Below are 120,341 nucleotides of genomic sequence, written 5' to 3'. Positions count from 1 at the left end.
AATACAGTGGACACCTTTACAGTAGAAATTATTATAGAGTTGAAACCATTACAATGGAAACCATTACAGTGGACATTATTACAGTGGACACCATTACAATGGACACTTCAGTTGAAACCATTACAGTGGCCATTATTAAAGTGGACACCATTACAGCGGAAGCCATTACAGTGGACATTATTACAGTAGACACCATTACAGTGGACACTATTAAAGTGGACACCATTACAGTACCATTACAGTGGACATTGTTTACAGTGGACATTATTACAGTAGACACCATTACAGTGGAAACCATTACAGTGGACACTTTTACAGAGGACACCATTACAGTGGACATTATTACAGTGGACACTTTCACAGTGTGGACACTATCACAGTGTGGACACCATTACAGTTTGTGTTGCTCAGTCTTTTCTTCGTTTTTGTTTTTTGCCATGGCATTGTCAGATTGTTTTTCCACTTATAAGTTTGAACTTCCCTTTGGTTTCTTTTGCCTCTCTTAAGTATGTGATATTAAGGAATGACACAATAATTCAATCATTTTGAACCTTAGTGTGTCTGTCTTACAATTGCACATAATTTGCTATTCTTCTACAGGCAAGAATTTGCATATCGCATTTACAAAACTATTTAATTTCATAAAGGAAAACAAAAAGCCTTGTATCTTTTTTGATTGTTTTTTGTGCATGTAATTATATAAATGACAATATGAGCTTACGCTCAACATGTAAAATAAATCACAATTCATAGCTAAAAACAAAAATAAATAACAAGTTTTTCTGCTTGCAATAAACAATAACATAGAAACAAACAAACAAACTAATATATCAGATCATAAAATCCATTTGGTAATTTTGTTAAATTGTTCCAATATTTCAATGTTGCTTTGATCCTACAATCTCTTGTATATAATAATTTCACACCAGACATATAACTAGTATCTATGGAAATTGATAAATTTGTTATGAAATATTGAATAAGTGAATAATATGATGATTAAGGAATGCATGAAGTACATGTAGGATTGTTGTAGTTTTACTGTATTCAAATGTCCTGGCAAACATTATTTTTGACAAAATCAAATTTCTAAATCTTGTATCCTGATATCACAAGATTGAAAATTTGAATCTTGCAAGTATGGCAAGATATATTCAAAACTTTTTTATCCTCCAAAACTAATGAAATTCTTAAATAACTATGTGCTTTACCTTCAAGTATTAAGCTTGTCTAAGTAAGTTCTGTCATAATTTTATTTGAGGACTTTAGTTACTGATAGTCAATATAACATGTTCTAATGTTTTAATCTTTCTTTTTTTGAATTCTATTATTTTATTTCCTTTGCTGTACCCAATAAATGTAAGTTCATTTTTTGCTCAAAGAAATCTGCTAACTTAGCCAGGAAAGACAACTTTTGAACAAAAGCTTATCAGAAAATTAAACTGGATTTCACTGGGAATCAACCAGTTTGTTTCACTATCAAGAAAACAAAACAAATATCCCATTTCTTTTTCCTAAGGATATTTGACTTAAATAAGTATCTTGTCCAAAGCAATTTTCCGTTTCTTTCAACAAATCTAATTTTAATTTTTAACAAAGAAACAAATTACATATAAATAAAATATTACATCTATATCATGTGACTAGAAAACTACTACAGTGGCAAGCAATTAATCATAGTTTATTACACATATATTCCGACAGACCTCTATTGTAAATAGACCAAAAATGGCCACTAGACCCCATTATTTACTTTCAATTATTTGAAAACTGAGTAATGGGTAACTATTCTCACTTAAATCTAAATACATATGTTCAATAATTTTATTTCTTTCTGATTAGGCTCAGAAAATAAACCTTATTTTGAAACATAAGAATTAATATATCACACAAGAATGGCAATTTAAAATTCATATACTGTGTCAAAAATATTTAGGGGACTTATGAGAAATGAGGATCTCAATATTTCTACCTTTGGCCAATAAAAAGATTATGCCCTGGATACCCTGTTTCTTCACATACAGGGATTTAAAATTTATACACTTTGTCAAAAATAATTAACAGACTTTATGAAAAATTATCTCAATATTTCTACATTTGGTTCAAAAAAGAATGTATCTAGCCTTTCCTGGATACCATGTTTCTTTACAATTAAAACTGGGTTGATAATGTTTGACAGTGGACTTCACAAGCCTACCATCAGACACATGCTTTAGTAATGAAAATTTAGACCTCTCTATCAATCAGAGGATTTAAATGGAATTTCTTGTTACATGAAGGTTTTGATTTTCAAACTTAAATAAAATAAATACTAATAAAAATATCACAAAGGAACACAGGTTATAACACTGACAAAAATATAATCAAACTATATCAAACTCAGTAAATTATCAAAGGAAAAAAGAAAAAATTGTAAAATGTTAGTAAAAACCTATAAATAGTCAGCTATTCTGGGTTATAGGAATTCTCAAAACTACTGTGTATTCTTAGTAAGAAAATTTTGTTGTGACAAATAATAATAACAATAATACCTATCCATCTAGCAAGTGGGAAAACAAATAAAACCTTTCTAGTTAGCACTTTTTGAGAAGTTTATCTTACATTCAATGTCAGTGCCTTATGCAGGTACCAAAAAATGGGAACTAACAAAATAGCGTACTGAGATAATTGAAATCGTATTTCAAAGCTGGTACCAAAGACAGGTAACTTACAAAATGAGGAATTGAGATAAATGAAAACTTATTTCAAAGTGCGTTCCAACAAAAGATAGCTATCAAAATAGGGAATTGGTATAAATGAAATTGTCTTTGAAAGAAAAAAAATAAAGTATTAAATATAAACAAAATGGAGAAAAAAAATATTTAAATGAAATAATAATGTTCAAACTTAAGGTGGTACCAAACACCTCGACTAAAATTAATTTGGCTCTTTTAATTTTCATAAAATTTTGACAAAATATTAACTTTGACCCTTTGACAAAAATATAAAAATTTCAAAAAACTTGAACCACACACTTTATCTGAAAAATTTCATTGGATATACATTGTATAGCAGTTTGACAAACACTAATTTTGATCATTGAGAAGCTTAATATTTCCTTAACAATAGAACTTGATTAAAACGTTCAGCCGATTTTTACAGAGTTATCTCCCTGTAGTGTTATGTACCACCTTAAACCAATGACAGATAATTTTCTAGAAAAGGTAAAACATATACCTTTTGACATTTGCACACATAAAGCTAAAATATAAAAATAAAAAAAATAATGTAAAAACTAAAACAAAATATCACATAATAATAATAAAACTTCAATGGATTATTCTAAGTAGGTTTCATGAGGTCAAGAGGTTCTCTAAGAAATTCTTCAAACAAAAAAAAGTTAATCTTTACCAATTAACAACTAAGTATTGAATAAGAACTGTAAAATCAGAAATGTTTGCAATGTTTTTGTTTTTGAAAAAAATTGCAATTCAAGTTTTATTAGGCAGCAACAACATTTTTGTTACCTGTTGCAGTATTACCCGAAATCGCTATAATAAATCTCACATTTTTGTTCATTTTTCAATAATCGTAATAACAAATGCATGCAAAAATTTCTGAATTTACAGTATAACTGAAACAAGTGCTTATGTGTTACCATTCTGCACATATTTGAGAATTTATTTTAAGATTTTGTCTTTCTTATGTCCATCAACAATATTAAAAAGAGTGAACTTTTTAATGTCGATGTACAACTTTTTTGTTTACATTACAAAAACTCCCTGTCAGTATCAGTATTCATACTTTCTATCTTTACACTAGAATTTGATAATAATATATTCTGATAGTCAAGCATCATAAAATCTAATCTAAATATACAATTTAATAAAATGGTGGATTTCTTCAATTGTGAGTATTAAATCTGTTTTAAGAGGTAAACATTCCTCTAAAATTTAATTAAATCTAATGATAAAAAGTTATTGTACTTTTTTTTACTAATGTATTGTATTAAATAAACTTAGGCATGTTTAACCTACTTTACAGTCAAATTGAATTAAGAAATTTTGAGGACAGTGACATATGATCCAGCTAACTTTTACAGTTTTGGGAGTTGCAGTAAAAGAAAATGTAATGTAATATCCAACTTCATAACTCACTAAACAAAAAAACTATATGATTTGACAGTGTAATAAATTCAAAAGACATGGAATGATATTGGAAATGTTATTAAGGTCTACTAATTCTATTATATAAATTGAAAAAGAATATCAAATTTCTTTGACATAGCATTCAACAGTTCTTGATAAGTTGAACAAGTCATAAATCTAAAATTAATACATTGGTGCAATGAAAATAACGTGATTTTCCAGTAAAATAAAAATGTATATTTTCAATCATCTGAAGCCATGCAACAATGGGAGTTGACAAGACAATGACAATGACATTGCTTCAAAATAAATGGAAAATGTACAGAAAACGATAAACTTCCTTGTATTTTCTACTTTATTTCCATAAAAAAGTTCATGGTCAATTTAACAAAAAAGAATAACTAATCTACTTATGTAGAAAATAATTCAACTTGTGCCAGAACAACACTGATAATTAACTAATGCGCTACCGGGTATGCACATTTGTGAATTAATGTTTTATTGTCACTCATTGTATATTTTTCTACATTTGAATTCTTGGATTAGTTTTTTAAAATTCTTACAAAGCCAGAACATCAAAATCAAGGCCTCATCTTCTATTCCAATGTACTGCCTCTTTTAAATGGAAAAATTCTACATATGTCTATCTGAATTCAAAATTTTGTAATTTGCTTTATTCTGACGATTAAATAATATCATCCCAATATCGTTCATTATGTCTTATTGCATAATTCTAAGGTTAAAATCATTTGGTTTCTTTATATGGAATATCACTGGCCAAATAATATACCGTGGATTCATTATTATTCGTGGATTTCATGGGTAATTGTAAACCAAGAATTTAAATGTTCCACTACAAATTTTCAGTACGTTTTTATGCAGACTTTGGCAAAACCATGAATCAAATATACACAAAAATACATTTTTTTCTCAATCAGCAAAAATTGGTATCCAAGAAAAATAAATATATCTACAGAAATACAAAAAAAATCTTTGTTAAGAATTTTTTATTCTTCAGAAACTTAGAAAAAAAAACATGCAATAAAAAGCATTTATTACTTAATGCCCAATGATTCTGAACATTAAAATACATCCATTATCTATACTAAAATGTTACAGCATAACCATTTCATTTGAAAATTCTTGCATGATAATTTCAGAAACTTCCAATCTTTGGTCTAATGCAAAATAATAAAACAAATGCTTGTGAAGTATAAAAAAAATCTAAAAATGGCACAAAAATAATATCTATTACAACTCATCTACATTCATGCTTAAATCCTAAAAAATCTCATTTGAAAGCTTAATACATACTGCAAGCTAATTCATTTTCGTAAAAATGCTAACCATCATACAAACAAGCCTTGTCAACAAATTCAAAACTTTAGCTATACTTTGTCCTTTAAACTTTCTAAATTTGAAAGTACTCAAAACTTCAACCTAACTTTGACAATTATATTATGAATTTACAAAAAATCTTTTCTATAATTCTGTCTACAAAAATAAAGTAGCTTACAGTATAATTTGAGACAAAATGTTTAAAGAAGACATGGAATGTAACAAAACGTTGTGTAAAACATCAGATCATGGTTATGTTGTCGAGTGAATGTCAACTTCACCAGGCTCTGACATTACATGTCTACAGTCCAATAATGTAGAAAGTTCAAGCACAATCTTACATAACACAGGGTGTTCCAGTATCTCTTCTGTAGGCAATGGGGGATGAGACATTGGGTAGTAGCTGGGCCCCTGAAAAGTATTTATAACAATAAGAAGGATGATAAACTAGATTTTAAATTGAAATTATACCTCCTCAATTGTCTAGAAGTTCTATGACAAAAGCAATATGTCAAAGGTAAGTCACACAAGTATAGTTCAAGATCAGCAAGACATTTGTATAATGATTATAGTTAAAGGTTTTTTTATATCATTCTTTCAGTTCAAATATATTAGTTTTTCAGAATATAAATACCTGCTCATTTTTCATATCAACTGAATTTGAATGATTTAACAATAATTATCGCTTAAACATTTTACTTGCAAGTTTTCTGTTATGCAATTTAAGCAATTAAACTGTTCTGCTGTGGTCATCTATCATAAATAAAGTCACATATTAGATTCTTGTAAATAAAACAGACAATACTCTTTTTATACTTAATTTAACTCACTTTAAAGCCTCTGTGTAAGATGAGAACAATATAACAAAACACAAATCTCAACATGATGAGCCGTAAAAAGTCATCTCCAAGAAACTGTATGTAGGCATGATCTGAAATATTAAGATAAGTGTATATTGTATTTGAGATATCATACTTTGATAAGTCAGGAATACATTTGCAGTGGATATATGTTTTAGTATTGTTACTCTATATATATATATTTATGAAAATTCTTGGTTTTTTCACTGACAGTTGCAAACTTCAAGGCATGACTCATACTTGTTTAAAAGTAATTTTGGAGGAGAACATGCTTTTTATAGTTTCATAATGCTTTGAGTTTTGTTTTACTTAAGAATTATTAAGAATTGACTTCATATGTGGAATTCATGCATTTTTTTTTATATTCAATCAAATAAATACATTGTTGTAGTAGAATTGTACTTTTGCTTCAAACCAAAACAAAGAATCAATGGATGGGGGAAGTGTGTTTAATCAATCTCATTAATTTGTCACAGGAACTTTTGAGATAATTTTGTTAGTAAAATATAATTTGACAATATGATTGATTGACTAATTTTTGGTGCTTTCAAGCCACTTTCAGCACTATTGGCTATTTTGTGGCAGCTAGTTTTTGTTGATGGAGGAAGACAGAGTGACCAGAGAACAACGACCTTTCGGCAACAAGTAGAAGTACCCAGAGAGAACCATCCACCTTCGTGAGGAAAACTGGCAATCCTACTTAATTAAAATTGGAGTCAAAACAACTTCCTTGTGTAGGGCATGAACTCATAACCTCAATGCTGTTAGGCTAGTGCTACAGTAGTTGAACTACTTAGACCACTTGGCCAGTGAAGCCCCTTTGACAATATGTCATTCAGGTTTACAAAATATGAAAAAAATTATGATCAATGTTTATCACATGTTTTCTAAATGAAGCTAATCAGAAACCAGAACACATTGTGCTGACAACCAATGAACAACCATGTAACAAATGAACAACATAAGTTACTAACATACAAACCTATGCCACAAAGTAAACTCCATCCAGGTACTTACCTATTGACCTAGACTTAACAAATAGTTTTGAAGCTTCTGCCATAAACTTGTTGACTTGAGCCTGACATTTGTCCCATGTTGCTATCGATATTGACATATAGTTACATACTAGACAGAATGCCATCAATGGGGAATGTAAAAACAAGGTAAACAATTTTCCTTTCTGGTTTTGATCTGAAATAGAAAATGACCATTGTTAAAATTTCTGTACAGCTGTAAACAATGATTCTGAAACTACAAAACTAACAAGACTTAAAGAATATATATACTGTAGATTTATTATTATTTGTTGGATACCAAGTTTCATGGATTGTGGGTATCATGAATTTTGTGGGTACAGGTGAACCATAAATTTAAATGTTCAAAAAATTACAAATTTTCTGCAGATTTTGGCAAAACCATGAAATAAAATATCCAAAAAAATACTTTTTCTCAATCCAGGAATATTGATAGCTATGAAAACTAGAGGCTCTAAAGAGCCTGTGTCGCTCACCTTGGTCTATGTGAATATTAAACAAAGGACGCAGATGGATTCATGACAAAATTGTGTTTTGGTGATGGTGATGTGTTTGTACATCTTAATTTACTGAACATTTTTCCTGCTTACAATTATCTCTATCTATAATTAACTTGGCCCAGTAGTTTCAGAGGAGAAGATTTTTGTAAAAGATTACTAAGATTTACGAAAAAATGGTTAAAAATTGACTATAAAGGGCAATAACTCCTAAAGGGGTCAACTGACAATTTCGGTCATGTTGACTTATTTGTAGATCTTACTTTGCCGACATTTATTGTTTTTTACAGTTTATCTCTATCTATAATAATATTCAAGATAATAACCAAAAACAGCAAAATCACCTTAAAATTACCAATTCAGGGGCAGCAACCCAACAACGGGTTGTCCGATTCATCTGAAAATTTCAGGGCAGATAGATCTTGACCTGATAAACAATTTTACTTCATGTCAGATTTGCTTTAAATGCTTTGGTTTTTGAGTTAAAAGCCATAAACTGAATTTTACCCCTATGTTCTATTTTTAGCCGTGGCGGCCATCTTGGTTGGTTGACCAGGTCACGCCACACATTTTCAAAACTAGATAACCAAATGATGATTGTGGCCAAGTTTGGTTTAATTTGGCCACGGTGTTTCAGAGGAGAAGATTTTTGTAAAAGATTACTAAGATTTACGAAAAATGGTTAAAAATTGACTATAAAGGGCAATTACTCCTAAAGGGGTCAACTGACCATTTCGGTTATATTGACTTATTTGTAAATCTTACTTTGCTGAACATTATTGCTGTTTACAGTTTATCTCTATCTATAATAATATTCAAGATAATAACCAATAAAATGCTCCGCCGGGCGCAGCTTGATACGACCGCAGAGGTCGAACCCTGAACAGTTGGGGCAAGTATGGACACAACATTCAAGCTTGATACAGCTCTGAATTTGGATTGTGATTAAATATTTGACACAGGATAGGTTTCTGACACAGAATGAATGTGGTCTAAGAACTTAAAAATTTTAAATTGGACATTCACCTATTATGGTCCAATATCCAAAATCTAAATACATGGTTAGATTCAGCATATCAAAGAACCCCAAGAATTCAATTTTTGATGAAATCAAACAAAGTTTTATTTTAGACCCTTTTGACCTCAATGTGGACAAAGTTGATAACGGGGCCCAAAAATCAAAAATCTAAATACATAGTTAGATTCAGCATATCAAAGAACCCCATATATTCAATTTTTGTTGAAATCAAACAAAGTTTAATTTTGGACCCCGATTTGGACCAACTTGAAAACTGGGCCCATAATCAAAAATCTAAATACATGTTTAGATTCAGCATATCAAAGAACACTAAAAATTCAATTTTTGTTAAAATCAAACTAAGTTTAATTTTGGACCCTTTGGACCTTAATGTAGACCAATTTGAAAACAGAACCAAAAATTAAGAATCTAAATACACGATTAGATTCGGCATATCAAAGAACCCCAATAATTCAATTTTTGATGAAATCAAACAAAGTTAAATTTTGGACCCTTTGGACCTCAATGTGGACCAATTTAAAAACGGGGCCCAAAATCCAAAAACTTAATACACGGTAAGATTCAGCATATTAAAGAACCCCAAGAATTCAAGAATAAAACCCCATTGAAATTAATCAAGAAATAAGCAATTTATACGAAGTATCTTCTTTTGCACAATACTGTGCAATTGAATATTTCTTGCTATTGCGCAATACTGTACAATTGACAATTTCTTGCTATTGCGCAATATTGTGCTATTGGATATTTCTTGCTATTGCGCAATACTGTGCAATTGAAGATTTCTTGCTATTGCGCAATACTGTGCAATTGAAGATTTCTTGCTATTGTGCAATACTGTGCAATTGAAAATTTCTTGCTATTGCACAATACTTATTATATAATAATTTACACATCCTGTTTGGTGTGTATCTCCTACCATATCATTATTATTTGCTTTTAAATATAAATCAGAAATAACCAACTTAAAATGGAAAATTTTAAAAGAAAAAAAAGAAAAAAAAAATCCCCCCCCCCCCAAATTTTTTGAACCCCCTTATGATTCATCACCCCCAAACTCAATCCCAGCCTTCCCTTTGTGGTATGGTACCTTGCAGTACAATTTCAGAGAGATCCATACAATTGAACACAAGTTATTGTCTGGAAACTAGAAAAATGCTTATTTTTGGCCCCTTTTTGGCCCCCAATTCCTAAACGTTTAGGGCAATTACCCCCAAACTCAATTCCGGCTTTCCCTTTGTGATATGGAACCTTGTAGTACAATTTCAGAAATATCCAAACACTTACACACAAGTTATTGTCATGAAACTAGAAAAATGCTTGTTTTTTGCCCCTTTTTTTGGCCCCTAATTCCTAAAATTTTGAGGCAATTACCCCCATAATCAATTACAGCCTTCCCTTTGTGATATGGAACCTTGTGGTACAATGTCAGAGAGATCCATACACTTACACACAAGTTATTGTCTGGAAGTTACAAAAATGCTTATTTTTGGCCCCTTTTTGGCCCCTAATTCCTTAACTGTTGGTACCATAACCCCCAAAATCAATCCCAACCTTCCTTTCGTGGTATTGAACCTTATAATAAAATTTCATGGAGATCCATTCACTTAAACTAAAGTTAGAGTGCGAAAACCAATGTGTCTTCGGACGACGACGACGACGACGACGACGACGACGACGACGACGACGACGACGACGACGACGCCAACGTCATACCAATATACGACCAAAAAATTTTCAATTTTTGCGGTCGTATAAAAACAGCAAAATTTCCTTAAAATTACCAATTCAGGGGCAGCAACCCAATAACGGGTTGTCCGATTCATCTGAAAATTTCAGGGCAGATAGATCTTGACCTGATAAACAATTTTACTTCATGTCAGATTTGCTTTAAATGCTTTGGTTTTTGAGTTAAAAGCCATAAACTGAATTTTACCCCTATGTTCTATTTTTAGCCGTGGCGGCCATCTTGGTTGGTTGACCAGGTCACGCCACACATTTTTAAAACTAGATAACCAAATGATGATTGTGGCCAAGTTTGGTTTAATTTGGCCACGGTGTTTCAGAGGAGAAGATTTTTGTAAAAGATTACTAAGATTTACGAAAAATTGTTAAAAATTGACTATAAAGGGCAATAACTCCTAAAGGGGTCAACTGACCATTTCAGTCATGTTGACTTATTTGTTAATCTTACTTTGCTGAACATTATTGCTGTTTACAGTTTATCTCTATCTATAATAATATTCAAGATAATAACCAAAAACAGCAAAATTTCCTTAAAATTACCAATTCAGGGGCAGCAACCCAACAACAGGTTGTTCGATTCATCTGAAAATTTCAGGGCAGATAGATCTTGACCTGATAAACAATTTTACTTCATGTCAGATTTGCTCTAAATGCTTTGGTTTTTGAGTTATAAGCCAAAAACTGAATTTTACCCCTATGTTTTATTTTTAGCTGTGGCGGCCATCTTGGTTGGTTGGCCGGGTCACGCCACACATTTTTTAAACTAGATACCCCAATGATGATTGTGGCCAAGTTTGGTTAAATTTGGCCCAGTTGTTTCAGAGGAGAAGATTTTTGTAAAAGATTACTAAGATTTACGAAAAATGGTTAAAAATTGACTATAAAGGGCAATTACTCCTAAAGGGGTCAACTGACCATTTCGGTTATATTGACTTATTTGTAAATCTTACTTTGCTGAACATTATTGCTGTTTACAGTTTATCTCTATCTATAATAATATTCAAGATAATAACCAAAAACAGCAAAATTTCCAAGTAGTTTCAGAGGAGAAGATTTTTGTAAAAGTTTACGGACGACGGACGACGGACGCAGGACGACGGACGACGGACGCAAAGTGATGAGAAAAGCTCACTTGACCTTTCAGGTCAGGTGAGCTAATAATGAATCCAAAGATGGGATTGTCATCATATTCCCAACTTAGATACTGACATATGGTTTGAAGTTTTGAACACTTGTCCATTGTTAAGATGTGTATTGTGTTACTGGCTTATTGTCTGACATTTACTCCACTTTTTTTTTTCATTTACAATAAGTTAAATAGTTCAGAGCTCTAGGTGAGTTCCAATTAAATTGATTTGAAGTACGATTTTGAAATATTAAATGGAATTCTTGAGGATGTGAAATATTTAAGTTTAAGTCATACAAAAACCCTACAAACAAAGTTAATTTGTTCTGAAGTGGTAACTAGATATTGCTTTTGACAGAAACAAGTCATTTATTTACTGTACGTTTGATATACAAGGTAAAAAAGAAAGAAAGCTGGTCAATTTAAATTTACAACATGCAGAGATCGATTGGTTGATAGATTGTGGCAATTACTTCATGCATTTGCCTGACGATGCAGAGATTGGTGAAATACATGAGACTTTTAATTTAACTGACTACTTTTTTTTCCTACAAACTGTTGCCATCTGCTATAATACTGTAGATTCATTTATTTTCATTGATATCAATTTTTCGTGGATTGAAGAAAAAATGTTCTTTCCTAGATATTTGATTTTGTGGTTTTGCCAAAGTCTGCCATATAAACCCAAAGAACTTATACTTGACTAAACATATAAATTTATGGTTTACTTATATCCACAAAATCCACGAAAATTGGTATCCCACAAATAATAATGAATCCACAGTAGACCTTTGAATTGTAATTCTAACTGTTTCAAGTTTCTATATAATCTTATACATTCAAATATTATCTGAAAATAAGTCAAACAACACACCAATACCTAAACCACAGAACTTGATTGTAAACATCAAGAAACCTACATGCAAAAAAGCTACTTTTTTCATTTTAAGAAAACAAAATATACAAGCAAGAATCTATAAAGCCTTTCTACAAGCAAGCACCATTACCATTCAACAAAATTATTTACAATGCAAACAAATCATTCTAAACTGTATTTGAGATAACACATACACTAAACCAGCTTTCCATAGCTATAGAAGCATTATACCTACCAGTATACAGTGTGAAAGAGTTAGAGGATATGGGTAAAAAATGGTGACTTTTAAATGGGGAAAGGGAAGGGGTCTACAGGTAGTTATGACTACATTAGTAGTAGCAAGTTTTTTTTTCATTAAGGGGAAAACACTTAGAGCTTCTGTTAAAAAAAAGAAGCTAAAATAGACATTTTTCCACATTAAATCTAATTTCTTAAGAGTACAATCAGTGTTTTGAATCCTGTCTTAAAAACATATATAGATCTAAAATAAATGGATAAATTTTATGAAAAATATTTTCTTAGCCTTTTCTTGCTCTTATCAGTTTTATCGACAGCAAACTAAAATAAAATTACAGTACTGTGCTAGTTTACTAAATTTTCAATATCACAACAGTCATTTGTGAGAATCTCAATTTCTGTGGAACTATAAAATTAATTTCTTGTCTATAGCCACAATAAGACAACACCAAAACCAAAAATATGTATTTAGATTCTCTCTACTAATGTATAAAAGACATTGTTACAGTTATTCTTTCTGCAGGAAAAATACAAATAAAATTATCAAATTATAGAAAAATGTTCATATTTCTCTTAAATCTTAAATTCTTACAGTAGTTTTGGGTAATTCTAGAATAAGAAACAAAAAGAACTAAAATTCTATATCATTCTAACCTTTTCCAACAATATCAACATTGTTTTCAATTGGAAACTTTTGTATTTGTTCATAGATTTTTATTTAAATGTTTATTGTAAAAGTTGTGACAAATGAGAAGGTTTGATATGGCTGGGCTATGGCCCTTATTTCTAACTTGTATTTCAATTAAGGATTTCTTAGCCATTATCACAATGAATCAAAGCTTAAACAATGACTAGAAAGGAAATATGTCTTTTTTGTTGAAAATTTTCATATCAGACTTCTTTTCATGATGTCACAAATTTTCAAGAGAATCTAAATAACGCCAATCAAATACACGTGTTATCATACATCCATAAAAATCAACACATAATTTACATACTTCTTTCTGAAAATAAAAATAGCAGAATATATGTTATAAATATCTCAAAACCAGACAATAGTTTAATTACTTGAAATTACTTATTAAATAATATTTAATCAAACTGCATTTTAATATTTTTTATGTACAGAAACTATGACGGACTTTGTAATTTAAGACTTTTGGCAATTAAGTACTGTATATTCATCAATTTTTAAATGTGTTTTATTATTGTGAAAAAGTGTGACAGTATATGATTTCTAAAAATTAGATGTGTTTTATTATTGTGAAAAAGTGTGACAGTTTATGATTTCTAAAAAAAAAACCTCGCATTATTTTTATGTAGTATTTCCTGGAAATTGCAATAATCAATCTCACTTTTTTATCCTTTTTTCAACAATCATAAAAATAAATGCACACAATAATTTCTGAATTCACAGTCCTACCTAATTCATAATGTTTTATCATTATTGTAACTAAACAGTTCAAAAAACTCTTTCCCTGACATTATATCTTAAATTCATTCAAAATCTAAATTAAATTTAAAAATAAAAAAAATCTAATCCTACACAAGATAATAGCCTACATACAATTTATAGTATGCCAACTAAGAGCAAATAAGGTATTGAGAGAATCTACAGGCTCAAGAGAGGTGCAACAGTATCATACTACTAAGATATCACAGATAACCTCCCTTGTAAAAACTTATTGTTAGGTAATTCCAATAGAACATGGAAGTTGTTAGGTAATTCTAATAGAACATGGGTTGCATGTGAATTATGTCACAATTAAAATTGAAACTTCACTTGTATTTAGAACAACTCTGGAAATCAAAAGGACTTTTGTGCTGGTGTTCTGTGCTAGGAAGTTATTTAAAATCATTCTTAAAGTAAGTTTACATGTATCTGTTCAATTTTTTATTCCTTAAGGGTTGGTTTTCTATAACTTTTTGGCTTCCTCAAAACAAAATGGCTGCCTTTTAACCGTGTCTTATAGGTTTGCTTCGAGGTACAAAAGCTAAAATTTTTCCTATTAGAATCAAAATAATTCTATCATGCCATGCTCTATGCTCATTTAAATATTGGTAGGCATTATATTTGAATTTGACAGATATAGAAATGGAATCAATTCACAATGGAAAGAAATGCATTCTAAATTGTCTTTCTTGTTTGAAAATACAAATAATGCACCTTTCTTGAACCTATACTGGACAGAACCAAGAGAACCATAAGTAGGAAAAGGATTTCAGCAAACTAACAAACCTATAATAGGTTGATTAACAGCTAAAAAATAAAAACATGCATTATAAAGAAATGACTATACATATAACAAACCAAGTAAGCAGAGTTATATTCTACATAGTTTTGATAATTTCCATGTAATACAATGCATACTGAAGCAAAAGTTGAAACATATATCAATGTCAACTAACAAGCTTTCGCTAGGAGTTCCTTATTCATGCAATTCATTTCAGAGAAAAATTTATGTCTTAGTATACTTTTTATCTTTTAAGTAATCACAAAAAAGTACACAATAATTATTTTGGGGAAATAGAATGGAATTTTCATGCATTTTTTTTATATCTTCTAGCTGATTTCTGAAAAAAATCTAAATCCTAAGAGACATTATTGTGAAATATTAAAATATTCTATTAAATGTAGTCTTTTGTTATTAATGTATCTTAAAGATGTTTACCTTGCATGGCATGAGGGACCTGTTCTGGTGATAGAAAGCACACAACTGGCTGTCCGAACAAATTTGGAAAATTCTGAATGAGAACAAAATATTGCATCATCAACTTTCAAATATACAATTTGCACAATTAAAAAGCCACAAAAGATCAAAATAACCACTAAAAATTTTTGAATTAAAAACGGTCTACAGGTGTGTATAATATGCATCCCCTCTACCAACTATATGTCTTGAGTATTATTCACGACCAAATACAGTATATTATTACTTATGAAACATGATTGACTAGATTTGTCAATGGTATGTTCACAACCTAAATATTACACATCTTTCTTTAAACTATAATAAAATGCTCCGCTGGGCGCAGCTTGATTTGACCGCAGAGGTCGAACCCTGAACAGTTGGGGCAAGTATGGACACAACATTCAAGCTTGATACAGCTCTGAATTTGGATTGTGATTAAATATTTGACACAGCATAGGTTTCTGACACAGAATGAATGTGGTCTAAGAACTTGAAAATTTTAAATTGGACATTCACCTATTATGGTCCAATATCCAAAATCTAAATACATGGTTAGATTCAGCATATCAAAGAACCCCAAGAGTTCAATTTTTGATGAAATCAAAAAAAGTTTAATTTTGGACCCTTTTGACCTCAATGTGGACAAAGTTGATAACGGGGCCCAAAAATCAAAAATCTAAATACATGGTTAGATTCAGCATATCAAAGAACCCCATATATTCAATTTTTGTTGAAATCAAACGAAGTTTAATTTTGGACCAGATTTGGACCAACTTGAAAACTGGGCCCATAATCAAAAATCTAAATACATGTTTAGATTCAGCATATCAAAGAACCCTAAAAATTCAATTTTTGTTAAAATCAAACTAAGTTTAATTTTGGACCCTTTGGACCTTAATGTAGACCAATTTGAAAACGGAACCAAAAATTAAGAATCTAAATACACGGTTAGATTCGGCATATCAAGGAACCCCAATAATTCAATTTTTGATGAAATCAAACAAAGTTAAATTTTGGACCCTTTGGACCTCAATGTGGACCAATTTAAAAACGGGGCCCAAAATCCAAAAACTTAATACACGGTTAGATTCAGCATATTAAAGAACCTCAAGAATTCAAGAATAAAACCCATTGAAATTGATCAAGAAATAAGCAATTTATACGAAGTATCTTCTTTTGCACAATACTGTGCAATTGAATATTTCTTGCTATTGCGCAATACTGTACAATTGACAATTTCTTGCTATTGCGCAATATTGTGCTATTTGGATATTTCTTGCTATTGCGCAATACTGTGCAATTGAAGATTTCTTGCTATTGCGCAATACTGTGCAATTGAAGATTTCTTGCTATTGTGCAATACTGTGCAATTGAAAATTTCTTGCTATTGCACAATACTTATTATATAATAATTTACACATCCTGTTTGGTGTGTATCTCCTACCATATCATTATTATATGCTTTTAAATATAAATCAGAAATAACCAACTTAAAATGGAAAATTTTAAAAGAAAAAAAAAAAGGAAAAAAAGAAAAATCCCCCCCCCCCCCCAAAGTTTTTGAACCCCCTTATGATTCATCACCCCCAAACTCAATCCCAGCCTTCCCTTTGTGGTATGGTACCTTGCAGTACAATTTCAGAGAGATCCATACACTTGAACACAAGTTATTGTCTGGAAACTAGAAAAATGCTTATTTTTGGCCCCTTTTTGGCCCCCAATTCCTAAACGTTTCGGGCAATTACCCCCAAACTCAATTCCAGCTTTCCCTTTGTGATATGGAACCTTGTAGTACAATTTCAGAAATATCCAAACACTTACACACAAGTTATTGTCATGAAACTAGAAAAATGCTTGTTTTTTGCCCCTTTTTTGGCCCCTAATTCCTAAAATTTTGAGGCAATTACCCCCAAAATCAATTACAGCCTTCTCTTTGTGATATGGAACCTTGTGGTACAATGTCAGAGAGATCCATACACTTACACACAAGTTATTGTCTGGAAGTTACAAAAATGCTTATTTTTGGCCCCTTTTTGGCCCCTAATTCCTTAACTTTGGTACCATAACCCCCAAAAATCAATCCCAACCTTCCTTTCGTGGTATTGAACCTTATGGTAAAATTTCATGGAGATCCATTCACTTAAACTAAAGTTAGAGTGCGAAAACCAATGTGTCTTCGGACGACGCCGGACGACGACGCCAACGTCATACCAATATACGACCAAAAAATTTTTAATTTTTGCAGTCGTATAAAAAGGGACCTAAAATTCTTATAAAAAACATATATATCATGTAGATTATTAAATGAAATGATTTTTTGGACAAACGATTTATCAAAGCAGTTTTTGTATTGAAAGGGATACACATGGGACTTAAATAGTCAAATTTTGTTACTATTGTTAAAAGAATTATAATCAAGTTAGTAAACTTGTAAATTTCCACTTCATAAATTTGGAAATTGAAATTTAACTACATCCACGATACCATGGATACTGATAAAATTCAATCATAACTTTTTTCATTTGTTAAAAACTATATCTTATTTTTATTCTTGAAATCATAACAGGTAATGTTTTATATAATTTGATTACCTAGGAACTATCTTTAAGTGCATTTTTAATTAAATAAATTGACTTCACTTCAAAGATAATTTATGCTTCCAATTACGGGCAGATTTCATATAAAAAGTTGGCTAATATTGTGTTTCACACTTTCTGCAAGTCCTTTACATATCTTCTATGGTTTGAATAATTGTGTAAAGTCCAGAATTATGCCCATCTTAAAATGTCGAGTGGTGACATAAAGGCAGATTGGCTGGATAAAAACATGGGGATAGACAAGGGCAATTTAGTTTACCTACATATGCGTACTATACACAGCCGAATACGGTGAGTGGTAATCATAAGAACATCTATATAACAATACACATACCTGGAATGCAGAGCTGTTGTCACTATCAACAATTAGAAATAATGGTTTTCTTGTGTAAGGATATAGATCTCCTGGATGTAAACTGCAATAATAGAAAATTGTTATCCTCAGATCAAAATGAAATTGATTAATAACATTTATTCTTCTTCTGTTATCTAAATCAAATGTTTTATTAAATGTTTTGTTTGACAGCTTGTAATAAGAATTTACAAAGGTTTTTAATAACTCTGAATTACATCTTCAAATTCTATATAGGAGGATGTATTTGTGATGATTTTCCTTTATTTCAATTGACAATTTTACAAATAATATTAGAAAATGCATACTTTTGTTTTTTTTTGCATTGGTGACTTTTAAGGATAGCCAGTGTTACATTTTCTAATTTCATAATTTTGGAGCAAACCAAATTAATATCATATATAAATTTCAGGCAAATATTTTTACTTTTGGCAGTAGATAAACATTTGTTTGCAAGTTGACAGTAAGGAATAAATATTGTCTTTATATCAGATCATCTCAAAATTCACTCATATATTCATGTCTATTTTCCATCATTATTGAAATGTCATTTCAAAAAAAGTGCACATGCTCAAATGTCTTGCCTGCTTTACTGAACTTAATTGATTCTATGTTGAATGTCTTTAAGATAAAGGCTTTACTACAACCATAACATAAACTTAACATATCAAAGATCCATGTAAATGAATTCCAGGTCAGATTAACCACGCCGGATATGTACACCTAATCCAATCAATCCATACACCAAAAACAGTAGACCTATTGCTTAAAGGAACAGACCTAACCACAAAAACCTAACCTTGACCATTGAACCATGAAAATAAGGTCACGATCAGAGGAACACATACAATCATTCCATACATATAGTTGACCTACTGCTCATAGTGTCTGAAATACAAGATTCAGCTGAAATTAAAATTTAATATTGAGTAATAAACTGTGAAAATGTGGTCAAGGTCAAATTGAACCCAGCTAGATAGTTTTGTACACTATACAATTAATCTATACACTTAATATAGTTGATCTATTGATTATAGTATTGCTTATGGTATTACCAAACCACAAAAACCAAAATATTGACCAATGAACCATAAAGATGAGTTCAAGAACAGATGATACCTCAGACAGGCATCATACCACATCTTCTTTTTTATATGTACACCTTACAATCATTCCATACACCAAACATAGTTAACAAATACATTGACCAATGCACCACAGAAATTGGGTCAATGTCAGAGGACACCTGCCAGAGACATATACACCTTAGGCCAAAAAAAAATGCATGTCTGTTTAAGGTTACGTCATTAAAAAAAATATGGTAGGTAGGTCGGTATTTCCATTTTATTTTATTTTTTCATTTTATTTTTTGCGACATGATTTTGAGTCGTGCAGTCCATCTTGCCGTGGTCTGAGTTATCCATGGGCAGAGTTTACCTGTATTTTTAATGATTGGATTATTTCCCTTGGTTATTGATTGAAAAAAAAATGGCGGTAAAGTGTTTATTTCATCACATGAGCAGCGAGTTTCTTAAAACAGCTGTCATATTCACGATTGTGAACATTTAGATGTATCAGGCAATTGATTTATTTTATTGGCAACTCTAACTATGCTTTTGTCCAGAGTTCAGTTAATTTTTCACTTTACGACCGGAATAAAATGACTTGGGGTCGTTGCTCAAAAGTAGGGTCAGTCGGGTACCGTAAACAGACATATTTTTTTTTTGGTCTTACAATCCTTCCATGCATAAAATATGGTTGATCTATTGCTTTAATATAGTATATAACAAAACAGACCAAAACACAGAAACTTAACATTGACCAATGAACCATGAAAATTAGGTCAAACATGTACACCTTACAATCATTCCATACACCAACTATAGTTGACCTTTGAGAAACAGGCTTAACTTTAACCTTGATCACTAATGCAGGAAATAAGCAGCAGGTAAAGTGAACCCTGTCTAATGAACATGTTGACCTTGCAGGGATGCAATATACCAATTATAATTATCCTTATACAAGTACTCCTAATAAAAGAGGTATTTAAATGACAAAAACTATACTGTTTTTATGCTGAACCATGGAAATGAGGTAAAGGACACTGGACATAAAATAGACGGATACTTTGAAACATAAGATTTCTGTATACAAGGTATGAAGCATCCAGGTCTTCTACCTTTTGAAACATAAAAGTTTTATACAGAAAGTATACACCGCAACTGTTGCCACAGCTGGATTACTTTTTCCTATTCTCTCATTCTGCGATTTTCTTACAGGTGGGACAGAAACTTTGCATTATTTATTGTGATTATACCAATTTGATGATATTAAACATTTGAATTTACCAGTTGGATTCTTTCAACATTCCTGGTCTTCTGTTTTTATTGATAATATCAGCATCTTTTCTACTGTTACATATCACACCTCCTAAATCATAGGCAGCTGAAATGTAAAATGTACCATGTAATGTATACATATCACACCTCCTAAATCATAGGCAGCCGAAATGTAAAATTTATCATGTAATGTAAACATATAACACCTCCTAAATCATAGGCAGCCGAAATGGAAAATGTATCATGTAATGTAAACATATAACACCTCCTAAATCATAGGCAGCTGAAATGGAAAATGTATCATGTAATGTAAATATATAACACCTCCTAAATCATAGGCAGCCGAAATGGAAAATGTATCATGTAATATAAATATATAACACCTCCTAAATCATAGGCAGCCAAAATGGAAAATGTATCATGTAATGTAAACATATAACACCTCCTAAATCATAGGCAGCCGAAATGTAAAATGTATCATGTAATGTAAACATATAACACCTCCTAAATCATAGGCAGCCGAAATGTAAAATGTATCATGTAATGTAAACATATAACACCTCCTAAATCATAGGCAGCCGAAATGTAAAATGTATCATGTAATGTAAACATATAACACCTCCTAAATCATAGGCAGCCGAAATGTAAAATGTATCATGTAATGTAAACATATAACACCTCCTAAATCATAGGCAGCCAAAATGGAAAATGTATCATGTAATGTAAACATATCACACCTCCTAAACCATAGCATAGGCAGCAAAAATGGAAAATGTATCATGTAATGTAAATATATAACACCTCCTAAACCATAGGCAGCCGAAATGGAAAATTTATCATGTAATGTAAATATTTAACACCTCCTAAATCATAGGCAGCAGAAATGGAAAATGTATCATGTAATGTAAATATATAACACCTCCTAAATCATAGGCAGCTGAAATGGAAAATGTATCATGTAATGTAAACATATAACACCTCCTAAATCATAGGCAGCTGAAATGGAAAATGTATCATGTAATGTAAACATATAACACCTAAATAAATGGCAGCCGAAATGTAAAATGTTAAAAAAAATCATATGTACCTACCACCTATATCATAAGGTTATCTTGAATAAATTAACTACTTTGACATTGTTGCAAGAAAAAGACACATTCTAATTCTCCGTGAATCAGGTCAAACAATATACCTACAGAATTGAATTTGACTTTTTCTTTATAAGGGGAGCCAAGGAAGACATACTTCATAAATGTAAATCCAAAGTAAAACTTACCATCATCAGTGTGCTTGGCATTACCTAAACTACCATCTGCAGACAAATATAATAACATGGCACCATTTGGAGGGAGTTCTTTAAAACCAGAGGCTAGAAATGTATTCATTTGACTATATGTTGGTTTGTACAATAAATATTTGTGTGGGTTATCTCTCTTGGAATTTTTGTCACCATTTTCCTGAAATGAAATCACAAGAATTATGAACTACTGTAAATTCAGAAATTATTGTGAGGTTTTTATTAATGCGAATAATGCGATTGAGTGAGTATCGCAATAATAAGAACTCGCATTCTGATATCTGATATAAATAACTGTATGCAGATTGTCATGCAATCGCAATAATTAATCTCGCATTTTTGTCCTTTCCACAAAAATCGCAATAATAAATGCACGCAATAATTTCTGAATTTACAGTATTCGCATATGCAACTTCTGATTAAGTTAGTAGTCCTTTCATAAGGCTTTTGTCAACTTTCTTACAAAAACCAGCTCACATCAACTTACATTCATATACTTTTTCAGTGTCTGATCTTGAAAATAGTTCTCATTCAACAAGGAGTTTGGCAGAAAAATAATCCTTGTATTTAGATAATAACTGATATTTCATAATCAAATAAATGAAGTTAAGACTTACAAATGGTGGTCTACCAGGAGCAGGAGAAGCATCATATATCTGGGTTCCTGTAAAATCTTCTTGTGGTTCTCTTTCTAATGTCTGTAGCACCCTGAACATATCAAGTGTCAATTCACTAAACTTCACCTGAAACCAAAATCTTGCACATTAGTCAGAAGGAAATAAATATTTTACTGAATACATAAAACTCAATAATTCCCCCAAAAAATACCATGAAAGCCAAATCTTAAACATTTCCTATTTTTGTACAACTTGGGTACATGTCTACAACTCCTTCAAATAACAAACTGGTAATTTGACTTTCACTATTAGACCAAAATATAAGTATTTGTTTCTATCAATAGTGAAAATTTAAATACTTCAAAGCTTAAAGTTTTTCCTCTATCAATGTCTTTCATCTGATTCTATCTGATCAATGTTTTTTTTTCTACCAAGTGTCAGGGGAGGCAACCCCCATTTCTTGAAATATTCTTACCTGATCTGCTGTATTTCCCACGATGATAATTTCTTGTAATGCTAAATACACTGGTGTACTTTTGTCTAATGGGGGTGTGTTTAATGGTGTTAGTCTGTGTGACAACAAGAAATAGTTTGGGTCCACATCATGGATGTCTATTAAATTGTCCGACTGTAAAAAGAAAATGTATATTAACCAATTCAATATAAGACATACTAAATTTTTTCACATTGTTCTATTTTTTCATATTGGAAAAGAATCAATTAATTCAACACCATGTAACATGAAGATTTAGTTCACAACTTTACATGGCAAATTTGAAAATAAAGCCTACGTGAAGTAAAATCTCAATAAGATTATGAACGGCTTTAATCTAATATTTCATCAAGTTCCATAACAATCAATTTTTTTTCAACAACTATATTAACAAACAACAAATATAATTTATACTCCAATAACTGAACACAGTATCGCTAACAATAGTCAAAATGTATGCATGTAATGTTGGTATGGCATGTCAAGATTAGCAGAACATCAGACACAAAAAGATTTAGAAGTAGCACTTTTCTCACATAAATTAAATCAAAATTATTACATTTTATCAAAGACATAAATGTAAAGGAGCATGATATGATAGCAATGATTTCATTCTATTGGTTTTATAATATATGTTTGGTCAATTTCATAATATTTTTATATACATGTATCTGTTTTTGTTCTTTTTCATTACAAAGATACAGTAATGTCCTAGCAATTGGAATATGGGCCTCTTTTTACTTTAGGGGTCCCAACTCATATATAGTTGTGAAAAACTATTATTTACCCTTAACCTTGTCGTTTACCCGTATCTATCCCTAACACTAACCCTAATCCTAAAACTTAACCCTAACCTAGAACATCCCACACTTAACCATAGCCATAAATGAACCCTAACCCTACAATAAAAGAAGGCCGGAATGTGATCAATATTATTCTGATTCCAGTTAACAATACTATCAAAAGACAAATATAGTGATAAACAATTCAGTAATGTAAAAGATTTTACACATATAAAACTATGTATAAAACATCTAGTCATTTTATGCAATTAGTATTTGTAAAGTATATCAATCTAAATAATTACTTCTAAAAATGCATTGATTTCTCCCACTACTAAGGTCCATTCCATTTGATCTTCTGGTTCATATGTTAATGTGTAGTCTTCTATCTGTGCTTGTAATTCCTTCACAAAATATAACCAAACAGTAAATCTCTGTGTTTGTTTTTATATGCAATGAAGTATTGGACATAAATAATTGTTAGTTATAGTTGTGTTAAGATTGCCAATGAGACAACTATCCACCACTTCAATAAAGTAGATGTAAGCAATTATAGGCCGCCATATAGTCCATATTTGGGAAATAACAATGTTAACTTTTTTTAAATAATCAGCCATAGTGTTTGCTATTATTCTTCAAAGTAATACCTAAAATCTAGACAAATCTCAAATGGGAGAAAATTATTTCAACTTGAAAATATTTTCTTGCTTCTTTGCCCTATTGTACAATGGCTATTGACTGTTTGTTGGGGCATCAACAATTAACTCCCCTGAAATTGTATCATCTCCCTTTTACAGGTAGGTAAATTTTGTTTGGACCATTAGCCATAATATATATGTATTATTTAAATATAAAAATGATTGATAAAATGTTTTAAAGTCAACACATACCTTTACTAAATCTTTAACCAGTTTCATTCTTTTCAGCAACAAACATACAACTATAAATCTGGCATAAAATCTTAGTTTTTTCACCATCAAGTCAGATCTGTAAGAAACCATATAGAGCAGTTTAATAAATCATAATGCTTTTTAGATTACTTCAGTTTTAAGCAGTACTAGTTCTGAAAGCAATTTTATTTCATTTTTTTTAGAAATACTTTTCTAGATTAAAATGAAGAAGGTGTTATTGTTCTGTATGCAGGGATTCCATTACAAGGTTGCATCATGCTTAGTTGTTTCTTATTTCACCATCTGAACTGGTTACTTTGGGAACAGATTAATACATATACTTGGTGACAACTTAAAATCGACTTCATCTTTGTGGCTATAACTGTAAAGGAAAACACTATAAAATGGTTTACAAACAACCTGTCTGGATGTATGTCGTAAACTAAAAAAAATACTATTACATTTTTTCATAAAGTACCAATTTTCATAGATTTCATGACCACCTGAAAAAATGTCAGTGAAAAAGTACTAACAAAATATCAATTAACCTTGGCGTTCAAAGACTTCATAAACCATTCAATAACAAAGTTATGATTTTTTCAATTAATGCTTTCTTGATATGTGAATTATGAATATAATTTTTTTTTTACAGTTATCATTTATACCATGAAATTATCTTCATTTTGTTCATTTTCCTAAGTTAAATTAAAGACCCCCCCCCAACTCCAAAATCTGGTCACATACATGTATACTGACCAATATATTAAACAACTGGCATGAATCTATAAGTTGATTATAAACAACAATTTAATAATTTGATAGAAATTTAATCACTACACCTTTCTTTTATATATTGATTGATTGGTGTTTAACACCACTTTAAGCACTATTGGCTATTTCGAAGAGGTCAGTTTTTTAATGGTGGAGCAAGCTAGAGAGTCCAGAAAGAACTATGACCTTTTGGCAGAAAAATTGCGTTTCCATGTCAATTAAGTTGGAGTTGAGGTGCCATGTTCTTTCATATAAGTGTTAGGTATGTGTACATGTACATAGATTAGGCAGTTCATATACTGTCATTTAAACAAATTATGTAATTCTTTATTAAGGTGAAATATATGACAGTATAAACATCAAAATAACATAAGTTCAATTTTCATTAATGATATTCTACTGCAAAATGAACATGCTATAATTAATGGTGCATTATCAATACCTAATAAAGATTACCAATAATAAATACACATATTAAATTCTGAATTTGTGTATTTTACATTTCATTGAATTGGGAAAAAATAAATGAATTTATAAAATCAATGATTCAAAACAATTACTACTGCCAAAAGATGAAGTTTATACAGGGATGCTTACTAGGTGAAATAATGAAATTAGTCTGATGAACAGATATCCCATAGGAATACAGGAATTTGGAATATTACCCTAATCTCATTTATTTGAAAGCATTTCTTTATTTCTACAATTTTTGTTAAATTTCAATAATACCTGTTACAGTATCATGAGGTCAAGTGTCAATGTGACAAAAAAACTGGTAGTTGAATTTTAGATCATAACTGAAGGTTGTAAAATTCTTTCCGATTGATTCTACATATTTTGTATACAGTCAAATGAAATATAAAATATGTGGTTTTTTGAAAAAATAAAACACAGGTGAGTCAAGTTCATAAATGATCAATGGATAGTAACAAGAAAGGTTCATATGGTTTTTTGTCTCACTTGTGCTAAAAATAAACTACAAACCTCTCTTCTTTATTAGCTTTTGAATAATATCCTCTATTCCTAATGGCAGAGTAAAAACTAAAGGCCTCATTTAAATAGTTAGTTTCACTTGTTCTTAAACTGAAATAAATAAAAATAAAAATTTGCAAGGTTATAGAACAGTGAAGTAATACATGTATAGCAATTTGAATACCATTAATTCAAGAAAACATATTTTCTCTTTTTTCCTTGCTGGCCTGACATGAAGTCAGATAAGTCAACAGCTTTGAAATTGCTTTTTATCTTAAAATAAGTTTTATATAAAATAAAAATTCGTAAGGGTTCCGCGGAACCCAGTGTCTCGCCTACTTTTGCTGTTAATCGCAGGCTCAACAAAAATGAGGAAAAAAATTAATAGAAATATTCCTTTAGATACTTTCTTTTGATTGTAAGAAGCTTCTGTCAAAGTTTGGTATAAATCCAGGATAGTTTATGAATCTAATTAATGTTTTAAAAACTTTAACTGCAGACTGTATTTAATGTTAACTGGAAGAAAAACTAAGCCCATTTATAAGTAAAATACGGATAAACAGGTACAAAATTTTAACAAAATTTCCTTCTAGATACTAACTTTTGATCATAAACAAGCTTCTGTCCAAGTTTGGTACAAATCCAGGATAGTTTAAGAAAGTAATTAAAATTTTAAAAACTTTAACCACAGAGTGAATGTATTGTTTCCTGGCGGAAAAACTAAGTCCATTTATAAGTAAAATACGGAAAAAAATGAAAATTTTTTTTAACAAATTTACTTCTGGATACTATCTTATGATCATAAACAAGCTTCTGTCCAAGTTTGGTACAAATCCAGGATAATTTAAGAAAGTTATTAAGATTTTAAAAACTTTAACCACAGAGTGAATGTAATGTTTCCCAGCAGAAAAAACTAAATCCATTTAATTTTACAAGTAAAATACAGAAAACAGGAATTTTATTTTTGCAAAATTTACTTCTGGATACTATCTTATGATCATAAACAAGCTTCTGTCCAAGTTTGGTAGAAATCCAGGATAGTTTAAGAAAGTTATTAAAATTTCAAAAACTTTAACCACAGAGTGAATATTTGTGGACGCCGCCGCCGCCGACGGAATGTAGGATCGCTATGTCTCGCTTTTTCGACTAAAGTCGAAGGCTCGACAAAAACTGAGTCATATCTTTAACCTTCGAACAGGTTACTTTCTCTTAGGACAAGTAATAAACTAAATCTTTTTCTCCAAGCAAAAGGGATTTGCTAGATAACAGAATATGGAAACATTCATCTTCCTGTGTAATTAAGTTGGTTTAACTTCTGAAATACGAAGTTTAATACTAAAAGCTTTAGCCACCATTGGATTAGCATCCCTATGCATCATATTCTGCAACATTCCTAGGGATAAGCATCATTGCCTCGCTTCCAGAAACATTTGACAGAAACAAGAAAAGCCCAAAAGACATCTACAGGTCAACATAGTCTCCAACAGCAGACTTATGCATATATTGTATGTCATGCTCTATATTTACACATCAGCACTGATCATAATATTTTTTTTATTTTAAGGTGTCAAGAGAAACTTCCCTATCTATAATCATGTTTCTTAAGGATTATAATCTTTGTTCTGGAGGATGGCAGATATAAGATGAAAAGAGATTAATGATGCCCAATTGCAACACAAAAATAAATTTATGAGAAGATGTCCAAAATGAAACAAGAGTGCACACGCTGAAATGTCTCGCCTTCTTTACTGACCATTGATTTTATGTTGATAGTCCTAAATATAAAGCTTTACAAAAAGTATCACATAAACTTAACATGATCCAAGAAAATGAGGTCAAGGTCAGATAAACCAAACTGGAAATACATGTACACCTTACAATCATTCAATACACCAAATATAGTTGACCTATTGCTTATAGTTTCTCAGAAACAGACTTAAACAGGAAAACTAAACATTGACCAATGAACCATGAAAATTAGGTCAAGGTCAGATGAACCATGCCAGGCAGACATGTACACCTTACAATCAATCTATGCATTAAATATAGTTGACCTATTGCTTATAGTATCTAAGAAATAAACTTAACCATGAAAACTTAACATTGACCAATGAACCATGAAAATGAGGTCAAGGTCAGATGATATCTGCCAGACACACATATATATGCATATACACCTTACAATCATTCCATACAACAAATATAGTTGACCTATTGGTTTTAGTTTAAGAAAAACAGACCAAAACACAAAAACTAAACACTGAGCAATGAACCGTGAAAATGAGGTCAATGTCAAATAAAACCTGCCAGACTGACATGTACATTGTAAAATATTTCCATACACCAAATATAGTTGACCTATTGCATATAGTATTAGAAAAAAAGACCAAAACACAAAAACTTAACTTTAACCACTGAGTGAACCATGAAATTGAGGTCAAGGTCAGATGACACCTGCCAGTTGGACATGTACACCTTACAATCATTCCATACACCAAATATAGAAGACCTATTGCTTATAGTATCTGATATATGGAATTGACCACGAAAACTTAACCTTGTTCACTGATCCATGATATGAGGTCGAGATCAGATGAAAACTATCTGACGGGCATGAGGACCTTGCAAGGTACGCTTATATTAAATATATTTATCCTATTACTCATAATAAGATAGAAATTAACATTACAAATAATCCGGACTTTTTTTTCAAGTAGTCACTGAACCATGAAAATGAGGTCAAGGACAATGGACATATGACAGACGGAAACTTCATAACATAAGGCATCTATAAACAAAGTATGAAGCATCCAGGTCTTCCACCTTGGAAAATATAAAGCTTTTAAGAAGTAAGCTTACGCCACTGCCGCCGCCAGATCACTATCCCTATGTCGAGCTTTCTGCGACAAAAGTCGCAGGCTCGACAAAAATCAGTCAGGAGCCTGTAATTCAGTGGTTGTCGTTTGTTACTGCATTTCATATGTGTTTTTTGTTTGTTGTTTTGTACATAAATAAGGTCATTAGTTTTTTTGTTTGAATTGTTTAACATTTGTCATTTTGGGGCACTTTATAGCTTGCTGTACGGTATGGGATTTGCTCATTGTTGAAGGCACTATAATAACTTATAGTTGCTTACTTCTACATCATTTAGTCTCTAGTCGAGAGTTGTCTCATTGGCAATCAAGCCACGTCTTCTTAATTTTATATCCATGTTCATTTATTAGTAATCAGGGTACCTGACAGATATACCATGTATGGCTGTACAATTATCGACACTTTTGGTCCTACATCTTATCTATACTTATATTTCGGCATATCACAAGACCATGCTTTTCTCACTCTTTATACTAGATATATTGGATGTGTCCTGATTGATATTTCAGTCTGGGAAAAACATGGCTTATTTATTAGTTGGAATTGGCTTTGAACTAGCTTTCATTAATTGTAAGTACTCTTTGTCCTTTTGTTTGATATGTTTTATATGCGCTTAATGCTGATTTGGTCAACCCTTTTTTAACTGATTTTTATAGTTTGTTCTTATGTTGTGCTTTGACACCACTGTCCCAGGTTAGGGGAAGGTTAAGCACTCACAAACATGATTAACCATACAAGTTCAGGAGCCCTGTAATTCAGTGGTTGTCTTTGGTTGCTATCTGGTTTTTTTTCGTTTGTTTTTATCATAAATCAGGCCATTGGTTTTCTCCTTTGAATTGTTTTACATTTTGTCATGCTGGGGCCTTTTAGACCTTGCTATACTATATGAGTTGTGCTCATTGTTGATGGCCATACAGTGCCCTATAGTTGTTTACATCCTCGTCCTTTGGTCTCTGTTGGATATTTGTCTCATTCACTGACAATCATATCACTGGTGGATATTTGTCTCATTGACAATCATATCACTGCATGCTGGTGGAAATTTGTCTCATTGACAATCATATCACTGGTGGAAATTTGTCTCATTGACAATCATAACACTGGTGGAAATTTGTCTCATTGACAATCATAACATTGGTGGAAATTTGTCTCATTGACAATCATATCACTGGTGGAAATTTGTCTCATTGACAATCATAACACTGGTGGAAATTTGTCTCATCGACAATCATAACACTGGTGGAAATTTGTCTCATCGACAATCATAACACTGGTGGAAATTTGTCTCATGGACAATCATAACACTGGTGGAAATTTGTCTCATCGACAATCATAACACTGGTGGAAATTTGTCTCACTGACAATCATAACACTGGTGGAAATTTGTCTCATTGACAATCATAACACTGGTGGAAATTTGTCTCATTGACAATCATAACACTGGTGGAAATTTGTCTCATTGACAATCATAACACTGGTGGAAATTTGTCTCATTGACAATCATATCACTGGTGGAAATTTGTCTCATTGACAATCATATCACTGGTGGAAATTTGTCTCATTGACAATCATAACACTGGTGGAAATTTGTCTCATTGACAATCATACCACATCTCTTTATTCATATTTTATTTACATTATCTTTATTAAGCTGTATTTAATCTTCCAAATGATGACACAATTATATCATTGATGTAGTGTTATAATCATGTTGAAGGCCAGAATTAAATTACTGGTAGTCAATACAAGTCACACATTATTTAGTTAAAGACAAAATTTATTTGCGCTAAAATTAATTAATCTTGAAATATGTATCTTTGATAACATAACAAGTCAATACAATTAAATCCAACTTGAACTGACGATGATGACCTAATTATCTAAATGATATTGAACTATGAAGACACCAATTACAGCTGTGTAACCTAATTATTGCCCTAAAGCAAAATTATTTGTATTGTAATTTCATACTCGCTAATGTCGCTAAACTTTACAGCCTAAAAAATCAATTACGTACAAAATTACTCTACTTGTTGTTTATTGATCATGGTATCCATAATTAATGCTACAGAGATAGTATATAGTTTGATATGGGATACAAGCTCGTCATAATTTTCTCAAATATATCCCTCTATTGATACAAAATCCAATAATATGTGTAGATTACGTGTGAATTAGTCATTATACGGTGCTGATAATAACTTATCTTTTTTTGTAAACATATATACTGTAACAGCCCATACTCCCAGTATAGAATGAGAGAAGGTCTTCTAATAAAGGCTTTTAATATAATTACAAACCATACTCATATAAAGTTTTATTTTCATTATCTTATACCATAAATCAAATGTATTTACAGAAATGATTTAGAAAAAGGATAGAAGTTTGTTGGATCTTAAAGCTACTAATGTCAAAAAGTCTTTTCAGATATCAATATTTTTTTTTTTTTTGGCATTCAGTAACTGAAATGAATTATTTTGAAAATAAAGCTTTTATTTTAGAGAGCCTTTAAACATTGACCATTTATTTAAAGACAATCCTTGATATTTCCATAAATAGACAAAAACAAAATTTACAAAACAAAATCAGGAATTTCCAGAATTCCTTGAGTAGGTGTGGGTGAAAACAGTTCAATAACATTTAGTAATTGTATTAGCTATTGCAGCAATTTCCTTAAGACATCCAGCACTGCAGTGCATGTATGTTCTCTGCCTGTGAATAATTAGCATTAAAATGTATCTTCTTGAAAAAGGGGAAGTGGATAATTTGTTTTATGTTTTGGCAGAGGACAAATACATGTATCTATATAATACATGTATTTTCATACTTAAATTAGGTGTATATATTGTCACAGTTGAAGGTTAATCTAGAAAAAAAAACATTTTATGTATACACAAAACCTTTGATATCTACCATTTCATATACATATATGGATATAACATATCAAATATGTGTATTACCCAGGATTCAACACTTGATCTATTTAGAATCCTTCATTGTAGGGTTGTTCAAGTTGACTTTTCAAGTGCATGTACTTGAGTTCTTGAGACCCATTGTGCACATTTTTAGCAAATATAATATTTTTAGTTGCATCCATCTTTACAAAATACTCACTAATAGTGATAATAAAGCTGCCCTATCTTTGATGCCACTTCTCCAATCTGCCATCTCTTCAAACCATACTTAGTATCTAATATTTGTCTGAAAAACCATTGTTTATTTAATATAAAGCAACATATAACATGTATAATACTGTCAACTGTAGATTCATTTTCAGGGATTTCATTGATAAAGGTGAACTTCGAATTATAAATGTTCAGCTAAGAACAAAAGTTATATAGGTATGTACATGTATGCAAACTTTGGCAATACTACCAAATCATTAAAATGCATTTTTTCCTTAATCCAGGAAAATATATTTAATCCACAGTATTACTCTAGTATGATAAATTGATCCACCAATTAACCTTACCAAAATACACTTATATCACCAGGTGATGAGGGTTTTGCATAATTGTAGGACATACTTAAAATAGCTTTAGAACAATGTACAAAAAAAATGTATCTCTTTTCGAAGGGATTGTATGGCTTTCAATTACCCACATGGTATCTTCCCTTAAACTTTAGAAAGAAGTACAAACAAAAGACATAAAATTTGTCAGAATATATTTTACTCCTTAGATTGTGTTTATGTTCAATCCATTGATCACCGACATAAATTTATTCATTTTTAGCTTGAAGGTGTTTCTTTTTACACACCATTCATCTGCAGATGTCAATGATGTGCAATAATGATTTTTTATCTTTCACCTAGGCAAGGATCTATAACTTTAAACCGAAAAAAAAACCCACTTATTTCAAAATTTGTTTGTGACATACACTCTTCTCCCCAACTGTTTGTTTTAACATGAATAACAGTAGATCTGGAGTATACTTTAATGAAACAACAAACCAACAAACAAAAATAAAACAAATGACATCTAATGTAGAGGTCAACATACAGTCCTCATCGATAGTTAGGTGTGACTGTCTAAACAATAGTTAAAGCTGAAACACATAAAAAAAAATAATTCTCCAAATTACGAAAAACATTAAGATATGACATACATGAAAGAAAACTACTGAAGAGATTCCTGACTTGGGACATGAACATAAAAATGTGGTGGAGTTATACTGGTTTTTAGAGATCTCTACCCTGCCCCTTTTTAATTTGAATCAACTTTTTCATGCCTTTATTGCTTATCAAAATTTCGGCACATCATGTATATGCAAACAAAATTTTTGACAGTATCAAACTTGACCACCATTTTGTCATCAGTAACTGCATATCAAAATTTTATGAGTATTGGTTGAACAATTCGTAAGTAATTGATTGGAAACAACTTAAAGCGCCATTTCTTCATCTATCAAGAACCATTAACGGGGTACTCCTGGAAAGTGAAAATCATCAATATCAAAACCATTTTTTCATCAGTAACAACATATTAAGATCTTAAAAAACCCTGGTCAAGTGCATGTGGTTCGTAAGTTATTGCATGGAAAGGACATAAAGTCCATTTTCCAATAGATCAAGGACCATACATGTAACTCCTGAACAGTAAAAGTGGAAATTGTCAATATCAAACTTGACCTCCATTTTGTCATCAGGAACAACAAATTATAATTTGAAAACCATTTGGCCTAAGTGAGCTAAAATGGATAAAAATCATCATTCAGGGGAAATATCTTCTCTCTATCTATAATAGTTTCTGCAAACAAAAATTTGTAAGGGTTCCGCAGAACCTAGTGTCTTGCCTACTTTTTCTGTTAATCGCAAGCTCAACAATAATGAGGAAGTAAATCAATAAAAACATTCCTCTTGATACTATCTTTTGATTGAAAGAAGCTTCAGTCCAAGTTTGGTAAAAATCCAGGATAGTTTATGAATTTAATAAATGTTTAAAAACTTTAACTACAGACTGAATGTAATGTTAACTGGAAGAAAACAAAATTTCCTTCTAGATACTAGCATTTGATCATAAACAAGCTTCTGTCCAAGTTTGGTACAAATCCAAAATAGTATGAGAAAGTTATTAAAATTTTAAAAACTTTAACCACAGAGTGAATATGTTGTTTCCTGGCAGAAAATCTAAATCCATTTAAAAGTAAAATAAGGAAAAAATGGATTTATTTTTTTACAAAATTTCCTTCTAGATACTAGCTTTTGATCATAAACAAGCTTCTGTCCAAATTTGGTACACATCCAAAATAGTATAAGAAAGTTATTAAAATTTTTAAAACTTTAACCACAGAGTGAATGTGTTGTTTCCTGGCAGAAAATCTAAGTCCATTTAAAAGTAAAATAAGGAAAAAATGGATTTATTTTTTTACAAAATTTACTTCTGGATACTATCTTATGATCATAAACAAGCTTCTGTCCAAGTTTGGTAGAAATCCAGGATAGTTTAAGAAAGTTATTTAAATTTCAAAAACTTTTACCACAGAGTGAATATTTGTGGACGCCGCCGCCGACGGAATGTAGGATCGTTATGTCTCGCTTTTCGACTAAAGTCGAAGGCTCGACAAAAATGTAAAAATTGAACAAAATTAGTCTTTCAAGGGCGATAACTCTTTTAATTGATGATTTGTGCATGTTGACTGATTTGTAGATTGCTATTTACAATTTCTCTCCATCAATTATAGTTTCTGCATAAAACTTGGTTAAACTAGTCTTCCAAGGGCAATAACTCCTACAAGGGGCCAATTGACAATTTGTCCATGTTTATTCATTTGTAGATCTTATTGTTCTGGTCATTTTTACTGTTTGAAATTTTGCTCTATCTGAAGTAGATTTCAAGATAATAACCAGAAACTGCTAAATTTGTAAAAATTGACATTTACAGGGGCACTAACTCAAAAATGTTTAGTCTGATTTTTCTGAAAATATTGCAGTAGATAGGCCTTGACTTGCTGGTCAATTTTAACCCATGTCTGATTGCTCTTTCCGCTGAAGTTTTTCAAATAAAAACCAAAAACATTGAATTTTACTAAAAAAATGACATTTTAGGTGGAATAACTCTGAAGTTTGTTGTCTGAGATTTCTGAAAATTTCCCAGGCAATAGACCTTGACCTGCTGGTGTTTTTTTCCCAGGTAGATTTGCTCTACCTGCATAAGTTTTTGAGATATAAGCAAAAAACTGCATTTTACCATTATGCTCTATTTTTAGCAACACGGGCAATGTTTGTTGATGGTCAAATCCCTGGATACAATTTTTAAACTACATAGAACATACCATACAGAACATTTGGGTAAAGTTTTGTAACATTTGCCCCCCCCCCCCTTTTGTGGGAAAAATTTTTGGTTGATTATATAGGAAATCACTCAAGCATGACTGGAGCGGGCCCCCTCTTAGGCTGTCAGTGGACCCCCACTTATGAAAATTTCTGGATCCGCCACTGCATGCATATGTACTATTAAAACTAAGTCCTCTATGTTTAATTTTTCACATTTATTACGAATCCATAACATATAATTGACAAAAATATTTAATTCAGTGAAAACTTTGCCTGCTAATTAGCTTTCCTGTTTTATTGCAGAAGTTACTGAACGTACCTTTAATAAACAATCAACACAGAAGCTTGGAGTGAGAAGATAGACATTCAATAGAGTGATACCTATTTTTTTCTATATTTTCCATCCGTCTTTATTTGTTAATTTGCAGTTTCTACCTATCTACATGTATTATAGTTTTCAAGAAAATAGACAAAGACGTGAAAATTAGTTAAGAAAACATCAGTTAAGGGCAATAACTCCCACAAAGAGTCATCTGATAATTTTGGTACAAACAGGAGGTAGCTAGGTAGATTTTGACATTTTGACCATTTTTTGCCCCGTCAGATCTTCTCTGTCTATTATAGTTTTTTGCCCTCATGTTCTATTTCAAGCCCCTGTGGTCTGTGTGGTGACTGGGAATAAAATCACAAACATAATACCATATACCCTCAAGACCATTCAACCCATCTTTGGTTGAGATTTATTTAATAGTTTTAGAGGAGAAATTCTTTTAAAAAGTATACAATAGACAGGTTAATATGTCAAAATTGTCTTTTTATAGATATAGGACGATGTGGTATGAGTGCCAATGAGACAACTCTCCATCCAAGTAACAATTTATAAAAGTAAACCATTATAGGTCAAGGTACGGCCTTCAACAGGGAGCATTGGCTCACACCGAACGGCAAGCTATAAAGGGCCCCAAAAATTACTAGTGTAAAACCATTCAAACGGGAAAACCAACGGTCTATATTTAAGTTATTTTCAGTTGTATAAGTATTTTTATAGATCTTGTATTTCTGATTATTTTTTCTGTTTATAGTTTCTACTTATCAATTAAAGTTTTTGAAACAATAGGCGAAAACACTAAAAGTAGACAAAAATCTGCATTTCTGGGCACTAACTCCTTCAGAGGTCATCTAATAATTAAGGGATATTCAGCATTTTTGTAGATCTTGTATTGCTGATAATTTTTGCTAATAACATTTTCTACTTATCTATTATAGATTTTGTGATGATAAGCAAAACCTTACAAAATTAGCCAAAAATTGTCATTTAAGGGCAATTACTCCTCAATGAGTTGTCTGATGATTTTAATGCAAACAGGAAGTATGTAGATTAGGTAGATCTTAACCTTCTGTGCATTTATAAGTTTGGCTGAAATTGGTGCAATAGTTTCAGAGGAGATCTTTAAAAAAAAGTGTTGGACAAAGACGACAATGGACGCAAAGTGATGGCATAAGCTCACATGACGCTTTGGGCCAGGTGAGGTAAAAAAGGATGTCTAATTCTTTGGCTGGGCAGCAGCATGTTAGCAAGACCTTACAGAGAATACAGATAAGCAACCATGGTTATGAAGAGCAAGTGTTCAATTTTACATCGTATTCTGAGGATACTTTAAATTGGACAACGAAAACAATATATATAGACATGATATACAAAACCACAAATTATCATGAAATGAACCTTTAATGAACAAGCTCACATACCCCACATTTAAAGGGCAAAAGCTTAAATTTGTATCAACCTGATGATATTTTTTTTGGATAAATTAAATAACACTTACTGTTACAATGATGATATTTTTGCTTTGAACAATCCAGAATATTCTAATTATACTGCAGAAATTTACCTAAGGCAACTTACTTTAAATACATAATATAGCAATAATTGTCCTTTTCTAGATTTGAATATTTCAGTTTCACTCCGTAAACTCTACAACAAAAGAGATGATTTTTTGTTTCCTAAATTTTCCTATTTCATTTGTATTTTGGACAGTGATGTTCTTTTGGCCCCTTCTTTCTGTGTGTATAGTTCACAACTTGTTTACCACTGTGGATTCATCTATTTTCGTGAATACCAATTTTTGTGGATTGAGGAAATCTATTCCTAGATATTTAATTTCATGGGTTTGCCAAAGTTTAATTGGATACAATTCTTTAGAAAATTGTACTTTGTGGAACATTTAAATTCTTGGTTTACCTATATATATAGCTAGCTGCCTATAGCCACGAAATACATGAAAATTGCTATCCCAGGAATTATAATGAATCCATAGTACATTTTTGTGTATGCCTGTGTCTGTAAGGACGTTTTAGATTTCAATGAATGTCATCTATGTATAAATGGTAATTATTAAGTCAGGGATTGCACAAGGTCAGGTGTTTCTCAAACGGTTTATGTCTTTACACTTAATCTGTAGAATACCTACCGAGTCAATTTAAGTACACTCTCGTATGCATGACTACCATACGACAAGGCAGACAATTTAAGTACACTCTAGCATGCATAACTACCATACAACAAGGGAGACAATTCTTACCTGTGCTGCTGCTGAAATTTCCAAAGTTTTGTATATACATCAAATGTTCTACCAAAATATGACTGCCACTGTTTATGTCCATACTGAGGGAGGTCTCTGAAAAAAAAATAGAGTAAGAGAAGATTGTGATAATAAAAAAGATGGTCTTAAATGATGAGATGAATACTTATAAATGTAGTATACAAAAAATTGTATTGTATACTGTGGCAAATACAAGTGTAACTATAAGTACTAAGATATACATGGTTTTGTTACAAAGGTAATTATTGGTATCTCTCTGGTAAAATTTATGCTTTACATGTACATGTAGTACATGCACAATGAAGAAAGGACAATCTTCAATTTCTTTGTAGTTGATAAGTTTTACAAATACAATGTATCAATGTGTTCAACTTTATTCATAAGAATCAAACTACATATATACATTATATACATGTACTTAACTCAATTCCACACACCATTTATTTCAACATCCTAGAGCAAATCCTCATTTATAGAATAAATATTTGTACCCAATGTATCTCAAACTAAAGAAACTTATCTTTGGTATGAATCTATCATTCAGTCTTAGAACATTCTTTCATATCTCAAAAGCATTTCTCATTGAAAAAATCTATTTAAAAAGTACAAATGTATTGATTTTCACTTATCAATCATTGTTGGGGCCATTCTACTGTTGGTCAATTTTCCAGTGTATGATTTTCAATTCAAAGCTCTGGCAAAGAAAGAACTCTTTCTGGAACCAACCATTCCCCCAAAAATAATTGCATATATACCCAGGGGCGTTTCTAGGATATTTGAAATAGTTATAATGGTGAAATATAATCTCTTTTTGATGTAATCATGGCAACAATCTGCATTTATTTGATACAAAATATTGCAAAAAGGGGGGTGAACATGCCACAAAAGTCTCAAAAGTTTGGTCCAAAGGAAAATTTCAATCCATATCAGAGTGATACCTTTCCTGAAACCATACACATTTATCTATCAAAAGGTCCAAACAAAATCATATGCATTTCTGCTCGTTTTTCCATAAAATTGAATTGAAAAGATCGAGGGTCAAATCTTTGTTGAAAATATTACACTAATTTCTGGACCTATGGGCGGTACGGATGTGAAAATACGGACTGTCAAACAGACAAATGGCCTATATAACATGCTAAAAACAATCTAAATGTTCATATAAACCCACTTGGAAGGCTATATTATTCTTCAACTATCTAAAAATCAATTTTATTGTACAAAAACTTTCATATTTAAAAAATTCACCATGGCCAAAATGCGAAACTAAACTTCTATAAACTGTGTATTGCTACCTTAATATGTCAAATTTAGATGTTGAAATCAAAATCAAAAGTTAGAAATCTATGCAGTATTGTGATCAATACAACACTGTCTGCATGAAAACATCAACTAATTGGGGATGTCAACTTTTGGTAGATTTTCAATCAGAGTTGAGCATGTTGAGGGGTCAAAATAGAAAAATGTGGTCAAATTTTTAAGTGAAAATTTACCTAAAATAAAAAATTTGCTTACTTCATGACCAGTTTAAAAACTAGGTAGATACAAAGAAAAATGTCACGTAAAAGGACTTTTCAGTCTTCAATTTGAAACAACTATCCCAAATCTCTCCCATCTTACATGAAAATTAAAATATTTTGTTTTTTGAAGAGAGAATAAATTGCTTTGCCGAGCGCAGCTGGATACGACCGCAGAGGACACAATATTCACGCTTGATACAGGTCTGAATTTGAATTGTAATTAAATATTTGACACATAATAGGTTTCTGACACAGAAAACTGTAGTCGAAGAACTTAGAATTGGTTATATGATTTGAATTTATATTCAATTTTTTGCTTTGAAAATTTTTTTGCAATACACTATGCTGTTGCAAATTGCCCCCCCCCCCCCCCCCCCAAAAAAAATTACCCCCTTTTTTTTTTGCTTCTGTGCAATACACTATGCTGTTGGGAATTGACCCCCCCCCCCTTTTTTTTGCTAAAAAACAAAAAATATTTGAAGAAATTTTTGTTTTAATTTCTGAAATCTGAAATGAGAAAAAAATTGTCCTCCCCTCACAATTTCTTTTTAACATCCCCCCCCCCCTTTTTTGCAAAAAAAATATTCTTTCCCTCAAGATATGGTCATAATCTCAATTCAAATTTCCAATTGAGTTTGCAACCATAATTACCCATTTATATACATCATAAAAGTCTTAAAATAGAAAATGACATACATAATCATGGCTAAAATTAATAATCCTTAATCAGCATTTTTAAATAGTAACTTCTAAAAATAAATTTACAGCTAATCACCTCAAGACAATACAACATTTCTTTATACATAATTTAAAACAGTGTAAGAGAGGTAATCCAAACATAACATTGTACTTTTTTCTAATTGTCCATTAACCAGGAAACCCTTGTTTTTCCCCCTTTTTTGCCCCTAATTCCTAAATGGTTTGAGCCATAACCCCCCAAAGCCAATCCTAACCATCCCTTTGTGGTATGGAAACTTGTGGTATAATTTCAGAGAGATCCATACACCGTTCCACAAGTTATGTCTGGAAACTAGAAAAATGCTTATTTGGGCCCCTTTTTGGCCCCTAATTCCTAAACTGTTAGGACTATGACCCCCATAATCAATCCCAACCTTCCTTTTGTGGTTATAAACCTTGTGTTTAAATTTCATTGATTTATATTTATATTTACTAAAGTTATTGTCCGGAAACCAAATGTCAAAAAATTTTTGCAGTCGTATAAAAACAGGGGGTCGTCTGTAATAAGTGCTAAACCTTCTTTCACAGGTAAATGCAACACCTGTCTTATATTAAAGGATTATGTTTTCCTACAAATTTGTATCCAAGGAACATATGATTTCAATGAAATTTGTATATCTGATTTCCAACATATTGATAAAGAAAAACAAACATGCACCAATACACCAATCTTGAGTTGTTTTTTATGAATGAGTTACACCCAATGTCATCGATGTAAACGAGGTAATTGAACAATCGGTTCTTGCTGTGACATAATAATATAAGCGTTGTGGGGTCGGTCTTTTCACCACCACACACCGCCGAACACCCAAAATGACCATTAACCCTCAAGAAAAACAGAAAAGTTACACAATAAAATAATAAAATCGATTAAATTACGTAAAATTTAACCTTTTTGTCATGTTTTTCACAATTTTATGTGCATTAGTGATGTTAAAGTTGAGAATCAAAATTAAAAAAAAACGCTTCCAGATCCAGCAATATTTTTTCAGGATTTACATTGTCTGTATTTCATTGTATATTACAAAATGTATCTTATGGTCTTTATTTTTCAATTATTAGAAATAAATTGTTCAAACTAGATATCAGAGATGGGAGCCATCTCTGTGGGCCCCGCTGTGAATAATGTGTGGTAAAAAATTTGTATCTTTATCATTGGACATGGGGTTGTCAACTGAAACCGAAGTTTATGACCTTGACCTTTAACCTAGGAAGTTGTACATACATTATGACACACCCTCTGGTGTTGGTTTATATACATGTCAAGTATAAACATTGAAATCATAACGGTTCTCAAGATATAGAGCGGACAAGATCTTTACCATAGGACATGAGGTTGTTAACTAAAACCAAAGTTTTTGACCTTGACCTTTGACCTAGGAAGTTGTACATACATTATGACACACCCTCTGGTGTTGTTTTATATACATGTCAAGTATAAACTTTGAAATGATAACGGTTCTCAAGATATAGAGGGGACACAATTTGTTCAGGATGGACGGACAGACAGACTGATCACTATAGGGCGTCTGCCATTCGGCACGGCTCTAATAAGTTAAAACATTTTATTTGATGTTAAATTATCACAATAATTATATTTAAAAAGATGTTAGACTTGAAAGTGTACTGTTCTGACAACAGCCCTGCAAGACTGTTCTTTTTGGTTCTCTTGTTATCATTTCTTATTAATTTGTGTATATAAATGTATAAACATATTCATCCTCGTTCAGAAGGTAAGTCAAATATATAAATCAGTGTTCTAGCTATGTCGTTTTCACAGGGCGGTCTGCCCGCCCTTTCCAGAGTACCGCCCTGTGCCCTTTTTAAGACGCCCTGCCCTTTATCGTAAGTCCATGCCTTTATTGCCTTAATATTTTGATGAAAATACAATTATTCTACCTGTCTTCATATTTATGACAAGTTTATGACCCTCAGCTAAATAACATTTACAGCAGGTGTAATAAGTTGTGATTACAGCTAATCCGCTTATCGACATCGGATGGGTCATTAATCTGTTAATTAAACTTCATAATTGACTATTGTAATAATCATTAAATTCGGTCAGTCAGTATTTCAATTTCAATATTTCTCAAAAGATGACAATTTGCATTAGATGTATCCGTAGATCGTCTGTTGTTATGTCAAAGTTTTTTTTTAATTGATCTTTTAAACTAGTTTTAATCCAGAATAAAGTAAAAACAATGCTTGACTGTACCTTTCATTGAATATCTATATCCAAATTAATTAATTAAAGCTGTAATCCATGATCACAAATTGACTGCTTTGTTTACATTTGTTGGAAGCCGTGTGCTTTTTTGGCGGGAAAATTCAGAAAAACTCTTAAACAAGAAACAGTTACATTTCATTGTTATTTATAGACAGTAAGATTTTCATTTTGATTAAATTAGTAAAAATACCCTGGTAGGGCCTTAAAATTTCTACTGGGCCCTTGAAAAAAAGTTTTGGGCCCATCAAAACTCCTAGCTGAAACCCCTGCAGTTAACATGAGACCAGCCTTCGCGATAAACTTTTGAGTCCACAAGCCCGAAGCTCAATTTTTTGAAAATTTTAGTTGGATTCTGTTGGCTTGTAGAGAAGAATTTTACAAGCCTGAAAACAATTTTACAAGCCAGGGCCGTAGGACTTGTGGTTAAGCGTGAAGACTGTGAGACAATGTTTGACATGCCCTTTTTGAAATATCAATCATTGTACTAAAGTGCTCTTTTCATGATTGGCTACCTGCCCTTTTGAAATCCTAGCTGGAACACTGTAAATAAAGATGAAAACAATATATCTAGGTGTGTTAGATGGTATTTTAATGTGTTCAGTGGTGTTCGGCAGTGTGCGGTGGTGTTCGGTGGTGAAAAGACCTACTGAGCGTTGTGACATGGGAAATTTACGGAAAAGTGCATAAACTCCAAAGTCGTCTATAACCTTTCTTCTTCAGTAACTGAAAATCATCAACACACTGATATTTTCTTTCCTTTGATGGCTCTTTCAAGTAGTACCTGCTTTATATTTAACATATTATATAAAGATCTGTTGATGCAAAATGTTTTACCGAATTACATATTAATGCACAGCTTGTCATGCTTCTGAGTTTGGAAAATTCAGATGCTAGTGTCAGAAATATTTATTCATGCAAACATCTTTAGAAAGTAATTGTTTTTTAAGGAAACATGTGCACAACACAAAAATACCTAAGGCCATTGAATAACTGTTTAGATTTCTCAAGAAGGTGACAAAACTCATTCACAATTTTCTTTTCATTCTCATCCATAGTCGGCACCAAGTCAGTGGCCGACATTTTGATGTTTGTGTGGTTACATTATCAGAAGTTACAGATTTTTATTACAAATCATATTTGATATATTGTATCATAAACGAAATCTATAATAGTTATTATATTTTATTATTTTACTTTCTTATGGTATAATCCTACAATCAAATACATCAACATAAAAATATTGTTTTGTTAGAGATTAACTCTTTATCGCCGACGCGTTTTAAAGTCTCCGTAATATATAATCTATGATGAGCAACAATATTGACATTGAACGAATAAAATTGCACCACAAATCCAATCAAGGCAAACAGTGAGAAGACGCACGTTTGTCGTTTTCCCTGATAAAAATTAAGTGATTTGCCACAGATTCCAATATATCAGACACGTAAGGATCTAGACGAATTACTGACAACTCGCATACACTTTCAACAAACTTGCCACACATCTACAAACTTGACCCACTGACGAAAAAGAGTTTGATAGCATAGACCAGGGGAATTCTTGTCACTTCGGCACCTGGTCAGATCGGCACCCGGTATAATCATTTCGGCACTTAGTCAAAATGAGACCTGGTTTATTGGGCTTTTCCCTATTTTTTGTCCTCTTTGCGACGCGTTGCAGGGGACATAGAAATACCAGGTGTCCGTCGGTCTGTGCACCCATCCATCCGGTCTTGTTAATGTGTACAATTCTTGCCAGATTTTAATGAAACTTATATCATAGGTTTATATCAGCAATGTCTTGGACGAGTTCTAAAATCAGTCCTTATCAATTATTTTTGAAAGAGTTATGCCCCTTGGAAACATTAATTATATGGCAAATTGCATTGTTAGCGCTCTCATGTGTTCAATTTTATGCCAGATTTTTATGAAACTTATATCATAGGTTTATATCAGCAATGTCTTGGAGGAGTTCGAAAATCAGTGATGATCAATTTTTTTTTAAAGAGTTATGCCCCTTGGAAACATTTATTATATGGAAATTTGCATTGTTAGCTCTCATTTATTCAATTCTTGCCAGATATTTATTAAACTTATAAAATAGGTTCATAGTAGCAATAATTGGACGAGTTCGAAAATCAGTGCCAATCAATTATTTTTAAAAGCATTATGCCCCTTGGAAACATTAATTATATGGAAATTTGCATTGTTAGAGCTCTCATGTGTTCAATTCTTGCCAGATTTTATGAAACTTATATCGTAGGTTTATATCAGCAATGTCTTTGACCAGTTAGAAAATCAGTGACAATCAATTATTTTGAAAAGAGTAATGCCCCTTGGAATTATTGATTTTACGGAAAATTGCATTGTTAGCACTCTAATGTGTACAATTCTTGCCAGAACTTTATGAAGCTTATATCATAGGTTTATATCAGTAATGTCTTTGACACTTTCGAAAGTAAGTTCTGATCAAAAATTTTAATGAGTTGTGCCCTTGGAAATATTAATTATAATGGAAATCACATTGCATTTGCTCTGAAGCCTTCATTTCTTTAAGATATTAATAAAAAGTATTATAGAACAAAAAAAAAGTTCTTTTTATGCCCCCGCCATAGCAGAGGGGGCATTAAGTTTTACCCTTGTCCATCTGTACTTGCGTCCCAAAATTGGTTTCCGTTCTCTAACTTTAGTTTGCCTCAACCAATTGTTCTAAAACTTATACAGAATGCTTATTACCACAAAACACAGATCAAGTTTGAATATTGGTAGCGTCCTTTTCTCAGTTCTAGAGTTATGCCCCTTTACAAATGGAAAAATTGCTGAATTTTTTCGTTTCCATCTCTCACTTTAGTTTGCCTCAACCAAATGTTATGAAACTTATACACAATGCTTATAACCACTAAACACAGATCAAGTTTGAATTTTGGTGGCATCACTTATACCCTTTTAGAGTTATGCCCCTTCACAAATGGAAAAATTGCTAAAATATTTGTTTCTGTTCTCTTACTTTAGTTTGCCTCAATCAAATGGTATGAAACTTATGTACAATGCTAATCTTGATTAATTAATTTATTAAGAAAAAATTAATTCATTAAGAAAAAATTCACACACCTAATTAAATGGGCATTTAAAAAGTCAGAATGTGAATATATATGTTCAAACTCTTTTAGGTCATTTTTTAGTAGCAATAAACAAAAAAACTATGTCAATTGGACATGCTTTGATACTATATATGCCCTTGAATTTTTACTAGATAACATTTTTGTTCGCTTTGGAGATTCCGTATATCGTCAGGTTATCGGAATTCCAATGGGGACTTACTGTGCACCACTTATTGCGGACCTTTTTTTGTATTGCTATGAGTTACAATTTATGACAATAATTAGCAAAGACCCATCGAAACAACATCTGATACACATATTTAATAATACTTTTAGATATTTGGATGATATTTTGGCTCTCAATAATGACGACTTCAGTATGTATACTAAAGAAATTTATCCTGTTGAACTTACTTTAAATAAAGCTAATACTAACAATGACCACTGCCCTTTCCTCGATCTTGATATCTATATCATTAACGGAAAGCTTAATACTAAAAGATATGATAAAAGAGATGATTTTTCATTTCCTATCGTTAATTATCCATTTTTAGATGGTGACGTTCCCTTGTCACCATCTTACGGTGTTTATATATCTCAACTTGTACGATTCGCTCGTGTATGTAACAATGTTTTAGATTTTAACGAGAAAAATTTATGTATTACTGAAAAATTATTACACCAGGGTTTTCGATAATACAAACTAGGCAAAACATTTACTAAATTTTATCATCGGTATAAGGACATCATTCGTAAATATAACTCAACATGCAGACTTCTTATACGTTCAGGTATTTCACATCCAATTTTTTATGGAAATATTCTTTATAAAGCACAAAAATGTCAGTATTCACCTCTGAAGCTAACAAAACCTTTAAATATACTTATTAAGAAGGGATATAGTTACGATACTGTTGTCAGGTCATTAAAGATTGCATATTTTGGCGTTAATATTGATTCACTTATAGGGTCTTTGCATCGGCACTAAACACATTTATTTAAAAACCAGTTGTTGGAATGACACCGGTTATGTTCTTCTCATATATGTTATGATGGTATGATACTAAACCCCTAACAGGAAGGATTGTGCCTGATATTCATATGATGAAGACATAATCTTTCAATCAGTTTAATTGAAGTCTGGAGCTGGCATGTCAGTTAACTGCTAGTAGTCTGTTGTTATTTATGTATTATTGTCATTTTGTTTATTTTCTTTGGTTACATCTTCTGACATCAGACTCGGACTTCTCTTGAACTGAATTTTAATGTGCGTATTGTTATGCGTTTACTTTTCTACATTGGCTAGAGGTATAGGGGGAGGGTTGAGATCTCATAAACATGTTTAACCCTGCCGCATTTTTGCGCCTGTCCCAAGTCAGGAGCCTCTAGCCTTTGTTAGTCTTGTATTATTTTTAATTTTAGTTTCTTGTGTACAATTTGGAGTTTAGTATGGCGCTCATTATCACTGAACTAGTATATTTATTTGTTTAGGGGCAAGCAGAAGGACGCCTCCGGGTGCGGGAATTTCTCGCTGCATTGAAGACCTGTTGGTGACCTTCTGCTGTTGTCTGTTCTATGGTCGGGTTGTTGTCTCTTTGACACATTCCCCATTTCCATTCTCAATTTTAATTACCACAAAGCACTGATCAAGTTCGAATTTTGGTGGCGTCACTTTTACTGTTCTAGAGTAATGCCCCTTTACAAATGGAAAAAATTGCTGAATTTTTTGTTTCCGTTCTCTCATGTATGAAACTTATACACAATGCTTATTACCACAAAACACAGATCAAGTACAAATTTGGGTAGCGTCACTTTTACATTTCTTGAGTTATGTCTCTTTATAACTTAATATGCATGCGGGGGCATCATTTGTGTCCCATGGACACATTCCCCATTTATTTTATATATTGCCCTTGTACTTTGGATAGATTAAGTATGTGCTATGCGGAGGACTTTGGAATTCTGTTCTTTTATTAAGATATTTACGCTTGAGGTGCCGTCAATGTTCATGTATATATTTGTGACGCGTGTAAGTTACGCACTATATTCGGTCTATTTGCCATTTGACCCTTTCTTGATGCATAACTAGGATTAAAGTAAGTCAAATCTTAAACATTTTTATGCCCCTGCCGTAGTGGAGGGGGCATTAAGTTTTGCCCTTGTCTGTCTGTACGTCCGTCCGTCCATACATCCCAAAGTTGGTTTCTGTTCTCTAACTTTAGTTTGCCTCAACCAAATGTTATGAAACTTATACACAATGCTTATTACCACAAAACACAGATCAAGTTTGAATTATGGTGGTGTCACTTTAACCCTTCTAGAGAAGTGCCCCTTTACAAATGGAAAAATTGCCAGATTTTCGTTTCCGTTCTCTAACTTCAGTTTGCCTCAACCAAATGTTATGAAACTTATACACAATGCTTATTACCACAAAATACAGATCAAGTTTGAATTTTGGTGGTGTCACTTCAACCGTTCTAGAGTTATGCCCCTTTTCAAAGGGAAAAATTGCTGACTATTTCGTTTCTGTTCTCTAACTTTAGTTTGCCTCAACCAATTGCTATGAAACTTATACACAATGCTTGTTACCACAAAACAAGATCAAGTTTGAATTATGGTGGTGTCACTATAACCGTTCTAGAGTTATGTCCCTTTATGAATGGAAAAATTGCGGAATTTTTCGTTTCCGTTCTCTAACTTGTTTGCCTCAACCAAATTTTATGAAACTTATACACAATACTTATTACCACAAAACTCAGATCAAGTTTAAATTTTGGTAGGGTCACTTTTATTGTTCTTCAGTTATGTCCCTTTATAATTTTATATGATATGCAAGCGGGGGCATCATCTGTGTCCCATGGACACATTCCACATTTATTTTGTCTCGCATTGAAGTGTTCAAAAAGCAAGACTTAGTTAGGTATGTTGTTTCCAGCATCGACGGAGTCAACAATGTATTCGTTTGTAATTAAGTCAGTTTGTGGAGAACCACTAGTGGTAGGTCAATGATATTTGGTATGCAGTTGTATAAGCATTTGCACAACTCATTTCCATGGAGATTATTTGGCCCCCTCCGCCTCAGCCATGGTCTATTGACTTTGAAACTTTTGCTTACTAGACATGTATTTGTTTGTGATTAGGTCAGTTTAAGAGGAACCACTAGTAGTAGGTCAATGATATTTGGTATGTAGAAGCAATAGCAATGGCACATCTCATTTCCATGGAAATTATATGGCGCTGCCCCCTCAGTCATGGTCTATTGACTTTGAAACTTTTGCTTACTTTACATGTATTACTTGGTGACAAGGTCAGTTTAAGGGAAACCACTAGTGGTAGGTCAATGATATTTGGTATGTATATATATATCTTTATTCTCGTAAACCAAAGTACAATGGTACAGAGACATATACAAATAAATTAACATACATAGTATCAATTTTAGATACAAATGTAAAGTAGAGACATAAAGGAGTTACCCAGGAGATTCTAGGCATTTTATAATAATTCTTATAAACTTACACAGATTGTTTAGTTCAGAAGGGTTGTAGCTATTCATTAGACCTTGAAATTTTAAAATATTTGGTCTGTTTACAAAATGATGCTTTAGTAGCATTTGTCTACTTTCGTCTATTGCCGAACATTCTAAAATATAATGGAACTCGTCGCCAATATCACCGGAATTGCACTAAGTACAAATACGATTTTCTCTCTGAATATTTTGCCATCTACCAATTTCGATAGGAATTTTTGTGTTCAAAGTTCTAAATCTACAAAAAGAAGCATTAGCATTGGCACATCTCATTTCCATTGAAATGTTTTGGCTCTGCCCCCTCAGTCATGGTCTATTGACTTTGATTGTTTGCATAGTTTACATGTTAAGTTTGTGATTGTGACCAGTTTAAGAGGAGCTGCTAATGGTAAGTCAATGATATTTGGTATGCAATTGTATTAGCATTTGCAAGTCTCTTTTCCGTGGTGATTATATGGAACCACTCCCTCAACATGGTTCATTGAATATTTAAAACTTTTACATTGTTTACAAATTAAAAAAAGTTTGTGTTTAGGTTATTTTAAAAGGAACCCCTTATGATATGTCAGTAGTATTTGGTATGTAGTTTTATAAGCATTGACATTTCTCATTTCCATTTGGGTTATTTGGTCCTGCACCATAAATCATGGTCCATTGACTTTGAATGTTTTGCATAGTTTACAAGTTTAAATATTGCCATTTGGATTCAATATTTGCATTAAACTATCAAAATTACAAAAAGGCAAGACATATCTCTGTGTCAATTTTGATACTTGTACATTATTTAGGAACATTTGTAATTCAACAATATTCAGTTGTCTATATAACATGTATAATATGTCAAGCTCTTAATAACTACCATTTCCCAAAAACTAAGAAAGATATGTTAACATTTGATTTTTTTGCTATCTTTGAAGTATGCTTTAAATCTCGTTTTGTCAATAGCAAGTAGAACAGGCACAGAAAAAACATCTCTTCTACACAAAAAATGAAAATAAAAGGAATATTCATGTATTTGAAATATAAATGATTTATTTTTGCAGACTTAATAGAAATGCAAAATCAGCTTCCTCAATTAGTGGCAGATGCTGTTTTGGTCAAAAGTGAAGCTATGCCTGAATGCTCAGAAACAGTGAAAGGTTATGATTTCAACAATGGTGTCAATTACCATGAGTTATTGGAATCTTATAAGAGATGTGGATTTCAGGCCACTAATTTTGGAAAAGCTGTAGAGGAAATAAATAAAATGGTTTGTACTTTTAGAGTTGTGACTTCTAAGTGTTGATAAAAACAAATTTTATACAAAATATTGACCATTACTGTTTGTGTAAAAAAAGGGAAGAAAAACAATTGATAAACTGACAGGCTGAGCCAGACTTTTAACGTGTTCACAAGGTTCTCAGGAAGTCTTTTCAACTTACAGGGCCATATTATTCTGACTCTTGAGTCGACCAGTCTTTTCTCTTTCTCCTAAATGCTGATAACTTTGGTGAGAAACAGCAAATACTGATTTTCAAGTCTGTAGTTTGACCTGTCTTTGGAACAAACCAACAACCGCGAGCACATTACCATGAGACCATAGAGGCAGTCCCTCATAAAGATATACTGCATCATAATCTTACTATTAGCATGATTAGTAAATCAAGGAACAATTGAATGTTTGCATTAGGATCAAATGGATAGATATTGAAGTAGTAAGTTAGATTTGTTTCTAGACTGATAATGAAATGGACTAAATGTACTTAAGTACAATAATAGAACAAATCATGTTCCATAACTGAAAAATTATTCTATGAGGAACAATTCTATAAGTCTGTTTTTGCATAGCATTTGATATAGTTTCTTACTTTTGATTGATGAAATATTTAAGGAATTTGTTCCAAAATTTTACCTGTATCTTCCTTCAGATTGATAAAAAGATGGAAGGAATACCTAAAGAGAAGAAGGAAGACTATTATGATAACCCCTGTAACAGACAGAGAAGTAACTGTAGTATTTTTCTTGGCTTTACCTCCAACATGATTTCTACTGGTGTTCGTGAGATGCTTAGGTACCTTGCAGAACATAATATGGTTAGTACATGTATGTTGTAGAGAAAATCTACATACTAGGCATTTCTTAACTCTACTATTGCTTACAGCTTCTACTGTCATGTTAGGAAAATAATGTTAATTGTTTTTCAATTTTCACTAATTTATACTCTTTAAAAAACTGAGGTTGCTTTCATTACTTATTATCTGCTAAACGTTATGGTCTTTCAATCTTTCAAGTTTGTGAGGCTTATTTGTCTTTTTTAATACCATCATAACAGAAAAATCAGATAAAAGCAAGGAAATTTGTAGTTTATATGATAGAATTTTTATCAATTAAAGAACTGAGAACAAGCAAACCAGATTTTGTTCAATTAACAAAAAAGTTTAATAGGTTGGAAAAAACTAAATCGATAGAAAATTCTTTTCGATTCTTTTTGAACTATTGAATATATTTTCAAATAACCATAGATGGTCTGACTTTCAATCAAAACATATGTATGACAACATCAGAGGTGCTGACCTTTTCCAATCTATCCCCTAAGAAATTAGTTATAGATGCAATAACTTGACATTAAATAGAAGCTTCCACCATTGATGAATTCCATTTAAAAGTTTGAATGCATGTTATTGAAAGGTGTCTTTAAATTAAACTTTTAAAGTAACAGGCCAAATCATACAAATTGGTATATTTGTATGTAAGCTGCATTAAAAACTCTAACATGTACATCAGTTAGAAATTATGACTGTTTATATGCCCCCGTCGTAGCGGAGGGGGCATTAAGTTTTACCCTTGTATGTCTGTACGTTCCAAAATTGGTTTCCGTTCTCTAACTTAAGTTTGCCTCAACCAGATGTTATGAAACTTATACACAATGCTTATTACCACAAAATACAGATCAAGTTTGAATTTTGGTGGCGTCACTTTTACTTTTCAAGAGTGATGCCCCTTTACAAATGGAAAAATTACTGAATTTTTCGTTTCCATTCGCTAACTTAAGTTTGCCTCAACCGCATGTTATAAAACCTTTACTTAATGCTTATTACCACAAAATACAGATCAAGTTGAATTTTGGAGGTGTCACTTTAACTGTTCTAGAGTTATGCCCCTTTACAAATGGAAAAATTGCTGAATTTTTCGTGTCCGCTCTCTAACTTAAGTTTGACTTAACCAATATTTTATGAAACTTATACACAATACTTATTACCACAAAACTCAGATCAAGTACAAATTTGGGTAGCGTCACTTTTACTTTTCTTCAGTTATGTCCCTTTATAATTTTATATGATATGCAAGCGAGTCCATTTCCCCATTTATTTTTCTTTGTGCTTGAAGATATTGATTTGATATATATTTGGTGTATTGTTTTATCATGACAAGTTAAAGATCAAGTCCGAATTTTGTTCTGGTCTGATGATTTTGTGCAGAGTTATGGTCCTTGGACAGAAAATCCACTTAAATAATCAGTTTTCCACACTTTTTTTCGTCATACTGGAAGATATTGATTTGATAATTGGTATATAGTTTTATCATGACAAGTTACAGATCAAGTTCCAATTTTGTTCCGGTGTGATGATTTTGTGCAGAGTTATGGTCCTTGGACTTAGAAAATTTACTCAAATAATCAGTTTTTCTCATGTTTTTTTCGTCATGCTTGAAGATATTGATTTGATAATTGATATATAGTTTTATAATGACAAGTTACAGATCAAGTTCGAAATTTGTTCCGGTGTGATGATTTTGTTCAGAATTATGGTCCTTTGACTTTGAAAATTCACTTAAATAATCAGTTTTCCTCACTTTTTTATAAGACCGCAAACAATTTTGCGGTCGTATATTGGTATCACGTCAACGGCGGCAGCGTCATCAGCTTACATCATAACTTTAGTAAATGTAAATAGAAATCTATGAAATTTAAACACAAGGTTTATAACCACAAAAGGAAGGTTGGGATTGATTTTGGGGTTTTTAGTCCTAACAGTTAAGGAATTAGGGGCCAAAAAGGGGCCCAAATAAGCATTTTTCTAGTTTCCAGACAATAACTTGTGGAACGGTGTATGGATCTCTCTGAATTTATACCACAAGTTTACATACCACAAAGTGATGGTTAGGATTGGCCTTGGGGGGGGAGGGGGGGGGGTTATGGCTCAAACTGTTTAAGAATTAGGGGCAAAAAAGGGGCAAAAACAAGGGTTTCCTGGTTAATGGACAATTAAAAAAGTACAATGTTAAGTTTGGATTACCTCCCTTACACTGCTTTTAAATTATGTATAAAGAAATGTTGTATTGTCTTGAGGCGATTAGCTGTCAATTTATTTTTAGAAGTTACTATTTAAAAATGCTGATTAAGGAATATTTAATATATTAATCTTAGCCATGATTATGTATGTCATTTTCTATTTTAGGACTTTTATGATGTATTTAAATGGGTAATTATGGTTGCAAACTCCATTGGAAATTTGAAATTGAGAAATTAAAAAGAAAATTTCTTCAAATATTTTTTTTTGAAAAAAAGGGGGGGGGTAAAATTTTTTGTTTTTTGTTTTTTTGGAAGGGAGGTCAATTCACAACAGCATAGTGTACTGCACAAAAGCAAAAATTTGAAAATATATTTAAATCATATAACCAATTCTAAGTTCTTTGACTACAGTTATTCTGTGTCAGAAACCTAAAATGTGTCAAATATTTAATTACAATCCAAATTCAGACCTATATCAAGTGCGAATATTGTGTCCTTTTTTGCCCCAACTGTTCAGGGTTGGATCTCTGCGGTCGTATCCAGCTGCGCTCGGCGAAGCAATTTATTTGGTCATGCTTAAAGATATTGATTTGATAATTGGTATATAGTTTTATAATGACAAGTTACAGATCAATTTCGAATTTTGTTCCACTGTGATGATTTTGTGCAGAGTTATGGTCCTTGGACTTCGAAAATTCACTTAAATAACCAGTTTTCGTCATGCTTGAAGATATAGACTTGATATTTATTTAATAGTTTACACCATGACAAGTTATAGATCAAGTTAGCATTTTGTTCCAGTACAATGAATTTTAACCGGTAGGGGACTATGTATTGCCATGCAGTACTCTCAGAATGCTTGTTTTTTTTTATACACCCGTTTACGGGACGTATTATGGTATACCTCTGTCCGTCTGTCTGTCCATCGTCAACATGTCGGACATTAACTCAAAAATGCTTTAACCAATTTGCATAAAACTTTGGTGAATTGTTTATATCTATTGACATGAGCTCCCTTTCGTTTTTTAAAAAATTTAGATTTTACGTTTCCAAGTTATCGGGTTTTATTCATTTAAAAAAGGGGGATTTTCCAGTTTTCGGACAATAAGTCAAGAATAGATTCACCAACTTGCAAGAAATTGTGGTGAATTGTTTATATCTATTGACATGAGCTCTGTTTTGATTTTTATAAATTTTAGATTTTACGTTTCCGAGTTACAGTTTTTTATTCATAAAAAAAGGGGGGATTTTCCAGTTTTCGGACAAAAACTCAAAAAAATGATGCAGCAATTCTTATGAAACTTTGGTGAATTGTTTGTATGTATTGATGTAAGCTCCCTTTAGAATTTTATAAATTTTACATTTTACATTTCTGAGTTGTGGGGTTTTATTCATTACAAAAAGGGGTGATTTTCCAGTTTTCAGACAATAACTCAAAAATTCTGTCACCAATTCTCATGAAACTTTGATGAATTGTTTATATCTATTGATGTAAGCTCCCTTTTTATTTTCATAAATTTCTAATATGACATTGAGAATTAATTGAACTTTATTTGTTTATAGTCTGACAACAGATTTACTAAGTATTGCACAACAGCAAGCAATCTTTAATTGAATATAAATTCAATTCATATAACCAATTACAAGTTCTTTGACTACATTTATTCAGAAACCATTAATATGTCAAATATTTAATTACAATCCAAATTCAGACCTGAATCAAGCTTGAATATTGTGTCCATTTTTGCCCCAACTGTTCAGGGTTGGACCTCTGCGGGCGTATCTAGCTGCGCTCAGCGAAGCAGTTTATTACTTAGGGCTATTACTGGTATATACATCATAATAACAAAAAGAGGGATTAACATGATATTTTCATATAGGTTGTCTTCTACACAACTGTCGATTTTATGTTCTCTGTGTGTTAGTTTTTGTATTTCTTTATGTCACTGTCTACAAATACTGTGAACAACTTGTTTTCTCAGATACTTTATTTCAACTTTAACCCTTTTCAGCCGACTTCCCTGGGATTTATAGTCACAGTTTTCTAATTTTCTTGATGTATTTATACAAAAGAAGAACAAAGTCAGTGGCGTAGCTAGAATAAACTGATGTGCATGCCAATCTACTGGCGAGCGGAGCGAGGCGAAAATTTTATTGGACCATTTTATGCAGAAAATGATATTTTTCAGTTTTTGGTCATAGAAGGGTTAAATTTGTGCTACATAGGACTTATAGACATTTCATGAATGCAAAACTATGCAGAATTCTTTCGAATAGGGTAAATCATGGTAAATTGAATGCATAAGCAACACATTTTTGTGAGACAGAATTTACTCAAAATTGTCCAAATCTGCACTTCGGGTCTTAGCAGAAACGAACTTCTCCATTACTTTTGTTAATATTCAAACTGAAATCCGGATGAATAGCATTAATAACCTATCGTTATTCATGGTTGATCCTACATATGTTTTCAACCGACGTAGTAAGTACACTGAACGATCTCTCCGCGGTAGCACTTGTTACATGTACCAGCATTGTCAACATAATACTCAAAATAGTATCTACAGAAGTATACAACACTGGGCTTACCGCATTGAGTGTTTCACACAGTGAAGTTGGCATCTGATTGTGAGGTGTTATACACCAGCGTGTTCGCCATCGAGCGACCTCCCGATTGAATTCGTCTAAATTACATGCCAGGTCAGTCTCGTATGTCTCGAACAATGTTGCGATTTGTTCGTTGGTTATATTTTCAATAACACGAGGAAGCAGATACTGCTCAGAGAAGCGATTTTCTGATGATATCTGCGTAAAGTTAGTCAACATTCCCCCCACCCCCGTTTTTAGGGTTTAAACGTTGTAATTTACACAATCTATACTATAGTATAATAATAATTTGGGTCTGTTATTAACAATTTAATTTAGGATGTGTGTACTTTTCCAAATTGACTGTTTTTCAGGGTAGGGATTTACTTTTAATTTTTTTGCCGGTATCCTTTTGACTCAGACATGATTTCTACTATTGAATTGGACACAATTTTAAAGTCATTTCGTCATACCCCATCAAATCCAAAGAGTTACCCCTGGCATATGCTATTCCATGATTTTGGGAAACGTTTTACACACTTAAAGTGACTTGGAAGAATTAAAATCAACATAGCTCGCCGGGAAGTCAAAATTATTTACATCTTTCCAGTTGGATGTTAGTAATTGCATTTTAACTTCTGTCATCTGCAAATTGGAATACGGCAAGGATTGTTGGGAAATGGGTTCTTCTGAAGAACTTTTTGTTTCTATTGAAACGGGTTTAGTTAAAAAATAAACTGTCAATAGTTTTCCATTTAGCCTTTTCACCTTTTTTTGCTACGTTTCGACGTCATGTCGTGTCAACGCCGGAAATTTTATGTGCCCTTTTTTTTCAGCATGCCGATGTGCACGCAACTGTGTGTTGGCGTATAGGGAGCTACGTGCCTGAAAGTGTTATAAATTGGCAACAATTTATTTTAGCGTTATTTTTCTACTAACCAATGTTGCAAAAATTAGTGGGTTTACAATAAATGAGTACAATATTTTAAGCTATATCATGTCATTACAAATACTTATTATTTTGTCAGGTTGATTGTATAGTTACAACAGCAGGTGGTATAGAGGAAGACTTCATCAAATGTTTAGCTCCAACTTATCTTGGTGATTTCAACAAGTATAAAGGAGGAGATCTTAGAGACAGAGGAATAAATAGAATTGGCAACTTATTAGTACCTAATGACAACTACTGTAAATTTGAAGACTGGTTGATGCCAATTTTAGATAAAATGCTGGAGGAACAAAAATCAGAGGTCAGTTTGTTAAGAATTTGTTGAATGAAAAATTAAAAGTAATATTTTACTTTGCAAATAAATAATTTGTTCTTCAACATCTGTTAGCAGTCAGATATAACTATGTTTTTCTTATGAAAAAAAAAATTAGAATAAAACATTTATTTTATATCTTAGATGACCTAGAAGGATGGGCATATGCCATTGCTTGGCACCCACTGATCTGAGTAACTACTAAACTACAAACTAAAGCTAGTTCAAAACCAATTACAACTAATAAATAAATCATGCTCTCCCATGTCAATATGTATATAAGTTAGGCTTATTAGTCCCCTACCGATGAATTCAAAGGGGACTTTAGGTTTGCACTCTGTCTCCTGTCTGTCTGTCTGTCCATCTGTCAGTCCGGCTAAACAGTTTTCCACACTTATTTTCGTCATGCTTGAAGATATTGATTTGATATTTGGTATATAGTTTTATCATGACAAATTACAGATCAAGTTTGAATTTTGTTCCAATCTGATGTAGAGTTATGGTCCTTGGACTTAGAAAATTCACTGAAATATTCATTTTTCCGCACTTTTTTTCGTCATGCATGATGATATTGATTTGATAAATGGTATAAAGTTTTATCATAACAATTAAGTTACAGATCAAGTTAAATTTTATTCTGGTTTGATGATTTTGTGCAGAGTTATGGTCCTTGGACTTAGAAATTCACTCAAAGAATAGTTTTCCACACTTTATCTGTCATACTTGAAGATATTGACCTGATATTTGTTATATAGTTTACACCATGACAAGTTGTAGATTAAGTTAGCATTTTCTTCCAGTACAATGAATTCTTAACTGGTAGGGGACTATGTATTGCCATGCAATACTCTCAGAATGCTTGTTTAAATATTTTGGAGATAATAGCAGTAAAATAGAGAAATTCTTTCAGGGCACTCATTGGACTCCATCTAAAGTAATTGACAGACTAGGGAAAGAGATTGATAATCCAGAATCTGTTTATTACTGGACACACAAGGTCAGTATCATATGGAATACACAATTTTGGTTGTGTGTGAAAATTTGATGAAACACTATTTTTGGAATTATTAATATTGATAATATTACTTTTAGTATTGCTAGATATGAAACATCAATTGGCCGAAAAATAATCAAAATTGAGATTTTCATGATATGACTGCACAATGATGACATCATTAGTGATGATATATGTCTGAGTTTGTTGATTATGCATTTATTTTTACCTAATTTTTCACCAAAATTTTTTGAAATTTACTGAACTTACATTAAATAAAATTTTCGGGCCAATATTGACCCTTTATGAATGAACTCCTTTGAATAAGGATGTATTATTTGATTGCGTCTTTAGTTTTAGCCATATCTGCCAGATGGTAGAATGTAGTTTGCCATTAATAAGTTTATACAAATATATTATTGATTTTATAAAATATTTATTCTTTAGAACAACATTCCAGTTTTCTGTCCAGCTTTAACAGATGGATCATTGGGTGACATGATTTATTTCCATTCCTACAAAAATCCAGGACTTGTCATAGATCTAGTTGAAGGTAGGTCTATAAAAACCCATGACTTGACAGGACAAGGTAAGGGTATGTATTTAAAATTAAAGAAAATAAGAACCACTTGAATATTTTAGTATTAAACTTGGTTTGAGAGGCAGACTGAATGTTTCTTTAAGAAGCTGATGAACACTGTTAAACATTAACCCATAGAGACAACTAAAATTGAACAGACTGTTATCATTTCATTTATTTTTGAAGGTAACAATTTTTATACGACCGCAAAAAAATTTTGTGGTCGTATATTGGTATGACGTTGGCGTCGTCGTCGTCGTCGTCGTCGTCGTCGTCGTCGTCGTCGTCCGGCGTCGTCGTCCGAATACATATTGGTTTTCGCACTCTAACTTTAGTTTAAGTGAATGGATCTTTTTGAAATTTGACCATAAGGTTAAATACCACAAAAGGAAGGTTGGGATTGATTTTGGGGGTTATGGTACCAACAGTTAAGGAATTAGGGGCCAAAAAGGGGCCAAAAATGAGCATTTTCTAGTTTCCAGACAATAACTGTGGAACGGTGTATGGATCTCTCTGAAATTATACTACAAGTTTCCATACCACAAAGGGATGGTTAGGATTTGCTTTGGGGGGTTATGGCTCAAACCGTTTAGGAATTAGGGGCAAAAAAGGGGGAAAAACAAGGTTGTCCTGGTTAATGGACAAATACTTTAGTACAAAACATAATTTAAAGCAGTGTAAGGGAGATAAATCAAATACATCATTGAAATTATCTCCCTTACACTGCTTTTAAATTATGTATAAAGTAATGGTTAATGAACAATAAAGATAATCTAAAACAGTGTAAGGGAGGTAATCAAAATACAACGTTTTGGTTACTTCCCTTACACTGCTTTTAAATTATGTTTAAAGAAATGCATATTTATAAAGGAAGACCAGTAAAAATATCTGCAAATGTTTTCATCTTTTTTTTTTACAAAAAAATCCATATGAAAGATTTGACACTATATTTTTATTAATTCTATTATAAAATAGATTAAGTTAGCACTATGGTAAATTTAAATGGGTAATTATGGTTGCCAACTCCATTGGAAATTTGAATTGAGATTATGACCATATCTTGAGGGAAAGAATTTTTTTGGGGGAAAAAGGGGGGGGGGGATAAAAAGAAATTGTGGGGGGCCAATTTTTTCTCATTTCAGATTTCAGAAATTAAAAAAAATTATTCTTCAAATATTATTTTTTTTTCAAATTTCAAATATTGAAAAATTTCAAGAAGTAATCTTTAATTGCACAGTATGGCGCATTAGATTTGTAAAATCTTTGATCACATTTATTTATTTGTTATGCCGAATCTAACAGTGTATTTAGATTTTTAATTTTGGGTCCAGTTTTCAAATTGGTCTACATTAATGTCCAAAGGGTCCAAAATTAAACTTTGTTTGATTTTAGCAAAAATTGAATATATGAGGTTCTTTGATATGCTGAATCTAAACATGTATTTTGATTTTTGGCCCAGTTTTCAAGTTGGTCCAAATTGGGGTCCAAAATTAAACTTTGTTTGATTTCAACAAAAATTGAATATATGGGGTTCTTTGATATGCTGAATCTAACCATGTATTTAGATTTTTTATTTGTGGACCCCGTCATCTAATTGGTTCATATTGAGGTCAAAAGGGTCCAAAATTAAACTTTGTTTGATTTCATCTAAAATTGAATTATTGGGGTTCTTTGATATTCCAAATCTAACCGTGTATTTAGGTTTTTAATTTTGGGTCCTGTTTTTTAAATTGTCTTCATTGAGGTCCAAAGGGTCCAAATTAAACTTAGTTTGATTTTAACAAAAATTGAATTCTTGGGGTTCTTTGATTTGCTGAATCTAAACATGTGTTTAGATTTTTGTTTATGGGCCCAGTTTTCAAGTTGGTCCAAGATAGGGTCCAGTATTTAAACTTTGTTTGATTTCAACAAAAATTGAATATATGGGGTTCTTTGATATGCTGAATCTAAACATGTATTTAGATTTTTGATTATGGGCCCAGTTTTCAAGTTGGTCCAAATTGGGGTCCAAAATTAAACTTTGTTTGATTTCAACAAAAATTGAATATATGAGGTTCTTTGATATGCTGAATCTAACCATGTATTTAGATTTTTTATTTGTAGGCCCCGCTATCAAATTGGTTCATATTGAGGTCAAAAGGGTCCAAAATTAAACTTTGTTTGATTTCATCGAAAATTGAATTATTGGGGTTCTTTGATATGCCAAATCTAACCGTGTTTTTAGATTTTTAATTTGGGTCCCGTTTTTTAAATTGGTCTTCATTGAGGTCCAAAGGGTCCAAAATTAAACTTAGTTTGATTTTAACAAAAATTGAATTCTTGGGGTTCTTTGATATGCTGAATCTAAACATGTATTTAGATTTTTGATTATGGGCCCAGTTTTCAAGTTGGTCCAAGTTGGGGTCCAAAATTATACTTTTTTTGATTTCAACAAAAATTGAATATATGGGGTTCTTTGATATGCTGAATCTAACCATGAATTTAGATTTTTTATTTGTTGGCCCCGCTATCAAATTGGTTCATATTGAGGTCAAAAGGGTCCAAAATTAAACTTTGTTTGATTTCATCAAAAATTGAATTATTGGGGTTCTTTGATATTCCAAATCTAACCGTGTATTTAGATTTTTAATTTTAAGTCCCGTTTTTTAAATTGGTCTACATTAAGGTCCAAAGGGTCCAAAATTAAACTTAGTTTGATTTTAGCAAAAATTGAATTCTTGGGGTTCTTTGATATGCTGAATCTAAACATGTGTTTAGATTTTTGATTATGGGCCCAGTTTTCAAGTTTGTCCAAGTTGGGGTCCAAAATTCAACTTTGTTTGATTTTAACAAAAATTGAATATATGGGGTTCTTTGATATGCTGAATCTAACCAAGAATTTTGATTTTGGACATTGGACCATAATAGGTAAATTAAAAAAATTCAAGTTCTTAGACCACATTCTTTCTGTGTCAGAAACCTATGCTGTGTCAAATATTTAATAACAATCCAAATTCAGAGCTGTATCAAGCTTGAATGTTGTGTCCATACTTGCCCCAACTGTTCAGGGTTCGACCTCTGCGGTCGTATCAAGCTGCGCCCCAGCGAAGCATTTTATTGTGGATTGAGGAAAACTTTTTCTTGATATTTGATTTCGTGGTTTTGCCAGTCTACTGTGGATTCATTTATTTTCGTGGGTATCAATTTTTCGGGATTGCTGAAAACTTGCATTTTCGTTGATATTTGATTTTGTGGTTTTGCCAATCTCTGTATACAAAGCCTATTGAAAATATGTTATTCGTTGAACATTTGAATTCGTGTTTCATCTGTACCCACAAAACCCACGAAAATTGGTATCCAAGGAATAATAATGAATCCACAGTATATACAAGCTTATAGAAAATGTGTACTTTGTTGAACATTTGAATTGGTGGTTTACCATTACAAATAAAATCCACGAAAATCAGTATCCCACTTTTAAAAATTAATCCACAGTACATGATAATTCCTTGGAATTTTAACCTTAATAATTTCTAAAGGATACAAGCTGTGATGCTGAAAATGGTATGCAGCCTGTTTTTCATGTTGAATGATATTAACTCAAAAAGACAAGGCTCTAACTCAGAATAAGATGTATCATTTGGAAATCATTAAATGTGGTTGGTTTTCAATAGACCACTTTTGAGTTATTTCCTTCACTTGAAAAGTTCATCAATTATGCATGCCTTTATGACGTCATTTACCAGATAGAGGGGAACGCCTGTACCGCTGCACTATTAAAGATCATCAAGAGTTTTCTTGATTGTCATTATGCAGGCTAATTTAGAAATAATGTTTGTTCCGTAGGTACTTAATCACAATTCCTTAATGACAGCAGTGCTGATTAACAATTATAAGAATTTATGGTAATTTGCCAAATAATTCATACAAATATAGCATCATATTTTTTCAACCACTCGCTCAACATGGGAAGGAAGTGACGATTCCCCTAGTGATGTTCACTAAAACCAAATTTTTGACGGAAATATAACGAACTCGAAAGTGGTCTATTGGAAAGGGGTATTTAAGGGATGAAACAATTTGGTAATAATTACAGATACATGTATTATTCTTTGATTTTCACCAGTAACAATTGTTCTGAGTAGCTGTATTCCATAATTAGTTGATTGACCTCTTGGCTGTGCAACGTTATAAAAAACTTCAGAGACAATAATAACTATGAAATGAAAAAAAATGTATATAGATAAATGACCCAGATTCTAAGAAATTCCTGATAATTATAGCACTTGTTTTTAGTGTAAATAAGAATTGCCTTTATACAGTATAAAACAGGCTCTGCTTGTAACATCTTATGATATAATACATGTATTGTGTTTTCAGATATAAAAAGAATAAACAACCAGGCAGTTTATGCCTTGAACACAGGAATGATAATTATTGGAGGTGGAGTGATCAAACATCATATATGTAATGCTAATTTAATGGTATGTTTAGGATTGATTAGTAGATTGATGACCCTAAAAGGAAAAATCTAAGCTGTTTTGTACATGTGTGTTCCTGATTATATAAGATCAAAGGCATATTTGAAATATTGAAGCTTTAATATCACAAAAAAAATATTTTCCTATCTCTGACAAATCTTTATCATATTGTGCAAATATTTCTTACCTTTTAAAAAGAGCTGTTATTTGTTTTTGTTGTCTAATGTTTAAATACAACTTATACTACTATATTGAAAATACATTTTTCCCAAAATACAGTAGATTATAATTAGATTTATATTAAAGCATGTGACCTCTGTGAAAAAATCACACAACTCTGTTAATATTCTAGTGTTTCTTAACAGACTCTCATTTTATAAATAAGTTAACAATTTCGTTCCTATTGAAATGTTTATGAATAATATGTGTTGTTATACGACCGCAAAAAAATTTTGAGGTCGTATATTGGTATGACGTTGGCGTCGTCGTCGTCGTCGTCCGGCGTCGTCGTCCGAATACACAATGGTTTTCGCACTCTAACTTTAGTTTAAGTGAATGGATCTCTATGAAATTTCACCATAAGGTTCAATACCACAATAGGAAGGTGGGGATCGATTTTGGGGGTTATGGTACCAACAGTTAAGGAATTAGGGGCCAAAAAGGGGCTGAAAATAAGCATTTTTGTAACTTCCAGACATAACTTGTGTGTTAGCATATGGATCTCTTTGACATTGTACCACAAGATTCCATATCACAAAGGGTCAATGCTGGGATTGATTTTGGGGTTAATTGCCTCAAAATTTTAGGAATAAGGGGCCAAAAGGGGGCAAAAAACAAGCATTTTTCTAGTTTCATGACAATAACTTGTGTGTAAGTGTATGGATCTTTCTGAAATTTTACTACAAGGTTCCATTTCACAAAGGGAAAGCTGGAATTGAGTGTTGTGGTAATTGCCCAAAACGTTTAGTAATAAGGGGCCTAAAAAGGGGTTTAAAATAAGCATTTTTTAGTTTCTAGACAATAACTTGTGTTCAAGTGTATGGATCTCTCTAAAATTGTATTACAAGGTACCATACCACAAAGGCAAGGCTGTTATTGAGCTTGGTTTGGGGGGAAAGGGGGGTGGGGGTGATGAATCATAAGGGGGTGGGGGTCAAAAAAGGGGTAATTTTTTTTTTTCCTTTTTTTTTTGTTTAAAATTTACATTTTAAGTTAGTTATTTTTTATCACGAAGAGAAAGTAGGAATTGAGTTTTGGGGTTAATTGCTCAAACATTTATGAATAAGGGGCCAAATATTGGTCAAAAATAAGGATTTTTTTAGTTTACAACAAAAACTTGTGTTCAAGTGTATGGATCTCTGTGAAATTGTATTGCAATGTACCATACCACAAATTGAAGGTTGTGATTGAGGTGGGGGATGATGAATCAAAAGGGGGTTGAAAAAATGTGTGGGAGGTAGGATTTTTTTTTTTCCTTTTTTTTTCTTTAAAATTTTCCATTTAAAGATGGTTGTTTCAGATTTATATATGAAAGAAAATAATAATGATACGGTTATATATCATGAGGAATTGAAATTTAAAATTATGTATATTGGAAATTTAAGTTACATTGGAAAGTAATAATTGGCTTTGGGGGTGGGGGGGGGGTGGTTATGGCTCTAATGTTTAAGGAATAAGGGGAAAAAAGGTTAAAAAACAAGGGTTTCCATTTTAATAGACAAATAATTGAGTAAAGAACATTATTTAAAAGCAGTGTAAGGTTGGTAATTCAAACTCATTTAAATATCTCATCTACACTGCTTTTAAATTATGTAAATTGGAAATTTGCCAATAACTTTATTGTTAATAAATGCATTGGAAATTTGCCAACAATTTTAGTGTAATAAACTTCATTGGAAATTTGCCAATATAAAATTTTGCTGATGAAGGTTTTTTGTTTACCTTTAGCCTTGACTATGAAGTCATTTTCTATTTTTATAGCCTTATGATGTAGTTGAATTATTTAATACTTTTATGATGTGTTTAAATGGGGTTTTATCATGTTTATGGTTGCAAATTTATTGTTTTAGTATAATAAACTCCATTTAAAATTTGCCAATAAAAAATTTTTTTGTTTATTTTTAGCTATGATTATGATGTCATTTTCTATTTTACTTTTATGGTTGCAAAGAAATTTTTATTTTTAGATATTACTGTTAAATGATGCTGATTAAGGTTTTTGCTATGTTTAGCCATGACTATGATGTCATTTTCTATTTTAATATCTGTTATGATGTATTTAAATGGGCTTTTATGGTTACAAAGGAATTTTATTTTTAGATATAACTATAAAATGTTGCTGATGCTGATTAAGGATTTTGTTTATTTTTAGCCATGACTATGATGTCATTTTCTATTTTAATACCTTTATGATGTAATTTCCATTTTTAGATATTACTGTTAAATGATGCTGATTAAGGGTTTTTAGCCATGTTTAGCCATGACTATGATGTCATTTTCTATTTTAATATCTTTATGATGTATTTAAATGGGCTTTTATGGTTACAAAGGAATTTTATTTTTAGATATTACTTTAAATGTTGCTGATTAAGGATTTTTGTTTATTTTTAGCCATGACTATGATGTCACTTTCTATTTTAATACCTTTATGATGTATTTAAATGGGCTCCCATGTATTTAGATTTTTGATTATTTATACATGTTACCAAATTGGTCCACATTGAACAAAAACGGTCCAAATTTCAACTTTATTACATTACATCAAACATTGAATTCTACATATTCTTCGATATATTGAAATTAACAAACAATTTAGTTTATGGATATTCCACCATAATAGGTAAATTAAATTTTTTCCAGTTCTTACACCACATTCATCCTGTGTCAGAAACCTATGCTGTGTCAAATATTTAATGACAATCCAAAGTCATAGCTGTATCAAGCTTGAATTTTGTGTCCATACTTGCCCCAACTGTTCAGGGTTCGACCTCTGCGGTCGTATCAAGCTGCGCCCCAGCGAAGCATTTTATTATGTTTACAGAGAAATGGAGCAGATTTTAGTGTATTTATCAACACAGCCTCCGAGTTTGATGGAAGTGATTCTGGTGCCAGGCCAGATGAAGCAATATCCTGGGGAAAGATTAAAAAGACAGCTACACCTGCAAAGGTAAGATGGTTATGGATTATTATAAAAAAAAGTAATATTTTAGTAATACATATATATGAGATTTGACTTGTCATGCTTGATGAATATCCAAGTAGTCCATAATTTACCAAAGATTGATTAACACTTGATAAAATTGGATAATTAAATATATTAAAGGACAAACTTGGAAAGTAAATTTGTTAATGTATTTCTAGTGAACAGTCATTATCATTAAAAATGTCTTATATAGTTGCAGAAAGAAAGTCTTGTGAAATGTTGAAACTTCTATATCAACTTTTGCATTTATTTCCCTTTTCTGTAAACAAATTCTGTAAACAAATGCAAAAATGAAGTGGTTATTTCTGGTGTCACAGATCAGGGTCATGGTCTGAGTTGTAAAGTAATGGTGTACTTTTGAAATCTATTAGTTTGGATGCTCTAGTATAATCTTGCCATCATATAAAGCAGATTTTTTTTCAAGCAAATTATTGATTTTGATTGTTCCAAAACTGTATGATTTAAAGGTGAAAGTATCATTTTGTAGGTTTATGGAGAGGCAACATTGATATTTCCCTTGATAATGGCAGAGACATTTGCAAGGAGGGAAAAAGAATTCAAGGAGTTAAAAGCTCAGAGTGAGCATAGACCATAGTCAGCAGCCATAATCAATAACTTATCATGCAAAACCTAAATAAGCTGGGTCTAAACTATACCAGGATAAGAAGATAGTCTTCAGTACAGTTTCAAAGATCAGAATCTTACTCTGGAACATGGCCTGACAGTGATCAAGATGCTTTTCAGACAAAGAAAGTTCTAGATTGCAAGTGGCATGAAGTGCTGTGTTTTATATCTTTCTTTTCTCTATAAGAATAGGGAAACATTATACTACACTTCAAGATATTGCCCTCCTTGGAAAGAGTATCAAATGGTTCCAGCTCGTAGCTTTATGAGTTTAACATTCAATTATGCATGTAATTTCCATTGTAACAAAAAAAATCACTTGATAACAGATTATTTTGCTATAAAAAATTATTTATTCTCCCTAAATTAGTTTTAATGTACTTATTATTTTTCTGTGCTGTAAGGAGATAAAACAACCAAAACACTTCATAGAACTTTTTATTTTCTGACACAATTCTGTGTCCGCTCTTAATTTTAATATACATTTCCTAATCAATATTCTATGATTATGTCATGCAGTGCCTTGCACAGCCATTTTTTTTTAACAAGTGTATTTACAAATAAATTTAAAGATTGAATCATGACTAGCTGATTAGTAGTGATATAAAATATACTTTTTAGACTTTTATCAGATTTATAATAATGAAAATGTAAAAATTTGACTACTGCTACAAGAATTTTTTGTTGTTATTTACTGCCATTTTAAGTAATCTTGGCTTCACCATGGTCGCCAGTTTACATTGGTGGAGTATCTGGAGAGTTCCACAACCTTCAGCAGGAAAACTAGCAATCCTTGTCAATTGCCCTGTCAGACTCAAACATACCTAGCCACAAGTGGGATTTCAACCTCACAACCAAAGAGTTGACAGACTAGACTAGTGACCACTGTAGACCACTTGTCCACCCAGGATCCCTCAGTAACAAAAAATGTTTGATACACACATTTTTCATATCTTACTATAAAAGGTGAGATTTTTTTGTGTTCAACGTATGAGATGTGATGAGTTTGAATAGACAGTGTCTTAAAAGGTCAAAATTAAGAAAAAAGTTTCAATCCTATTTCTTTATTTTCAAGAGTACGTAAATATAAGTCAATGTTAATATTTCTGCGTTATTGTTTCAGATACATTATTATGTTTCATTATTAAATAGAAGTCACATGCAAAGTTTTGTATTGTTATGTAACATGATATGCCTACTGAGGTGCAACAACATTCTGGAATAATGAAACATTTAATTTCTGAATGTTTGACTGTCTTACAACAATGGTGTATGGATGTTTTCTAGAATTTCATATGACTGATGTTAAATGAAATGTCCTTTAACATGTAATTGTAGAACTGTTCAAATCGTCATGATCATCAAACATATCAATCTATGTGGCAGTCAAAAGTTGTTCACTGCATATATATATATGTCAGAAAGTGTACAACAAAATGGATTTTAATAAAATGTCCATAATTATGTAACTGCAAAACTGGTCACATCATCAAACCATTTACCAGTAATTTGGAAGGCAATTCAAGTTGTTCATGGACTATATAGACATGTATGTAAACAAATGTACATAACAAGATAGTGTTGAGCCTCCCTCTGAATAAACTACACAGAGAACAATAGCTATTGTATTTATTCAATGGGACAAGTGAACTGACAAAAGTTTTAATTGACAGGTAAACTGCAAATGATTCTATTGAAAACTTTCAATTCTTCCACAATAAAAGTATGCTAAATTCAGGTTTTGAATGAAATGATATGCAGCTTTATGCTGTCTACTATGAGTAGGTCAACTTTCCCTAAATTGTCAAATGACTGCTTATCAGAGTTATTGCCTTTGAAAGATGGTTTTTATCCATTTTTATACGACCGCAAAAATTAAAAATTTTTTGGTCGTATATTGGTATGACGTTGGCGTCGTCGTCGTCGTCGTCGTCGTCGTCGTCTGGCGTCGTCCGGCGTCGTCCGAAGACACATTGGTTTTCGCACTCTAACTTTAGTTTAAGTGAATGGATCTCCATGAAATTTTACCATAAGGTTCAATACCACAAAAGGAAGGTTGGGATTGATTTTGGGGGTTATGGTACCAACAGTTAAGGAATTAGGGGCCAAAAAGGGGCCAAAAATAAGCATTTTTGTAACTTCCAGACAATAACTTGTGTGTAAGTGTATGGATCTCTCTGACATTGTACCACAAGGTTCCATATCACAAAGGAAAGGCTGTAATTGATTTTGGGGGTAATTGCCTCAAAATTTTAGGAATTAGGGGCCAAAAAAGGGACAAAAAACAAGCATTTTTCTAGTTTCATGACAATAACTTGTGTGTAAGTGTTTGGATATTTCTGAAATTGTACTACAAGGTTCCATATCACAAAGGGAAAGCTGGAATTGAGTTTGGGGGTAATTGCCTGAAACGTTTAGGAATTGGGGGCCAAAAAGGGGCCAAAAATAAGCATTTTTCTAGTTTCCAGACAATAACTTGTGTTCAAGTGTATGGATCTCTCTGAAATTGTACTGCAAGGTACCATACCACAAAGGGAAGGCTGGGATTGAGTTTGGGGGTGATGAATCATAAGGGGGTTCAAAAAATTTGGGGGGGGGATTTTTTTTTTTCTTTTTTTTTCTTTTTTTCCTTTTTTTTTTCTTTTAAAATTTTCCATTTTAAGTTGGTTATTTCTGATTAATATTTAAAAGCAAATAATAATGATATGGTAGGAGATACACACCAAACAGGATGTGTAAATTATTATCTAATAAGTATTGCACAATAGCAAGAAATCTTCAATTGCACAGTATTGCGCAATAGCAAGAAATCTTCAATTGCACAGTATTGCGCAATAGCAAGAAATATCCAATAGCACAATATTGCGCAATAGCAAGAAATTGTCAATTGTACAGTATTGCGCAATAGCAAGAAATATTCAATTGCACAGTATTGTGCAAAAGAAGATACTTCGTATAAATTGCTTATTTCTTGATCAATTTCAATGGGGTTTTATTCTTGAATTCTTGGGGTTCTTTAATATGCTGAATCTAACCGTGTATTAAGTTTTTGGATTTTGGGCCCCGTTTTTAAATTGGTCCACATTGAGGTCCAAAGGGTCCAAAATTTAACTTTGTTTGATTTCATCAAAAATTGAATTATTGGGGTTCTTTGATATGCTGAATCTAACCGTGTATTTAGATTCTTAATTTTTGGTTCCGTTTTCAAATTGGTCTACATTAAGGTCCAAAGGGTCCAAAATTAAACTTAGTTTGATTTTAACAAAAATTGAATTTTTAGGGTTCTTTGATATGCTGAATCTAAACATGTATTTAGATTTTTGATTATGGGCCCAGTTTTCAAGTTGGTCCAAATCGGGGTCCAAAATTAAACTTTGTTTGATTTCAACAAAAATTGAATATATGGGGTTCTTTGATATGCTGAATCTAACCATGTATTTAGATTTTTGATTTTTGGGCCCCGTTATCAACTTTGTCCACATTGAGGTCAAAAGGGTCCAAAATTTAACTTTGTTTGATTTCATCAAAAATTGAATTATTGGGGTTCTTTGATATGCCGAATCTAACCGTGTATTTAGATTCTTAATTTTTGGTTCCGTTTTCAAATTGGTCTACATTAAGGTCCAAAGGGTCCAAAATTAAACTTAGTTTGATTTTAACAAAAATTGAATTTTTAGGGTTCTTTGATATGCTGAATCTAAACATGTATTTAGATTTTTGATTATGGGCCCAGTTTTCAAGTTGGTCCAAATCGGGGTCCAAAATTAAACTTTGTTTGATTTCATCAAAAATTGAATTCTTGGGGTTCTTTGATATGCTGAATCTAACCATGTATTTAGATTTTGGATATTGGACCATAATAGGTGAATGTCCAATTTAAAATTTTTAAGTTCTTAGACCACATTCATTCTGTGTCAGAAACCTATGCTGTGTCAAATATTTAATCACAATCCAAATTCAGAGCTGTATCAAGCTTGAATGTTGTGTCCATACTTGCCCCAACTGTTCAGGGTTCGACCTCTGCGGTCGTATCAAGCTGCGCCCTGCGGAGCATTTTATTGGAAAATGATGCTATTAGCGGCATGTTTCCGATACCATTGACCAGAACTTAAGGAAGTCGATTATTGCCTCCGCCTACCGCACTCGATTTCATATTTACTATTTTACATACTAACTGGAATTATATGCTTACGAGACATGTTGCAATGTTAAACTTATTACGACATGTGAAAATCAAGACTTGCATAAAAAATATCTCAATATTAGAGACAGTGGCGTCATTTTTCCTCAGAGCTTTCAGCTCTTTGATTTTCATTTTTTGCATAAACCATTATTGATGTAGAGAAAATGTAAATAGCAAAGATGTTTAAAGCACAATAAAAAATACAAATAAGTCAACAAGATCAAAATTGTCAACAGACTCCTTTGAGGAGTCATGGACGAAGTTGATAACAGTCTTCTTGTAGAAGTTTTATTTTCATGAATGATGATTTTTATCCATTTTTATACAACCGCCAAAAAATTTGCGTATATTGGTATCACGTTGTCGTCGAATGTGTCGTCTTTTCTGTTCTCTAATTTAAGTTAGCCTCAATCAAATGTTATGAGATTTACACACAATACTTATTTTCACAAAACTCAGATCAAGTACAAATTTGGGTAGCGTCACTTATACAGTTCTCCAGTTATGTCCCTTTATAATTTTATATAATATGCAAGCGGGGGCATCATCTGTGTCCCATGGACACATTCCCTATTTATTTTTAACTAGTGTATTTACAAATAAATGTAAAGTTTTTCATACAAGATTGAATCATGACTAGCTGATTGGTAGTGATATAAAATATAGTTTTTTTAGACCTTTATCAGATTTATAATAATGAAAATGTAAAAATTGACTACTGCTTCAAGGATTTGTTGTTGGTATTTATTGCCATTTTAAGTAATCTTGGCTACATCATGGTCGCCAGTTTGTATTGGTGGAGGAAGCTAGAGTATCTGGAGAGTTCCATAACCTTTGGCAGGAAAACTAGCAATTCTTTTCAATTGCCCTGTCAGACTCAAACATAAATAGCCACAAGTGGGATTTCAACCTCACAACCAAAGAGTTGACAGACTAGACTAGTGATCAATGTAGATAAACTGCATAGACCACTTGTCTACCCAGGACTCCTCAGTAACAAAAAAAGTTTTATACATTTCTCATATCTTACTACAAAAAGGTGAGATTCTTTTATGCCCCCGCCATAGTGGAGGGGGCATTAAGTTTTACCCTTGTCCGTCTGTACGTACGTACGTCCCAAAATTGGTTTCCGTTCTCTAACTTTAGTTTGCCTCAACCAAATGTTATGAAACTTATACACAATGCTTATTACCACAAAACACAGATCAAGTTTGAATTTTGGTGGCGTCACTTTTACTGTTCTAGAGTTATACCTTTTACAAATGGAAAATTGCTGTATTTATCGTTTCCGTTCTCTAACTTTAGTTTGCCTCAACCAAATGTTATGAAACTTATACACAATGCTTATTACCACAAAACACAGATCAAGTTTGAATTTTGGTGGCGTCACTTTTACCGTTCTAGAGTCATGCCCCTTTACAAATGGAAAAATGCTTAATTTTTCGTTTCCAATCTCTAACTTAAGTTTGCCTCAACCAAATATTATGAAACTTATACACAATGCTTATTACCACTAAACACAGATCAAGTTTGAATTTTGGTGGTGTCACTTCAACCATTCTAGAGTTATGCCCCTTTAGAAATGGAAAAATTGCAAAATTTTTATTTTCTTCTAAATATCAAGTAATTTTATTAAAATTGGAGTTATCTTCCTTTGTCCATGATTATAGTTGAATCAACTACAATCAATGCTTTATACAATGCAATGTTTAATTATTTTGACTTCCACTGATAAAACACAGTTCAAGTTGAATTTGGGTAGTGTCACTTTAATCATGATTGAGTTATGCCCCTTTATAAATCGAAAGATTGCAAAATTATTAGTTTCCATTCTGTAACTTAAGTTTGCCCAAACCAAACATTATGAAACCTATACACAATATTCATTACCACAAAACTAAGATCAAGTACAAATTTTTTGTTTCCGTTTTCTAACTTTAGTTTGCCTCAACCAAATGTTATGAAACTTATACACAATGCTTATTACTACATAATACAGATTAAGTACGAAATTTGATGGCAACACTTTTACCATTCTTGAGTAATGTCCCTTTATAAACAAAAATTGCTGAATTTTATGTTCCATTCTCTAACTTTAGTTTGTCTCAACCAAATATTATAAAACTTATACACAACTGTTCTAGAGTTATGCGTGTTTACAAATAGAAATAATTGCTGAATTTTTAGTTTCTGTTCTCTATTTTAGTTAGCCTCAACCAAATGTTATGAGACTTACACACAATGATTATTACCACAAAACTCAGATCAAGTTCAAATTTGGGTAGCGTCACTTTTACTGTTCTTCAGTTATGTCCCTTTATAACTATATGATATGCAAGCGGGGGCATCATCTGTGTCCACATGTGGACACTATCCACATTTTTGTGTTCAATGTATGAGATGTGATGATTTTGAATAGACAGTGTCTCAAAATTAAGAAAAAAGTTTCAATCCTATTTCTTTATTTTCAAGAGTATGTAAATATAAATCAATGTTAATATTTCTGCATTTTTGTTTCAGATACATTACTATGTTTCATTATTAGATAGAATTCACATGCAAAGTTTTGTATTGTTACGTAACATGATATTCCTACTGAGGTGCAACAACATTCTGGAATAATGAAACATTTAATTTCTGAATGTTTGACTGTCTTACAACAATGGTGTATGGATGTTGTCCGGAATATCATATGACTGATGTTAAATGAAATGTCCTTTAACATGTAACTGTAGAACTGTTCAAATGGTCATGATCATCAAACCTATCAATCTATGTGACAGTCAAAAGTTGTTCACTGCATATATATATGTCAGAAAATGTACAACAAAATTATTTCATTTGATTTAGGTTAATGGATTTTAATTAAATGTCCATAATTATGTAACTGCAAAACTGGTCACATCATCAAACCATTTACCAGTAATTTGGAAGGCAATTCAAGTTGTTCCTGGACAAGATAGACATTTATGTAAACAAATGTACATAACAAGATTGTGTTGAGCCTCCCTCTGAATAAACTTCACAGAGAACAATAGCTATTGTATTTATTCAATGGGACAAGTGAACTGACAAAAGTTTTAATTGACAGGTAAACTGCAAATGATTCTATTGAAAACTTTCAATTCTTCCACAATAAAAGTATGCTAAATTCAGGTTTTGAATGAAATGATATGCAGCTTTATGCTGTCTACTATGAGTAGGTCAACTTTCCCTAAATTGTCAAATGACTGCTTATCAGAGTTATTGCCTTTGAAAGATGGTTTTTATCCATTTTTGGAAAATGATGCTATCAGCGGCATGTTTCCGATACCATTGACCAGAAATTACGGAAGTCGATTATTGCCTCCGCCTACCGCACTCGGTTTCATATTTACTATTTTACATACTTACTGGAATCTGCTTGTATAACGCTACACATGAACAAAGTGTTGTAGTCGGACGGGAACCAGTTTACATACTTTTTTATTTACCAAAAAGATATCTTGAGCTGTCCATATGTTTTTTGTTATTAAATGGTATTTGGAGCTATCCCTTTGTTATATTTTTCATATTTATTCGAGCTTTCACTTTTATGCACATGTCTTACAATCGCAAACAATCGGTATGTATAAATGATAAATAGATCCGTTTTGTTATGGTGTTGGACTTTGTACCCTCCAATGATCAGCAATCGCTAGACAAAATAGTTCTCCTAAATAATGTCAGCCTTTCATGCCATTTCAACTTTACAATCATTAAAAAAAGTGAAAATCGGAATCATTGTGATATCCATTGGATAGAAACTGGTCGTTATCCAGATTTACGAAGATTTTAAAAATCGGAAATTAGTAATATGGTTATACCCTCGCGGTGCGTATGAATCTTTGTTTACAAAACAGGATTTCGGAACGTCTCTAGTTTTTAGATCGTAAGTCACGATAAACTCAAACTGAAAGTAAACAGTTGTTTGTAAGACGCAGGTTTACTCACCATAAAAAAGCTGAAACGTTAAGTATGGCATATATTTTAGGTTAAAGACGGTCCCATTCATTTAAAAAGCATTTTGAAAGTAGACGATGGGATTATTTCAGGTTTGGGGAACGAGTAAATTATCACAAAGTTCATTTCTTGACGACCTCTAAATTTCATCATGTCGATGGTACAAATCGATATTTACTGTTTACTGTCGCTTCTCATGTTTTGTATTTAAACGGTCGTTAATTTTTAAACCCGAACCAGGCATATGCATTCTGTAATTGTGCAAATCTTCGTTCTTTGGTCAATTGGCTTATGGATAGTTGTATCAATTTCAACTCTTACATTATTATTTTTTTTAAATATATTTGCATTACACATGTTTGCATTACACATGCAATGGCAGTACCTTTCCAATTACTATTTATGTGTTGTGTCTAAACTAAAGTTGTAACACTTTATAGTGACTGGAAAGGGTAGAAAAATTCATCAGATGAGAAAAGGCTGAAGATACTTCAAACGGCACCGAATCATTAGATATTGCATCTTATAAAAAGAAACTGAGATTTGGATAGTTCCACTTCAAGGTAAAAATGTTTATCTCTTGTGAAATGAAATTAAAAAAAATATTATAACACTGTAGTTAATTAATAAAGATACTATTACGTGTATTTCTGTATTGGCCTTATTATTGGTTCTCGGCCAGCAGTCAAACGGCACCGAATCATTAGAAATTGCATCTTATAAAAGGAAACTGAGATTTGGATAGTTCCACTTCAAGGTAAAAATGTTTATCTCTTGTGAAATGAAATAAAAAAATATTGTAACATAGTAGTTAATTAATAAAGATACTATTACGTGTATTTCTGTATTGGCCTTATTATTGGTCCTCGGCCAGCAGTATTGGCCTTCCGCTTCGCCTCAGACCAATACACCCAAGACATGGACCAATAACAAGGCCAATACAGAAATACTTACGCAATGATATTATAGAATGACAGTATGGTTCAATAGCGGGAATCAGCCCCTCAACTACTTTTTACATAAATATTAACTTCTGGCTTCAACGCTTTGTTCGTCTTGTCTGGAGATCTTGCTGTAGTTCCAGTTCAGCAAGCATTTTAGAGACGTATCCCGTCCATCCTCTTTTGACTTGTAATCTCTGGTGATAGATTTTGCCGCTTGACATTGTATCCTTTCAAGTTTGTTTTTTTTTTGTTACCGTGTAGGGGTCCCATACTATGGCTCCATATTAAATTATAAGATCCATTCCTAAAAATCTAGATCATTGTTCTAATCTGACACAAATTTCAATAACTGGAATGCTACCCAAGTTGAATATATGGTGACCCACGAGAACAGCATTATCACTATTGAAATTGTGTTTAATACCATGATTGTTCAATGTCATTAACTTAAATGGAGACAGACATTTGACCTGAAAGACATGAAAGGTGGTGTGGGAGTGCAAAATCAAAAACTAACTGACTATGATATATGGTTAAAGAATGAATATCAATTACATGGGTCAACATGGTCAAGGGCAGAGTTGTTATAAAATAACAATATGGCAGAGAAGTGGTTTCAAGTTTCATATAAAGCGACCTGACTGACATGAAATAAAAAATCGAAGGAGTATCCCTATTTGTCTAATCTTCAAGGTGACATAAAACTAGTAAAACAATATTATGCTATTGTCTAAATATACAGAAATATAATTTGCTTCAAGTAACAGAAATAACTAGGTCACTAGTAACTTATTTAATGAGTATGTGGGGTATAAGAGCTTGCTAACAACAGGCTCTTCATAATCATTTGGTTTGAAAAGGATACTAGTAGTCTATATTCTTGATTTAGAAAAATGTAATTGCAAGAAAAAAATCACATTACTTAGAATACTTTAGATCATTCAGGTAGTCTTTATTTATATGTACAAAAGAACAGCCAGTAGTCATTGGATATTGTAGATCATTCAAATAGTCTTGAACTTTTTATTAGTAAAAAAGAACAGCCAGTAGTCATTGGATATTGTAGATCATTCCGGTAGTCTTGACCTATTTATTTATACAAAAAAACAGCCAGTAGTAATTGGATACTGTAGATCATTCAGGTAGTCTTGACCTATTCATTTGTACTGAAAAAACAGACACATATACGAATATCAATTATATGCTTACGAGACATGTTGCAATGTTAAACTTATTACGACATGTGAAAATCAAGACTTGCATAAAAAATATCTCAATATTAGAGACAGTGGCGTCATTTTTCCTCAGAGCTTTCAGCTCTTTGATTTTCATTTTTTGCATAAACCATTATTGATGTAGAGAAAATGTAAATAGCAAAGATGTTTAAAGCACAATAAAAAATACAAATAAGTCAACAAGATCAAAATTGTCAACAGGCCCTTTGAGGAGTCATGGACGAAGTTGATAACAGTCTTCTTGTAGAAGTTTTATTTTCATGAATGATGATTTTTATCCATTTTTATACAACCGCAAAAAAATTTGCGTATATTGGTATCACGTCGTCGTCGTTCGAAGACATTTGGTTTTCAGACAATAACTTTAGTGTTAGTAAATAGAAATCTATGAACTTTAAACACAAGGTTTATAACCACAAAAGGAAGGTTGGGTATTGATTTTGGGGGTTATGGTCCCAACAGTTTAGGAATTAGGGGCCAAAATAAGCATTTTTCTAGTTTCCAGACAATAACTTGTGGAATGGTGTATGGATCTCTCTAAAATTATACCACATATTTCCATACCACAAAGGGATGGTTAGGATTGGCTTTGGGGTGTTATGGCTCAAACCGTTTAAGAAATAGGGGCAAAAAAGTGAGAAAAAACAAGGGTGTCCTGGTTAATGGACAATTACTTAAGTACAATGTTGTATTTGAATTACCTCCCTTACACTGCTATTAAATTATGTATAAAGAAATGTTGTATTGTCTTTAGGTGATTAGCTGTCAATTTATTTTTATACGACCGCAACAAACTTTTGAAGTCGTATATTGGTATGACGTTGGCATCGTTGTCGACGTCGATGTCCGGCTTCTCTGTCGTCTGAAGACACATTGGTTATCGCACAATAACTTTAGTTTAACTGAATTGATCTCTATGAAATTTTACCTAAAGGTTCAATACCACAAAAGGTAGGTTGGGATTGATTTTGAGGGTTATGGTACCAACAGTTAAGGAATTGGGAGCCAAAAAGGGGCCAAAAATAGGCATTTTTATACGACCGCAATATTTTTGCGGTCATATATTGGTATGACATTGGCATCGTCGTCTGAAGACACATTGGTTTTCGCACTCTAACTTTAGTTTAAGTGAATTGATCTCTATGAAATTTTACCATAAGGTTCAATACTACAAAAGGAAGGTTGGGATTGATTTTGGGGGTTATGGTACCAACAGTTAAGGAACAAGGGGCCAAAAAGAGGCCCAAATAAGCATTTTTTTTAGTTTCATGACAATAACTTGTGGAACAGTGTATGGATCTCTCTGAAATTATACCACATATTTCCATACCACAGAGGGATGGTTAGGATTGGCTTTGGGGGGTTATGGCTCAAACTGTTTAGGAATTGGGGGCAAAACAGTAAGAGAAAAAAACAAGGGTGTTCTGGTTAATGGACAATTACTTAAGTACAAATTACAGTGTAAGGGAGGTAATTCAAACACAACTTTGAATTACCTCCCTTACACTGCTTTTAAATTATGTATAAAATATTTTTGTATGATCTTGAGGTGATTAGCTGTCAATTCATTTTTATACGACCGCAAAAAAATTTTGCGGTCGTATATTGGTATGACGTTGGCGTCGTCGTCGTCGTCGTCGTCGTCCGAAGACACATTGGTTTTCGCACTCTAACTTTAGTTTAAGTGAATGGATCGCTATGAGGTTCAATACCACAAAAGGAAGGTGGGGATTGATTTTGGGGGTTATGGTACCAACAGTTAAGGAATTAAGGGCCAAAAAGTGGCCAAAAATAAGCGTTTTTGTAACTTCCAGACATAACTTGTGTGTTAGTGTATGGATCTCTCTGACATTGTACCACAAGGTTCCATATCACAAAGGGAATGCTGGGATTGATTTTGGGGGTAATTGCCTCCAAGTTTTAGGAATTAGGGGCCAAAAAGGGGCAAAAAACAAGCATTTTTCTAGTTTCATGACAATAACTTGTGTGTAAGTGTATGGATATCTCTGACATGTACCACAAGGTTCCATATCACAAAGGGAATGCTGGGATTGATTTTGGGGGTAATTGCCTCCAAATTTTAGAAATTAGGGGCCAAAAAGGGGCAAAAAACAAGCATTTTTCTAGTTTCATGACAATAACTTGTGTGTAAGTGTATGGATCTTTATGAAATTGTTCTACAAGGTTCCATATCACAAAGGGAAAGCTGGGTATGAGTTTGGGGTTAATTGCCCAAAACGTTTAGGAATTTGGGGCCAAAAAGGGGCCAAAAAACAAGCATTTTCTGGTTTCCAGACAATAACTTGTGTTCAAGTGTATGGATTTGTCTGAAATTGTACTACATGGTACCATACCACAAAGGGAAGGCTGGGATTGAGTTTGGGGTTGATGAATCATAAGGGGGTTCAAAAAATTTGGGGGGGATTTTTTTTCCTTTTTTTTCTTTCAAATTTTCCATTTTAAATTGGTTATTTCTGATTTATATATAAAAGCAAATAATAATGATATGGTTTGAATAGGTAAATTAAAAAATTTTAAGTTCTTAGACCACATTCATTCTGTGTCAGAAACCTATGCTGTGTCAAATATTTAATTACAATCCAAATTCAGTGCTGTATCAAGCTTGAATGTTGTGTCCATACTTGCCCCAACTGTTCAGGGTTCAACCTCTGCGGTCGTATCAAGCTGCGCCCTAGCGGAGCGTTTTATTAGAAGTTACTATTTTAATAATTTTAAAAATGTTGATTAAGGTAAATTAATTTTAGCTATGATTATGTATGTCATTTTCTATTTTAAGACTTTTATGATGTATTTAAATTGGTTATTATGGTTGCAAACTCCATTGGAAATTTGAATTGAAATTATGACAATGACTGAGGGAAATAATTTTTTTTTGGAAAAAGGGGGGAAGTTAACAAAATGGGAGGGGGGGGGGGGTAAAAAAAATTGGTTGGGGTGGAGACAATTTTTCTCCTCAAGATTTCAGAAATCAAAAGAAAATCCTTCAAATTTTTTTATTTTTTTTTTTTAAAGGGAGAGGGTCAATTCGCAACAGCATAGTGTATTGCACAAAAGTAAAAAATTGAATATAAATTCAAATCATATAACCAATTCTAAGTTCTTTGACTACAGTTATTCTGTGTCAGAAACCTATTATGTGTCAAATATTGAATTACAATCCAAATTCATACCTGTATCAAGCGTGAATATTGTGTCCATTTGCCCCAACTGTTCAGGGTTGGACCTCTTCGATCGTATCCAGCTTCGCTCAGCGAAGTAATTTATTTACCATGGGAGAAATTCAGGCTCTTGTGAACTCTTGTATAGAATCAAAGTATGTCTTTACTTTTTTTTAGTTTCTTTCAAACATGACAAACATGTCATCCCTTCCATTTACTGCATTATGATCCATTCCAAAATTAAGCTACCCTCCTTTTAAATAAAGATGTTTCTCTGGGAATTCCTAGTAATCTACTAAGCCTTTAAAACTTGCATCTAACCAAGCAACAGATGAAAGAAAAAAAAATTTGAGGTACAAATAAGATGTCTCCGCCAAGATTGTGAATTCTTAAAAAAACTTCAAACATTTATTGGAATATTTTAAATCTTTACACATTCACCTGGCTTTCAAATATTTGGCTCTGAGCATTCCTGGTGAAGGTAAATCAAGAAAAGCACTTCGGACGCATACAATCAATAAAGTGTAGTTTTAATTTTTACAACACTAATAGTCAACCAGCAGTCCCCGAGGGTATTACCAGCGCATTAGTCAGCACTTCAGTACTGACATGATTTATAACAAACATTTCTTAATAGTCTGTTATAAATTTATAAGTTATTAAGAAACTAAGGATTCAACTCCCTCAGGCAAAGTTGACCTTAGGTTGTTCTGGCTATTTTTTTTATGTCCTTTTGATCATATAGTCCTTCAACTGTTTCGGTTCTTATGCATCCTTTGCTTTCAAATATTCGGCTATGAACGTTCCGATGAAGGTAAATCCAGAAAAGCACTTTTTTGCAAGAGTATTCAAACCTGATTTTCTTCTTAAATCCGTGGTAAATTGAAGCATTATTCTTAAACTTTAATGCACAACTTTTTTCAAAAGAACGTGTGTTTTTTTTAGTTTTAGGGGAAAATATAGTTACCTTCCAAGGAATTACAATAATGCAAACGAAATTGCTTGGAAGAAGATATTATGAGAATTATCGAGTTATAATTGTTAATGTCCTCATTGAATCCTTCAACCAGATTATCGATGGTCGACTCCCATTGTGATGGACATCAGTTGTGAACTGATTTTTCACGGATTCATTTCTTTGCTTTTATTGAAGAAAAATAAATCACCAAAGTTTCAATGCTTTAGTTTTACCTTCCACTATGATGATTACTTTCTTTAAAAGATGATTTAAAAAGTTTTCGGCATTTCATTTATGCCAAGAGTGAAAATATTAAGGGCAACGCAGAAAACAACATAGTCTGCTTTCTAACTGGACATGGATATGTTTAACATTACAAAGCACCGAATATCACTTCCTATGTCTTTTTCAAAGCTCCTGGAATCCTAGTCTCATTCCCCTTCAAATGCAGTTAGTATCGTATCTTATACATCCCGTCAATGTGTTTGTATTATCTTTCATTTTTGCTGGTGTGTTTTGTACGTGTAACTTTATGTATTTCTTTGGTACATATGACGTGGCTCTGTACTTTTAAAGATCCCACCATTTTGTTATTGTTCTATTATAATACTATTATGTTATTGTTCTATTATAATTTTGAAAATACTTTGAACGACAAAATTATTTTACTCGCATAGTGGTATTAACCATATGTGGATTCTTTAAAATTCTAAAGAACTTCTGGATAATTTTAAATCTTGGTCTTTTTCTGAAATTAGTTCTAACAAAAACTTTTGATTTTTCAACCCTGTATACCACCATTCCCCATGTGAAATTATGATTTTGAAAATACTTTGATATTTCTTCCTGTGTGACGTTTACTTTTTCTGCCGTCATACACGCGACTCTACACTAAGAGTAGATGTGAATGCAGTCACAGGACTTTAAATATTTCAATCCTTTATGGGTATATAAGTAAGCAGTGAATGTGGTTGTTAAATTTGATAGATGCTTTTTGTGCTTCTTTGTTAAATGTTTGTTTGTTTTGAGATTGTGACACAGTGATGACTGCTGTACCCATATTTTGACAATGTTACCTATTATGTCTGTTTTGTTCACGCATCGTTGTAAATATAATGGAATTTGATACGACTGTCATACAAGTAAGAGGTTTAGCGCTATAAAACCAGGTCCAATCTACCATTTTCTACATTTGAAAATGCCTGTACTAAGTTAGGAATATGACAGTTGTTGTCCATTCGTTTGATGTGTTTTATCATTTGATTTTGCCATTTGATTAGGGGCTTTCCGTTTTGAATTTTCCTCGATGTTCAGTATTTTTGTGATTTTACTTTTCACATGTTATTGACCAGAAAATTAAATCGCATTTTCGTTGCGATGATCAACTTGACGGATGTCACTTTTGCAATATGAAGTGCTTTTCCCAGGCATCTGAGCACCTGAGTTCATTTAGTTTTTTTTGGAAGGGAAGGGGTTGTGTTAATCAATCTTTTTTTTTGTGAAGTTATTTTCAAGATGCTGGATTTCCTGATTATCGACAACATATTTACTAGTATTTCGTTTTGAGAACATGTTTTTGAACAGACATTCGATATTCTTGTGGGAGTCAACTGTGCTCATCCCCTTGCCGAATTGTTTCTTTATACCTATGAAGCACACATCATACAGGAGCTTCTGAATAAATTTGAAAAGAAGCTGACATTAACATTTATGTAGATGATCCGTTCCGTTAAATAGATGATGTTTACTGAATAATTCAAAGTTACTGTGTCGACATCATCTATCCCAAGTCTACATATCTTGACTTTTATCCAGAAATGGACAATGAGAGTCGGTTGAGAACTAAATTCAGCTTTCTATGTAGCAACAGTCGAGCACAGCCAGCAATTAAGTATGTTCAAAGTTAGATAGTCTAGAACTTAAGTTGCCTAAGAAGTTTCCTTGGATAAGAGTTACTGCTTACAAGGAAACTATTGCATCAAGGGTTCCAAAATTGAAATGTCAAATGTGCAGTCACCACTCAAAACTTGTACGGACGCCATCATACTTTGGTTGACCTTATTGAATATCGCTGTGTTTTACTTGTAATGTGTATCAAAATGGGTGCCACAAGTTGAATAGGAATTCCTTCCCTTCCGGAGCAATTTAATTCAATCCCGTATTTTTGTAAAGTTCATCTTGTTCAACCGTTAGTTTTCTATGCAGTATGTAGTTATTGGTTTTTTTTTTTTATCTTTTCTACTTTTGGTGTTGTCTGTCTTTATTTGACTTACTATTATGATTTTTTATTGTCCCATTTACATTTTCTCTGTCACTTTGTCGTTTTCTATTTGATTATTGGATCTTATTTATTTCTTTGACTAATGGATTTGATTGACCCACTTGGTTTCTTCTTACTTTTCAAAATAATGGAATGACCTCAAAATGTTTAGGTTAAACTGTTGGTCAAAATTGAGACAAACTTTAAAACTCATCAAAGTACTAGACTTTTAATTTCGCACGTTTCGTCTACGTGAAACACATCAGAAATGGCACTCGAATCAAAACCGAATGCTAAAATCAATTACGAAGTTGAAGAGTATTAAGAGCAAAAAAACAAAAAAACAAAAAAAAAACAACATTTGTGCTAAATCTAGCTTTTAACATCGATTCCTGGGTGTAGAAAAACCTTAGTGTTCCGAAAATATTTAAAAGTTTTATCAACAGGAAACTAAAATATTAATGAAATTTTATGTCAACACAAAAGCACTAACTACTAGGCTGGTGATGCCTCTTGGAAGAAACGCACACAATCAGTGGCACAGACCTAGTGGTTGTTAAAACTCATAGGAGATACCAGGCCTATAATCCAATACGCCATATATAAGTTTCAACTTCATGATATACAGAGGCGTTCGAATCAATCTGTTTGAAGGCTAAATGAATTACGAAGTTAAAGTGCAATGAAAGCCAAAAAATAAAAAAATAAAAATGTGCCAAATCTAGCTTAGGCCATCTATGCCTATCGTAAACAAACTAAGTGTTTTGAATGTTTTATCAACAGTAAATTTCCAAGAAATAATTGTATCAATAATATTTCATGTCAGCACATAAGCACTGACTTGCTGGGTTGGTGATGCTCTCGGGAATTAAACTTCCTCTAGCTGTGACATCAACCCAGTAGCTGTAAAACTCATCAAAGATAGTAGACGTATGATTGAATATGCCAGATGCGTGTCAGCTACATAAAACTCTTCATTGGCGCTCGAATCAAAATAATTGAAAGGCCAAATTGAATTACTAAGTTGAAGAGCTTTAAGGCCATAAATTAAAAAAAAAGATTTTCCAAATTTTTCTGAGGCAATCTGGAAGTATAAAATCTTATTGTTTTAAATGATTTTAACGTTTTATCAACAGTAAATTACACAAAAAAATGGCAGAAACTATATGTGAAAATATGATTGAAGCTTTAAATTTTCTCCTTGACAACATATATGTACGTTTCGGCGATAAAGTGTATCGACAAGTAGTAGGTATTCATATGAGCACTAACTGCGCCCCTTTAATAACAGATTTATTCATGTATTGCTATGAATCCTAGTTTATGACCAAACTCAGTAAAGACACGTCATTGTTACATTTGGTTGATACCTGTCCTAAGTCAGGAATCTGATGTTCAGTAGTTGTCGTTTGTTATTGTGGTTCATAAGTGTTTCTCGTTTTCGTTTTTTATATAGATTAGACCGTTGGTTTTCTCGTTTGAATGGTTTTACACTAGTAATTTTTGGGGCCCTTTATAGCTTGCTGTTCGGTGTGAGCCAAGGCTCCGTGTTGAAGACCGTACTTTGACCTATAATGGTTTACTTTTATAAATTTTGACTTGGATGGAGAGTTGTCTCATTGGCACTCATACCACATCTTCTTATATCTATATATATTATGAACTGTGCTGCTGACGAAGTTTGATTATTATTAATTGCTGTACACACCAACGGATTAACAAAAACTGACATTCAAGGACAGTGAACGCAAATTCCTATAAATTTAAAATGGAATGAGCTTAGGTGTTTCCAAATATTAAACACGCGACACCCGTTCTATTAACCAAACGACAAAGCCATTTACAAGTCGAATATGGCAAGTTTTAAATCGATGAAGCTCTATGTAAAACAATTCTGCATTCAATTGTTATAGAATCACCTAATAATGACCGATCGGTTTATGAAGACTGTAGGGCATTGTTGTTATGATAGTTGACAGAATTGTCCTATTACCGAACAGTTTATGTAACTGCAGATGTCTTCTCTCAAGAAAATCAATGCAGTGGACAAAAGCACTGCTGTGAGATAAACAACGTACGCAGCGAAGCAGGATTATTGCTTAAAGAACAAGAAATCATTCTTTTGAAAGTTATTGTATACAAGTATTCAAGTTTATTTCATTTACCAGAGCTAGGTCGATACCTCTGCTTGTGGAATGCTCTAGTCTCTATGCATGTAAGTATCATCAGTAGTCGGTGCTTCGATACTGACATGATTTATAACATAAATATTTAAATAACAGTTTATGAATTAAGATAATACTAGCATTATGAAGTTAAGGTTCCACTCCCTCATGCAAAGCTGACCTCGGATGAATTAAGTATTCTGTTTGGGTCATTTGTGTTCATATAGTTTGTAACGTTTTATAAGACAAAAAAGAATACTAGTAACAAAAAAAAAACTATAAGGCAAATTCAAAAAAGGGAAGTCCATAAAAACTGACACAAAAATCAAACGCCATCAATCAACAGAACAAGTGAAAAACAACAGCCATATTCCTGACAACATAACCCCGAGTTCATCTTTGTTTTTTTGGGGTTTTTTTTTGGTATTTTGATAGTGTTGGTGTTGACCAATCTTGCTATTCATTGTCACTTTTCTTCGTTTTAAATTGAAGGTTGTCTATATCATCTCATGAAAGTCGTTTGATAAGAATCGTAAACACGTTTTGACAACCACACTGATTACAATAACAAATCTATTAAAAAATACACTAAAATTTTGTTTTTTACAACATATAAAAGCTTTGTGTATTTCTCAAGTGTAAAAAGTATCTCAGTTGCTTGGTTTCACTAACACATATATACTCTTAACGTTCTTTTATATACTACTCCAGCAAGGCGATTAGAAAGAACGACTGCAATTATCCCTTCACTAGTTCTTCGGTCTCCTTTCAGATGATTCAGATAATTTAAACATGCATCATTTGGTATACTAACCTTTATATTGAGTCTTGGTTTCATTTTGAAAATTAAGCAGTTTAATGCTTAGGTTTATGGTAGTTTGGTGCGAAGTACACACCATGAAACTTGATATATGAATACATCATAATGTTAACTACCGGTACATGTAAAATGTATATCAAAATGACAATATGTCCTAAGTTACGTGGTTGATCTTTGACAGTTAATGTGTTTGTAAGAATTTGTAATAAGATTTATTTTGTAAAAAGTAAAATAACAAAAATACCGAACTCCAAGGAAAATTCAAAACGGAAAGTCCCTCATCAAATGTCAATATCAAAATCCCAAACACATCAAACGAATGGAAAACAACTGTCATATTCCTGACTTGGTACAGGCATTTCATTATGTAGAAAATGGTGGATTAAACCTTGTTTTATAGCTAGCTAAACCTCTCACTTGTATGACAGTCGCATAAAGTTCCATTATATTGACAACAATGTGTGAACAAAACAGACAGACATAATAGGTAAAAACGTCAAAAATAGGGATACACCAGTCAACCTTGTGTTATAATCTTAATCACTATAAAAGTATTACTATTGTAAGTATTTGCAATAAGTTAAAAAAAGAAAACAAAGTGAAGAATACTAAAAGGTTGTCCGCTTCGGATTTGTTTGTCTCGCTTACTCCTTCTTTGTAACCCTTTGTCCTTGCTGCGCAAAGTATTAGTAGTACCTGTTTTATTTTTATTTCCGCTCCTGAAGTATTCAATCTTTAAATAGTTATCTTAATTCCGTCTACCAAGGAACACTTCCTACAATACAGATGCGCAAACTTCAAAACTAAAATGACAATATAATTTATTACTCAGTTTTAGTATTAATAGGGGGTAAGCAAACCAAGTAGCCTGATATGTGACAACGGTAAAAGCTGAAAATGCTTACCGTTTGAAAGTACCTGACGATTTGGTTGGTTCGGGAAATCAATTTTAAAGTTTTGGGGATTAAAACTGAGTGTATGGTAAAATTTATCAAATGAAGATAGATATACATAAAGGCAACAGTAGTATACCGCTGTTCGAAATTCATAAATCGATTGAGAAAAAAAACAAATCCGGGTAACAAACTAAAACTGAGGGAAACACATCAAATATAAGAGGAGAACTACGACAAAACAGAAACACAACATCAAAATATAACACACACAGAAACGAACTATAATATAACAATGGCCATTTTCCTGACTTGGTACAGGACATTTTAAGAAAAAAATGGTGGGTTGAATCTTGTTTTGTGGCAAGCCAAACCTCGCACTTTTATAGCAATGTTAAATATAACACTTTTGACACCATTACATGACATGGATACAGTACAACATTACGGACAGAGAATTACGCAAATAAACAATACAATATAGTACATTTGGACAACAAAACAACAGAAACACTGAAGTGAACAAACAACAAACGACAATGCAACATACACAGAAACAAACTATACGATAACAATTGCCATTTTCCATTATATATGTTTTCCAGTTTTGCTTTAGTCATAGTTTATATAAGTTGTTATGTAATTCGATCAGAACTAAGAAATCAACATATTTTATTAACTGAACTTGCATAATCAAAACAATCTTTTTTTAAATTGTCAAGTGAAAGCACAAATGATGATTAAATATTATGAACCTTAACAGTCCATTTTATGAAGTTTCATTTTCCACTTCTGCTGCTAATGATGATATAGTCCGTGGTATGTCCTCATCGTCGTCTATTTTACAGGTCTTGCTTTTATCATCCAGAATGCTAAAATCTATTTCATTGTCACTGTCGTCCATAGATTCTGACCACAAGTTAAATCGATCAACATTAAAATAAAGATCAAGTATTTTTAAACCTAGAAAAAAAAAATAAGAAAATTATGATATAATATCATCATGCTTTCCAAATTATGGACCGTTTTTTTATTAATTTTTGCAAGGTAGTGGTCATCTTTTTGTTAACTGCACTACACGTATGTAGGTCTTTTATTGTGTGTTTAAATTTTACAGCAAATTGAGTAAACTGACAAAAGGGATTTTGTATGCACGTATAGTAAGTTCAATCCCAACGCTTTGTGTGCCTGATCATATGTTGTTCCTTGTTGTTTGTTCATCTATGTTTTGTAGGGGGCGGGGCGGTAATTGAGACACACACAAATAATAGCTATCAAAAGGTACCAGGCTTATAATTTAATACGCCAGACGCGTTTTAGGTTGTTTTATGTGTTCGTTTTTAATCTGTAGTTAATCACCACATCGGTGTTAACATGTATATCTATTATAAAGGCCTTTTTATAAATTTACTGTTTGCAAAAGTATGAATTATTCTAAATGTTAAGGATTTTCTTATCCCAGGCATATAACCTTAGCCGTATTTGGCACAACTTTTTGGAACTATTGGTCCTCAATGCTCTTTAACTTTGTACTTGTTTTGGCTTTCGGGCTTTTTTTATCTGAGCGTCACTGATGGGTCTTATGTAGACGAAACGCGCGTCTGGCGTATTAAATTATAAGCCTGGTACCTTTTGATAGCTATTATTTGTGTGTGTCTCTGTCCTATATGTTCTCCAATTTATTTGTATTGTAGTCCTGTCATTTAATCTTGTCCTTTGAATGTTATATCTAACATTGCCATAAAAGCGGGAGGTTTGGCTAGCCACAAAACCAGGTTCAACCCACCATTTTTTCTTAGAATGTCCTGTAGCAAGTCAGGGAAATGGCCATTGTTATATTATAGTTCGTTTCTGTGTGTGTTGCATTTTAGTGTTGAGTTCCTGTTATGTCGTTGTTTTTCTCTTATATTTGATGTGTTTCCCTCAGTTTTAGTTTGTAACCCGGATTTGTTTTTTTCTCAATCGAGTTATGAATTTCGAATAACGGTATACTACTGTTGCCTTTATTGGTTGGTGGTTTGGTATTTTGTACTAAAAAATATTTAGGTAATTCCTGTTATCCTTATAGTGTAATATCATAGATATAACATAGAACGTCAAAAGAAGGTAAAGCTTTTGAATATATAGTCCGTACTTTTGAACTTTTTACGTTTTGATGAAAGGAGCAAAACAAATCAATAAGCTCTTTTAATAAGCATATAGGACAAATATGAAGGCACAAAGTTATTGAAAATATTGTTTAAAACAAAACAAACGCCTAAAATCGATTCCATTGTTTCAGATGGCACACAAGTAAGGCAAACTCAAGCCCAATCCTTTGCAAGCCTAAATTATAAAACGTTTAAGAACATTTAAATAAAAAGGGCGTAAACAGATAAAACCGTCAAAGACAAAGTTTACGTAAGGGAGTTATAATATTAGTTTAGCACTACTTTATATTCTTGTCATTTATAAACTGACAATTTTTGATTAAAATGTAACGATTTTATTAATTTTCATCCATAGAGTATTTACAAGTCCTTACATCTTCATTTTATCCAGTATCGTTTTGAAACAAGTAATAGCTATTGTGTAATTACAGAATTCTATTTTGTTATTGTACATTTTTTCAAAATTCATTGTTTGTCTCGGGGAAACATATCACAAGCGTTAAAAAATGATGTCGCTGTTAATGTTTTAACTAAATCACGTTAACAAAATCTAACACTTATCACTAAAGAGACAAATAGTCAATCACACATTAAATTAGTTAGAAATCTGCATGATGATTGTATGATGGCATTGGTAATCAATATATGCATTTGTTTAATGTTCAAGCTGTTTCAAAACTAGTCTTTTCGTCTTCCTTGTAATAAAAAAAAACTACACTAAGCAATGCAACTAAAATTTCAAATTGCAAACATATTTTGTATAAAGTACAGACCAAAGACTTCAAATTATAACAACTTGCATGTTCATGTTCCATTCCATCAATAAAATAAATCTGATATAACATCATATCGCGCAAAATGCAATGAATGAAATATTTGCCACTGGACGTTAAGCAGTCAATAATCAATCAATCAATCCTCAAAATGCATAAAATATTTAAACTGCATGCAAAACACACAACAATCAATCTACCATCACCTAAACTGTTAGGTATTTAGAACTTGATTACTTATCTGTAAACTGATAACTTTAATAATAAACAGCTGCGCCATGAGCGCATGATACGCCCGTCGTCTTGTGTGTGAATTTTTATGCAATAAGCATAAATAGTTTCTGACATACGGCGTGACATGCGAAAAACCCCCTTTTTTTTTTTACAAAAAACTCAATATCTATAAAATAAAATTTTGAATCAAAACCAAAAAGTATACAGATCTTTAGATTAATATAACTAAGAAGTGTGTAAAATTTTAAGCAATAATCATAAATCATTTTTGAGATATGGCGCGACATGTGAAAAACCCCTCCCCCTTTTTTTACAAAATACTCAATAACTCAAAAATAAAATTTTGAATCAAAACCAAAAAGTATACAGATCTTAAGGTTAATATAACTAAGAAGTGTGTAAAGTTTTAAGCAATAATCATAAACTGTTTTTGAGATACGGCGCGACATGTGAAAAACCCCTCCCCCTTTTTAACAAAATACTCAATAACTCAAAAATAAAATTTTGAATCATCACCAAAAAGTATACAGATCTTAAGATTAATATAACTAAGAAGTGTTTAAAGTTTTAAGCAATAATCATAAATTGTTTTTGAGATACGGCGCGACATGTGAAAAAAAATACACACCTGTTTTAGTTACTAAGTCCCGTAACTCAAAAAGTTTTAATCTTATTTTCACCAAAAAGTATACAGATCGTTTGACCATCATAAGAAACAACTATGTTAAGTTTCATGAAATTTGGATAAGTCGTTCTCAAGTTACGGTGCGACATGTTTACGCCGGACAGACAGACGGACAGACGGACAGACAGACGGACAGACGGACAGACAGACGGACAGACGGACAGACAGACGGACGGACGGACGCCGGACATTTGTATAACATAATACGTCCCGTCAAAAATTTGACGGGCGTATAAAAATTAATCACACTTCATGCATAAGGTTAACTTTCCTTAGCCTCTTTTGGGTATTCTAGAACACATGTCAGTTTCCCGACTTATTAAGCCACGTTTCTTAATGTGAAATTTATAAATCATGCCATGTTATTTCTGTTATACAGATACCATGGATAAGCGTTGATTCTTGAAAAAGAAACCATGAGCCTGGAGGGCGAATGGTTTGTTTTTCATGAATCAACGCTTATCCATTGTATGTATAACTTAGACTATTGTGTTAATGTCTTTTCAAAATTAAAGCCTTTTCCTAATTAGAAGGTATTGTAAGTGAGTTTAAATAACCATGTTATCGTGTCCAACGATGCATTAATAAATCTAAGATCACAATAAATTGGTTAAAAAATACAAATATAACACAACACGTCTGCCTTTAAAGATCTTTATATTATCGGGCATCTGAATATTACGAAAGAGTTTTTACGAAATCCGACCAAAGAGGATATATAAAGTATATATGATAAGTATGTTACCGAAATTTCTAGCAAGAAGCCTAATTCTAGACACATCACGATTTTCTCGCATAGAAATTTGCGAATAACCATTTCTAAAATTATGTAGTAAAACAGATGGAATCATACTATATTTATAAAACAAAAATGGACAAATAGAATGTAATCATTTTCGTTTCAAATATGTGAAATAGTCAATAATAATCCAAAAATAAACGGTAAAACTCGCTATTATTACAAAAATATCCACAACAACATACAAAACAAGAAGAAAAAAACAAGAAAACTAAAGAATATGGACAACAAAGAGAATACGGGGATTCGAACCTTAACCGACAAGTCCCTACCTTTAACTCATTGATCCTAACCATGCTAACCTCGCGGCTACCAACTTATACTATACAATTGCCTATTATGCATATATAAAGGTACAAGCCCTGTGTGTCCGTTGTACCGATGTATATCATATGTTCATTTAAATGTATATATATATAATAGACATTTAAATTGTAACCCATTGGTAGCCGAGAGGTTTTGTCGATATGTTGAAGTCACATTAAACCATTGTCGTGACGTCAGCCTATTCATTTACCGTGGATTCTTTTTCTAGAATCAACGCTTCCTAAATCTGCCGCTGAAATGGACTCACCAAATTATGTTCAATTGTTTCCTTTGTGTGTCTAATTTCATTAAGTTTGAATTGGCTAATTTACTGATTTCTGTTCTCTAATGGAATTAAACTTACCTTTAATCTTGTAATTTGTATATGCCTTCACTGGGAATCGAACCCTTCCTTGAAATATATTATGAATGACTGACATCAACGCATCGACAAAACCTCTCGGCTACCAATGGGTTACAACTTAGATGTCTATTTTATATATATATAAATGAACATCGGACACACAGGGGTTGTACCTTTATATATACACAATGGGCAGTCGTATAGTATAAGTTGGTAGCCGCGAGGTTAGCATGCTTGATATCAACGAGTTAAAAGATAGGGATTTGTCGGTTTAGGTTCGAATCCCTGTATTATCTCTATTGTCCCAATTCTGTTTTTTTTCTAATTTTGCATGTTATAGGATATTTTTGTAATAATAGCTAGTTTTACCGTTTATTTTTTGGATTATTATTGACTATTTCACATGTTCATGGTTTCTTTTTCAAGAATCCACGCTTATCCATTGTATCTATATAACTTATGCATAGTTGACAGTAAAAAACAAGTAATTTTTTAATTAGCTATAGGTCTGAGATATCGTGTGTATTAAAGATGAGATATGCTTAGAAAAAAGTAAAATAACAAAAATACCGAACTCCAATGAAAATTCAAAACGGAAAGTCCCTTATCAAATAGCAAAATCAAATACTCAAACACATAAAACGAATGGAAAATTACTGTCATATTACTGATTTGTTACAGATGGCAGATCTTTGATTGTCTTTTTAAAAGTTATTTTCAACTTGTTAAGACTGGGCAATTTAGAGCTTGACATATAATGTATGGACAAATGGCTACTGCTTACGAATGTACGTTGACCTCTGGATGTCTTTTGTTTATTTGAAAAACTGATATACTTGATACTTAACTATAAAATATAATATTGAATTACTAGTAAAAAGCATAGCTGGCAGATTTGTGTCTATATACTCGAATGAAGTTGAATTCAACGAATGGTTGTTTTAGTTGGCTAAATACTTTTAGCGTGTTGGAAATACTTATAGGGGGATATTTACTTATTTGGGGTTACATTGTGAAACGGGTTTTATTTTTTCCATGCAACACAGTCACTTTCTTAGCCTACTTTTCTAATCTTTACAAAAGTAAGACAAAAAGAGATATCTTTATTTTTTAAAAGGTTTGAAAATGTATATGCATATACATCACGTAGGCTTTGATTTTAAGAGAAATTTAAGTTGTTGCGCATTACCAGGCAAAGTTCCTTGGACAGGGAAAAATACATACCTTGTTCATTTGTATTGTCGACCACTTCAACTTTCACCATGTCTGAGTGAACCAATCGTTGGATTGATCTAATTACCTTTATTGGAAAAATAAAATATTTACGAATTACAGGTATCTATTTCATTGAATGTCTACATTTGTTCATGCATCTAGGCAATCGAAGTGAAATTATAATGGTATTTATCTGTCCTTTTTTATTTAAGAATTATATGCTTCTTTTTGTAATCTGATTTGGATGTAAAAGGGTTGATCGAAGAACATTTTGTATGAAGCGCAAAAGAGTGCTTCATACTTAAAATGTGCACACGATCATCATTTTCACAACCCTATAAAATTACAGAAAGAAGCATTCAATCCTTTTATTTACAAGTATATGCCACAACTAGGAAATTATGATTTGTATCGAGGTTTTCGTTTGTTTTCTGATGCATTGTAGTGGTGTTGTCATGGGAAGCACATGCAGTCGTTATGATACACTCTTAGTGTAAATTTATGGCATACTATTTTGTTTTATGGATTGAATAACTGTTTGTATGAAATGTATGTATTCCCATGAAGAAATTTCATAAACATTTTATCGAAGAAAGGCATATAACACAATGACAAAAAAGTAGAATACCAGACTACAAAGCACTTTTACATATAGAAAAGGAGAGAGACACGAATCCCACAAAAGACTAGGATGAAATAAGATACTACAAAAATAAGAAGTTTCTACTCAACTGATGGCACCCGTTGAGTTGCTCATTACAAATAAAAATCTGGTAATTTGTCGCATTTGGTAATGTCATGCACGAGGAAAGGAAGACAGTAGTATCGCCTAAATATGACACATGCATCACATTCGCTGTCAAGTTAAGATATTCAACAGCTGTCAACCAAAATCATAATGATGTTCTTTCAACTCGTGACTTCAACCTTTCCATTGAAGTTGTAGTAATGGTTTTGATGTAAATGACGTTTCTGCAGAAAATGTAATACTAAATTTGGTGCGTATGACATCCTTAAATAGAAATGTGATACTAACTTTGAAATTATTTCACGCTTTAGTTGAAACATCTCATAATTTGCTTAACTTGTCACTGTCATTGTAAAACCAACTTTGTTGAGAAAACGTCTGTTTCATAATTGTATATTCCACGAAATGAAAGAATTTGCAAAAAATGCTCCTCTGGCTGTATTGAAGATGAAATCCATTTTTTAACTTCATGTGAAAAATTGAACTCTGATAGAGATGCTCTCTTTGACTTTCTTTGCCATAAAATGCCAAACTTTACTTTACTGGACAATCATCAAAAATTTATATACTTATTGAGCTGTGACGACAATCGGGTACTTAAATGCTGTTTGAAAATGTATTCAAGTCAATATGAGATGTATTTATTTCTCATATAAATATGTTATATACTTTAAACCAAGGGCTTTTTACAGTCTAACTGTATTGTAATTGTTTATTTAAATTCTATGTATCAATGCTAATCAATGTTCTTTTTCCTTATACATGTATTCTCTATATGCCCCTTGTGGGCCCTTAATTGGTAATAAAGTATATCTTATCTTCTCTTGAGCTTTTCTAAATATTGACATAGATAGACGACTTCAAACTAGAATATATTCAAACGTGATGATTTCAATTTTCCAATTGTCAACTTCCCATTTCTCAGCAGTCACATACCCTCTACCCCATCGTATGGCCTTAACATATCTCTATTAATACGTTACGTTCATACATGTTCATACTATACGTACTTTATTTTAAAGTGACGTGTAGTCCTTGCACAAATAAAGGCAACAGTAGTATACCGCTGTTCGAAACTCATAAATCGATAGAGATAAAAACAAATCCTGGCAACAAACTAAAACTGAGGGAAACGCATCAAGTATAAGAGGAGAACAACGACACAACAAAAACACAACATTAAAAATGTAACACACACAGAAACGAACTATAATATAACAATGGCCATTTTCCTGACTTGGTACAGGACATTTTAAGAAAATAATGGTGGGTTGAACCTGGTTTTGTGGCATGCCAAACCTCCCGCTTTAATGGCAACGTCAAACACAACACAAACAAAACTGAGGAAGAACGACTGAAAGCAACACATACACAAGTTTTACGGTCACCATTAACTTAGTTGACCAGTACGATGTGTATTATTCCCGATTGTGACATTTTGACTGAGTGTTGAATTTGCATGGCTGTGATGCATGCATAGCAGGAGACACTTATCCTATCGACACACCCGATCTCACTCTTTTTGATGTTCTTTTGGTCCCAACGGTTTTTTGTTTGATACCTAGATTTGTATCTTCTCAATCGATTTATGAGATTTAAACATCGGTATCATACTGTTGCTTAAATTAGCCAGAGAAAGTTATGGCATTAGTGTAACTAAATTTGAATAATTAATAATACCAATTTGATAATCATGTTCTATATAATGCCACTATTGATTAACTCAACTTTACGCTTATTTGTTTATATCAATATTATTTTCCTTTGTAAAAGCATTGATAAGTTATGTTATAAAGATTTGTAAAATACCTCAATGCCTTGTCGACCTTCATTCACGTTCTTGCAAACAATGTTTATTTTTGATTCTCCTTGGCAAAGTTTGCTTATTTGACTTCCAAGTCGTTTCCAGAATCTGAGATAAAATATAAAATAATGGCATATACATATATTTCAGATATACGTGTACAGGAAAGTGTATCCTATACTGAATGTTAGTCACTCTATAGTTTTCAAAACGTTGCAAAAAGAATAAAACAGCACAGATAAAGTACAAAATCAAAAGAAACTTAGGCTAACATCTGGACTAAAAAGGAAAAGGGACATATAGTCACGGTTCCGTCCTGGTAAGGGGAAATTGCGGATTATAAGGTGAGCTGATGCAGATCCATGAAATGATGTTAAAAATCAAATATGGAAATATTAATATCCTGCAAGAAGTATATGAATCATGAATGTCTGTATTGGACATAACAGATTATTCATCTTTTTATAAATGTATAACGAAAATGCATATTTGCTTATATTCTATGAATTTCTATGTACACGATTGGTAAGTTTTAGGAATAAGATAAACAATGATCGTTTACGAAAGATAAATGATTACCATATTTAATAAATTTTTGGACTATTTGAATAATCACGTATAGTTAAATACTTACTTACTCTCTAACATCTTGGTACGATTCCTTGTGCATTTTCTGAGGAGTGACTACATATTTTCTCAACAAGTATATAAAACCGGATCCACCCTGAAGTAGAAATATGAAATTGCCATTTCTTGTACTACTAACATTTCATTCTTATGTTGCCAATGTGTATATGCCATCGTCCCTATACATATTGCTGTTATGGATTTAAACCTTCAGTCATAGATGTACTAGATTTGGCAAACCTTTTTTCCCCTTAAATTTGGGTTTTCAATGCTTTTCATATTCGTAATTGATTAAGCTATCCGAGTGTGGAGTGTTTTGATTTGAGTGATTTAGTGGGTACTCAATCCTCTTCAACTTAGCACTTTATTTGACCTTTTCAACTTTTTTGATTCGAGTTTTATGAAAGGAAAACCCGAGAAAAAATCATTTAAATCTGTCTAAAATACTGAAGAACAACAAAGTTTGTTAAACAAGAACAAATGTTTAAATAGTGTTTGCGAAAAACGGTTGGAGTTACACCTGACACAAACTAGATATTCTTTATAGAGTAGTGATGCATGCAAAGCAGTAGACACTAATATAAAAATGTATAATATAACCAGATGTGATATGTTTGCTAATGAGATAACTATCCACCAGCGACCAAATGGCGTAGATGGCTAACCCTATCGACGCAACCGGTGTCGCTACTTTAGGAATTCATGCAATTCCCTCCTTTGCTTGTACACATGATATAAGGTAGGTACCATCTATAACATTCAAAGACAAACATTATTAAAAAAGCAGACATATGTGAACCTGAGAAACAATAATGCAAATCTGTCCAGAAAAGTAAGTACAGATCTTCATTCTGTTTACAGTCTCAGTGCAAAGTTGCATGTCAACGAAAAACTGTTTGAGATACGGATGACACAAACATCGCTCCCTCTATGAATTTCCGAAGGACCGAATGGGCGGTTACTAGATCTGCTCTTGCTTCTGGCGACGCCAGTAAAAACTAACAAAATCATGAATTTCGGAACATTTATTTCTCACACAATAAAATAATAACATGTATCTATATATATATATATATATATATATAGGTACGTCTAAACAAGTGACAACTCTACGACAGATCCATTCATTGGATCACCAATGAAGGTGATACACGACTGAAAACACATATTATATTCATAACTACTCTAAATATCAGCACAACAAGTTAAATCTGCAAATATATATTTACCTTATAAAATGGAATGTTTCAAATTGTAAAATAAAAGTTGACAGAAAAAATCAGTTTTAGAAGAGTAGGTTGTAACAAAACTAGCATCAATACACAATTACATGAATATATATATAAATGTCTCTCCTTAACGACATAACACATGATAATACTCAGCACAAAAGCAAAGTTAGAATTATTCAATATTCTTTAAAGAAAAATAGAAAAATAGAATGATTTCGAAATTGTCACTTTTAGCTTCCGCGCATTCTAATAAATTCAGTACTAATCATGGAAACGTTTAACGGTCACTAGTATATGAAAACACCTCAAAAGGTTATACGATGGCAAAACAGAATATTTCACGAAAAACTGCACAGAACAGTTTATTTTTTTCTGTAAAAAGTAGTATTTTAAAATCCGGAACAATTTAGAAAAAAATTAATTTAAATATATAGTTGGTTTGAACGAGTTTAAATGTTTGGATTGGTAGAACCGTTTTCTAACTTTTGTTGTATTCCTGGCATACATTACCTGACAAAATAATATCACAGACTTTGCTTTGCAGGCAGGTTTAACACTATCCAATCTCTTCTGAATAGCATCTGAAAACGTTTATTGTACGCCAATTAATAGAAATATAATGTAAGTAATGCATAGGGATGGTGTCCATAAAAAGACACGAAATGATATACAAGATTGAACAAATTCTCAAAAAGGTCTTAAGTAATGACTAAAACGCCCTGAACGATTTCAAATGTTTTATTGATATATTCCTATCCACATATATCGACTACCCCTGGTATCAATTAAAGGAGAATTGGATAAATGTACATTAACAGCAACCTAACGGCACAATAACCAAATACATCCAGAGATCATTGTACGGACTTCAACAGCAGACAAGTGTTTACAAAATGTGTGGACTTAAACTGTCCCTAACCTACAAAAGTTGTCAGCAGATTCAAAAGAAACCATCTTCTGCCGTCAACAGCGAATTCTCGAAGGACAAGAACATCAAGATATAAACAGAGGAGACAACCACAAACGAGTGAACGAATACACAGCGGGCCTAAACTAACCCTTAAAGCACCCCACTCTAGCATGTATCTCTATCCTTTAAAACAGGATGTCGGAATTAACACTGTAAGGGTCCATCATCGATATGCATTATATATCCTTATTTTCATCAAATGAATCTGACCTTATATAACTGAGTACAAATTCTTCATAAACAGAATAAAAGATTTCTGAAGGAAAAATAAAGCAATCACATAGACTACGTTTTTTTATATAACAATCTGTTTATGATAATCAAAAATAAACTGTAATTTAGAAAAAAAATTAAAAAATGTGTTTTTCAAATTAGATGTTAAAAATATATTAGACCACGTGCTTACGTTTGTTTAAAGTTTCATGTCTCTCCTAGTCGAACTTATGTGGCTGGTTTGTCTGAAAACTTAAAAATTTAAACAAAACTCTTATCAATTGTAATATTTCCTTTTAAGACTACCGTTTCATTTTGAGACCAAAACAAACCAACAGTATATATCATACCACATCTCCTTATTCTTATAAGTATTGTTTATATGTATTACTTACCATTTATATCAGAGAAAGACCAAGTATCAAAATCCTGAAAAGGATAAAAAAAAATATTAGTTATATTCTTGTCATGATGTATACTAAATAACAAAATTTGTTTATGAAAGGAAAATGAAAAAAATAAACTCTCTACTGAATGTTAATGTCTTCCGATGAATACGCATTGCTTTAAATCATAAAATGTTCGATAGTCGCACGAATAACACCATTGATGTGTTTTTCAAAAAATTATCCTTACAGCACATATACTTGACTGTGTAAAAAGGACAATGAAGTTAAGTTAGCATGTTTGCAAACGTATGTAACAAACGAATGCTTCAAACACCTGTTTGCCCAGTTTGTTACTACTTTAAAAAGTTAGTAAGAATTCATGCAAATAAATTCAATTTGTATGCACAATGTACAGACTTAACTATCAGATCAGTTGTAAAGTGCGTATAAGTCATGCATTTGACTATGATTTGACCTTTACATTGTTCCAGTTAGGTCAACTTATTTTTCGTGTTACTATTGTCCTTTGAAGAAATTGTATCACTTAACCAGAACAAAATACCTCAATGAAATAACTTACGTAAACAATATGTAATAGTCTCTTATTGTCGTGAAAGAGCTTTGGGATAAGGTGTTTCTTTGGAACTTTGGAAGATATCAGCTGAAAAAATTACTTAAAAATAAATATTTGATAATTTTTATATCAATAAAGTAGAAATCCAGTTAAACCGTACAAATAAACTCAATGAAAAACTACTCACTAGCAAAGTATGAAAAAATAATACCATAAAATGTCATTTTTGCATGATTTTGAATTAAAAAAATCAAAAGAATTGAATATATATACTTAGATGTTTTTATCAAATTCTTATCTATTATATATCTATACTCGTAAACAATAGAGAAGATTTTTTTCGCAATCTCATTCCTTTCGAAAATATTTTTTTTCTCACCGAAAATAAAAAAAAACGATATTAGAACTTAAAACTGTAAACATAAACATGGGATATAGTTACGATACTGTTGTCAGGTCATTAAAGATTGCATACTTTGGCTTTAATATTGATTCACTTATAGGGTCTTTGCATCGGAATTAAACATATCTATTCTAAAACCAGTTGTTGGCATGACACGAGTTATGTTCTTCTCATATATTTTATGACGGTATAATACTAAACCCCTAACAGGAGGGATTGTGCCTGATCTTTCAATCAGTTTAATTGAGGTCTGGAGCTGGCATGTCAGTAACTGCTAGTAGTCTGTTGTTATTTATGTATTATTGTCATTTTGTTTATTTTCTTTTGTTTCCTATTCTGACATCGGACTCGGACTTCTCTTAAACTGAGTTTTACTGTGCGTACTGTTGTACGTTTGTTTTTCTACATTGGCTAGAGGTATAGGGGGAGGGTTGAGATCTCAAAAAACATGTTTAACCCCGCCGCATTTTTGCGCCTGTCCCAAGTCAGGAGCCTCTGGCCTTTGTTAGTCTTGTATCATTTTTAATTTTAGTTTCTTGTGTATAATTTGGAGTTTAGTATGACGTCCATTATCACTGAACTAGTATACATATTTGTTTAGGGGTCAGCTGAAGGACGCCTCCGGGTGCGGGAGTTTCTCGCTGCATTAAAGACCCATTGGTGGCCTTCGGCTGTTGTCTGCTCTATGGTCGGGTTGTTGTCTCTTTGACACATTCCCCATTTCCATTCTCAATTTTTTTTGCTTAAAATTTAAAATGCCTTCGCAGATATTTGAATTCTAAGTTCTCTTTTTCGAAATTGAGGGTTAACTTGTCATTATTTTCCACAAATTATATTTGATCCGGTCTTCAATACGACTATATTTTCTCTCGTTTTTTAATTTGGTCAGATTTTTATAATCATATGCATTTTATTTGCCAATGAATGCTTTTCATTCGATAGTTTACCAGTTTTTCACCTTTTTTGTTGTTGATAGGTTAAAGTTTAAACTTGTGTAAGATCATTAATTCCGAAATATAATTACGTCATTACTAACCACAACTCTTGGAGGATCAAAATGGTTTCCCATCAAAACTCTTTCCTCTTCTTGGTCTGCAGACCATCTAATTTTTTCTGCATCAGTCAAGAAAAATGTCTCTTCTACCTTCTCACCTGTAAAAAGTAGAACAATCATGAACGCCCTTTCTGTATTAAAATAATGATCGAAAAATCAACTTCAGTATACTTTCATTTTAAAATAAATCAGTAATGGGGAATTATTTGGCAAATGTCAATAACGAAAGTTAAATGAAGCTTTGACATAATTTTGCTGGTTTTCTACATAACTTCAACGAATTGAAATAGCCATGTAAGTAATAGATCTATGTCAAAATCTCATAAAATTCTCCATGCATATCTCTTTTGTCCGGGTTTGGCTTAACTTTTGGGTATGTCTTTTGTTATAACAGTCATTCAAAGCTTGTCAAAGGTTTTGCCTTTCCAAATTGTTAACCTTCACTGGTTGAAATGCTTATTTGGTGCAGTAAATTTGTTTCGTTAACTCTAATAAGTAGACCTTTTAGTCTCCGATGTATTTCTTTGTCGACCATATGTGTACGAATACAATCACATGCTCTCTGTAGACCATTGAATAGAAACAAACTATGGAAACTCGCATTCAGCTGTTGATTACTGGTATGTGTCGGAGTCAGCTTGAAGACAACCATGGTCCGCGAAAAGAGCGAACATTAATTATTTTATAACTATAGTAATGGAAACGCCAACACTAAAATTAAGAGCCAAAATAACCAGAATTGAAATCTTAAAAGAAATATTTTGGATAAAATCTAAATATGTGTTTTCATAAAAAAAAAATATTCCAAGATATCGACATAAATTGAAAAATATTTTTGATGGGAACAAGTTCACAGGTTTGAGGGTGTGGTTTGAGGTGAACGAATGGAGTATAATTCTTTACTGACAATTAATATCATGTTGATGAAACTGATGCATAACAAACAAAACAAATATAAAATAATCTCATACATTTTTAAAAAAAATCATGATACTGTAAAAATGTTTGATGAAAACAAATACTGACATTAGTTACCATAAAATGTCAATAGAGAAATATTTGCACAAAGCAGAGCATGACAAATTGATGGAGCACCCAAGAGATTTTACTTGTTCAAAGAAACAGAAACATGTTTGTTCGGAACATTACACGATTCTTCTCTGTGACAGATGTCAGCGAAGGATTTTTATGTAATGATTTCTTGTGATACAAGTAACTAGATTTATTTCTATTGATTTAGTGTTGACCGAGTGTTTGTAAAAGGTTAAATGAATAAACAAATCTGATATTGACATGAGTTTCTATGAAAGTTTCCATATGGTCATGTTTTCCCTCTCTGTTTTATTCAAGTTCAATGTTTGGTAGTTAGTTTAACTATTCCGTATAATTATACTGTGTAATAATATGCATTATATTTGATAGGTCTTTACAAACATTCGATTTATCTAGGTTTTGCAATAACAACAATATGAAAACACTTTCCATCCACTTTCTATGATCTCTTTTATCATTATTATAATTGTTCAAAACATGCCGGAAATTGATTGCCGTGTTAATAGTCTTTTTGAAAATACGCATAATAATGTACAATTTACACGGGAGGCATCAAGGAGTCTAAATGCTTCACTTGGTATTCAATTGAAGAATTGTCTATTAACCAGATGCTTTTGAGATTGGATTTGATTTTGACTTATATAGTTTTCAAACTGCAGTAGTTGAGGAACGGATGGTATCAGTATCATTCTGACTGGCAGAAAGTCAGAACGTGTTAACATTGTCAAGAGAAGACAATTTCCTGTTCATACATTGATACATCGACTTACCTGAACATTAACATAGGCTTCCCTGAGCTATCATTTATTAACATCGACTTACCTGAGCTATCATGATAAATGAGAAGTGTACATCGACTTACCAACAACAACAAAAACTTTAGTTTCCTCAGACACAAACGGTTACATACAAATTATACATTTAGACAGCAGAGGTTAGTGTATATAAGCAAGACTAAGTGATTTTCATGACAAAAAAATATACAATTTATTGCTTACTTGTTTTTAAAGGATAACAGATGTCTTCAGTAAATGTAAGTTACCTTAGATATCACTTAATTAACATCGACTTACCTGAACTATCAGAAGTTTAAATCGACTTATCTGTACTATCAGAAGATTAAATCGACTTACCTGAGATATCAAAAGTTGATATCGACTTACCTGAGCTATCAGAAGTTTACATCGACCTACCTGAGCTATCAGAAGTTTGCATCGACTTACCTGAGGTATCATTAGTTTCTTCGTTTGACGACATTGTGTCGGTTGTATTTGTTTCCTTCCAAGGACGTGTCCGTGTATTTCGTCGTTCCTGTCTGGCTCTAACGTCACTGCAGCTTTTACATCCAATATGATCTTGTTCGTGGTAAAGACTAGGGAAAGTTTTCTGTTTGCTATCTGATGTGCTTGTAGTCTTACATTCTTGTGGGAACCGCTTGTATCTGAAAAGCGTTGACATTTATCTTTATTCTAGATGCTATAGGGTGTAAATATTCAATTCTCTACGATACAAATTCGTTGTTTCGTGATGTTTAACAATCAATTCCATCTATAATTAACGTTAATATTTGCTGTTCTGATAATTTGATTACTATTTAAACATGCGACTATTTTTTTCAGTAATTAATAAAAAGTTTAGCTTAAACATTGCCCGATGATGAAAATATCAATTTTTACCATACATTTCTTTTTTTGTCGGGATTTCAATTATTCCAGTCCTGTTTTAATGACAAAGTTTTTCGGTGTTACGCCACAAATGGAAATCTCAGCACACTTTTAAAAACGTGTTGGCGTTCAAGAAATCGAGATAAGCTGAATTATAACCACTGTGCTCTTATATTTAAAAAAAGTAACTAAAAGAACCCAAAAAACTGCAGAAAAACCCTTAAAAATCAAAATCAGATAAACGCATTAAAACCTTGTATAATCCAAACCAGAAAAACACATTAAATATAAAAATAAGAAGATGTGGTATGGTTGCTTGAAGAGACAGCTCTCCACCAGCGACCAAATGACTTTTACAACTATAGAAATGCGAAAATAATTCAAACGAGAAAGTTAAAGTTAATGATTTACGTACAAATTGATAAACGAAAAACAAATATGATATACAGCAATAAACGACAACCACTGAATTACAGGCTCCAGACTTGAGACAGGCACATACAGAAAGCCCTTAATAGTTCAAATCAGAAAACCGAAGTAAATCCCCTAATGATCCAAATAAAAAAAAAACGAAGTAAAACCTTTCATAATCTAAATAAGAAAACGCAGTAAATCCCAATATGGTTAGGGTGGAAGGGGATTTAGAGTTTCTAAGAAAATTGCACGCCATTGTTTTAACAATAGGCAAGGCTTTATTTGTCTTATATGCAACCATGCCAAATTAAATAGTGCTGCATATTGTTTGCACTTTTATGTATAAAGTTAGCGATAATTGCATGCACAGAATTGCTGTTGACATTTTAGTTGTTTAAATATTTAATGTTTTTCTGTCGATTACCCCTATATGTTTACAAGTTAGCGAACAAATTAGCTGGAAGAGAAAACGATAAATGTTTTTGTTATTGTTTTTAAAAAGATATATATTTGTGCGGTGCTATTGGTTTTTTCCCATATGATGTTAATGTTTGTCATTAGTGATACAAAGTTTATACATAAATAATGGCTCTAGAAAGCTGTCATGCACTTTCCGCTATTAGACTGTGGATTTTACCTCAATTGGCTATAAATTCCTGTCTGCGGATTATTTCACATTTTCTAATTTTTTACAATTTAATATTTTTGTTTTATAATGCTGTTATTGGACGACCATTTTATTCTGAACAGGAATCGGGGCTGGCAATTTCGGAATGGTCAGAATATTTATTTCCATATTAATTCTAGACGGAATGGTTATTTTAAAGCTATTCCAGGACAGAATATTTATTTCTCCGCACAAAGTACAAGAGTAAGAGCCAATACTGGTCAGCTTGAAGTAATAATGTGTCCGGTTAGGGTGACAAGTCATCATGTGGACTGTTGTCTTGTGAACTAGTGTTGTAAACATTCGAAACAGTGGGTCGGTCTAATGAAAACCAGGGAAACTCCAATTAACATTTAACATGTTATCGTCCTGAATATGCATTTTTGACCTATAACTGTTTACTTTTTATACAGTGTGACTTGGATGGAGAGTTGTCTCATTGGCACTCATACCACATCTTCTTATTTATATGTAATATTCGCTGCTAGATATTAAACCTCAATCAAGTAAATAATCATTTTGAGAATTGTTCCCGAGGGAAAAAAAACAGTTACTTTTTCTAAAGTAACGATGTTAATCAGGTAATAACCCCCTCCCCCTTTTATGTCATGTCTTGTTCTTTGGTACAAATGAGCAGCACAAAAATGAATGGAATCAAACACAACGATATAATTAGCAATCTCCAGCTTGTCATGCATCACCTTTTTCTAAGATAGCATATATTCATGTCCGGTAATTAAGTCATAATTCATTCATAATCTGATTGCCTGACGAGTCAAGGAATTTAACTAATTATATCACGGTCATCTTTCGTGTAATAACCTGGTTGTAGTTAGTTCATGTGGTAGACAGATCAATTGATTGTTGGTTAAACAATTTATAAAAATTGTCAAAATCGATACCACAAAAAAGAGAATGGTTGTACACCGATAGGCAAATTCACTATGACTACCACTGGTTGTAGTGGTCGGAAGTATTCTGCTTTGGAACCTCCAAGATTTCTAACCGTTAGCGCCAAAGATGTTCTTATTATAAATGATTTAAGACTTTCTTAATTAGAAGTACCACATCTTATAAAATTAGCATAAATATTTTTCTGAATTAGAAGTTCCAACAGACCTCATAAACATAAATAACAATTTTTAAATTCGTGCTTCCGGGATTAACCATCATCAACAACGCTGAAAACCCAAATATTTGAAAGCCAAGGATGTATAAGACATAAACAATCGAAGAGCTATATAACCAAGAGAGACATAAAACTAGATAGACTAAGGTCAACTTTGCATGAGTGATTGCACTGTAGTTTCTTAACAATTTCGTTATTTCGTGGAATTTACAAAACGTTTGTAAAAAATCATGTCAATACCGAAGCACATGATACCCTATGGGTATCAGCAGTTGTATTGACCCAGTGTTAGTAAATGAAATTAACACTTTAACACAACAAGTTCGTGCTTCCGCAGTTTTAGTCTGGTTTGTCCAGGAATGTTCAAACCCATAATGATAACGTTTGTTAGTTGATCACTGTGAACATTATAAGTTGAACATATAGAATGCATTTCAGTTCAACATTTGAGATCGGTATATTGGAATAGTTCCTAAAGAATAGACACTTCAAATCTGTAAAATATGATCAACTGCACCACGAAACACAACGGTATTTTGGTTTATGTGGTCTCCTTAATGTCGTGATCATAAGAAAGACATATACAAATAATTAGATGCGGTATGATTGCCAATGAGACAACTATCTAAAAGAGAACGAAGGAAGAAAATGTGAACACCAATAAGCGCACTATACTGATTGATTGTTGGTTGCTTAACGTCCAGTGGAAAATATTAGCGCACTATAAAAAAAACCATGCATGTCATTATTATATGTGAACAACAAGAGATACGTATAGATAATTTTAAACTAGTGTTACAATATCATTCACGGTGCCAATTTTCATGCACCAGATGCGCTTTTCAACAAATAATTTCTCTCTAGTGATGCTCGAGTCCGAAATATTTAAAAATCCAAAACCTAATAAAACATTGGAAGAGCTGATCAAAACAGAAAGGAACAAAAGGATAGCCAAATTCGGGATACAATGTATCAAATACGAGAATTAATTAAAGGCTACATTTTTTTAAGTGCTTCCGCAGAATTGTTTATCTGTTAAAAGATTTATTAAATTACTAAACTTACCATTTTCTTGCTATTCATTGGCAACTAATATCCTTTATAATGACATTCTTTCTGAATCTATCCCAAGGAGACATGGGAAATATGACAATATCCTCTATGAAAGCCAAATAGCTGTAAGCAATACTATACCTTAATTAGAAACACAGAAATGAACATAATAATATCAGTATCTCTCGTTTAAGTAGTCTCAATTTGTATAGTAGAATTGATTATCGGAATGTTAATAGATTTATATTAAAGCCTTGAACTGGACGAATAAACAATTGCAAATTAATATATATTCATTATGGTCATATTATGTTTCACTAATAGAATATCAGTATTTGTCGCTTCATTTGTGTTTCTTGATTGATGACTGTATCATATTTGTTGAATGTCCAATGTCAAATAGTACTCGTACATATTATTCTGACCCCGAATTTTTAATCTTCTTTCTTACTCCTAAATGCCAGTAGAAGCCAGAAAATACCTTTTTTTTTTGCTTCTAACGCCAAAAATATTTTGAACATGCCGATTATGTTTGTTGTGTGTTGTCTTCATACCATGTCTTGTCATTTCGAATCATATCGAGTCTTTAAAGATAATGACGGATCAAGGATTTACAAAATGGGAACCACCTTTTTATTTAAAAGGGCAAATGTCTATGGATTAGCAATGAGCAGCTTATTTATAAAGAAGGGCCCAGACACTCGCCTCCTACTCTTACCATCTAAATTCGCCTATTGAAAAAACCATCTTTAGGTCCTCAATGTGAAAAACAACATCTGGTTTTGTAGTTAAACTACAATAATAATCACTGAATTGTTCGTCATAATGTGACATATTTTCTATTATTTCCTTTTTTATTACTCTTTTTTCATTCTATCTGTTGTCCCAATTTTATGCGTATTAAAACTGATTTTTGTAATTTTAAACTACTATATTCTATACAACCATTAATTTGTGTAGATTGTTTGCGTTTGTCAATATCACAACATATTAACAAACAATTGACAATAATAATCAGTCACTATGGACAAAGATTTAATCTCATCAAATCGATAAACTAGAAAAATTTATGTAAAAACAGACACTTGTTTGAACAATACTAATAATGGACCTTCAGAAGATGATCTACATTCTTGTTTTCTTCATTCTTATCATTAATTTGTGGTTATATCATTTTTCAAGCAAGCAAGGAGTTGTCGTTTTTAGATATTTCTTTAAAATATTATTTTGCTCAAAACACAGATAAAACCTCAGAAGCTAATATTCAAAATTCTCCATATACAATGAAAATTTCAACGTGCCAAAACATATTGACCAACACCTTAGATATATTAAAGATGTTAGGTTAAAATTTGAAAAGCATTGGTAAAACCGTGAGTTCTCAAGTTATTGCACTGAAACGTTTGAAATTGCCATTTTCCAATTAACAAAGGATCGCTACTCGTGAACAGCAAAGGGGAAATCGTCAATATCGAGCTTGATACCAAGTGGTCCCCTTTAATAGCAGACTTGTTCCTGTACTGTTATGAATCACAGTTCATGGCCAAATTCAGTAAAGACTCGTCTAAATTCCATTTAATTGACAAATTCAACAACACTTACCGTTATCTTGATGATATTTTTTCGTTGGATAATCAAGAATTCTATAAATATACTGCCGAAATTTACCAAAAGGAAAACTAACTTTAAATAAATCTAATATTAACAGCAAACGAAAAAAATTACAACAAAGGGGATGATTTTTCTTTCCCCATTGTAAAGGTTAATTTTTTGACGGTGCTGTTCCTTTGGCACTTTTTTTACGGTGTTTATTTATCCCAACTTGTTCGCTATGCCCGTGTCTGTATAGTAACGTTTAGGATTTCATTGAGTTTAATTTATGTATTACTGGTAAATTATCAAGTCAGGTTTTTCGTCATCACAAATTACTTAAAACCTTTACTAAATTCTTCCATAAATACAAAAATTTGGTCTGGAAGTTTGGCTGTACTTGTAGAAAACTTTTTTCAAACGGAATAGCACATCCCAATTTTTACGGTGATGTTGTTTACCGATCGCAGAAACCCAGGTACACTTACCAATTCCTAAAACAAACTTATTCAAAAAGGTTACCAATTCAACACTGTAATCAGATCTTAAATCAAAACCATACTAGACATTATTGTTCTATACATATGCACATTCATGGTACTACAATCTGTCGAAACCTATATTTTGGTATAGCATAAGGTCATGTTTTTCTCGGACTGTTGATGACGTCTTTACAATAAATCCATTGGAAGTTGCATGTGTACTGATTAATATTTTAGTCTAAGTAATACGATTTTGTTATCAGTTGTTATTGGCTTTGAACTAGCTGTCAGTAACTGCGAGTACTCTCAGATCTGTACCTAGTGTCTTTTGTGTTGTGATGGATGTATAAATACCCTGTCACGTCCGGTCTGTGTTTTGTTAGATGTGTTTCTGCTTTGTATCGATCAGATGAGATAAGCCGGCCTTTTCAACTGAATTTTATATTTTGTTCTTATGTTGAACTGTTACCTCACTGTCCCAGGTTAGGGGAGGGTTGGCTTCTTCAAACATGTTAAACCCCGCCACGTTCTTTACGTGCCTGTCCCAAGCCTGTAGTTAAGAGGTTGTCGTTGGTTCATGGCTGTCATTTTTGTTTTTTGTAAATTGTTTTGTTATAAATTAGGCCGTCTGTTTTCTCAATTGAATTGTTTCATATTTTTCATGTTGGGGCCTTTTGTATTCGACTATACGGTATGGGTTTTTCTCATTGTTGAAGCCGTACGGTTGCCTATAATTGCTTACATCCAATACATTTGAACTTTGGTGGATATTTGTCTCATTGGCAATCATACCATATCTCCTTATTTTTATATTGAATTCCCTTTTGTCATCACGAACAAAATTTAAAAAGCAAAGGTTGAACGGTTCTCCAGTTAAAGCACGGAAACATTTATGCAACCTACCAGACAGCCTGCACAACAAACACCTGTCCAACCGAACGCCGCTTGTCATCGTAGATATTGAATTCTTTCCACGATAACATTGATAATACATAATAGGAAAAAAATATGTAATATAGAGTGCAGGGGTGTAATTTGTAATACATGTATACAAATTTGACTTCTGATTTTTACACGACCATGCATTATGTGATCTTTTTGTCTATATGAAAAATGTATTTTTTCACGTTAATTCTATAAACGCTAATATTGACGGCGTGGATCCAGTCAGTTTGAAAAGGGGTTCAAACCCCCGAAACACCATGAAACGTTCACATGATTAAAAAAACGAAAAAAAGGTGTGTTCCGATTTACCTCCGATGCGTCATTCAAAGAAGGTTAAGAACCGAAAGTATCAAAGAAAGAAACATATACATACTTGTTTTTTTCAATATCCTTGATATTAGAACTTCTCATGGTAATCTTTATATACAGATTTTATGAAAAACGGTATGGCGTTTCCTTTCATATAGTTAATTTTTCTTTTCTTGATGGTGACATATCGCTAATGATAATATAGAATAAAATTGGACGGTTGAGATAAAAACAAATAGTGCAACTCCGTCATATAAAAATTAGAAGATGCGGTATAATTGCCAATGAGACAAGTTTCCACTAAAGACCAAATGACATAGAAGTTAACAACTATAGGTCACCGTACGGTCTTCAACAATGAGCAAAACCCATGCCGCATAGTCAGCTATAAAAGGCCCCAAAATGACAAATGTAAATCAATTCAAACGAGAAAACTAACAGCCTGCTTTATGTACAAAATAATGAACGGAAAACAAATATGATATACAGCAACAAGACAACCACTGAATTACAGGCTCCTGACTTGGGACAGGCACATACGGAATGTGGCGGGGTTAAACTAGTTTGAAGGCGCCAACCCTCCCCTAACCTGGGACAGTGGTGTAACAGTACAACATAAGAACAAACTATAAAAATCAGTTGAGAAGGGCTTAACTCATCAGATAAATACAAAGCAGACCGGACGTGGCAGTGTACTTTGATATGCATGTTTATGCGTCTATCCGGTTTTAATTTACAGACTAAGCTCTGAAGTTTGTTTCAAATATTTTTTTGTTTCCAGTATGGAACCTCGTCAGTGGTTGTCTTTTGTCTCTTTGTCTATCATTTTTGCTTATGTGCTTTGTCTATATGCCATTTTATTTTTCTTTGTTGACATATTTGTTTGTTTTTACAGTGATTAAGATTATAACAAAATGTTGACTGCTGTACCCCTATTTTTGACATTTTTACCTATTATGTCTGTTTGTTTTGTTCACAAATTGTTGTCAATATAATGGAATTTTTTGCGACTGTCATACAAGTGAGAGGTTTAGCTAGCTATAAAACCAGGTTTATTAATCCACAATTTTCTACATATCTACATAAAGAAATTCCTGTACCAAGTCAGGGATATTACAGTTGTTTTCCGTTCGTTTGATGTGTTTGAGCTTTTGATTTTGCCATTTTATAAGGGACTTTCCGATTTGAATTTTCCTTGGGGTTCGGTATTTTTGTTATTTTACTTTTTGCTACTGTAAGATCTTAACTGTTTTTGAGGTTTGAAGAGTTTGGTGTTGATAGATAGTCTGGTAAATTTACAGGGGAAAACAAGCACCAGATTCTATACAGAACTATATCATATGCTCGCAAGAGCCAGTTTCTCCCAAATGACATCTTTGTTTTAAATTTTAAATGAGAGAGTGGTCATTTCAAATTTGTTTATATGATTAATAAACTAGTCAATAAGGGCCCAATACAAAGAAATGCATTTCCCATATATAGTAAAATGCTTCGCAAATGAATGTTTTTCATTGAATAAAATGGTGCTTAATACATCCCTTGGTGTATATTTTGCTGTCATAAAGCAACGTGTGTATGATTGTCTTAAACAAGAACTTGATGCTCAGTTGCATACTTCTCCAAAATGTTCTAATTATAAATATATGTTAGATAATTTTTGTCTGCAATTTTATTTATGCAAACCAATTCCTAAGGTTTACAAAACATGTATAACAAAAATAAGACTAAGTAGCCACAACTTAGCTATAGAAAATGGAAGATTTTATGGTATAACAAGAAATACTAGAACATGTACTTTTTGTAAAAATGATATAGAGGATGAGTTTCATTTCATCCTCAAATGTCCATTTGTTCAAGGTTTTAGAACAATTTACATTAAGCCATATTATTGGAAAAAACCATCGATGTACAAATTTATTAAACTAATGAGTTCAAACAATGTAAAAGAGCTGTGTAATTTAGGTAAATTTATATTTAGATCTTTTAAGTTTAGAACCGAAATGTTAAAATAATGTTTATGTATTACTACAACACCTTCTGCTATTATGTCACATAGTTTGTGTTTATATATGTATTGTATGTATTATTGATGTCGATGTAATTCAAATGTGTACCTATAGTTTATATAGACTTTGGTAATAAAGATATATATATTCGATTCACTTTCAAACTTGACCATACGTTGCTATGCATAATCCAAAGAGTCATATCATATTGTGAAATACTTCTATCACATATTTTAAATGTAGTCAGTCAACGGTGCTGGCATGGGACTGAAATAGATGGGACTGTGAAAAGCTGTATTAATTTTGTTGTATATTTATTTATCTATTTATACTAAATTTATACCATGTACTTTTCTTTACTAGGATGAAGAAGCTACTAGGAACCTGAAACGCTGATCTGGCAAAAATACGGCGAATTAAATTTTTTTATATACAGCTTTACGAGTACATTAAGGGAAATCAAGTCCAATATAAGAATTTATTGCCACGATCATATCTATTAACGTAATAATACAGAATATCTGAAAACGCTAAAAGCTATTTAAAATCATCATTAAAGTGAAATAACACAAATAGCGAATCGTCTAACAATTTTGAGGAATAAAGTTGTTCAGTAGATCTGGATTTCTGGGCATCCTTGCTACTACAGTTTGATAAAATGAAGAAAAAATATGAAAAACTCTCAAATTGGTCAAAATTCTTCATTCAAGGGCAACAACTCTCGATGAATCCAGTAACGTGGTTTCTTTTTCATATAAATCTTGTATTGCTAATTGTTTTCGAGATAATGACAAAAATCTAGGATTTGTTCAAAATCACAAATGAAGACAGCAACTCCTATAAGATGTTAATTGATAGTTTCAGTCATCCGGAACTTTGTAGATCTTATATTGCGGACCAATTTTGCTGTTTACATTTTCTGTCTTCCCATAATATTTTTCAAGATGAGAGACAAAACCGCTAACATTAGTCAAAAACCTTATGTAAGGGCAATGTCCCCTATGATAATTAAATCTATGGTATCAATCATCTCAAAAATCTTTTTATGTGTTATATTGCTGATCATTTTTACTCGTTAAAGTAGCTATATATCTCTATAAAAGTTTTCAAGGAAAAAAGTTTTAAACATAAAGATTAGTAAAAAATCACAAACTTCAGTTTGATATAAACTGGTAACGTAGTTTCAGAAAAGATCTTAGGAAGGGTTAACGACAAACGAAGGACGACGCACAGTGACAGCAAATGCTCTTAAAGGGCCAGACGATTAAAAACAGGAGATGGTTATATGCCGGGTTTGTACTTACATGATCAATACGACAGGTGCCACATGTGGAGCAGGATCTGCTTATGCTTCCGGAGCACCTGAGATCACCACCGGTTTGTGGCGGGGTTCGTTTTGCTCAGTCTTTAGTTTCCTATGTTGTGTTTTGTAAACTGTTGTTTTTTTATATGCCTTTTTGTTTTATTACAATGGCGTTGTCAGTTTATTTTCGACTTATGAGTTTGAATGTCTCTTTCGTATCTTTCGCCTCTCTTTTTCTGTCAGAGGACAGACATATGAAGGTCGCCAAAAGGTCTTCAACAAAAGACCAGTGTCAAAACGTTACACAAGAAAGGCTCGAATAGCCAGTTCAGAAACTGTGAATAAAATATGTCTTGTGGTATATTTGATTTTTTTTTTTGTGAAGGAAAGATCTCATTATTGCAAATGCATATAAAACTTAAAAGGCTTGGTATGGATACAGATTTGTCATATAACAAATATTCAAAAAAGTATATATCATATCAAAATATGATATGTACTAGCATACGTATTTCAATCTATATATATTCTGTAGATACCTTTGCTCTCAAGTTGTATCTCTGTGTATCGTTCGTGCATATTTTCCTAGTCATTATGGATAAGGTCTGACGACAAGAGTTTGCCAGACTTAGGGAATAATGTCACAGCAATGAATATCTACCTAGCAAGCAATCAAATGTAGGACAATTTGTCGATCCTACGTGTTTTTTTTTTTTTTTTGTGATAACAAGACAGCTCTGCTAAATACTAATAATTTGAGTACATAATAATAGCCATTAAATACCATACATAAACATTTATGACACAGAGAAGGCTTCTATATTTCAGGAATCAAATAACATTATCCTTGTCTGGTCAAGAAAGCTCAATAAATTGTTGTATTGATGTCATAAGTGTATATCAATAAAAAAACACTATAATAATCTATTCATACTCACTTTTCAGCCAATAAAGTCAACTGCATAATTTTCCGGTGGTGCTTCTCGTCAACTCCCAAAGTTGAATCGACAACTTCTTTAGAAAGTCCCTCCTCCAATAAAATTTCTCTAACTTGTGTAGGCATCATAAAATCTAAATCTAAATATTCTGAATGTTTATCTGGTAGTTTTTGCTTCAATCTTCCCGATTTCAATCTAGATTTTGATCTTCGGGTCATATCTTCACTTTCAATAGTCACATACTCTTCTGGATCAGAAAGAACTTCGCTCCTTAACAGGAATTGCTTAGGGAACTCAAAAACTTCCATAATCTTGATTCGTGCCGCCTTTTTGTTGTTATTTTGTTCCTTGAACATCTTATCAATAGTGCTTCTTTTAGTTCCTCTATTGTCTGAACGTTCACTTATTGTCTTTACTGTTTCCATTGTCTTGTTACGTATCCGCCTCACTGGGAAACCGGTCATTGATTGCCCAATGTGCATTCTTTTAAATCTTAAATGAACTGAGAATCCCCTTTTCAATATACATAATAACCATAATACAATCGTTGCCATGTAATTAGACAACTAATTAAACTAGCAATGATGCATTTGGACTTATCAATTATTAAAGAAGTTATTCAGCTTTGTAGAATCTACTACTGGGTTGGTCCTTAGGGATTTCTTATAGATGAAATATGTATGAGCAAAGGTGTAGTTCAAACAATAAAGAACTTAGAAGTGTGAAGACTAAACAAAAAGATAATAATCATGCATGCATGCAAGTTACTTCGATATCATAGATTCATTTCTTTTTTTACCAAATAAAACATTTAATCTTCTCAACTGCACTACAATATAAATTTACGACACGAAACCACTTGATTAACACATGATATTTCACCAGAGGATAAATGATGCAGTTGAAAATTATCTCCCATCTACATTGAACCCTCCAATATGGTAAACCGTTTTACTATTTGTTCTAACTTCAAGATATCTAATAAACTTTATAAGATATCTCATATAGTTTATAGGGTATCTTATATAGGGTTATAAGATATCTTATATAGGTTATAAGATATCTTATATAGTTTATAAGATATTTTATATAGTTTATAAGATATCTCATATAATTTATAAGATATCTTATATAGTTTTGATATCTACGGAAGCCAGATATCTCATAAAGTTTATAAGATATCTTATAAAAACTAGATTATATAAGATATCCTATATATTATATAAGATATCTTATATATTATATGAGATAGCTTATACATTATATGAGATATCTTGAATTTGGACTAAATAGTAAAACGGCTTGCCATACTCCAGTGTTTGACATTTTTTTCGCGAGTATGCTATCGATTAAAAGTTACATAAAAAATAATTTTCATGGAAGGATACTAAAATCCCCGAGATCCATACACCAAGTTATTATTCGTATATTATATATCTTGTATACAGATGCCTTATGATCTGAAGTTTCCGTATGGCTTATGTCTGTTGTCTTTGACCTCATTTGATTATACATGCGTATAAAGAAAATGAGATGCGGTATGATCGTCCATTTAATAATATACAAACAAGAAGATGTGGTATAATTGTCAATGAGACAACTCTCCATCACAGACCAAATGACATAGAAGTTAACAACTATAGGTCACCGTACGGCCTTCATCAATGAGCGAAAACCACACCGCATAGTCAGCTATAAAAGGCCCCGAAATGAGAATTGTAAAACAATTCAAACGAAAAATCTAACGGCCTAATTTATGTAAAAACAAAGAACGAAATACAAATATGATATACAGCAACAAACCACTGAATTACAGGCTCGATCCTGACTTGGGACGGGCACATACAGAATGTGGCGGGGTTAAACATTTTATTGGACGCCCAACCCTCCCCTAACCTGGGACAGTGGTTAAACAGTACAACATATGCACAAACTATAAAAATCACCGTAAGGCCCTCAAACATACATAGCAAAATCAATCCTATAAAATAAGATATAAAACAGGCTCTGGTCTGACAAAAAGTGAAACAATCCAGATGAGAAATGCAACAACCTGATTCTAGATAAAAAGAATGAGTGAAAAATATATACCACGCAGCAATCAACGCCAATCAATGAATTATAGACTTAGGACAGCCACATAAAGAATGTGGCGGGATTTAACAAAATGTGAGCGTTCAAGCCTCCCCTAACCTGACACAATGATGTAGCAGCACAACATAAAACATAATGAAATAGATATAGTTGGAAAGGGTTTAACACATCAGATCGAAACAAATCACAAAAAACAAAATCAGAAAAAGACAACTAAAACAAGTACCGATATAAGAGTAGTTGCTGTTATCTAAAAATAGTTTTAAGCCAATTACAACTAATAAATAAATCATGTTTCAATTGGTTTTCCCAGACTAAAACAACTATCAGTTTACATCCAACGGATTTGGTTTTTAAGACGTTATAAACAGAAGAGCATGACCTTTGCAATCCAAAAGTATAAGTACATTGTATCGACAGGATGTATCTATGAAAGAATTTTAAAAGTGAAAGACTTTAAAGTAATTTAACAGTACATAGATTACCTACACGTCACTACACACACTACGACTAGTGAACAAGTTTGGATATATGAACACCGTGATTTGGTCCATTTTCAGTTACTATATTTGTTTTGTGTTTTTTTAACCCCAGTATTCAACCAACCGCTGTAGCTACCTTAGCTAGCTTCCTGTAGTATTGAGCCCATTTTTCGCTTTTTAAATTATGGAGTTTTTTATTGTTTTTTTTTCAAGTAAGAGGACAACCTGGTCAGCGGTAACTGCACTGCACACGTCTTTTATTGGTGTGTTTTAGTTTTATTACAATTGGCCTAGATAGGCAGAGCTGGTCTATGTGCACATAAACTGGTTTAATGTTGAATTATTCGAAGCACTAATGTTTTTCTACCCCCAGGTATAGATTACCTTAGGCGTATTTATCGCAATTTTTCGGACTTTTCGGTTTTTAAAGCTCTTCAACGTATAGTTTGTTCTTATGTTGTACTGTTACACCACTGTCCCAGGTTAGGGGGATGGTTGGCGCCTTCAAACAAGTTTAACCCCACCGCATTCTGTATGTGCCTGTCTAAAGCCAGGAGCCTGTAATTCAGTGGATTTCGTTTGTTGCTGTGTAACATATTTGTTTTCCGCTTATTGTTTTGTACATAAATTAGGCTGTTAGTTTTCTCGTTTGAATTGTTTTTACATTTGTTATTTTGGGGCCTTTTATAGCTGACTATGCGGCATGGGATTTGCTCATTGTTGTAGGCCATACGGTGACCTATAGTTGTTAATTTCTGTGTCATTTGGTCTCTTGTGGAGAGTTGTCTCATTGGCAATCATACCACATCTTCTTATTTTTATATTAACCAGGAAAACTTTAAACTAACCAATGAACCATGAAAGTGAGGTCAAGGTTAGATGATACATGCCAGACAGACATGTAAATCTTATAATCATTCCATGCACCAAATATAGTTGACCTATTGACTCTTGTATCTTAGAAACCGACATAAACTGTGGACACAGAGATTTGTCTCATCTGTCTGCATTAAATTCAGAAAAAGACAATTTGATGGACAGCAACATTGCTTATTAATTCAAAGTCGCTGGACCATGATCTTGTGGGCAGGGCCTAGAAATGGTTGACAAACTGAGATGTACAGACATTAATGTAACTTTATAGAAAATAGTGGTCTATTGTAAGTAGTTCCTATCATATATGCAACTTAAAATATGACATGAGTAATCCATTACGAATAAACACAGTTATAAATGCACATCTAACTTAAGCAGAAACTTAACATTGAAAATTTGCTAATTAATTCAAAGTCACTGGACCATGTCCTAGGGGACAGGGCCTCAAAATAGTCGTCAAACTGATATAGACTGATAGTAATGCAACTTTATAGAAAATATCATTGACCTATCACAAGTAGTTCCTATCAAACTGACTAAAGCAGAAAACTAAACAATTGTTGGCGCCGTCGTTGCCGAAGCCATCGCTGGAAAAGCAAACCCTGTCTTGCTTTCTGTGATTTTTGTCGCTGGAGAGACAAAAACCAGGAAAGC

The 120,341-nt window shown here is 32.3% G+C and overlaps 3 protein-coding genes across 5 annotated transcripts; 1 reads left to right on the top strand and 2 right to left on the bottom strand.

Annotated features, from left to right (window-relative positions):
• Nucleotides 1-617: 617 nt before the first annotated feature.
• Nucleotides 618-44,002, bottom strand: LOC127730187 (protein SCAI-like). Of its 2 annotated transcripts, XM_052238461.1 has the most exons (16): nt 43,891-44,002; nt 38,412-38,507; nt 32,670-32,756; nt 26,694-26,792; nt 24,939-25,035; nt 24,354-24,452; nt 23,249-23,401; nt 22,774-22,899; nt 22,136-22,316; nt 20,869-20,965; nt 18,503-18,584; nt 15,551-15,623; nt 15,118-15,138; nt 7,343-7,516; nt 6,296-6,396; nt 618-5,876 (listed from the first exon to the last, which is right to left on the bottom strand). In XM_052238461.1, exons 1-16 carry the CDS (start codon nt 43,995-43,997, stop codon nt 5,718-5,720), a joined length of 1,752 nt encoding a protein of 583 aa, XP_052094421.1. In that variant the 5' UTR covers nt 43,998-44,002; the 3' UTR covers nt 618-5,717. The 2 variants fall into 2 exon arrangements, with proteins under 2 accessions (XP_052094421.1, XP_052094422.1); XM_052238462.1 differs by lacking the exon at nt 15,118-15,138.
• A 233-nt stretch (nt 44,003-44,235) lies between these two features.
• On the top strand, nt 44,236-68,694 carry LOC127730195 (probable deoxyhypusine synthase). Of its 2 annotated transcripts, none has more exons than XM_052238472.1 (9): nt 44,236-44,361; nt 50,590-50,795; nt 51,454-51,618; nt 57,431-57,652; nt 58,575-58,661; nt 59,106-59,211; nt 63,598-63,701; nt 66,739-66,864; nt 67,388-68,694. In XM_052238472.1, the coding sequence occupies exons 2-9, from the start codon at nt 50,601-50,603 to the stop codon at nt 67,493-67,495; spliced, it is 1,113 nt and encodes a 370-aa protein (XP_052094432.1). In that variant the 5' UTR covers nt 44,236-44,361; nt 50,590-50,600; the 3' UTR covers nt 67,496-68,694. The 2 variants fall into 2 exon arrangements, with proteins under 2 accessions (XP_052094432.1, XP_052094431.1); XM_052238471.1 differs by having other exon boundaries at nt 59,106-59,253.
• Nucleotides 68,695-88,797: 20,103 nt separating this feature from the next.
• LOC127730193 (NMDA receptor synaptonuclear signaling and neuronal migration factor-like) lies at nt 88,798-116,601 on the bottom strand. Its single transcript, XM_052238469.1, has 10 exons — nt 116,236-116,601; nt 104,959-105,176; nt 102,665-102,780; nt 101,232-101,312; nt 100,658-100,691; nt 99,590-99,660; nt 97,859-97,944; nt 97,226-97,328; nt 94,678-94,753; nt 88,798-89,105 (listed from the first exon to the last, which is right to left on the bottom strand). The coding sequence occupies exons 1-10, from the start codon at nt 116,589-116,591 to the stop codon at nt 88,912-88,914; spliced, it is 1,335 nt and encodes a 444-aa protein (XP_052094429.1). The 5' UTR covers nt 116,592-116,601; the 3' UTR covers nt 88,798-88,911.
• Nucleotides 116,602-120,341: the final 3,740 nt, after the last annotated feature.

Source organism: Mytilus californianus, unplaced genomic scaffold (assembly GCF_021869535.1).
Source record: "Mytilus californianus isolate M0D057914Y unplaced genomic scaffold, xbMytCali1.0.p SCAF_2, whole genome shotgun sequence".
Lineage (NCBI taxonomy): Eukaryota > Metazoa > Mollusca > Bivalvia > Mytilida > Mytilidae > Mytilus > Mytilus californianus.
Note: the sequence above shows the minus strand (reverse complement) of the source record. Positions and strands in the feature narration are given on the sequence as shown.

Coding starts and splice junctions, on each gene's coding strand:
- LOC127730195 (XM_052238471.1), top strand. CDS start 50,601: ATGCAAAATCAGCTTCCTCAATTAGTGGCAGATGCTGTTTTGGTCAAA. Junction 50,796..51,453: donor TAGAGGAAATAAATAAAATG/GTTTGTACTTTT, acceptor ATCTTCCTTCAG/ATTGATAAAAAGATGGAAGG. Junction 59,254..63,597: donor CTTGACAGGACAAGGTAAGG/GTATGTATTTAA, acceptor TTGTGTTTTCAG/ATATAAAAAGAATAAACAAC.
- LOC127730193 (XM_052238469.1), bottom strand. CDS start 116,591: ATGTTCAAGGAACAAAATAACAACAAAAAGGCGGCACGAATCAAGATT. Junction 99,661..100,657: donor GTCTTTCTCTGATATAAATG/GTAAGTAATACA, acceptor AAACGTTTTCAG/ATGCTATTCAGAAGAGATTG. Junction 97,945..99,589: donor CTGTGATATTATTTTGTCAG/GTAATGTATGCC, acceptor TTTCTACTTCAG/GGTGGATCCGGTTTTATATA.
- LOC127730187 (XM_052238461.1), bottom strand. CDS start 43,997: ATGTCGGCCACTGACTTGGTGCCGACTATGGATGAGAATGAAAAGAAA. Junction 7,517..15,117: donor TGTTAATCAACCTATTATAG/GTTTGTTAGTTT, acceptor TTTCTATTTCAG/ATCAAAACCAGAAAGGAAAA. Junction 5,877..6,295: donor TCTTACACAGAGGCTTTAAA/GTGAGTTAAATT, acceptor AATACTTTTCAG/GGGCCCAGCTACTACCCAAT.